This window comes from Pteronotus mesoamericanus, unplaced genomic scaffold, assembly GCF_021234165.1.
Source record: "Pteronotus mesoamericanus isolate MK-2021 breed Mesoamerican mustached bat unplaced genomic scaffold, CSHL_Meso_final contig_90, whole genome shotgun sequence".
Classification (NCBI taxonomy): domain Eukaryota; kingdom Metazoa; phylum Chordata; class Mammalia; order Chiroptera; family Mormoopidae; genus Pteronotus; species Pteronotus mesoamericanus.
In genome coordinates, this window is record NW_026555277.1 from 11,171,346 (window position 1) to 11,315,524 (window position 144,179).

At 38.8% G+C, this 144,179-nt stretch overlaps 2 protein-coding genes across 5 annotated transcripts; one reads left to right on the top strand and one right to left on the bottom strand.

Moving 5' to 3' along the window:
• Positions 1-35,177: 35,177 nt before the first annotated feature.
• Positions 35,178-100,700, top strand: FN1 (fibronectin 1). 4 transcript variants are annotated; one of them, XM_054585686.1, is made up of 45 exons: positions 35,178-35,593; positions 36,576-36,704; positions 37,639-37,776; positions 39,139-39,270; positions 40,476-40,613; positions 42,870-43,016; positions 45,164-45,355; positions 46,117-46,296; positions 46,897-47,073; positions 48,131-48,283; positions 49,549-49,710; positions 50,725-50,868; positions 55,797-55,918; positions 58,243-58,423; positions 58,608-58,766; positions 59,573-59,701; positions 59,811-59,900; positions 60,700-60,894; positions 62,108-62,380; positions 63,664-63,930; positions 67,457-67,551; positions 69,447-69,615; positions 70,070-70,156; positions 72,684-72,875; positions 75,868-76,050; positions 78,054-78,143; positions 79,376-79,645; positions 80,427-80,543; positions 81,217-81,381; positions 81,897-82,052; positions 82,835-82,948; positions 83,797-84,066; positions 85,215-85,402; positions 86,265-86,352; positions 87,235-87,411; positions 88,190-88,279; positions 88,513-88,692; positions 89,828-89,917; positions 90,832-91,268; positions 92,260-92,398; positions 94,619-94,768; positions 96,271-96,396; positions 96,909-97,015; positions 99,503-99,613; positions 99,936-100,700. In XM_054585686.1, exons 1-45 carry the CDS (start codon positions 35,440-35,442, stop codon positions 100,005-100,007), a joined length of 7,125 nt encoding a protein of 2,374 aa, XP_054441661.1. In that variant the 5' UTR covers positions 35,178-35,439; the 3' UTR covers positions 100,008-100,700. The 4 variants fall into 4 exon arrangements, with proteins under 4 accessions (XP_054441661.1, XP_054441658.1, XP_054441659.1 ...); XM_054585683.1 differs by lacking the exon at positions 83,797-84,066; XM_054585684.1 differs by lacking the exon at positions 83,797-84,066 and having other exon boundaries at positions 90,907-91,268.
• Positions 100,701-106,576: 5,876 nt separating this feature from the next.
• ATIC (5-aminoimidazole-4-carboxamide ribonucleotide formyltransferase/IMP cyclohydrolase) lies at positions 106,577-130,016 on the bottom strand. Its single transcript, XM_054585687.1, has 16 exons — positions 129,913-130,016; positions 129,450-129,576; positions 127,377-127,453; positions 126,521-126,587; positions 123,707-123,795; positions 123,259-123,410; positions 122,750-122,906; positions 119,344-119,469; positions 118,376-118,483; positions 117,470-117,555; positions 116,299-116,388; positions 114,102-114,230; positions 109,837-109,929; positions 108,543-108,725; positions 107,079-107,234; positions 106,577-106,781 (listed from the first exon to the last, which is right to left on the bottom strand). The coding sequence occupies exons 1-16, from the start codon at positions 129,929-129,931 to the stop codon at positions 106,662-106,664; spliced, it is 1,779 nt and encodes a 592-aa protein (XP_054441662.1). The 5' UTR covers positions 129,932-130,016; the 3' UTR covers positions 106,577-106,661.
• Positions 130,017-144,179: the final 14,163 nt, after the last annotated feature.

The following is a 144,179-nucleotide window of genomic DNA, read 5'->3' on the forward strand; positions in this document are numbered from 1 at the left end:
TTAAAATCACTTTTTACAAAGGTGTGTACAGGGTTTACGAGAAGCAAGAAGGCAGGGTACAGAAGCCTGAGACAGCAGTAAAGGGGAACTGTTGCCAGCCCTAGGTCTGAAAACACTAAGGGAGGGAGAGAGTGTTAGAACCCAGGTAGAAAACTGCCTGGAGAGGTTCTCTGACAGGAGCTGTAGTCTTTGGTAGAGGAACCCTCAACAACTTAACAGACAGGAAGTTGGGAGAATAAATACCTTGACCTCACACCCTCTCAGCCGCCACCTCCTTACTGGGGCTTCCAACTTCCTTCTGGGGCCTCCATTGGCCAGAACCAACTAGCAATAGGAAGTCCTGTTAACCACAAGGGAACTTGACATATTTTCAGCAAGAGAAGGAATCTGTTTTGTTGACTTTTTATAGAATATTATATTACTAATAAGCTATTCTTCAACTCAAGGTGAGTTAATGCTCTCCTCATCCTCTCTATCATTAGACAAGGCTTCAGACCAAGAGAGGATTTGTACAGGCTCTAAATTTTGGGTTGAAAATAAGGCATTGTATTGGAGACAATGGAGTGCAAATGTAAAGTATCCCTAACTTATAACAGATTTTTATTAGTTGCTGCAACTGTATTCAATCAACTGTACCCAAGCAACTGAACTAAACTATTCCTAAGCAAAAGCCAAAAATATGACAGGCCCATGAAAAAATTATTTTGGATGCTGGAAACATTTGCCATGGTATCACACTCTTGAGTTACTTGAAAATTTTGTACATCGGGACAGACACAGACATAGGATACACACACACACACACACACACACACACACACTCCACACACATTTCTGTACACAGAAAGCTAATTGGTACTACTACACAGTTCATAATTAAGTGTAGAAAAGGTGGAAAAATACCATTGTCAGGATCTGACAAATAATCGGATGCCAGCTCTGCACCAACAACCTACAAGTCATAAAGCACTGAAATGAGGTTCCAAGTTAAGCAGAAGACAGGATCTATTTCTATAGTAGTGGTTTATACAACCACTAACAAACAAAGGAATAGAATATAAAATGTAAAGGTCCTAAATATTATAATATGTACCTTGCATAAGAAAGAATCACTGTTTCAAAGATCCAAGTCTGAGGTTCATTACTTTCCCTGTTACAAAGCTAACATCATCCATAAAACAAATGTGTAAATTAGTTAACAGTTCCCAGGAAATAGTGTTGTTTTGGATTTGGTGGTTTTGTTTATTTACTGTTTGATCTTTTCCTATTTTAGTGAATACTTTTCTTTCATTAATAAATGTGAAATGAAAGAACAAAATCAAGGCAGTGATAGATGATGAGAATATTTTTTAAAGTCTGCTTTCATTTCTGGGGTAAAGAAAAGAAAGGTGACTGTACATTGAGATCATCCCTTCAACAATTTGTAGAAATTCACTGCAACTGCTCTCTTTGAAGCCAACACTGAAGGCTTTGTAGCTGTTATGATTTGAGCACTGGTATTCAAACAATTGAGAATATGTTTCTAGCACTGGTATTCTAATAATCTAGTATAAAAGATAATGAGGTACTCTCTGCCTTGACTTGATAGCAAAGCAAAGATAGGAACTTTTAAATCCACTGAATAGTGATAGTTTCCACAAAGCCAATATTTTCACGAAATAATTGAAGTTAAAATTCACTTAAAAAAAATATCTAATGACTTAGCCCTGGCTGGTGGGCTCAGTGGATTGAGTGCTGGCCTGTGAATCAAACGGTTGCTGGTTCATTTCTTGGTCAGGGCGCCTGCGTGGGAAGTGGGCCGGGTCTCCAGACGTGGGTGTGTGAGAGGCAACCACACATTGATGTTTCTCCCCTTCTCTTTCTCCCTCCCTTCCTCTCTCTCTAAAAGTAAATAAAAAAAATCTTAAAAAAAAAAATCTAATGACTTAAGAATTGCAAATTACATTGATTACCATGTTTATCTGTGACTGTATTCCTTGTGTGTGGACCTCTATGAACATGAGTTGTTACAGCTGGTGTGCATTCCAGCTGGTAACTGCTCATGATATACCAGTCATTACGTATTTAAAGTATTGTGTCCATTTTATATCATACAACAAAATCACATGCCATCGTAAATAGAATCTAAAATACACTGTTTATGGAAAAGGAAAAATATAGCCCTCTTTTCATGTCTCTTTCCACTCCATACCACATTTTATGGAAATGACCAATAAGTATGACCTATGATAACTGACTTTTATATTATTTTTCTCTTTCACAATTATTCTCTACATTTCCACTATGTTTTATAAGTATATTAACAATTACTTGGATACTAATGGTGTTTCCTGGTCTTGCTATCACCCAGAATCCTTTTCATTCTTAATCTTCCCTCTTGGTAAAATTTCATTTCTTTATGTTGATTTATTTTTTATTGAGATATAATTGATGTTATTACATTGTATACGTCTGAGTTGTACAAACTTGTTGATATGATACATTTATATATTGCAATATGATTACTACAGTAGCATTAGCTAAAACCTTGATCTCATTTCTCTTTGGTGTTAAGAACAGTCTCAACAACTTTAAAGTTTATAATACAGCATTATTGACTATAATCACTGTGGTGTGTACTAGGATTCATTTCTTGAGAGGATGGGTAAATGCATGAAGCTTACCTGGGTAGGACACAGAGGAGGGGTCCAGGTTTGGGGGGCTGGGAAAGGTCTCTCTCTGGCTGGGAGAATTCCTGAGCTGTCTTCCATTTCCCTGGGTTTTATTCTTGCCATTGAAATCTGCCACTCACTGTTTCCATCACTATCACGTTTCACCTCTAGGAAATGTTCCTTGACTTCACACCTTGCTATAAATCTAATATCCTCACAACTCCCAGTAATAAAATGAATTATATGTTTTTAAAAGTTTTCTTTAGTTTCCTGTGTTGTCCATTTTACAGGAGATTTCTGTCAGAGAGGATATAAATCCCTGCATGAGAGAACAGCAGGGTAAACTTAGATTTGTGCTGCTGTTGCTTTCTTTAGCTGTGTTAGAGGACCAAACATCCAAGGAAAATAGAGTGTACACAGCATTTGAAGGCATCACCCTTGAGCTGAAGTTTCTTTTCCTTGGTAATTGCGGCAACATGATCCTTGTTAGGGCTTAGGTCCTCCTTTGAATGTGTGTGTTATAATAAAAAAATAAGCATTTGGTCTTTGTCCCTAGTTTCTGACACACAGCTTTTAAAACCCTTAGAATCTCCAGTGATAGAAGTTTCCTTTATATGCAAAGAAGATGACTAGTGGTTGGTGGGGTCCCTAGACCTTCAAGTCACTAGAAAGGCCTTTGTTTAGAGTGTTGGAACCTTCAGTCCCACCCTCTGACCTCCGAGAGGGGCTGTAGGCTGAATTAAATCACTAATGGCCAATGATTTGATCAATCACATCCATGTCATAAAACCTCCATAAAAACCCCTAAACAGTGGGTTTCAGGAGGTTCCAAGTTGTCAAACCTATCAGGTTCCAGGAGGATAGTACAATCCACTTCATAAGATCAGACACTTCTGCATTCACAATCCTTTCAGACCTTACCCTATGTACCTCTTCCTCTGGCTGTTCACTTACAGTCTTTGTAATAAACTGGTACCATAAATGTCCATTGTTTCCCTGAGTTCTGTGAGCTATTCTAGCAAATTATTGAATCTAAGATAGGGGTGGGGTGGGAACCTTCAATTTTGTAGCCAAATCAGACAAGGGTGTGGGTTACTAGGGGACCCAATACTTGTGAATGGCATTTGAAGTGAGGACAGTCTTGTGGGATTGAGCTATTCAACCTGTGGAGTCTGATGCTAACTCTGGATAGCTAGTGTCAGGACTGAACTGCAGAACACCTTAGTTGGTGTCAGAGTTACTGGATGTCATGAAAAAAAAACAAAACAAAACACTAACATACCATCCCACACAAGTGCAATATTCAAATGAAAGCCATTTTCTATTGCTGTGTGTCACAAGTCCCATCTCTGGGGGTCTTAGCTCAATTTAATGCATTTCTTTGAGCAGCTTTGCCTCCAGCTTCAGCCCCAGCAGACATGGGAAGGCCAATTACCTCAGTGCAATTAAACAAAATAAACAGGATAAGAAGAAAGTTCCTTGTCTAGGAGGACTAACAACTCAATCTACCATAAAGATGTATTTAAAGTGTCTAAGTGGGGGTGAGTCACTCTATTAATTAAAGTCCAACTCAATTCAAGTCCAACATACTGTTCCAATCCTTTAGTTGTAGTCTGCATATTCTGCCTTTAGGGTTTTACAGCTCACCTCTACAAATAATGATAATTTTTGTGTTAACAAAAATGTCTTTCCTGCTCCATTGGTTTATGTAAATTTGGGCGTTTGCTTCACATAAACATTCTCTATCACATGTAGAAACTTTCCTTCCAGTATCAAGTTAAGAGTTTAGTTGTTTTGCTTTTATTTGTTTTTAACGAATTTGATTTTGTGTCATCAAATGCATGTTCAAACTCTATGGATGCCTCAATGTCAATTAGTTTGTCTTTTTTGATCTGCTGATCAAAAATGTTATTAACTAACTTGCTGATATTGAAACATGTTTGTATTTTTAAAATAAATCCTATTTGGCTATGACTGTTTTTTAGCATTATACTAAAAAACACATTGCTAGCATTTTTAAAATTTCGTATCATATTCACAGGTGAGATTGGCCCATGGTTGCTTTTTTCAGCTCTTTCTTAGATTTTAGGGATATGATAGTTTCATAAAATAAATCAGTACACTCTTCATCCTTTCTAGCATTATAGAATATTTTAAATAAATGGAAATTACCCATTTCTTTGTTGAGTGTTAAGAACTCATCCATACAACTGTCTCAGTCAAACACTTTTTTGTTTTTAAGGAAGTAAGTTTTCTGAGAAACAATATTTACGTTTTATATTTACACAAGAAAAGCAGGTCCATTTATGTTCAGGTTGTCAAAATGTAAAAATACAGATCATCAAAAAGAAGATAATAAAATCATCCTAATATCACATTCCAGAGTACATATTAACTGTTGCCTATTAATTATTTTGGTGTGTAATTTTCCAAAAGTTGTCATCTTTTCATTGGCAATTCTCACACTTGTCCTCTATCCGCATTCATAAACACAATGCATTTACGTCACTCTTCTGTTATCTGATTTCTCTCTCTCTCCCTTTTTTAAACTTAGCAGTATATTATATCCATGCCAATAAAAGTTTCTAATAATATCTTTTCTAATGGCTATAATTTTTTATGTCGATGGGACACTGTAATTGATTTAATCAATTGTGGAGGATGAGGTTTTAGACCTTTGACCTTAATCTCTTATAATCACTATTTTACAAGAACATCTTTCCTCAGGATAATCCCCTCCTTTTGACAGCAAACCATTTTCCCGTAGATATTCTGTGACTCATCTCTGTTTACCCATCCTTACAAAAGCAAGTGGAGGCCCATTAACTTTCAGAGAGGACTCCAGGCCAAAAGCTGTTTTGCCTGAGAGAGAGATCCCTTCGGTTTGGGAGAATTCCTTCTCTCCTTTGTTGTGGTAGCCAGCTGGCTGAGGCAGTGTTTGCCTTTTCTCACTGGCACAACTGCCCTCATGAGGAGCCAGCTAAGGGAGTCTTGGCTGCTTGCTGAAGAATGGCTATCTCCATCAAACATGGGCTAAAATAATTTAAGAGCCATGGCAGGAGTAGTGCTCTGTGTGAGCTATGGCCTTTGTCATAGATATTTGTACCTCGAAGACCTCCAAAAACCTCCTCTTCCCTTCAGCTCCTATCTTGCTGAGCTAGGAAATACTGCATTTTGCCATGTATAATGCACACCCACAGTTTTGTGCGTATTATACATGGGATTATTGTACCCATGGTATGTAATCATTATACCCATGTATAATGTGCATCCTTGTTTTTCCCTCAAAAGTTTGGTCAAAAAGATGTGCATTATACACAGCAAAATATGGTGCTAGTGGAGCACTTCCACCTACTTGTACTTCCTGCTTCTTTATTTGGCCAATCAATCATGTCAATCCATTTGCATAATATCACTCACGAATTTCACTTCATTCAATTTTAACATATGAATGGTTCCCTTTCCTGGCCACAGCAATGACTCAGTTTGTTCTGTACTTTTATGGGAATTTGGGAAAAGGGAGGATCCAAACACATGTGGTCAAATTGCCATTTGAGGCAGAAGCATTGTATTTTATTTCTGTGGAAAAGAAAGGCTTATATAATATGCTTTACGCATTAAAAATTTATTTTCTGCAAAATAAAGATTTCATCCTGGGTGATGTGGCTCAGTGGATTGAGCACTGATCTCTGAACTGAAAAGTCACAGGTTTACTTCCAGGTTGGAACACATCCCTGGGTTGTGAGCTGGGTTCCCAATTGAGAGTCTGCGAGAGGCAATCATTTCATGTTTCTCTCCCTCTCTTTCTCCCTCCCTTCCCCTCTTCAGTCTCTAAAAATAAATAAATAAATACTTTTTGTTTTAAAAGAATGATTTTTTTACCAAAGACATGTGTCCTTTAGTTTTCTTCTACATTGTCCTTCCTACCTGTTGGAAATTCATTATCTATCAACAAACTCTAACACTTGGTTCCCTGAAAGCTCAAGATGATCATAGCCTGTGGTCTTTGTACCTCTAGCAACTCTCCTAAAGTAGGTGCTTAATAAATAATAAATAGGTGCCTAATAAATAAGTTAATGGAAGGCATAGGTGTGCAGAGAACTGCTTCCTTATCGCTGGGTAACCTGCAGGCTTGATGACAAGGCCAGAGAATCTTGGAGCAGAACGACCACACACAGTGCAATGTATGTCTTTACCAAAGGTGAGAGGAAGAGTAATATTCTTCAATAGCATAGGCAGGAAGTAGAATATCATAAACCTGACATGGGATTCAGGGTCATAATGATAAAATACATCATGGCAGATTTCATAAAAACAGGACATAGCACATTTTGTCATTTCCTTCTACTTGAAATGTAGAAAAGACTACGTAACAGTAGGGGAGGAAAGGAACTATATTCTAAGATGATTTGCTTTCCCTAAATCTATGAGAAACATATTTTGGAATTCTCACTAGCACACTTGAGGTCCCTAGATTTGAAGCTGTATGAGTTCAGGAAATTGGTATTTGGCCAGGAATTTAAAGATTGTTTTCTTTATTAAGTAAGAACATGGTTTCTGAGTTTACTAATGCTTTTGGAACATGATTCTTTTTTAAAAAATCTAAAATGTGAAAAATATTTTTCTATTTCAAAACATTTAAAATGTGGGGATACTTTGTAAATGAAACTGTAATATTCATCTAAATTAACTGTAAGAAAATCAATAATAAAGTACTACCTATTGTCTTACATTTGAAAGAGCTGAAAATATAGAAATTCTTTATTACAAGGAAGAAAATGTCATTCTGACTCAAACATTTTTTTTGAAAAAGCTGTTCAGAGCCCTGACTGGTGTGGCTCAGTATTTTGGGCATCATTCTGCAAAGCAAAAGGTTGCTGGTTCAGTTCCCGGTCAGGGCACATGCCTGAGTTGCAGGCCAAGTCTCTGGTTGGGATGCATGACAATGGTTCTCTCTTACATTGGTGTTTCTCTCCCTCACTTCCTTCTTTCTTTCACCTCTCTCTGAAAATAAGATAAATAAAATCTTTTTTTAAAAAGCTGTTTAGGAAAAAAACAACTAAGAATAATAGAATGTGATACAATTTTTAAAGACAATCGTTCCATTTGGCAAATAACTATTGAGGATCTATCATATGACAAGCACTTTTCTAGATGTCAGGGATCAGTAACAAACAAAAAATTCCCTTCTCTGATGGAGGAATATTTTAGTGAGTAGAGACAGGAAGTAAACACAATAAATGAATAAAATATGTAGCACACTTGCGGTGCTAAGTACCATAGAGAATATTAAACAGGTAAAGAGAATAGAAAGTACAGAGGTGGGGTTTGCATTAATTTCCTATTGCTGTTATAAATTATCAGGTAGCTTAAAATACCACAAATTTATTATCTTACAAATATGGAGTTCACATGTCCAAAATGGGCTTCACCAGGCTAACATCAAGGTGTTGGCAGGATTTTGTTCCTTCTAAAGGCTCCAGGGGAGAATTGTTTCCTTGCCTTTTCTAGCACCTAGCGGTCACCCACATTCCTTGGCTCATGGCCACCTTCTAGTTGTCACGTGATTCCTACCTCTGCTTCTACCATTTACCCTTCTTGGATTCTCACCCTCCTCCCTCCCTCTTAAAAAACCATTCAGATTACATTGGGCCCACCCTGACAATCTAGGATAATTTCCTCATTATAAGGTTCTTTCTAAAAAATAATTAAAAATTTTTTTTCAATTATAGTTGTCATACAATATTATAGTAGCTTAACATGTACAACATAGTCATTAGGCATGTATATAACTTATATAGTGATCACCTCAATAAGTCTAGTGCCCATCTGACACCAGGACATTGAAAGAGTCTTACACATCACAGATTCCAGGTAACCAGCATCGACTGAACTGCATTTGGCTAAAGTCAAGACTGTCATCTACTCCTCTTTCTTCAGGACTCCCATGTCTCTGTTATGCTCTTTAGCAACATTAAATACTCAGTTCTGGATACATAATTGTGCTGGAAATGACTAAAGCTTAGAGGTTTGGGTATAATCTTGTCTCCTAAAAATGATGAATGTGAGGCCAGCGCTATGGATATCTTATATGTCCTATTAATAATGTGGGTTCTTTAAAAACATTAAACTAATACAACTTCTGAGTTGTATGGCCCTAAAAGAACCATATCCTTTCCAAAATACAGCTCAGGCTGCACATGTTCAAAGAGCTTCTCTCCCAAGGTATCAAGAACCCCTCACACCAAGACTAACAAGCTCAATAATAAATTGGACAGAATAGCTTTTGAGCTCTAATTCTAATGTAAGAATTTTGAACTTTGGCCTTTTAGCTCACAAGCATAATGACATTTATTTAAGGAACTTAATTTCTCTTGATTTTAATATCTATGAATTTTCATTTAAGAGCAAGCTTCATTTGTAGACTTTATCATTTCTTCTTTGGAATGTGAACGTTGAAAGAATGTTGTATTTACATTTGCAAAATCCCTGAATCGTCAGAATTGTACGTGTGGAATTTCTCTTCATTTCATTATTGGAGTGATATCATTTGATCTCTGAAAGACTAAAAAGGATGATCCTGGATATCATGTGGGTTGGGAAATAGAATAGGATGTGAACGTTCAGCCTTGGATACAAACTGGCTTAGGAGTTAGTTGAATTAATGTATTGCTCTGACCCACTTCAGAGTCTTCTGGGTGCCAAGTCTACCCTGCCCACTGGAGGTCCCAGGGGAAGCCTCAATAGAGGGGTGGTTAATATTGGGAATGGCCCCATAGAGGAGGAAGCAGGACTGTCCCTAGAGGGAGGCAACCACTCTTCTGGCTGTCCATAGGTTTAATGGATAATTCAGTGGGTCAACAAAAATAAGAGCCAGGAAATACTAGTAGGAACTTTACCCACATCCATGACATTTCCTTCTTTATAGAAGTTACCCTACTAGCTATAACAGTTCTGGCCTTTCTTCTCCCTTCCCTTGGTCCTCAGAGGCAGAGTGGCTTACCTCACTGGTAAATTTGGAAAGGAAAATGTGTGTCCATTCACTGGACCAGCCTGTTAAAGAAGCCCCTTTGGGAGGTCCAGCCCAATGTAGCGCTGCCTACACCTGGGACTGGGGAGAAAATCTACTCAGTTCTGCGGTTAATATTAGGAAATCCACATGGCTCTCATGCCAGCTGACATCTAATGCCAATTGATAGCCTCTATCAGTAATAAAGGTGACATTTGGGCCCCCTATTTGTCTTACTTTTTCATTGGTTCAGCACCTAGGCATGAAAGAGTGGTGTTATTTACTGAACCCCTCAGAGATCCCATCAATGGGGATAGAGGTGTTCTTTCAGCTGGAGTTACTAAATTAGTAGAATAGCAACCTGGACCTGCTGGTAGACATCTTATCACTGTATTTGGGTGGTAAGGAATATTCTCCCTGAAAACAAGCCAATGAAAAGAAGGGAGAGCCAGGAGTATTGGAAAGAGACAGAGTCCTGATGACAGACATTATGCATTTGTATCTGGCTTTGCCTGATGCGTGTGAGCTTTTCAGTTATAAAAGCCAACACATTCCCTCTTTTTTCTCAGGCCAGTTACAGTTAGATTTTAGACTCCTGCTTTGAAAGAGACCTGATCAAAATTGTTTAGGGATGGTCTGTTTTCCCTGGGTCTCAGTCACGAACATATCTGCCTTTTAATTTGTTCCTGAATGGGATAAAATGTAAATTTCAAAGTAACAAACCATTGCATTAAGCTTAAGGCCCTGACCTGTAGACCAAATGAATAGCTACTCCTAGCCCCACTCTCTTCAGATACGTTCTTGTCAGACACCTGGAAGAGGTCAGTGGATGGGTGTGGCTGAGAAATAGAGTGCTACTTTCCCAAATTAAAAAAGGGCTGCTTGGTGGGTAAATACATTGTGTTTTACTTTGGGTTATTTATTTATTTATTTATTTGCATGTGCGATATTCTGTTTTTGAGCTTTAATAGCAAGTTAATTTCCTTCATACTTGAATATATATTTGATTTTAAAATCTTGGCAGTGATTTTTGTAGTTCATATGTGAAATTTTAGAAAGAGTGGCACTTCTTATTTGGGGGATGTTAATGGGAACTGAAAGAAAAATGATAGGAAAATTAAATATGCTTACTTACAGAAGGTGTCAGAAGAAAAGGCACATTGATTAGAAATTAGCAGTAGTAACAGTTTAAAACTCATTTCATGTTTATCTCATTAACATCTTACTACATATGGGCCTGCCATCATAGAGGAGTTTTCTAAAGACTCCCTTATCAAGACTCAGTTGTAACACTGAGACAATTGCTCTAGGGCAAAAGAAAATCCTGTGCAACAACAGAGAGTGGGAATTCTACTGCAAATGTTCTCCACTAGGATCAGAGCCACTGGGTTACATCTCTGAAATGAGATACCCACTGTGGTATGTAATAGGCGATCACAAGGGAAGAAGACAATAGGGTTTAAGAGACCAACAGGAAATCTAAACACAGACAACTCAACTGTGAAATTGGTTGCTTAATGGTTGGTATGTCTAGACTGAATCCACACATAATCATGCATAGGAACAGGAAGAACTTACCAAAAGAAGGGGGATGAAAAACAGTTTATACTTATGCTTGAATTTATGAAAAGAAACCATGTATAAATTAGATAACTCTTAGAGTTCATAACTTTGTGCTTTTGTAGGGTTTTTTTTTTCCTCCTTTCTTTTAAGTCCAGTGGAGTTTTTGGACTACTATTTACACACTGTTGAAACTACCTCTAAAGTCTCTGTCAAAATCAAATGGCTTCACTTAATTTTAGCAAAACCTTTTCATGAATATGTGTGATAAGAGATTTTTCATAGGGAGTAGACAAAATGGAAAAGTAATCTACTGGAGTAACACAAGTTGAGGATAAATTCATCTTTTATTTCTTATCAAAGGAACTAGAAAAAACTCAGAGGATAGAGAAAAGAAGCCAAATAAAATGACATCATTTCCCCTTGGGAGAAAGTATAACTTCTTTGTGCTCTCTCCGTACCTATCAAATGTTAACTGATATAAAACCCTTCAATATTAACTTTAAAAATTTGCTTCCCAGCTTATTCAGAAAAAACCTTTTAATGATTACAAAATAAGGCAACAGGTTGGATAGCTTTTCAACTTTTCAATTTCATATCTAATTCATGTCATCTGTTATGTCATGATAGATATTTCTTAAAGGTCATGCCTGATGTTAACACTGGAATTTTTTCTACACAACCTGTAATCTTTACAACTTTTATTTTTAATTACAATGAATTTCATTCATTTTAAGGAGAATGTTTCACATTTCTTTTCCTTCTGAAGAGAACGCATGTATAATCTTTCTAGTGATCACAAAGAGCTTGCTAAGCCAGGCAGAGCACTGACTCCCAGTAGGGATGCCGTGTTGGTAAACTCTAACCAGTTGGTCCTGTTTCTTTGTTCAGTAAATTAAATGGAATGTCTATCTTGTCTAAATCAGTGCCATCTTTGTTGTTACTTTCGTACTATCATATCACTCAGAGTTCCTTCATTGCAAACAGAAATGAACTCTAGCTAACTGTAAACAAAAGGAATGTACTGGGAGAATATCAGGGTTTCCTAGAATCAGCATGAAACTGGAGAACTGGGTTTGAGGAGTGACTTTTTTCTGAGCTCAGACCTGTAACATCTGCAATTGGATTTCTTAAAAGCACCTCAGGTGACTTTCTCCTCTTGCTAGACAAATCTCTGCCCTGCTTAAAGCCCCTTTGTCTCCATTGTCCTTAGGATAGTCAAGTATCCTCAACAAGGCCTCTGTGACCTAAGACAATCTTGAAGGTGTGGCCTGCACTAACTTTCCACCTCCTGCTCACTACCCAACCTCTCCAGTCTGGCCCCTGTCTACTTAGCCACCTTTCATGCCAAGTCCTCTCTTGAAGGCCACACTAGAGTTTCCCAACTCATTTGCCAAAGCCAAAAGTTCTTCTGCAGATTGATTGCAGATAGGTCAAGATCTAGGGCCCTTTGGGACAGACTGGTCCATTGGCTTTTGTGAGAAACATGCCAGGAAGCACCGCTTTACTGCAGTCATGCAGATCACCTTTCAATTCCACCAAGGCATCGGCCTCTTCTTCACTTCAGGGCTTTTATCCATGATGTCCCTACTGCCTGGAATTCTATCCCCCAACTCTTCACTCAATTCATCCTCTGAGACTCAACTTTTGCATCAGTTCTCCTAGGGGGACTTCCCTAGCGGCCCACGTTTGGTTAGCATTCCTGCTCATTCAGTCCCACAGAGCCCTCTTCTCCACCTTCTGAAATATCTGTGGCGCTTAAAATCACATTCATCAATGTGTGACTATCCCACTCTATACCGAGTAGAGCAAGAACCCCGTCTGGTCACTGCTAAAACCCTGGCCAGCAGTAACAATTTATTCAATGGATATTCAATTAATTTTTGTAGCTAAATAGTTATCAGATTAATTTCCCAGATTTAGGTAAAAAAAAAATAATGGCAATTAATATGTTATATATGTGTGCTCTTTTAAAATCGTTTTTATAATTAAAATCCTTCCCTATTTGAAAATAAAGAAAGTGAATTACTGAACACAAACAAACAGAAAAAATTAAAAACATGCCTAGGCAGCACAACCCACCAGTGAGACATCAGTAGCAAGAATTCGGGTTTCCTGCCTTTTCTCTGTGTTAATTAGAAAAAATTGGGAAAGGTTTCGGTACATCTGAATTTTTAAATGCTGAAATTCTTTAGGGAAACTAGATTTTTTTCCCTTGTAGTAAACATGCATGACTGTCACAGTAAAAGCCAAACTTTTTGGTGGCATGATATATTGGCCTGATCAATTACAGCAATCGCTACATACTCATATCACTTCCTGCTGGTCTGTCAAAATCAAGTACTAGATGAAATTTGCTCATGAAAATTCTAGATTATGTGTCACTTATCAACTTTATGTTTTGATTTGAAGAATACATCCAAAAATGTGTTAATTAACTACATAAGGGGAATCCTTTTGCAATATATACATAAATAAATCACCATGATGTACACTTTAAATATCTTACAATTTTGTCAGTTACACCTTGATAAAGCTGAAATTTAAAATAAATAAATAGATAGATATGTATGTATGCAATGGGCAAAATTTCCAGAAAGGAAGAAAGAAAGAAAGAAGAAAGAAAGAAAGAAAGAAAGAAAGAAAGAAAGAAAGAAAGAAAGAAAGAAAGAAAGAAAGAAAGAAAGAAAGAGTAAGACACACATCCCAAAAGATAAGGAAGAGTTTAAAAATATTTACTGTTGCAATGATCAAGGAATTTCTTTTCTACAATTTTACAAAATTGCTAGCTCTCTCTACTTGGATTTTACTGTAACAATTTCTCACAATTTACAGAGGTAACCAGCAGGAGAGAAAAAGCTTCTAGCAAGAATTATAAAGAGGCAAATAGATCAACCATGTGTAATTCTGATTTCTTATAATACATCATATGATATTTCTGATTATAAATTGATGTTGACAAGCATCAGTATGAAAAATTTACTATTATGTAATGCAGACATGTTATTCATAACAATATGCCAGATGGAAATATGAGCACTTTAACTGGAAAGTGAGTTATTTGGTCTTTTTATTTTGTGTAAATCTTTAAAGCATAAATTAAAAGCAGAAGATGTATTGTATGGATTCAGGATTTAAAAGCCTCTGCCATACTCTCTAAATCTTTCAGCAACTTGAAGGCCAGCACATTCACTGGCCAGACGGACACTCTTATCTTTCCTAGTGTTATTGTTCCAATTTGTGATGACGGGATTAAAGAAAAATGTACCACGAAATCAGTATTTTCCATTCTAAATATTCAACATGAGCCCTAAGAGTTCATTTTAGTTTCTGATCACAATTCCCTATATGGTGCATGATGTTGAACACTTTTTTTATTCAGAAAACATTTCAATCTTTCATGGTTTTTCAGTGTCTGTATGAAGAGGACTCAGTACATGGAGTAATGATCTCTTAGATGGTGACTTGAAAGGTATTTTATTTTCATATTGCTTGAATAATTTATGTGATATATTTTGCTACTTATAGAGATGAGGAACTCAAAAGGCAATATTTTAGAACTAGGAAAGCTGTTTCCCTCCATAAACATCAAGCGAGTACTCAAATGTCCTTATGAGCAATGTAATAAAATAAAAGATGAATATTTAATATATAAGTGGAAGTAGAAAAATTCACACTAACGTTATTACCATACACCTCAACGAATAAAAGAATTACAAAGTGTGAGAATAAAATATCAAGATGACAAAACCTCCAAAAGGGAAATAGCTCTGTTGGCCAAGAATGTTTAAATTATTTCTACCCTGCATACCAGCATAGGAGACCAAACAACATGTTTCAAACATGGAAACTGGGAAATAATTTTAACGTAGCATATGTGACAATGACACTGTTAAGTGCTTACGTTGCCCTAATACTGTCCTGGCCCATTCGACATGTTTCAATAGCTGCCAAAGAACCTTCCTAAATAAACACAGTACTAATATGTTGCTCCCCAGGTAATAAATATTCAAAGGCTTCCTCTTGTTTATAGCAAAATTAAAAACCCTTTTTGGAGGTATATACTGAACTATGTATAGAGAAATTAATATTATGACTGAGATTTGCTTTAAAATAATCTGGAGGCATGGAGGGAAAGGGGAAATGGAGGCCTCCATAAAAGGTTGACCATGAGTCAGTTGATCATTGTAGGAGAGGGGTAACAACTACATGGGGTTCATTACCAAAAATTTCTCTATTTTAGTAGGTTTTATAAGTTAAAACAAGAACCTCTTTTTATTGACATTCAAAAACTCCTATAATTTGGACCTAATAATTCATTTTTCAGGTTTTACAGTCAACTTCTCAAGCATCCAAAGCCACAGCCAAATCATTGTCACAATGTTGTCCCTGAGCATATGGTTTCTCAAATCCGTGCCCTTGTTCAAGTTGTTTTTCCTTCCAGTAATGTTCTTCCCTCTTAGTTTCACTTGGATTCCATTTTCGGAGCCTGAGTTCTTTTTCCTGTAAAATGATGGGGTTGAACTAGATTAACTTCTCAGGGCTCTTCCACCCTATGATTAGTGAGCTAGGTTGACCACTCACTTCTAAAAAAAAAAAAAAAAAGGGGGGGATCTACTTAAGAATAAAGTCTATAAACAGAGGATCCAACATGCCACAGCCTGAGCAAGAACTGTTAAATACCTGCAATATCAAGCTGTTGGGGAAATATTGATAAAATTAGGTTTCCCCCCTTTTTAATATTTCACTAGTATTGACTTTTTGGAAACATATCATCCAAAAAGCAAGCTGTCTTTTCTTAGGTCTACTTAGCAATATATTGGATGATTTCATGGAGTGAGTGTGCCTGAGGGAAAGAGGTGGTTGGAAACTGAGACTAGAGCATAAGGCTGGTTGTAGGAATTTGGCTGGAGTGTGAGACGATGAAGCATGGAAAGGAAGAATGACTAAACAGGCTTTGGCTCTCCGTGAACCATGTGAGCACGATTCCCCTTAGTTCAAATGACTTAGAGGAAACTTTTTTTGCTGCGTGGATTTCCGTTATTAAATGTTAACTCAAGTTATTTCAGGAATAAAATCTTCTAGCAGCCACTGAATTTAACAAAATAGCGAGATTTTTAAAAGAACTGTTCTTATTCTCCAATTATAAAACACACATTTTGATTGGTGTAGTTTTGTAATAATTAGATCAGTTCACTTTTATAATTATTCTTTTCCAAAATGTTTCTAGAGGTTGAACCAGTTGACGCTTGGCATGTGTCTGTCTCTCTTTGATAAGGACTACCTTTCCTCACCCACCCACCCGGGTAGGCCTCGACGACAGGCATGTCTGTGCTCTGTGAGCCTGCCTAATGCTACACCCAGTTGAGTGAACCAGGAGGCAGATATTTTCTCTATCAGAATTATATAATTGGGACTGAAATCAATTAATCAATTTGGATGGTTAATGTGGCAATATTAAATCTGAATTAGAATTCTTTTAGTTGATAGGACAAAAATGAAAATCCAAATGTGCTTAAACAAAATATCAATAATTTACTGGTGAAGTCCAGAGGGATGATGTTTTACTGCATGGCTGGGCATAGGTGCTCAGAGACATCTTCAGGTCTGAGCCTTTCCATTTCTGAGTTCATTTTCCTTGGGTTGTCTTCATTCCCAGCAGCCTCTTTTCCTATAGAGGAACTTATACAGCAGTGGCTTCACATTTATATTCTACCATTTTAGCAGCCCCAAAAGGAAGCAAAATTGTTCATTGACTCTATAAAAATTATCAGGAAAGATTTCCATTTGTCTAGTTTGAATTGTGGGTCCATGAACCAATAGCAAAGGCTTAAATAGGGCATTTCAATGATGTGATTACCCAGACCCAAGTCCAAATCCCACCATGAAACCAGTCATGCCTGAAAATCATGGACTGAATGTGGAGGAGAAATGGTTACTCAGAGGAAAAACCAAGGTGTTTTATCTCATCACAGGATCGTACATCAGAAAAAGAAGTGATCATTAATTGGTTAATTGGCATTTAGTTTATTGATCTTTGAATTGACCATCTAGGGCTAGGAAATATATTAACAGAAAGTTTGCTGAATGGACTCATTGAGTGGTGATAAAACTGGCCTTTGCAATCTAAATAGCTGTGTTGCTTTTTCATCCTCTGACTGAAGTTTGCAAATTAATCATTAGTTGTTCGTTTTAGCTTGGTTTATGTTGGAAAGGAGTGGCTAAGGCATCTGGGCCGAAGAAATACCGCTTGACGGGTCCCTCCCTTCTAGCTATATTCAAATGCTACAACCGCGTATAACTGCTCATTCAATAAGTATGGTAACCTATTGATCCAGTGAGCTTTGTTGGTTAGTTTACTTGTTGCTGTGGTCTGAATATTTGTGTCCCTCACCCCCGCATCCCAAATTCATATGTTGAAGTTCTAATGCCCAATATAGTGGTATTAGGTGGTAGGGCCTTTGGGAGGTGATTAGATCATGATAGAGCTCTCATGAATCAGATTAGTAACCTTATTAAAGAGACCCAAGAGAGCTCCCTAGTCCCTTCTACCACGTGAGGACACAACAAGAAGTTGGCAGTTTGCAATCCAGAAGAGGACCAGAATCCAGCCATGCAGGCACCCAGAAATTGAGAAATAAATTCTTTTGTTCATAAGTTATCCACTCTATGGTATTTTGCTATAGCAGCCTGAATAAACTAGATACTTGTTTAGTTACTCATGAAGAAAATAAAACTATACAGACCTGGTATTTTCCAGCAAGCAGAATGTATGGGGATTAATTTTATTTTTATCATAACATTTTCCAGCTATTTTTAGTACTTACTCATGAAATAACAAATGTTATTTTATAATTTAGAATAGAACAAAGATTAAGATTGAAGTGTATTAGGAGAACACTGACTACTCTTCACGCATTAGAAAAATCCTTCAAGGTTTGTCAGTTTTGAAAATACACACCCTTTCATGGGCATCTTGTACCTGAAAAAGGGTTCCAGGTCACAATAACATGATTGTAGCAAGTAAGGATTTTATAACCAAGACATTTGGGGTCATGTTTGATATATGTGGTAGGCAAGATTTTAAAACAGCCCCCCATGATTTCCCACTCTAACATTAAGAGCTCAAGCTTTGATTAATTTTTATATTTGGCAAAGGGATTTTGCAGATGTAATTAAGGTTAATAATCAAGTGACTTTGAAAAAAAACAACAAAAAAAATTAATTGACTTGAATGAATAAAAAAAATTATCTGGATGGGCCTAATAAATCACGTGAATCCTTTAAAAGAGAGCACTTTCTCTGGCTTGGGCAGAAGTCACAGAGATCTGAGGCACAAGGATCCAATACACCATTGCCGGCTTGAAGACGGAGAGGGCCGCACAAGGACTGGCGAGTAGCTGCTAGTTTCTGAGACCAGCCCCTGATAAAAACAAGGAATTGAATTCTGCCAACAGTCTGGCTGAGTTTGACAAGCAGACTCTTCTGCAGAGCCTCCAGATAAGATCCTGCCCTACCCTGATTTCCAGTTTATGAGATCCTAATCAGAGAACCCAGTGAAGCCCACCCAGACTTCTAATCTACCCAACTGTGAGGTAATGAATGTGTTATTTTATGCTGCTCAACTTGTGGTGTTTTGTTACACAGCCATAGAAAAATAATGGAGACTTTTATTTATTGGTTGACCTCTACAAAATTGTCAATATTCACCTGTCCGCTCTGCAGAAATAATGATTTCAGTTGGTTCAACCTAATGTTATCTGGATGTGTTCAATTTAACATTGAGTACTATTTAGTTGGTGTGTTCTTATTTACTTGACATCTTAAGAAGACATCAAAAATAAATCTTCACAGATTTCACTCACTATTGAAACAGAAAAAGTAAGGGTTCATGCTGCCTATCACTACTAAAACCAGTAAATAGAGACAAAGATTGAATCTTAATGGGCACTTTACTCAGATGCTGGAGATCTGAGAAAATGGGTTATATACCTTAAAAATCATCTTAACATCTCATCTGATAAAAACATCTTAACATCTCATAAATGGGTTATGTACTCTGAAAACCAGCTTAACGTCTCAAGCCGACCTTTATATAAGGAGAAGAAAAGGGTAGGTAAGGGGTTTGGAAAAAGATTAATCAGATCAGAGTTGCAGTCTAGTGGTGATTTTCCTAGTGTTTCTTTATCTGTTGATGAACAATTCTTTATCTCCCTGGAACATGCAATGTCACAGATGCCATCTCCATCTCTTGCAGAGACCCAGGAGCACAAAGGTTGAATTGCCTCTGGACCCCCCTGAAGTCATGTAGGTCATGCATTCCAGTTCCTGGAGAAACAGCTTTCCACATGCAATAATAACTTAAGCCTATCAATTATAACTACAGCTAAAATCCTAAACTCTTAAAATCCCCATCACTATCTTGTACTTCATTCTCCAAAATGCATATGCCAAAAAAAAAAAAAGTGTATATGTTGACCTTTTTATCAGTCCTATACCAGAGAAAATGTCTCCCACCTCTAGTCATGTTGTTTTTAACTGCTGTTGTTACCAATTATGAGCTATATTATAGATTGTTTCTGTCCTTAAATGGGATCTTAGTGCCTGAGGTCAGAAATCATATCTCTATTTCCAGGACATTTTTTTTTTGATGTAATACTCCCTTAATAAATGAGCATTTCAATGCTCAGGCTTATACTGATGGCCCTTTGAAATGCAAACAGTTAATGATTCAGCTATGTAGAATGATTTGGGGGATTTTGTTTTGGCATGGCCACTGGGGAGAAAAGATGTTTTATAATTTAGATGAGTGATTGAGACTTTGAAACTTTTTATCTGCCAACTAAAAGAGCAGTTGAGGATAATAGTAAGTTCCCGTGTACAGAAACAAGACTCTGAGAACTCACGATTGAGCTGGCAATTCAATGAGCCATCCTTTCAAAACAGCTTAAGATAGAATTTGAGAACAAAAAAGGGCAGAGGAATGAATCTTCATTGGCATAAAGAATCCAACGGTGGTGTTTTCAGCAAATACCTTAAAGGGCATGGATTTTTCTTTACCCTTTTCATACGTGGACCAGAAGATACAAAAGGTGAACTCATTTCAAGTAGGTGTAATGTTTTAACATCAGGAAGAGGGTTATGAGACAGAGTAAAGACCGAACAGCTCCTCCTAGTTGTCACTGAGGGTGTGGCATTTATCAAATCAGGAAGTGTGTTCCTGGGGAAGCCTAACTCTAAGATGAAATAAAGAAATGAGTCATGTGTCCAGACCATTGTTGTTTCAAGGACCGTAAATCAATGTTGCTACATCCACTCGGACAACAAGAAGCTGTGGTTAGTTTATAAGTTATGAACGTTTTACTTGAATCTGTCTACTGAGCAGATCCTCAAAAACATGCTTCCAAATTACTACTGTCTAGTCTTTACTTAGAGTGTCCTTTCATAAATTTTAGAATATGCCAAGTAATTTTACCAACAGAATTTTGATCATTTACAATATTGATTAAGGAGTAATACACAGAAACTCTTTTCAAAACTAGCAATGGAATACTAATAGCATAGGACACTTCATACTTGTAAGGCTCTTTTTAAAATCTCTTTAGAAAATAGAGATGGTTCTTTTAACACCTTAGTTTGTAAAAATTAATTTCAAATGGTTCTGTTCTTCCCTAACTGATTTTAAATGTTCCTGATTCTTTTCTATTATTGTAAGCCCAGGCATGCTGGGTAGTTTTAGTATATTCTATTAATGAATATAAAAGAAAAAACTTTAAAAGGATTGACATTGTTACTTGTTTCAGTAGCTCTTATAGAATATTACAATTGAAAGAGAATTTGGAAGTCACCCAATACAATACAAGCATGAATGAGTCTCCTTCAAGAACCATCACCAAGTGATTGCACAGCCTTTGACTATAGAAGCCCATTTGAGTCTTGGATAGCTCTTACCATTAGGAACTCCATCTTTATGTTAAAATAAATCTCCCACCCTATAATTTCTACCTATTGTTGTGAAAGTCATACAGTACTTATGACTGCAGCTATTTTGTCCTTATCTTGCTAGTTATTATTTAACTATAAGTCTTTATATAGTCAATATGAAAATTCTGCTAACATACGCATTCTATCAAAATACATTCTACATTGTACATTGATATATATTTCCATAGAAGCAATTCCCACAAGCAGGATTTTAATTTCCAAATGGCATAGTCTTAAATATTATCTCAGAAACCATTTCATTCTTCAAATCCATTTAAAGCCATTTCTGAAGTTTCTCTTAAAACACTTAGGTGAACTCAGATTGTAAAAATGAGTTATAGCTCCTTTGAAGTCAAGAGTTTTTTTTTAATTCTTCCAAATAGAAATGTAAAAACTAAAATGTCAAATTAAGCAATAATAATACTAACACAGTTAAATTTGAAGATAAATGTTAAACTCAAAGCATACATTTCTTTGTAAAGAGCATTTGCAAATGTAGAACTACAAGCGGTTTCATTACAGACAAAAAGCTACTTAAGAAATTATACTAAATTGCTTTATATGTCATATGTGGGCATTTTTTAAGATTTTATAAAAAGTCACACAGACTTATTTCTAGAGGACATAACTAGTAATGATTGTGATCACAGATTTCGAAAGTGGACATCTTTACCTTGTACCTGCTAATTTTCCCTAAGCACAGTCCTGATAACTCTCGGACTTTTTCCTCATTTTTTCTCTCCCCTGCAGAGACAAACTAGCTCAACATTGCGTTCCTTTTTCTCCCCTAGATGTGAAGACTGTTCATTGAGATCTTTAGTGCTTCTCTGTTCCTCCATGCAGTTGGCTTTACTGGGCCAGTTCCAGGCCTTGTGTGGGCCACTCCGTTCAGGGGGGCCTGCAACTGGCAGACAAGGCTTGCGCACTGAGTACAGTGAACAGGCCCCCTTGCTCTCTGCTGAATCACTTCCTTCACCTCAGTCCCCATCCATTATCTCTTTAGCACTCAAGCAGGGGAAGGATGGCTGTTTTGTCATCTACACTTCCCACCTCTAGGGACCCTAAAAGTGGGAAATGGTGGAGTAGGGAAACAAAAATCTTTTGATTAGTTAAGCAGAGGGGAGAAACAAAGTTTATATTCTTGCTAGAAGTAAACCCTTAGCTCTTTGCCTTTTCTCTTAGGAACAGAGGCAAGTTTAGGACACACACACATATTCCCTGCTAAGATCTATATTCCAATATTCTGGGTATATGTTAACTATGTGCATAAATACTGAGTGAGTGTAAATGTGTCATTATTTTATATTCAGACCTTTTTGAAGTCAAAGTTACAAAATTGTAATCAACAGGAGCTCTTATATAATCATGTAATCTTTCACCCAAGGAATAAGAAATAAGCTAATTCAACACACTTGTTTTACAAATAAGAAAACTGAGGCACAGAGAGATGGAAGCATAGTCAAGGTCACACAGACATGTGTTGGCAAAGCTGGGACCTGAGTGCCAATTATATAAAAAATACTAATTGATAAGTATCAAAGCTGAAAGCCACAAATACCACTCTGTAGATCACTCGTATGCACCTCTGTGATATATCAATGATATAGGCAGACATAATTTTATCCAGTTTTTTATTGTACAAAAGAGGGTGATTAAATTATAAAAAAGAAGTACCTTCCCTGCCATCATAGGGCAAATGAAAGATAAAATTAATAACCTAATTTCTATGAGTGCTTCCTGTACCAGATTATACATATTTGGCATTTGATAGTAATTATACACTGAGATGTTATAAAATGTTTGGTTAATTTTCAACAGAAAAGTATTTCCTTTTAGAATGACCAGGAACGTTAGACTAGACTATATTACAACACAGTCTTAATCATATTCCTGGGAAATTAAGAATAAAAACAGCTAAATAATGATATAAGTTATGTATACCATATTTTGCCCTGTGTAATGCTCACCCATGTTTTTGTGCCCATTTTACAAGGGATTGTTATACCCATGTTATGTAATCATTATACTCATGGATAATGCACACTCTTATTTTTCCCTAAAAACTTTGGGCAAAAAAGGTATGCATTTTACACCGCAAAATGCGGTAATAATGGACTTTCTTAAGACCATTCTTTTTTGTTGTCAATATTAATGACATCTTATAATTCAAGTTTTAGACAGTGTGCAGCAAGCTCTCCCATTTCACCCAAACAGAGCAAGCTTGTAACAGCATCCCCATCTTTGTTGTGAACAATAAATAGTGTGCTCATATTCACTCATGTTTTATGTGCTGTGAGGTCATTTTAAACTTATGATCTTCTTTCACATTAGCAATTCTGACAGGAGAGTTTTCTTTGAATTTTGCTGCTTAAGCAAAAGTCCAATATTGAAATAATAGATGAGAAAACATAAAAATCAATCATGAAAGCTGACGTGTCATTTGGGAGAATGGCAAAAAAGAATACAGCATCACAAATCAAAACAAATTGAGGGTCTAAAGTCAGTGTTTGAGAAAACCTTTCCATGTGGCTATGAGAACTGACATACCCCTGGAACCATCACCTCTTGCTGGTAGAAGCTTCCTCATCCGACCTCACAGCAGGTATTGACTGAATGTTTGTCATGTGCTCAGCTCAGTATTCCACACTTGGAAGAATCATTTAAAAAAATGTAAGGCTGCTCTCTGCCCTTAGGGGGTTTACACTTTAGTTGGGGAGGGAAAACCAAACAGCCAAAATAAGCAGACTGCAATTTCAATGTGAAATCTCTTAAACACCTTCCCCTCTGCCCATTCACCACATGAACCTAATGCTCTGCTTTCTCTTCATAGAACAGGCTGGTAAGGCCCAAGTGAGGCTCAAAGCCCACGGTCCTGCCCAACATGCTGGTGCTGTTCTCCTCCTATCAGTTGAGTTATTTGTTTATAGGGGTCAGTTGCTGGGTACCAAACTGTTTATTCCAGTTGTACTTGTTTTTCTAATCATGAAATTTAAATATGTTTTTTGAACTTTTGAGATAGAATTGTGAGAAGAGAACGTTTTCCTATGAAAACTAATTTAAATTACTTTTGAAAGACATGATAAAGTTGAGACATTTAAAATAATTCTTTTTAATTGGGTTTGAGAAAAACAACTAAAAAGATTAGGGGAAATATTTATAATAATCTGGAAGGATACTGCACTCAGATGGTCCACACCAAGGGTCAGCAAACCTCTTCCTAAAGAGACAAATGGTAAATATTTTCAGTTTTGTGGTCCATTGTAGCTCGGAAGCAGCCATAGACAACATGTAAGAAAATGGGCATGATGGAATTTCCTGTATAAGCACTGAAGTTTGAATTTCATGTATTTTCTCACGTTATAAACATAAAGCATTATTCTTTTGATTTTTTTCAGGCATTTTAAAATCTAAAAACCATTCTTAGCTGATAGCCTGCACAGGAACAAAAGCGGGGCTAGCTTTGGCTCCCAGGTTTGCCCATCTCTGGATTAAGTTAGGTGCCTTAAACAAATTTGGGATTGCTGCATTAAAAAAGCATGTGCATTTTGGTTTTAGTGTTCATTTAATTTTATTTAATGCAATATAGCTATGATATAATTTTGAGTATTTTTAATAGATACATGTTGCATCAGGAACACATTCTCCTTGCTCAGAACACGTCGGGATCGCTGGGACCTAGAGACAAGAATTTTTTTCCTTGCAAGAGCTGAAATAATTCTTGTTTGCCAAAGACTGCTTATGAGATTTGGGTAGTGGAATTCTCTCACTTGCCCTGGCCTCTTATTATCTTTCCAATTTAGAAAATTACTGAAATATGGGAAACTACCGAATCTGTCTCCAGTATTAAAATAGTAAGGAATCTTCAGTTTAAATCAAGTGTCTTGGGAGTTCTTTTTTCTTATTCTTTTGCTTTTTTATAATTTTATTTTGTTTTAATAATCTTTAGTTGCTCTTTTAAAATTTATTACCTTTACCAAAAGATAAGTAGTACTACAAGACTTATAATGACAAACAGCTATTCTCATTCTGTTCCTCCACATTTTTCTTTCCCCTATCACCTTACCTATACCCTAAGTACTTCCTTTTCTCTCATCTTCTCAATTCCACCATAATTTTTAATAAAATCAATACTGAGAATTTATGGAACCCTACTTTATAATTTCTGAGAGTTATTGCTTGCACTCTAAATGCTTGTACAGGTATAGATTACTACATTTTTATTCATGCATCTTCTCTTTCTTCAGTCACTGATTTGGGGGATTTAATTTGTTTTTGTTTCTCCTTTTATTTATTTATTTATTTTTGCATTGTCTCTTATCCAGATCATTTTGCTTTGTCTTCTGTAAGTTCATTTTGACCTTTGTTCATTTGAGGAACTTTCCTCAAATATTTGGTGACCTTTGGGCTTCCTCTTCATGTTTAGAATCAAGGCGCTAAATATCTGATTGGAAACTGTGCACGCAGTAGAGCTTATAGATGGACTGGTGTCACTGTAGAAGATTGTGTTGGGATCCAACTATTTTATTTTACCCACAGATCACTATCTCCAAAGAGACTAAATCTGGGGAGAAACTGTCTAGTCAGCTACATGGAGAATAATCATAGAGACTTTCACCCAATCCTCCTATTTTTGAAGCTGTTCTTCATCCTCCTCACCACTGTATTGAGAGTTTTTCCTTGTCCCTGCCTGGATGAGGGGAGGGAGAGGTAGGTCAGTCCCTGGCTTGGTGGAACAGGAGGGGCATTAAGGAGGGTGTTTACTTGTTCCTTATGTAGAGACTTTCAGACACTCCTCGGTCTCACTTTTTTCCCCCAACTTCAGGGGTACCTTGTGCCTCTGGTTATTTCAAGGTTTCTTGAATGAAAAGCAACATGTTCCTTATTGGCTTTTTCTATGACCTCAGTTATCACTTCTCTGTCTGCTTTTTTCCTTCTAAAATTGTGTTGATATCTCTTATCTGCTTGCTTTATTCTTCCTTATTCTCTTTATTCTTGTGGTTTTTATTGTGTGTGTTTTTTAAATTTCTGAACAATCATATTAGTTCAGTGGTTTATGTTAGTGGTTCCAGGAGGGCGTATAGGAAATGCACGTGCTTGTCCTGTCTACCACGTTTTGATCCTGTGCCTTTTTAATGCTGCCAAAATGCCCCGTGAAAAACGCACCAATTTGTAATCTGAAACTCTGTGCACATATATACCTTTTCTCAAATGGCATACTTGCCAATAGTGTATAAATCAAACCTTTTCATCCCTACCAGTTTGCAACTAAATTTTATATTTCTTAAGAATAAGACCTATGTCTTATTTGTCTTTGTTTCCTGCATACAATGTTCGGCACAAAAACAATTGCAGGAAAAATCATGGGCCAAAAAGACAACCATTTCAGCCCTTCACTGACTAAAAAAGTTTGCTTTTTAGTGCCTCTAAAGCTCTGTATATTACTCTGAATTCATCCCTAACACTCTTCTTAACATTAATGCCATAGGTGCTTGTATTAGATTGCTGGGGCTGCAGTAACACAGCACAACAAAATGTGTAGCTTAGAACACAGATATTTATTATCTCACAGTCCTGGAGGCTAAAATTCTGAGATAAAGGTTTCAGCAGGGTTTGTCCCTTCTGAGGGCTGTGATAAAAGGATCTGCTCCACGCCTCTTTGCTAGCTTCTGGTGGTTTGCTGGTAACCTTTGGCATTCCCTGGTTTGCAGAAGCATCGCCCTAATCTCTGCCTCCTGTTCCTGTCTGCTTCTCCCTGTTGCATGTCTTTTTTCAAGTTCCCATTTTTATGAGGACACCAGCCTAAATGGATTAGGGCCTAACAACCTCATTTTAAATTAATTACCTCTATAAAGACTCTACTTCCATTTACGGTCATATATACTGTATGATTCCATTTATATAACATTCTAGAAAACACAAACTAATCCACAGTAATAGAATATAGATTAATGGTTGCTTGGGGATAGGTAAGGCAAGAGGGTGGGATTGTCAAAGGAAAGGGCACAAGAAAACTTTGGGGGTGAATGATATGTTCACCATCTTATTTCTGGACTGTACATATGTTAACATTTATCAAATTCCACACATTAAGTGCAGCTTATTAAGCTTTAAGTACGTGCAGCTCATTATATAGCAATTATAGCTCAATAAAGCTATATTAAAAATTTGAAGAAAACATTTTAGAGGAAACAATATGTTCTTTTTTTTTTAATTTTAAAAAGGTTCTCTAATCATAGCTCCCTGTAAATTATCTATTATGATTAGGGAACAAACAGAATCAAAATTTGCTGAAATATTGAAGTCTGTTGTCTGTAGTAACTTTAAGCAATTTTAACTAGTCCATAATTAAAACCCAAACTTAGAAAAGAACAATTAAAAGACAAAGATTTCATGAGTAAAGAATAATACCTCCTAATTGTTATACTATGTGCCTGCAATGAAGATCTTAGTTCTTCAGAGATGTTAAAAAAATATCAGAACAAAGTTGATGTTTAATTGTAATTCCCTATTACATTTACTTACTGTTGCTCTTCTAAATGGAAATGGGTTCATAATTTGGCTCTATAAATATTTATATTATTTTGCTTCAAAATTTAACTGGTCAAAGGAAACGGAAAAAACTGCATGTGTGAGCTGGTAAAGTATCAGGAGTCTTTCAAGAATTTAGTATAAGCGCACAAAAATGTGACCATTTTGCTGTAAAAAATACTATATTCTAAGATGAAAAAACATAACAGATTTTTGCTTGCATATGATGAAAAAATCTCTAAGGTGCAAATAATTAGTAATGCATTAGGTCTGTCCAAGAAGTTATTTCCACATAAGGAATGTAGCTGCACTAAATATTGGCAACATTTGGGAATTTATAGCAAGTAAATCTGAGTAAGCTTTCCTTGAATTTATAAGCTCTCAGCTAAATTATTTCAATATCTAAAATGAATTCAAAAGCAACACTTGCATTTTATGCATGTAAAAAAGGGTAAAATTTTTGGCCCTGGCTGGTGTAGCTTAGTGGATTGAGTGCCAGCCTGTAAACCAAAAGGTCACCAGTTCGATTCCCAGCCAGGGCCCAGGCCTGGGTTGCAGGCCAGGTCCCTGGTGGGGCATGTGAGAGGCAACCACACATTGATGTTTCTCACCTTCTTTCTCCCTTCTTTCCTCTCTGTCTAAAACATAAATAAATAAAATCTTTTTTAAAAAAGTAAAAAGTTTAAACTTTTATATATATGACATTTATAGACTTATGGGGGACTTTAAAAGGTAAAGTTCTGTTTCTGATGTGGAAATCTGTAATCAGCTTTCTGATTACAACTTCTTTGCATGAACCAAATTAATGAGCGGACAAATCAAAGTATTTCTAAGGTAGTTACACAGTTAAGGCAAATAGTATATACCTAAAAATAAAATCCTGGTTTCTTTTCTTTGTTATTTTGTGACCACTAGATCATTGCTCCTATCATCACAGCTACTCTGTGAAAGAGACAGTATTGGAGGGGCACACATTCAGGATGAGCAAGGGGCATAAGAAGAGAGAGAAAGACTATTCGGAACATGTGCAAAATCACCAAGTAACATCAGCTTCTTAGCTTGGAAAGAATCCAAATGTCCTAAATCACCTTTGCCACAACTTACGACTTAAACCATAGTTTATCGGGAACCGTTCATGGCATGGTTAGACTGTCAGACTCTGACTTGTCAGGGTTATAGCAGAAAATAGAATTCAAATGATTTCCATGGGAAGACTTTGGTGAAGAAACTGTTAAAGAGGTTGGACACAGCCCCGAGACAGGGAAGGAATACTGCGCTCCAGAGACGAGCAGGGAGGAAGTTTTCCTCCCTGGGGCTGCTGGCCACTGTCCCTGTCAAGTCTTCCAGGAAGAAGGGAGCTGGTGAGAGGGCTGGAGCCTCAGGGACAGCCTGGCCAAGAGCTGAGGTTCCAGAGCAGGGTTCCTCCCATTTCTTTTTAGTTTTTAAAAGAGTAATTACACCCCACACCCTCCAAAAATAAAATCTAATTTAAATTCTACCTGCAGAAATAAATGAACAACAAAGGAATACGCTTTTATCAGGTAGAGCTGAGGTGTTTTTTGTTTTTTTTACCATCTCTCCCACAAGAACAAATTTTTACCCTCATGCGGTCAATGTTGTCCCCTTTGAGAAAGCACGTTCTAGAGGGAATCAGCTGCCACCAGAACTGTGGCCCTGAGGCCGGAAGCAGGCTTCAGAAGAACACCCTGACCTCTTTGTCCCCCAGCCTCCAGCACACACACAGAACCGGCCAGACAGTTCAAAGGTTCCTACCCGGACAGAGCAAGGCAGTGAAGGGCAGAGCATGAAGATCAGGGAAACAAAGAGGGTAACCACCAGCTATTTTTTCCAAATTTCTTATACGTTATATGAGGCGAAGTCTCTTTGGAGGGAGCTTTGCATGTCTTGGTGAAGGACATGGATTTTGTGTCAGGAAGATCTTGATTTAAATTCCAGCTTTGACCCCCTCTCACTGCATAAGCTTAAAAACCATCTTTAAACTCTGACCCTCAGAGAGTAAACGGGGCTGTTAACAAGTGTTTCTGGCTGTTGCTTTGAAAATAAACTAAAACAACACTTGCAGAGCACTTAGTAATATTCCTGGCTGGATAAATAATCACTACGTGTAAATGTTAGAGCATTTATCTTCTGCGCTTCTATTCTTTCATTCATGAATGCCAAGCACTTACCCAAAGGTGCATCGAATGTGCCCAGTGCTGAGCATATAGAGTAGGCAAGCAGAGGCTTTGCTCACTAAACTTCCAGTGTAGCAGAGAGTTAGAGGTAAGTTTCCCATGTCTGATTCAAAATGCCAAAACACAGACTGTTTGAAGGAAATTGGTTTACAAAAGAAGTGCCCTGGATATACCAGGTGAAAACTGGCAGCATATCAGTTAGTAAGGTTCTGTGTGACAGCTGAATAAATTAGCCACGTATCCAAGAAGTCATCCACAAGATTTTTTAGCCAACTGCTTTGCCCATAGCTTTGTTCCAGAGCGAGATCATCAAGTGACATCACAATATCTACAAAGTTGGCGATGCAGAAAACTTCATTCCAGTTAGTTTTGTAAGCTTTGTACTCTTATCTGTAAGAGTGAGAAAATGATAGCACTTACCTTGGATGGTTATCGATGGTTGAATTAAAAAAAAAAAATGTACATAATGCACTTAATACCAGTTCTGGATCATAGTAAGCACTGAATAAAACAATCTAGCTATTTAAATGTATTTTTCTTCAGTTACTGAAATCTTTATGAGCTTGTGCACACATGTCAGCTTGCCTTAGTGTTTCTCACGTTTAAAATGAAATGATTTTAAGTGTCCATTCCGTCTCAGTAAAATTGTAATAGCTAATGAGAAAACATATCAATTTTATCTAGAAAATGGTTTAGCATTAATTTAATGATAATCAAATGTGTACTTTAATTTTATTACTCAAGTGAATTTGTCTTTGATTTATTATAATTAATTACTCAATAGAAATAGGGAAAAAAGTGTCCATTGACCACCTATATCACAGAGTCTGTTGTCAGCATAAGATTTTATTTACAAAAAGGTGTAAAAACTTACTTAAGAGATAAAATTTATTACTATTTTAAAGCACCTGACACAACTTTCATGATTAGCTGCATACGAAAATATTGAAATTATGTTAAAAGAGTAGAAAGTAACTTAAATGTGAAAGGAAATCTTCTAAGTAAAAAAAAAAAGATTTTTAGCCTTTCAAAACCATCCTTTAAGTCCACCAACATAAAATAAAGCAAAACTGGAAAAAGGAGGAACAACACTCAAAAATTAAATTTTTCCAAAAATCCACTACTTATCAAGAGCTGAAATGTTCTATAACATGGTGTTGGCGAAGTGTTCCAGCTACACAGTAGTTAGTTCCATTCTCCTGGATGAATAAGACCCTTTTGCAAAACCTTTTGTGATTTACTGTCCCTTTAATGAGAAAAGAGACCTCCTGCTGAGAAACATAGAACATAGATTAAGGCTTTTTAAAGTGCTGATTAAATAATAAAATAACAAAATATAAACAAAATGCCTATTAAGTCAAAACTGGCTGGCTTTCAAGGCATCGTTTAAAGGCCTTATCAAGTATTTTCTCCCTGGTGGCGGATGTCCTGTGATGTCTAGACAAACTGCTCGACATTCTACCCACGGGGGCTGCCCGTGAGGTGTTTATTTTTCATTCTCACACCTGCTTTTAATGAGTATCAGTTTTGCAAGCTTGGCTGTTTTCAATGAGGGGAAGATGGGAAGGAGTTTATGAGAAACAAAATTACCGTAATTTATCTCCATTCAACCTACCTATAGGAGGTCAGGAATCAAGAAAATATACTCCAGTTTCTTAAGTCAGAAAATTCCAAAGGTCACCTAGTCACTGGCCTCTCTAAAAGGACTAGAAGAGATTAAGAACACGATAGAAAACCAAAGGTTTTCAGGAAAAAACAGCCCACCTGCTTCTAAAAATAACCTACTGTGTCAAGAAGTTATTTCTTATCAAAGATAAGATTTTTTTTTCTTCAATAGGCAAGGGACTTGGCTGGGAGTATTGTCTGTAACTCATTTATTCTAAAAGGAAACCCACTTTTTTTTACAGGGAAATAATTGCCTTTTGAAACTTATCCCTTAAATTGTTTTAATTCCAATCCTTTAAAACTGGCTAGGTCTGATAAATTCTTTTTGTGCTTAACCATAATCTTCACCTCAAATGAAGTCAATGCAATTCAGATTTCCATAATTGCTCATGCTCCTCACTAACTTTCTCCAATAACAAAACATCCAAATGACGTTGCCCCACCACCCACAGATATATGTGTTCTTTTTTTGTTACTGAAAATGTAAGTTGACTTAAGTTCTGGGAAAATTTTATCGCCATGGCAATTTCAAGAAGAAACAACACACAGTCCTAAATGAACATTTGTTCTGTCTCTACCACATACATGCCATCGCACAAATACTAGGTTTTGTAAGGAGTTACTGGTGTAGAAGAAACAATCCACTACTGTATGAAAGGCAAACTCCCTGTTAGAAAAATTGAGAAATGAGGACACCTTGTATGTGCTGCTGTCGCCTGGGAGTGTTCTTGTCACAGATTCAGGAGAAGGTATAAGTAGAAAAGAATGAAAAAAAATACTTTTAATCAATTATTTAAAAACAACTTTATTGAGGTAAAACTTACTGATCATAAAATTCACTAGCTTTAGGTACACCTTAATGATTTTTGGTAGCTACCAAGTTGTGCAAGCCACCAGCACAACCTCACTTTAGCACGTTTATTTCCATCGCCTCTGTGAGATTCCTGGTGCCCATTTACAATTAAGTCTCGTTCCCAGCCCCAGCCCCAGGCATCTAGGAAACCTACTGTCTGTCTGCTTGCTCACATTTATTTTCCCTATCTATTCAAGATAAGAAAAAGAAATCTAAGGATATTTCCTACCAGCAGAAGCATACTATTAATGGAAGAACCTACTGTGTCAAAATAGTCTTTAAGATTTTCAAGGGAATGCAAGGGAATCTTGGACACTAGGCATGTCTGCTGAGGCCTTATCAAAAGTCGGTGTGATCTTATCTCTCTAGTTAGAGATAATAGACTTACACAATGACAAGGGATTTTGATAATGAAAGAATACTATCTCAAGCCTTATTATCTTAACTAAGAAAATATCTCCATGTCCAAAGTTTAAAAAAAAAAAAACAAAACCCTTTCAAGAAAAAGAGTTAACTCCCAAGCATTCCTATAAAATTTGGTTAAATATCATTAAGTTTTTGCTTAGGAGACATTAGAGATATATCAGCTCCTTAAACAAATTACATGTCAACAGGATTGAAATATAAAAATTTCTTGTGAGATTTAAGGTGGGCTTTTTTCTTTCAAGCTCTCATATATATTATTCTACTGTATTTTGAGTACAGTAAATATATCAAACTTTCATATTTTTGGTTGACAACATACATTTCTCACCACTCCCTTCCTTCCTCTAGAACCTGTGAAAGCTTTAGCTTCAGGTCTGTCTTGCTTACAGCCTGGTTTCCAGGTATTCTTAGGTCTGGAAAGGAGCACTGTCTTCCCAGATGTGTATTAAGAATTTACAAGAATCTCTTTTATATTTGAAAGAGAAAACTGTTCTGTCAAGTGATGATGAAAAATTTCAAAAAAGAAAACCCTCTAACTTAGGACTCTAAGTTTAGGGAAATCTGTGACACTCTGTCAACTTGTAATGTTGGTCACAAAAACTCAAGAAGTTATTTTACACTATTAGTAGGAAACTGGTATTTGCTGTTTTAAAAGATTCCCTGCATTAATTAAAACAAACGTTAGCCTTGTGTCTTCGATGTGTTAGTCATTTCATAGGCCGTGCAGTTGGAATTACCCCATGGCAGTTACTTCAGGTGGACCTCTTGGAGAAAACAAGTACCTGCAGAAATAAACATATGGCTAGTGCTTTCATAGGTTTTCGAAGCAAACGGGAAGTCTGCACTACTAACATAACATAGAAGGGAAAGATTTAAACTTGGTTCTCTCAGGATTTACTGAAGGTTGTGGACTCCTCCTGTTGTAGAACTTGAAAAGCAAGCGTGGCCTGTGTCTGTCTGGGGAAAAAAAAAAAAAAAAAAAAAAAAAAAAGACTGATTTGATGAGTTGCTAAACGCTAGAAGCTTCTCAGATTCCGTGTCCACCCTCTGAGTTTACAGGGAAAGCAGGGGAAATCTTAAATGGCAACTTTCCACTTTCTCGGTGTAGATAATTTAAATTTAAAAAACCTGGAGGCGGGGTTGGGAGAGGGGAGTTCTGTGACTTAACCGATGTCTGCAAAAAGAAAATGCCAAATAATAGCAAGGAAGGGACTGTAAGAAGGCAAAACTTGAAATGTTTTTTTCTTAGCTTTCAGTGATTCAAATAAGATCCCTGCTTTGTATGTAACGGGCACGGAGAACACGAGCAAAGGCGTGAAGATCTTTCTCCATAGCCGGTCCAACTTTCCAGTTTTCAGGTCGATCTCGACTGATCGCACTTTCAGTGGAAAGAGACATCCCATTCCCAGGAAAGGAGGACTTCCTTGTAAATATATATACTGACTTCCATATATGACTTCCAAAAAGTATATATATATATATATTTTTTCCTTTAAAACAAACTCCTGCTTTGTCCTTTCAAAAGAAACCTCGTTCCTTGAATTTCTCCCAGGTCCGCAAACGCCCCGCGGACGGCTGGTACTTAGCTGAAGCTCATTAAAGGACGGATTTTCCCCTCTGCTCCCCGGCTAGCACCTCTTCAGAACCGGGCAGGTACAGCGTTTGAGAGGGGGAGAAGTCTTGGACAGAAAGCCATGAAGACAATAAATTGAGTCCCAAGTCCACGCACGTTAGAATCAAGGAATGGTAACAGGAGAAAAGCCAGCCCCGCCCTGGAATTGCAAAGTCTACATTCCTACAGCTGCAAGGTGGTGGCTGCTTTATGGTTTTGTCCTCCCCCAAAATATACTCCAGCGAGCATCGATTTTTTTTTTTTCGGAGATGACGAAATGTCCTACCCCCAACCCTAAAAAGAAAAAAAAAAAAAAAAAAAAAAAAAGGAAGCGGGGGCGAGGGGGATGGAGGAGGACTTGCAACCCCTTCGCTTCACGTAACTCCAGCCCCTCCTTTTCTTCCCAGTCTATCCTTTTCCACTCGCTTCCCATCCCTCCCCCTAAAAAGTTGGACGACCGCAAAGGAAACCGAAAAAAGTTCTCCAGCCCCAGTCCTGGCGGGGGATCAGCATCTCTTTTGTTCGCGGCGAACCCACAGGCCCCCTGACGTCACTTGGAGCCCCGGCCAATCGGCGCGCGGTCGGCGGCAGCCGCAGGAGGGGAGGGGGCCTTGGGGCGGGCCCTCCTCCCGGGCGCCCTGGGCCTCGCGGGGGGCGGGAGGGACAGTCCCATATAAACCCTAGCTGTCCGGGCTCGGCCGCCCGCGCCGGCTGCGCTGTCCAGGGGAGGAGAGGGAGCCCCAGGCGCGAGCCGGGACCCGCAGCCACAACTTCTCTCCCGTCCTCTCCTTCCCCTCGTCCCCCGACCCGTCCCCTTCCCCATCCTCTGATCCTTACCTTCTTTAAGGCGTCAGCCCCCCAGGAGGCACTGGAAAGGAATCCTCCCGCAGGTTTCGAAGAGAACTAGGTGGCAACTTGCCTCCTGGTGAGGGCGTCCCTCCCCGCACCGTCTCAAGATGCTCAGGGGTCCGGGGCCCTGGCTGCAGCTGCTGCTGCTGGCCCTCTTGTCCCTGTGGTCAGCGGTGTCCTCCACCGAAGCCTGGAGGGGCAAGAGACAGGCTCAGCAAATCATTCAGCCCCAGTCCCCGTTGCCTGTCAGCCAAAGCAAGCGTGAGTATTGACTGCGGGCTGAAACTGGCTGGCTGTCGCAGGGATGGGACCGTAAAGCCAACTAAAGTTGTGGCTGAAGTTTTGCGCGCGCGCGCGCGCGTGGAGGGTGTGCACGCCTTAATGAGAGAAACCGGCTGTGGACACAAAAGGCACTGGTTTGAGCAGGCTGGTTCTGAGGGCCTAGGATGAGATAATACACGGGAGGACAGGGGCTCTGCGTTGTTCTGTTGTGCTCTTAATCTACTCCACACGTTCAGGTCGTCTTCCTGTAAATTCATCAAAGCTTTCCTTCAAAGAGAAAAATAATTCACGCCTTAAAATTTTCACTTAGGTTTTCTGAGGTCTTTCTTATTTTCTGTGTTACTAAAAAGCTGGTTGAATATTTTGAAAATGGGGTGGGAAGAGGGTAGCTACATATCTGTGGCTCCCAACTTTGAAAGAGAAGTACTCTAGTTTATTCACATAGCCTCAGGGCCCCTCAGGACCCATCTCCAAGAACAGAGATCAGATTGGAATTTGTATTCCGGTTTTCCAAAGACACACCCTCCCTTCGCCTTGGCTAAAGGAAACTGCTTAAAGTTGCCCTCTTACTACCCAAGAAAAGCATAGAAGTTTCTTGCATATTTTAAAATGCAATTGCAGTTATCTGCTTCTCAAAATGTTTCCACTTCTTTGATGTAGACCCCTGGCCAGATGGAAATGACATCATTGTATAACATTTAGCTAAGTTAAAGAAAAGAGAGGGGGAGGGGAAGGAATACCTAAATATGTACGTGTACAAATTATGGTTAACTCTTTAGATAACTGGTTTCTACATCTATATTTTAGTGGACTATTGCTTTTAATTCTCCTCAAGTTCCAAAGGTTAACTTATTTTTCTATGTTGCTTAGGCTTGTCAATTTAGTTGTGCAAGAGAATTCCATAATCTGGAAAAAAAGGGGGGGATGCAAGTGTAATAACTTTTTGTTCGATTATTGACAGCTGGTTGTTTTGACAATGGGAATCACTATCAGATAAACCAACAATGGGAACGCACCTACCTGGGCAACACCTTGGTTTGTACCTGTTATGGAGGGAGCCGAGGCTTTAACTGCGAGAGTAAACCTGAACGTAAGTGGTGGGAAGCCTGGTGGTTAGTATCTTGTAGTAAATGGAGAAGTGACGCTTCTCCAGTGTTAATTAAACTTAGCATTAGTAGTAAAAGTATGTACACCATTTTTTCCCCAATGGAATAATCCATCATTTTTTCTTAAAAACATTTAATAACCGCTCATTTTGCTTTTCATGTTACTTTTACCTTTAAAACAAAAGAACAAACGTATCTCCAAGTCATTCCTAGAGTCTTCTTTTTGTGTTACTCTCCCAAAGGTTTTGATAAGAAAATAAAAGACTTTGTATATTCTCCCTCCAAAACACTTATAAAACTTTAATTTATTAGAACAGAATTTTAAATCTAAAATTATAAGAGTATGGACCAGAAAACACTTTGCGCATTATATTGTAAAGTGATTTTTTTTTTTTTTTACACAAAACCACTAACCACTTCAAAGTTATCATTCTTTATGACCATTGATATGTTTCTTGTAAATTTTGGCAACTTGCACAGAGAAGAAGCAGGGATGAGGCTAAAATGGAAATAGCAGGATTAACAAGTGACTGGGCCTGGCTGGAGTGGAGCTCTTCAAATTGTCTGCTTTTTCTATGGACCTTAGTTCGACTTCCTGAGTCAGAGATCTGACTCTGAAGTCCTTCCTTCACTGTCTAGCAGTCCTAAGGTAGTGCTTCATATGGCTTTTTCCTGGGACCTGAAACTCCTTTACAATAGAAATTAATTTACAAAAAATTAGGGAACTTGTCAAAAATCAAAAGGCAAGGCCTTAATAGAGCCTAAGGTAATATTTAGGTCTCCCACTTAACTTTTTAAAAACTTTTTGTATTGTGTTGCTCATAAAATGGAAAAGCGAGTTCTCCTTTGGATGTGATTAGTAGAATAGAAAAGCTTTTACATATGCGAGGCTCACATGAACTCTCCTTCTCCTCTCAGCTGAAGAGACTTGCTTTGACAAGTACACTGGGAATACTTACCGGGTGGGGGACACCTATGAGCGCCCTAAGGACTCCATGATCTGGGACTGTACCTGCATCGGGGCTGGACGAAGAAGAATAAGCTGTACCATTGCAAGTAAGGAAGACATTCTGTAAAATGATGCTAAAACACCGTAAATGAGAATTTCTCCATTACTGTCCCTGTCGCATTGTGTTATCGATGACTGGATAGTTTTAATTTGGGGATTTACTTACCCTAGGGGACCAGGTACTCTTATGTGGTCACCCAACTGGTCCCTGTACTTCTGAAAGATGTCTCTGAGCACAGGTAGAATCAATGTTTAGTTTGAGAGTGTTAAAGTGTGTGTGTGTATGTACATAGTGTAACCAAGTGGCTCTCCTGGGCTCCACGCCAGTAAGACATGCTTAAAGGGGTTGCCCATTTACATTACCTGGACAGCTTCGAGCCAGAGCGATCATGTGATTACTCTGCAGTGACTGGAAAGACGATCATAGAGAGTGAACCTCCCGTTGCGTGAACTGCTCTTCTTGTTTATAATGCCAGACCTCTTGCACCCCACACAAAGGGTCTGGTTTCTTTGTAACCAATAGCTTATACCCAGGAAGTGGATCTTTCTATTCCCAAGGATAATGTGGTAGCCTACGAGTGTTTCCAAGATACTTTAGGAACTGGGTTGACTCTCATCAATTTTAGTTTATTTAGCTCCGGTGCTCTTTCCAGTATGATTCACTGTTACAAATAGATTTTTTTAACATAACATTTAGTTTTTTTGATCCATCTTTTACATATAAGTCACTTTAAAGACTTCTGTCCAAAAGAACAAATCAATCCCTTGTGAATAGGCCCAATCTGCTTTCCCCATACTTAACATTAGGGTTTATCCGAATTTACTGGCAAATGTTAAGAGTCAGTGGTCCATAGCGTTTACAGCCTTGTGGAGAGTTCAGCCTTTGGATGTGTCATCATGTTTAACAGCCTAGAAAAGTACCTGGATTTTCACATTTGATAAATACACATCTATTTGCTTTTTGCCAAAATGACATTTCTAACCAAGACTAAAATACAGACCCTCCACACTCCCAGAAGTGGAAATACTCTATCCAATATGGCTTTTTCATTGAATTAGTCTCAGGCACAACCTGCTGTGTCTGTGAGGAGGCCACGCCCGCCAGCCTTGCTTTTCTGCTCCAGGACCCAATTTCCTGTGATCCCTCCGGGGAACCAGGATTTATGACCTCTTTCTTCGCCATTCAATTTTCTCTGTGGTTTCCCATTGTGTTTAAACAAAACGTTTAATAGAATGACCCCAAGTGACCAGGCCTGTTAACTTTCCCCCTGTCTCTGATGGAAAGCTGTTCTCTGTGTCTTTACTTTGTCTAGCCTAAGTACCGACTCTGGGTAGAATATGAGACTTATTCTTTTTGTTTTCAATGTTTTCTGTCCCACTCTCTTTAACATTTTTTTAATCTTGCACAGATCGCTGCCATGAAGGGGGTCAGTCCTACAAGATCGGTGACACCTGGAGAAGACCACATGAGACCGGTGGTTACATGTTAGAGTGTGTGTGCCTTGGTAACGGGAAAGGAGAATGGACCTGCAAGCCCATAGGTGTGTGACTCCTACTGGAGAATGAGGGGTGGGACTGCACAGTCCCCTCTGGGAAAGTGTTGGGTGGAACCAAACTCTACGTGGACCAAGGATCTGAATTCCAATAAAAACATATATGAATGGGAATTTTATTTTAAATAATGAAATGTTTTCACCCTGGCTGGTATGGCGTAGTGGATTGAGTGCCAGCCTGTGAACCAAAAGGGCACTGGCGTGGCTCCCAGTCAGGACACGTGCCCAGGTTGTGGGCTGAGTCCCCAGCTGGGGGCATGCGAGAGGCAACGGATAAATGTATCTTTCACGCATCAGTGTTTCTCTCCCTCCCTTCCCTTCTCTTTAAAAATAAATAAAATATTTTTAAAAATTATGAAATGTTTTATAGTCCATAGTTTTAAAGAATCAGATCAAAAAGTACTCACCTGTATGTAAGTCTTACGTACAAGCGAGTTTCAAAAGCACAAGATGGAATTGAAAGATTTAGGAGGAAGTAATTTTTTTTCCTCTAATATCTAATCTCAGGTTTTCCTTGGTCAAGATATGTTATTTAGAAGAAAAAAAAATGATACCTTTGACATTTTTATTGAAACACACTAGTCTGAAACACAAAATTGTGTGTGCTCTTTCAAACCTTAGTATTTTTCTTCTCCCAAATTGTTGAGTTTCTTTTGGTCTCAATCCTTAGTTGATTCTCTAGATACAAATATGAAATTTTCTGTTTATCTTTTTTAATCCAGTTATTGTTCTTTAATCCAGAGACTTTTATTTTTCTTTGTGTTGTGTTTGTTTTTACAGAAATCCAATTTTTAAAGGCTTGCTTTTCATTTTTTCAGGCATTCATAGTTGGCCATCCATAATTAAATGGGAATTTTGCATATTTAGTTTTCCCCAGACAGGATACATACATAGATTCTTTTCACTTAAAAATACTGGTGTGAAGAAGAATGGCACTAGCTGAAAATATATAGTCCATGTACTTATGTACTTATTAGGGGAACAGAATTTCTCCCTGCCAACTCAACTGGAGCTTCTTTTCGCTTTGGTTACTATGAGCTTAGTTATAGGGCATGCCTTTCTTTGTGAACAGAGTACCACTTAAAAAAATGTGGCTGGATTTTTGCTTACTCATACACTTTAAATTACAGGGAGACTGTTCAATTTGAAATAACTTCTTTTTTTTCCTCTTTTTCATCCACATTTTCCTACAGCTGAGAAATGTTTTGACCACGCTGCTGGGACTTCCTATGTTGTCGGGGAAACCTGGGAAAAGCCCTATCAAGGCTGGATGATGGTGGATTGCACTTGTCTGGGAGAAGGCAGTGGACGCATCACCTGTTCCTCTAGAAGTATGTTTTAGATTATGTTAAGATGAGTCCAGGTATTATTTTCTGGATTCCTAGAGAGAAGTGTGATGTGATGTTATTTAGAACACAGCCAACACACCAATGTTCTTTGGGAGCATTTGGATGTCAAGGAAAATTCCATAACAAACTTATTGTGCTTCCTCAAAGAAGACTAAATTAAAAAAAAAAAAAATCTTAGTTTAATAAGGATTAGACTATCAGCTACAAAAAAAGAAACTTAATATTCATTTAAATGTCAAATGGGTTGTGGACATGAAGATTAGGTACAAATGTTTAATCTAAATTATTACTGGGATATTTTCAAAGTATTAAGAGCAAAGAAATCATTAAAATAACATGCAAATACACCTTTGGGCATGTGGGTGCTGTTGGCATAGAATGGATCACAGCTCTCAAGTTTTAGGTTTCCTTTTATGTTCTACCTTTAAAGCATAAGCAGAAGTGATGCAGATAAAAAAGTGCTTATCCCACTGGTTAAAATGATGCCTCTATTATGAGGTTAAGGACAGTGTCTCTTATTCAGAGTCCTAAAAAAGCGTAGAAGCAAAAACGAAGCTGGCCTCTGCCAGCTCGCCTGTTGCTTGTAAGGCTGCCCCGGGCCCTCGCTTGTTGCCTTAGGGGTTCAAGCCTTCTCTTTTTCTGAAAGTTCAAACTAATAGCAAAGATAGAGTTTATAGAAGCGAAATAGCCATTAACTATGGGTGTTATAAATAAATTTAAAACCAAATCTAAATATGTCGAACCTATTTTATTTATCCAGCTTAAAATGTTTAACCATCTGAAAACGCTCATCATCCAAATTTGAATTCTTTGCTAACAAAAAATAAATCTCTCATGGATAGTAATAACAATTGGGACCAAATCTTTCCCAGAAACTTGATGGTTCGTTCAATTTTTTCATTTAAAATGTTATTATGAGTATCAGGCATCCAAGACCTTGGTGGTAATTTTTTTGTGTGTGGTAATGTTTTTGGCTTAAGACAAATGAGATGTCTGACTCAAAATCTTATCTATTATTTAAAACTATTCTAAAAGCAAATTGGGAGAAGCTTCTCAAAGAAAAGTCATTTATTTTATGAAATTTGCTAAGTCTCTACTTTGTACAAGATGGTGTAGGGATACAAAAATGAATTGGACATTAACTCGACTTTCAGAGAGCACTTAGTGAGTATGTCAGGAGAGGAGAAAGGCTTTTCTAGTCAGTCACCTTTTACAAAGTACAATATTAAGGGCTTCAGGATGAGTGCTGAAAATAGTGCTGTGGAGGTCCAAGGGAAGACAATCCTTTTAGCTGAGGATTTGGGAAAAAGCTGTAACCAGCCATAATATCTTCATTGAGACTCCAGTGGTAGATCAATGTGGGTGTATATTTGTGTTTTACATCAACTGTCCAGTTGCTTTTCTCTCACCCAGTGCAGTCATTTTCTGACTCACAAACCAATCAGACCCTCTGTACTCACATTGTAGCATATGGACAAAGCCAGATTATAACTGAAACAATCTATTTGCCAGACAATTGAACATGTAGACTAATGGTAATTTGGTTATAACATACCATTTTACAATAATAGTCCCACTTCTCCATTGAAGAGTTAGCACTGGGCAAATTCAAGAAGCCATTTTTGTTATTGATTTTAAATAGATGTGTGGGGGAAAGAAGAGAACATATTATTCAGAGAAGTTGGTGTCCCCTGAATTTTTTACCAAACAAATGAAGAAAGAGATGCTGCTGTCTTTTTCTAGCTACTTTGGGGCTTCTCCCCAAGAACTTTTGAATCCTACCTGCCTCCTTACTGTTCATAGTTTTCTAAAGAAAGTCCCTATTGAAGTACAGGTCACATAGAATAATTACTGGGAGAGCCTGAGAAGGAAAGACAAGGGCGATAGAAAACCAGAGAATGAATTTGGTCAAAAGAACAAGGAGAAAACTCTAAAAAGAAGTTAATGAATGAAAAATGATGAAAAAGTATTTTGACAAACATAGATGTGGAGCTAGATTAAAACACATAGTTTGCTTTCTGTTGGAACCAGCGTAATCCCATCTTTTGGAAGTTAAACATGTGTGGAACCACAGCTGAATAGAAACATATCATCAAAAAATAACTTACCAAGCTTTAATCTGCTGTGTGTGTGTATGTGTGTATATATATATGTTCGTGTTTATATATATGTTTCAGTTGAGCATGTGCCAAGCTTGACCTGATTTACATATATTGAAATGCTTCCTTTCTAACACAGACAGATGCAACGATCAGGACACTAGGACATCCTATAGAATTGGAGACACCTGGAGCAAGAAGGACACTCAGGGGAACCTGCTCCAGTGCATCTGCACGGGCAACGGCAGAGGAGAATGGAAGTGTGAACGGCAGACCACATCCACCAGTAAGGCACAGAGGGAGCAGGGCGGGGAATGGGACAGCGTTGCCAAAAATATTTCTGCAAATCCATCTTTCCCTTGATGTGCCATTTAAGGATGACTTGCAGTGTTTCAGCCAGTAAGCTGAGTTCATTTATAGATTGTTAGTTGTTAAACCTTATTTAATTTTAACTTTTAAATTTATATGAAACTGAAATAAAAATGGATCTTTTTTAGCAGGAACAATCCTTTACGTATGGTTTCCAGGTTCCAGCAAACCTTATTGTGTTCCATGAAGTAATACACAGTCATTTTCTTCACGTATTGGTGTTCGTGATTTGAGAAATTTATAGGGGCTAGAGATGGGAATGAATGACACAGTATCTAAATATTCTTTTACAAAGAAGTTTGAATTATTTCTGGTATAAGAAAAAGTTCCCTGCATGGTAGCCTTTTTTTGTAAGAATCAGAAGGAAAGAATCAAGGGTGTATACGTCTGTTATTATTCTTAATATGTTTGATTAAATTCTCACTATGTAATGTACTAGCCTTATTGCTTAGCATCTTAGCAACCAGCCATTTAGTTAAAAATCTTAATTACTTACTTGGGTTTTTTTCCTTTTGATGAGTTTTCATGCTGCTCTGAGCACTTACAAAAGTGAACAAGATTAGATTTTATCTTTGAGTTATTTGATTATTATCAGTAAAATTGCTGCTAACCCAAAAAAGAAACAATTACAAATATCAGTCTACTAAAAGAGTTTAATTTAAAAGAGTAATCAGGTTTATATGGGGTAAACATTCAATAAATGTTACCTATTTTATTAATATTATACGGAAAATCTTCCATTATTCAAAAGTCTGAGAAGCACTGGATTAAGCAAAATGGAACCTACTTTGACAGGATCTTTATGTTCATTTGCATTGTGACTCTCCCAGGTAGGGTGTGTGAATACAGCTGCCTTATTTCCCTAGTATGTGTGATCTTGGGAACCATTGTCTGTGAAGTGTGTTTGGCCTCTACTTAGGGAGATGCTGGTGTCAGTCTACCAGTTGTTCTAGCATCAGTTCTGACTCTGCCCCACTGTGGGCCAGGCCTTCAAGAGAATAGATACCCAAAAGTTTAAAGAGGATCCACACAATCTTTTCTTTCTTTTCAAGATGTTGTCTCATCTTTTAAGATGTTGTCAATTCTCTTAAAATACCTTTCTTTTCAAGATGTTGTCTCATCAATATTAAGGGCTTCAGGATGAGTGCTGAAAATAGTCCTGTGGAGGTCCAAGGGAACACAATCCTTTTAGCTGAGAATTTGGGAAAAAGCTGTAACCAGCCATAATATCTTCATTGAGACTCCAGTGGTAGATCAATGTGGGTGTATATTTGTGTTTTACATCAACTGTCCAGTTGCTTTTCAAGATGTTGTCTCATCTTGAAAAGAAAGGTATTTTAAGAGAGTTGATTGGCTTTAGGAAAAAACACAACCAATTTACAAATAATCCTAAGAAACCAAATGTGGAAGGAGGGGCAACCTCTCGAGAATCCACATGGCAGCCCAGAGCATGCCCCGGAGAGCCTCTAGTCACACAGAGGACAAGGGGTCTGATGCAGAGTGGCAGGGACTTCTCAAAACGTCCAGATATATCGCCCGGATATATTGGGCTCATGGAAGCTGCTAAGAGAGGAAGGGTGAGGTAGATCATTCCAGGTGAAGGGAAAAGGATGAGGACAGCAGAGGGTGCATCAGGGAATGATGAGTAAGTCATTCAGTGAGACAAGGCACAGAGCAAGGAAGGAGGTGGTTGGAAGTGAGCTGGAATGAAGGTAGGTATGAAGGGTTGTGAAGGCAAGGACTGGGAGCTTCCTGGATGAGGAAGGAGTTGTTGAAGGTATCTGCTCTGTTGAGTGGGGAAATAACGTCTATGATTTGGATATAATGATCCCAGTAGCTCCAGATGAGCTGGTAGGTGAAGACAATTTGGTAGACTTTGTGGACCTATTTCCTAGGCTGAGTGCAAAAACTTACGCAGAATGGGAAGTGCATTTCTTTGTAGTCTCAGGTCAGTAACAACATGGATTTCAGAGTGATCTGTACTGGACCCCAAAGATCCCGACTTTAGGAAATAGTTATTTTCTCTTGTATAACTTTGTGGTTTTTTTTTTCTCATGTTCTTAGGATCTGGCCCTGTCACAGATGTCCAAAGGGCTGTTTTCCGCCATCAGCCAAACCCCCAGCCTGTTCCATATGGTCACTGCGTCACAGAGAGTGGTATGGTTTACTCAGTGGGGATGCAGTGGCTGAAGACACAAGGCAATAAGCAGATGCTTTGCACTTGCCTGGGCAATGGAGTCAGCTGCCAAGAGACAGGTGTGCATTATCTTTTCAAAAAAGTAGTACTGATAACTTTTTTTATCATTTAATTTTGGAAAGGCAATATATTCATTTACCAAAAATTCTTAAGGCAATAAAACAAACATGAAAAGCTTATAATTTTACCATTAGCGATAACAGCCAAGATTGGCATTTGATATTTTCTTCCCATCTTTTTAATGTATGTGTTTTCTTTTCTGTAGTGAAGATTAAACTGCTCTGTATTATCTTTATTTGTCTAAAATATTGTTATAAGGAGGTTGCTTTTAGAATAACTCATCATCCGTATTTTATACTCCAAATCTCAAATTTCTGGAGCCTTTTAAACTTCTTTTTCACAATGTAATGCCTCTCTTCTGACCTACAAAAGTGAGAGTTAGTAATTATAGCAATAATAATTGGTGCACTTGACTTCTCCCCTAGAATAGTCTCATGTGATAATACTTATGTCACCAGTAGAATCATGCATATTCCTCCAGTATCCTTTGAGCAGTATCCTTAATTAACCTGCATTAATATAGCTTTACAAATGGGGAAACTGAGGCATGGCAGCCAAGGTGGTAGCAAAGGATATCAGCAGAGAAACTTACGTGTTGCTCTGTCCACTTCCTGAGTAATGCATTTTGGCTGAAATTAACCAGATGATCATCTATCTTCGCAGTATAGCTCAGTCTCTCTTGAAGGTATAAATAAGCAGCCAGCTACTGGTGGCATAAATGCACCTCTATTTACTGAGACCTTTTTGGTTATGCTTGTAGCTATAACGCAGACTTACGGTGGCAATTCAAACGGGGAGCCATGTGTCTTGCCATTCACCTATAACGGCAGGACCTTCTACTCCTGCACCAATGAAGGGCGACAGGATGGGCATCTCTGGTGCAGCACGACTTCCAATTATGAACAAGACCAGAAATATTCTTTCTGTACAGACCATACTGGTGAGTGTCCCCAGGGGGAAACACAGCAGCGAGAAAGAACCATTTCTCATGCCCTGTGTTTATCAGTCAGCACTCTAGCCATTAATCTGGAGGCTGCATAGGAAGTGTCACTTTTCTGTGGTCTAGACCCAAGAGACATGCTGCTAATTTAGCAGTTGAAGATCCGTCCACAGTTCCTAGTCCCCTTGGAAAATGACACCAAGGGAAAGGCCACCAGTTCATTTATTTCTGACATGTTGGGATTATGATGTGATTAAGATAACTTGCATGTTAAAACCAGTATGCAGTCCCACAGGGCTGAAGAATACAGAGGATGGATGACTGTTTTTCCTTCTCTTCTGGTTGAAACTATGTTTTACTCAAAGCGGTCATTTGTTTTATTTATTTATTTATTTGTGGGAAAAGGAGAGTGAAAATTAAGGTGCACACACTAAGGAAGCTTTGAACTATATTATCAGACATCTTTTATGCTGAGGCAGATGCTATAAATGAGCTGCGGAAACCTGGCTCCCTCAGAACCTTTCCGTGGTCATTCCCCGCTGCACTTTGGAAAGCTCAGTGGTAATTTATTTCTTCCTACTTGTGTATTATTCTGGGCAGTGTTGATTCAAACTCGAGGTGGAAATTCCAATGGTGCCTTGTGCCACTTCCCCTTCGTATTCAACAACCGCAACTACACTGACTGTACTTCTGAGGGCAGGAGAGACAACATGAGATGGTGCGGAACCACGCAGAATTATGACACTGACCAGAAGTTTGGATTCTGTCCCATGGCTGGTAAGATGAAGCCCTTGTAGACACCCATTTATGGAGTAAGACAGAATAGTATCCACTTTACTACTACTTTATCTGTTCATTCTGAGACTGCAAAAAAACTTTGTGATATAATACATATATATGAATTATATAATTATTTATGTAATTAAAAAACCCCATTGGTATAATTTAGTGTCCAAAAATATAAAAATGAAATAAAAAGGAGCTCTTTAAAATGTGTGGACATTTAAATTTTGCACAAATATGTCTTCTGTTAAGAGCACACAACTGAGTAGCTTAAAATATTTCAAATGTAACTGACTGTGATAGTCACAGATCTACAATATTTATACATGATTTTGGTTTAACTGGCATAGGTCTATCACTTATTAATTACCAAAATTACCAAAACTATGTTTCCTGACAAGTAAGGGATCTTTTTCTAAAAGAGATGTGCGGACTCTAGTTTGTATGAATGGGGAAAGGGGAACCAATACCTTTTATTTGTTTTCAAATCTCAAGGACCCCATAGATTACATTTGCTTTTCCAGCTGCAGAACCAAGAACCTGTACATTGTATTGTCAAGTGTGAATATGAGGCAACAAAACATAAGAAAAAATAACTTACGCTTACTTTTATTTTTCTCATTTCAACCAAAGAGAATGTTGGATCTAGAAGAAAAACACACTGGAGCTTACAATCCTATCCTCATACCCATAGCTTCCCTTTGAATTAGAATTAACTGAAACTAGAAACAGTTGTGGAGTAGTAGTCAAATCCAGACTTCTAGAATAATGCAAAGCCTTTGTGTGAGTATGTAGGTATCATCGTGCCTTGACATCCCCTAACCCTTCCTGTAATTACTTCCTACAACATACCTCACCTCTGTAATGTTTCCCTGTCTGGTACTTAAGACTCTGTTCGTCTATAGAGCAACCCTGAGATTTCTTTGAGGAACACAAGATTCTTTCCAAGTGAGAGTTCTCAGGATAACCAAACTGGACTGATAATACTGCCTACCTTTCATGACCTTGTGACTACTTATCAAGTATACATTTCTCATCCATTTCTGAACAGCCCATGAAGAAACCTGTTCAACCAAAGAAGGTGGCATGTATCGTGTTGGAGACCAGTGGGATAAAAGGCATGCCAGGGGGCACATGATGAGATGCACATGTGTGGGGAATGGTCGCGGGGAATGGACCTGTGTCGCCCACTCCAATCTCCAAGGTATGTTTGCTGATGCATGAAACATTTGAGAGGGCAAAAGGTACAGAGATGTGAAACTTTGATGTGAAAACTTGTACTTAACCAGAAGTAGGAGAAAACATGCAGTACCATTCCATGAGTCTGTTGTGCTGGATAAGTTTCACATGTTAGACAACCAGTTAAGAAAAACTGGCACGGCAGTTCTACAGTTCTGAAACATTTCCAGGATGTGAAACTTTGGCTGAGCCAACGAGATGACTTAAAAGGCTAGAACACAATCATTTGATCCATTAGTATTTAGTTAATTTAGTTATGCCATCCAATTCTTGTCTAGAAAAGTTTGGGTAATTTTTGTAGAGAAAAGAGACTTTGCTCTTCTAAAATCAGATCCTGGCAGATCCAGATTTAAGGAGACAAATACATAGAGAGGCCAATTTATTTTGTCCAGATCAGTTTTTCCCCTTTAGACCCAGGTATAGAATATAGGGATATTGATTTATAAAAACTATTTTAGATTTTTTCTATTTGTTTCATTTGAGAAGTAAAATATAGGTAGAACTCTGAGCTAATAAATAGTCCATGTAGCTGGTGTATTGTCATTGGCCTGAATTTGTTCCCTTTATGTAGAAAACATTTTTGTGTGCTCAAAGGGTAACACAATCCAAGAGTAATAGGAATTACCTACGATGCTGCAGAGCTGGAAGGGACCCAAGTAGAAAGGAATATAGACCAACTCCTTGTTTTATAGATGAAGGAGCTGCACCCAGACGGAGACAATGATTTTCTCAGGATCTCTCGGGGAGTTAGGAACAGAGTTTGCATAATTTTGTTTAACTTTATGAATGATGTAGACACCATTTTATTTCCCAAATCCCAATATCTCCCCCCCCTCACCATGCCAGATACCAGACCATCACACTACGCTGGTTGCTGTATATAAGCATGTTTAATCTTCTTCCCATTTATTGTAACAAGCAGAGGTTTAAAGGACATTATCAACTGAGCCAGAACTTTTCCGAAAGTAAGACATATATTTGTTCAAAAATTGCTTTTCTACAAGAAGGTGTATTTTACCACATTCTTCAGTGGTATCTACTTTGACCACCATCATTTACAAGTTTATAAGAGAGAGACTTTCTGTAAGTGCAGAAGTTATATTCCTAACTGAACTTTGAAAAATATTTATTCTATGCCAGTAGAAAAATTATTTTAATGGGAGGTCTTGATAATTTAGTAGAAGGAACTGCATGCTTTGAAAACATAGCTTTTTGTTTGTTTGTTTCAAGAACCTTCAACCCATCCTGTTGTTTCGAAAATAGAAGAATGCATTGTCGATGGCATCACTTACAATGTGAATGACACCTTTCACATGCGTCATGAAGAGGGACACATGATGAACTGTACCTGCTTTGGTCAGGGCCGTGGCAGATGGAAGTGTGATCCCATTGGTAGGTCGTCATATCTCCAGATAGATTTGGCCACTGAGAATATTTAGCGAGTTTCAAATAAGTAGAGCTATTTGATGTTGTTAAATGGTTGAAGTTGCATTCAGACTTTCATCCAAGAGCTTTGCAAAGCCTTTCCTCTAATCACAGACCCATACATAATCTTGATATTGGTAGTCATCTATTTTTGCTAAATTTGGTGACAAATACAGTTTTATTTTAATTTAATGAAATTTGTTTTTTGGTTCTGAATCATAAAGATAGCCCATGTTATGAAAGAGAACTTTCCTTTGCAGACTGTGCAATAATTTGGGCAAATGATTATGCTAGGAAATACCTCCCAGCAAATACTTTATTTTTCTTGGCTGTCCTTTACAATAGATCTAAGCAAACAGTGAAGGTTGAGCCTCAAAAGAGCAGTGTTACCAGCTTTAAGGTAATCCATTAATACTCCTTTACTAAAAGAGACAGGTTGCTCACTAAGAAAACAAACTAACCAGATACTCAAGTTTGACCCGAGATTGCCAAAGCTGAGAGAGAACGCTGAGAGGTTTTCTTAGAAACTGCTCAGCGAGTATTCACAATGAAAATCTAGCTCATTTATTTACATATAAAATTAAATCTGCCAAATTTCAAGAAAGTGTATAAAGTGATATTTTGTCCTTGCTAGTCAAATGGTTAATCAGTTACATTAATATGGGTAAACTATAGCACTTTATTTTCTCAAATTAATGTTTGGCATACCAATATATACTGAAATGTAAATCTTAAAATTTTTATTTAGAAATATTGTTCTGTTGGAAGACTAAATATTCCTCCCAACGCATTTTATTTTTTTTACTGCTAAGTGTTCTGTACAGTAATATATATGAACAAATTTTTTTTTTAATTGCATATATTTGTAAGGACAGTTACAAGTTTCTGTTACAACTACGAATGAACGCTCTAGCACACTGAAATTATATTTATAGCTTTACATCTTCAAGGCTGCTTAACCTTTACTTATATATATTTTAGACCAATGCCAAGATTCAGAGAGCCAAACATTTTATCAAATTGGAGACTCATGGGAGAAATATGTGCATGGCGTCAGGTACCAGTGCTACTGCTATGGCCGTGGCATTGGGGAATGGCATTGCCAGCCTTTACAGACCTATCCAGGTAAGTAGCTCTATTACTGCCAAATGAGAATTGTAGACGAGGTAAGAAAAACAGGCAGGGCAGCATCAATGTCTGATACCGAATACTCTGATGCCGAAGTTGGAATCTCCTTCCATTCTCATCCTTTTCTTATATCACTTGGTTTGATATCACTTATATCACTTGGTTATTTATAATAACCAATTGAATTTTTGACTAAAAGGATTTTCTTTCTCCCCAACCAAGTAAAAGTAGGGGTGGCTATGAAAATGTGCTTGCATGTAATTTATTTCTTAATAGTGTAAAATATTCCATTAAGTTAAAACACTGGCTGATTTCATCTCACATACACACATGGGAATAGAAACCATAAAGTGCGTTATGCTAAGAGTAAAGGGTTACAGTTTTATGTTATGTTTCTTAACAGAATTTGTATAGAAAAATTACATGAAATACACTATAGGGATTGTATTCATTCAATTTTCCTTCTAGGCTCGTTTTCATAAAAATTTTCATTTGTTTGATCAATTGGAGTGAGGGACAAAGTACCCTGGGTCAAGAATTGAGTAACTGGTCAGTTCACCGCCCACACAGTTCAAATACTCTCAGATGTTTATTGCTGGGGTTTTTTCAGGTCACAGACATTATTAAAATGAGTTACTAATGGTTTTATTAATTTATTTTTAAAAAACTGAATTTAAGTTCCATTGAGTGATTATTTAAAAAAAAGTGTTGAATTATGAAAGTCTAATTTTTAGGCATCCGTTATTTGAACAACCACTGAAATGCAAAGCCTCCTAGATTTCTGATAACTTTAGACTTAAAACATGGCCTACATTCAGAAATAAAAAGAGAGATTTTTCAGGGCCTCAGAATCTGCCTGTGACAGAAATGAAGATTAAGTTAACGAAGTCCCTCCATAACGTGATAACAAGATATGAAACGATTTGGCCACAGGCAGAGTTCACCAAGGCATGGGTCCCAGTGCTATCTCTACTTCTAGAGATACGTGTCAAGCTTCACTCATTATTTCTTCATCTGTAAAACAGGGATATCATAGCCAATTACTCTTACAGTTCCTTCTAGCACTAACAGACTAACAGTCTGATTCTGAATATCACCCATACAGCTACACTCTTCGTATGATCTTTGAAGGGGCCCTGCTGTCCTCAAGCCTGAGACGTGGTCAGGCCTGCCACAATGACTTTGCCTTAGGCAGGCTAATAGCACAGATTGACCAGGCTCTAAAGTGTATTTCATGGTGAATTTGGATATAAGAATCATTAAAAAAAAATTTTTATTTAGTCATTTTCAACACTGTGGTTGCAGAATTACCATATGTCCGGAAGGCATAATTGTGGTTTTCTTGTTAACTATGCAGTCAAAGGATAAAAACTTCTAAGTGATAATGCTTTCTAGTTTCTATGTGTATGATGGTTATTGGTGTGGAGTGGCGATCTGCTGAAAGTGATTTCCTCCTCACTGATATTGAGAGAACTTTTGCTGTCTTTTGAAATAAGCGTGTTCACGTAGCTGCTGGCTGGAAGCATTTCTGTCGATCTGTCAGAGGGGAAACTTAGATGGGAAGGAGTCCTTCACATGGTGACCTTGTTCTTGCTCTTTAAAAAGATTAACAGTCCAGCCCATTGAACATAGAGGAGATTCAGGGGAGAGGGAATTGGCATTTCTCCTCAGTGCACAGCTTGTCTGTATGTCTGATTTTCTCAGTGATTCGTGCCTTGCATGCAGGGTTCCAAGAGTGTGGGGAAAAGGAAGGAAAAACAGGTTACCAATAGATTGTCTCTGAGCCTTGCCTTGTCCTGTCCGTCCCTTTGGCAGAGGATTTGTTGAGCTGTCCAAACTAACAGAAGATAACACGCATTTGGTTTGTCAATAAACAGCTAGGAAGGCACAGATCTCAGCAAACTAAACAGAGAAAAAAAAGACGGAGATGCACACCCATAAATGTTTAACTTCTCCAGGGTCACCTTTACTGGAAATTACTCGTTTTGACTTTATTTTAAACTGGTTTTTAAAGTACAGACTTGTATCATATCTTAACTTACCTATTTTATTGTTAGCCTGATCATATTGAGTAAGAGAGGGAGTAAAGTTTTCGCAATGGTGGATAATTACTCAGGTTAATTTTTAAAGTTTTACCAACTAACCAATTTTGAAAGGATGATCAAAATTTTAAATCTGAATAATGCAAATGATGTCAGAATTTTCAGATTTTCTGTTTTCCAATCATATGTGGAATAAGGCAGAGCATAGTGATAACTGGAGTTTAATTGACCTTACAAATAATGGGCAAGTGAGGTCTCTACTTCCTGGACAAAAATGTGTTAAATGCATGATATCCCTTTGCAGTTCAGTGCAGTTACCTTAAAGGTGAGCTAAAGCACAAGCCTAACATTGAAAACATAGCATTTCAAACAATGCTATGAAGCTTTTAAGTTTTAGAAAGAAAAGAAACTTCTATAGGTTTGCTCCATCACTTTATTATCCTCTTGGTGGACATAGGAGCGTGATTAGGCATAAAGATGGGCAATAAATGTCATTTGTGTTGCCTTTCTAAAACTTGGTCTTGATAGATATTTAACCATCATAAACTTTTTTAAATTAAAAACTGTTTTTCTTAGGGTAGTGTGAGGTTCACAGCAAAATTGAAAGGAAAATTTTTCTTACACTTCCTGCCTCCACACATACATAGCCTATTATCAATACCTTCCCCAGAGTAGTGGATTTGCTACAATCTGTGCACTTACACAGGCACATCATTGTCACCCAAAGTCTGTGGTTTATATTAGGGACCGTTCTTGGTGTTGTATATTCTATGGCATCATAAACTTTTTGCCCCCAAAATTATGACTGCCAAACTAAGTAAAACATGTGTTAGGTATCTCTTTATCTCGGGAAATTATAGTAGGATTTCTTTAAAGGATCAATATTTAAACAACCATATGCTAATTATTGTAAACAATTTAAAGACATGATTCCTATATTTACTGATGTATATGGAAGTAGTATTTTAAATCATCACATCTTTAAAATTTGGTTCAATGTTAACTTTTTTAAATTTTTGTTTTATTTTTATCCTCACCCAAGGACATGCTTACTGGTTTTAGAGAGAGGGAAGAGGAGGGAGAGAAAGAGAAGAAGAGAAATAATTGGTTGCCTTTTGTACACATACCATCTGGGGCCTAACTTGAAACCTAAGCATGTGCCCTGACCAGGAATCGAACCTGTGACCTTTTGGTTTACAAGACAATGCTCCAGCCAACTGAGCCACACCAGCCAGGGCTCAATATTTACCTTTAAAAACTTATTTACCTTTGTGAAAATCTTCATGAACAGAAAGGGTAACTCAGACAGGGATATGGTATTGACTTCTGTCAACTGATTAAAACCAACACACTGCTGTGTTCTGGGAAACATGTAGCACTTTAGAATGGAAAAATGAGATTTTGTACATAAATTTTTTAATTTATGTGGCTTAGAAATACTAACATTAAATGAATGCAAGATTCAAAAAGTATTTGTTAGTCTTCAATCAACTTGAATTATTCCCAGTGTGAAAGTGAATATATTATTCTAGAACTTTGGTGCCTATACAGATACATAAAAAAATTATGTATTTTTTCTGCTAGAGAAAACTTTATTTTCAAAGAGATTCTAAATCAATATAGTATTTTCTAAGAGCTTTCAAAAATCTAAATCTGTTAATCTGGTGAAGTATTTTATTAAACATTCAAAATTTTGCTCTGTTTGAAAAGAGTGCCTGTTAGAAATTCTTGAAAAGGTTATTATAAGAAACTTTATTTTTATTTCTGGTAAGTTGAACATTGATTGACATAAAAGAACAGTATTTAGAAAAAAGATAGTGTTATGTTCTGCTAGCATGAATTATTCATCTATTTCATTATTATCCTGAATCGAGTCTACACCATTATGAAATTAATTCCACTTCCCTTATTTTGCTTTTAAAAAAGAACTAAAAGCATACTTTAAATCACTATGTGGAAATACTAAATTTAATGTATCCTGCAAAATGTCATTTCCATTGATAACTGCTTTAGAAAAACAAAGTTTCTCTTAATAACTTGAGCAAACCGTGGCCAGGCAGCTCAGTTGATTAGACTGCCATCCTGGTGGGTCGGGGTTTCCGGTTCAATCCCCAGTCAGGGGCAGGACACATTCAAGAACCAACCAATGAGTGCATAAATAAGTAGGACAACAAATTAGTCTCTCTCTCTTCCTAACTCTTTTTCTCTCCAAAAATCAATAAAAAATAATAATAACAATAAATCAAATAACAGTATGATTTTAGAGGAAATTTACTGCATAAAAAATAAAGTAACATTTTCCCCCCCAAAAGATAAAAAGCTTCAACTGATGAGAAATAAAACTGTCTTTGGCTAGCACTCTTGTCTATTTGTCTAAGAGTCTACCTTATTTAGAAATATGTTTGTTTTACATCATGTCATAGGGCCTTTGAAATGTTTTCTTTTTAGTTGGTAGGTTCCTTCTTGATGCAAGCTTCTACAAACCAGAATTTGCTTCAAAGAAGCTAAATACAATAAGTAAATGAAATGTGTAGTCAATATTACATTACTTGTGTTATGATAGTTTCACAGTTTCTTATAATTCTGAGTTTGAAAATGGAGAAGAAAGCAAACTAAGAGGCATTTAAAAAAAATGTATTTTATTTGCTATAAAAAGTTCTATTGGCAGTTCACATCATAAACAATAATTTACCAGCTAGAAAAGGATTTGTTGCACTGATTTCCAAGGTCAATATGTAAAAGGTTGATTCCAGAAAATTCTTACTATATTCACATTTACTGATAAGCAAAACTGTCTTTAATGATGGCCATCCACGTGCAGTAAATTTTAAGTAAAAGTAAGTAAATACACAAGATAAGCAAATCTCACATTTTAATTCCCAGGCACCTCTGGTCCTGTCCAAGTAATCATCACGGAGACCCCCAGCCATCCCGACTCTCACCCCATCCAGTGGAATGCACCAGAACCTTCTCATATTACCAAGTACATTCTCAGGTGGAAACCCGTGAGTATGCTACCCAGAAACTGGACACTGAGTCTACTGAAATTAAAAAATTCTTGAATTTTTTTTTCAGTTTTTGAGCCAGTAGATTTGATTAACTATCCATATAACATTAATATTGATTTAGTGACCAAACAATATGTGATCAATCAATTGACATGCAGATTTAACTTTTTTTCATAGTTAGAAAAATTTAGTTCTTCATGTTAGAAAGATCTTCGTAAGGACTTAGAAATGATAATGCTTAAAATTATTCTTCCCCAGTATGGGAAGGGAAGCTAAAGTTTTCATACATTTTATAACCCCATCAAAGGAAAAAAAAATTATTGGCATCATTTTCATCATTTGGTAAATAAATAGCTAAATTAATATTTTTGTCTTTTTGCTTATTTTATAAGTAGTCATTTCTTAAAAACTGACTTTAGATCCTCTGAAATTATTTAGATAGCAGAGAAAGAAATGCTGAGAGGGAGTATAAATGAGGGATGATTGTTTACTTAAAGAATTAATCTTGCAATTTTCTAATAAGATATGTCAAGACACTAAAGAATCACAATTAGGGGGAGGTTGATCTACCATGCATTAGTTTCTTTTAGCCTCTCATACTTGCCCTGCTCTATCTCCAATAACTCTCAGCTCAGAATTGAGAAACACTATTTTAAACACTGGAGAAAAAAAAGAAGTTCATTTTTAATCACAACTATTGAATTCTAGCACTAAAAAATATGAAATAAAATAAACCATTTGACCAACTCATGCAGTTGTATTTAAACTTATTGAAAAATAATTCAAACTGTTATAATCATTCTTTTTCTTCTTTTACCCTCTTTGTAATGTCTGTGGTACATTGAGGAACCATTTGTAGAACTTTGTATCTAACAATGGTAGTCAATGGAATCAATGTAGTTTTTTTTCTATAATATCTTTTCATCTCATCACTAATTTACTTTAAAATTAATCCAGAAGTATTATGTGAGACCATTGTAATAAGAGACATTTACAGGTAGGTATAAAGTGTACATTGAATTGTAAAGTCTTCAAAAAGTGGAAACAATGAATTTCTTTCAGATTTTTGACAATTAAAAACTTCCAGGTTTGCTGACACATCTGATCTGGGTCTCCTCTCCCATCCCCAATGACATGGTGTCATTTACAACTTATTTCTACAATTTATAATGTTTGCAAGTATTAAATACCCACCCACTCTCAAAATTATTCTTTCACGTTTTTCTTTAATGTATAGCACCTAAGAGTTTATTTTCTAATATTTTGTTTCTGACAGCTAACCAAACAGTTCACATCGAATAAAAGGTTTACTACAAGATCTGAGCTTATTGTTCTGATAAATTTTAATTTTTTCACAATGTATTTTAAATTTTAAATTTAAATTTAAAAAGTAACAGCATCACTTTCATTTATTCCAAAAATATAAATGGACATCTAAGTATTTGAATTATTGGAACTGATTGACTGGATATTTTAAAACAATCACTGGCATTAAAAACGTATTTAGACTTATATTAGTCTAGACTATTTACATATTAAAAGGACCTCATCTTATCCGAAGTAAGGGCGTTTCTTTTCCGCATGCTTTATTGCAATGAGTTTTGTGATCTGTGACACATGGAGTTGGGTGTGAATGCAAACTGCAAGCAAAGATTAAAGAAACCGAAATCACATTCTTCTGCAGTTTTGCCCAAAGTTGGTAAGCACTTTTCATGGGGTAGTTTGTATCCAAGAATGAGTCTTCACAGGAACTAGGAACTGACTCATGAAGCAATAGTATTTCTTTGACTGTTTCTACAAAGAAAGAAACTTGAATTGTATCCGATCAAGGGAAAAATAGAATATATGGCTTTCCCCACTTTAGAGAGAAATGTATGTCTGTTAATTGTAGAAATGAAAAAGTTGGGAGAGTCAAAACTTGGGTTCATCCTATTATGGTGATGATATCCAATAATTAATCTGGCAAAAAGGAAAGTGCATAACCGTGGGCACGCCACAAAACTCTGTTTCTACTCTTGTAAAATGAGGCCAATAACATCATTAACTCAAAGGAGGGGAGTTGAAGATTAAATGGGAGAATGCAAGTGAAACAGCATAGAAGTTGGTACATAGTAAGCTATCAGTAAATATTAGCTATAAAATAATTATCATTAATATTAACAGACTCTGCTGCAGGTCCATACCCTGATTCCAATTTTCCATGATTTTCTTCCATAATGAAACTGCAAAGGTCCCTCATTCTTTGAAAATTATGCTATATCACCTCCAAATGGCCTTCATTGTGAATACTTGTGTGATTTTTTTTTCATTTAAATTTTTAGAAAAACTCTCCAAACAAGTGGAAGGAAGCCATCATTCCAGGCCACCTAAACTCATACACCATTAAAGGCCTGAAGCCAAATGTGGTATATGAAGGGCAGCTCGTGAGTGTCCAGCAATACGGCCACGAAGAGGTGACCCGCTTTGACTTCACCACCACCAGCACGAGCCCAGGAGTGAGCAGTACGTACCCCGGCCCTCCCGTCTGCCTGAGTGTCTCAGAGCTGGGCTTTCCTCAGGAAGAGCTTTACTTCTTGATTCATATTCTTCTGTGGATGACACACACATTTTTTAAAAATTATCTTCTACAAGTAATAGTAACTATTCTTGATGGCTGAAGGCTCACTTTCTTTCTGTGGCTCTCTAGGCAACACAATCTTCCCTCCTGTTGTGGCCACTTCTGAATCTGTGACTGAAATCACGGCCAGCAGCTTTGTGGTCTCGTGGGTCTCAGCCTCGGACACGGTGTCGGGATTCCGTGTGGAATATGAGTTGAGCGAAGAAGGGGATGAGCCTCAGTACCTCGGTGAGCTAAGCGTGTTGTTGTAACGGTTCTGGATGGTCCTGGCATCCAGGCGGGTGATCCATGAGCTTTGGAACTAACTGACAGCTCAGTGTGAACAAAGTACCTTTCCATATGACCGCCTCAGGAACTGAACTGAGTTTTTCCGGAGCCACGTTTGCGTTGTCCTGGTCCCTGATGTTTTAGCCTGGGCACAGCCCATACAATGGAAGTATCTTTTTTTATGGAAGTAATCACCAGGGCGAAGACTACGGTAGAAAATATTAGCTTTGAGGGGTGTACAGTAGCCTCCTTTGTGTTTTTCAAATTGTCATGTTTAGGGGCCTTTTAAAAACTTGATTGTAGAATAACCTACACATTGAAAAATGCACAGATCATGAATATAGATGTCAGTGAATTTTTATAAAGTGAATACACCCACCTGACTGGCGCCCAGATCAGGAAAAAGAACATCCCCTCCTCCTCCACTCCCCGTCACCCCCTCCCCATACCACTACTCTGATTTCTAGTTACTTTGTTTACAATGGGCTATAGAGGAACAATGTTTACAAGAGGACTATGGTTACAAAATTAAGGGTGGATTATGAAAATTATGCATCTTCAGAGGACAAATTTGAAAAATGAAAAACAGGAAGAAAAATGATCCCATTGCCCATTGACAATTTTTGAGTATCCCTTAGTACATTTCCTTCCAGTCTTCTCCCCGCCCTACATGAATATATTGTTTTTAAAGTCTCTTTCTCATAGGTTGTGAAGTCATTTAAGGGACTGGTATGCCAGATTAGTAACCTTCACTTTTTATTTCAAAGATCTTCCAAGCACAGCCACTTCTGTGAATATCCCTGACCTGCTTCCTGGCCGCAAATACATTGTAAAGGTCTATCAGATATCTGAAGAAGGAGAGAAGAGTTTGGTCCTGTCTACTTCGCAGACAACAGGTACATGTGTACCACCTGGTATCAATTAATCTTTTTCATTGTTTTTGTAAAACAGACCTACAGTAGTAGTTTCTGACTGCTTTCCTTGTTCCTTTGTTTTCTTTGTTAGCACCTGATGCCCCTCCTAATCCCACCGTGGACCAAGTTGATGACACCTCAATTGTTGTTCGCTGGAGCAGGCCCCAAGCCCCCATCACAGGTCAGCTCAGCTTCTGGGCTGTCATGCTAATCTTGATGGCATAGAGGCCGAGGGAGCAGATTCTGATCTGAGGACCAGTGTATCGCTGAGATCTCCTACATACGTGTTAGTCTAGGTTAGAGTGGAGTACATGCGCACGTGCCTGTGCGTGTGAGAAAGAGTGGGTGAGGTAGTAATTAAGAATGCGATTATTTTCAGGTCTTAGAGCTCTATTTTCTTATGGGTCATTTCCCCCTCAAATACATTTTATCAACCCCGACACACAAAAACTCTCTAAAGGAGGTGCATTGATTTATGGAATCAGGCATTCCTGTAGTACAAGGAGGATAATGTTTCTGAAAAATCTTGCGGTAAGGCTTATACTAAAAGGGGTAGCTGAGTGGCTTCCATACTTAGCTCGTTGGTGTCCCCACTGTCTCTGAAGTTCCTAAAAGGTACAGTCAGCCCTCAGTGACTCAGTGCCCAGGCTGGTGCTTGGATTGCTTCCATCATGCAGAGCTCAAAGAAAAGATCCCAGTTTCACCTGAATATTTATTTTCACCTCATGGCTTCTCTGATAAGCCTTTATTAAGGATCTCAGGTCTTCAAAAATAATATTTATTATCAAAACAGTTTGCATGGCTGTTCTTAGCTTATCTCTGTACTGAATGCTCCTTAAAAGAAATGGCAGCATCAAAAAAGTCAACTTTTCAAGAATCACTACATCTTAACTACTCAAGCAAGATGTTGACGGCTATGATGCTTTATGCCCCTGTTTCATAAAACAGCATGGCTAACTTTTTTCTTCATGAATCTGCAGGATACAGAATTGTGTATTCACCATCAGTAGAAGGTAGCAGCACAGAGCTCAACCTTCCTGAGACTGCTAACTCTGTCACTCTCAGTGACTTGCAACCTGGCGTTCAGTATAATATCACTATCTATGCTGTGGAAGAAAATCAAGAGAGTACTCCTGTTTTCATCCAACAGGAAACTACCGGTGTCCCTCGTCCAGGTAACTTAAAGACACTACCTACACTATCTTATCTGTTAGGGCTAACAAGGTAACAGCTTTAACTCTTGTTTTGTTAGAGTGCTGAATTTCAGCCTTTTGCATCTCATGGCACACATAAACTACTAAAATCCTGCAACACATCAAAGAATATATTTTTTGCCAATCTGACAAAAGAGAGGTGTAATTTAGATTCATTCACTCCAGATAGCTATTGCTGTGTTGGCTGTTGTCTTTTTTTTTTTTTTAATTTGACAATCTAAGGGAGAACAGGTCAGTGCCCTGACTAAATAGTCAGGTATTGCATGTTAAAAATTGCAGCGGCATACTGGTTGAAAATCACTGTGTTAGAGAAACAAGACAATCCTTGAATTATGGTCATGTGTTTAGCCTACCGAGGAGGAAGAGAAGAAGAAGGAATATTTGTCTCTGTGGGGGAGCTGTTTTATCTCTGTCAACAGTTCCTGTATGCTAATAATCTAATAGATAAGTTTATTCCTGAATTTATGAAATTTGGCTGAAATGTCCTCATTATAAAATAACACCAAAGCTGGCTATTGGCTTTCCTGATTAAAAAGCGACACCATAAAATCTTCGTATTTTTCCCTAGAAATTTAATGTTCAGTCCTTCTATTGCTCTTAGGTATTACAAAATGATTTCAGTAAAATGAAAATTGCCGCATATTTTTCTGTTGTCTCAATGCCTTTTTTAAAAAGACTTTATTTATTTATTTTTAGAAAGAGAGGAAGGGATGGAGAAAGAGGGGGAGAGAAACATCAATGTGTGGTTGCCTCTCACACGCCTCCTACAGGGGACCTGGCCTGCAACCCAGGCCTGTGCCCTGACTGGGACTCCAACCAGCAACCCTTTGGTTCATGGGCTGGCACTCAGTCCACTGAGCCACACCAGCCAGGGCTCAATACCTTTTTGTATGTTTATTTTAAACTCCTTGGTAGGACCCTTCATATGTTGGAACCCCATCTGCTTACCTATATTTTAAATAAAACCTTCAAATGTCATGTGTAAGCTGTGTGACTGAACCATGAAAATAAGCAAAAAAAAAAAAAAAAGCATATTCTCTGGTGGGGAGATGAGACTTAGCACTGCCCCGGAATAAGGGGCTCTATGAACTGCCTTAGACAATCCAGGAGACGGGCTTTTTTAAAACTCTCTTCAGCAGGGGTGGTGAATGACCAGCTGACTCTTGTCTGTTAGATAAAGTTCTCCCTCCCCGGGACCTGCAGTTTGTGGAGGTGACAGACGTGAAGATCACCATCATGTGGACAGCCCCGGAGGGTGCTGTGACTGGTTACCGTGTGGACGTGATCCCTGTCAACCTGCCTGGAGAACACGGGCAGCGGCTGCCCATCAGCAGGAGCCCCTTTGCAGAAGTCATTGGGCTGTCCCCAGGGGTCACTTACTACTTCAAAGTCTTCGCCGTGAACCACGGGAGGGAGAGCAAGCCTCTAGTGGGACAACAGACAACTAGTAAGTCTCGCTCCCGACCTTGCTTCCCCTCTAGTTCTCCACCCTCACTGCCAAGCTGGGACGTGTGTGCAGTACTCCGTTTACTCCTTTGTCTACCGTAAGAGGACAGTTCTCGGCCAATGAGGATAGTACAGTGGACACAGAGCACATTAAACTTGAAAACACAACTCAGACATGGGTGCTAAATGCTAACTCTATTCCCAAATACATGTACCAGTGGAACGGCATTAGGAGAGGGGAATTTAAGACAACCTAATTTTCCTTGCTAAAGGAGGCACAGACTGAAACTTTGAGTGCACTTTTGTGTAAATAAATGTATCTCGATCAATCTTCAGATATAAGTTCGTAACACTTTTATAGTAGAAATATTTACAAATAGGAACTGCTAAGCTCTAGGTGCTCTGCTCAGTGCTTTATAAGCAGTATCATCATATTAATCCTTGTGTTGACCTAATGAAGGGAGTCTCATTGTTGTCCCTATTGGGTACGTGCAGAAACTGAGGCTTATAAAAAAATTCTACAGCTTGTGAGTTCACAGGTCTCGGGAGTGATGGAGCTGGGCATATTGACCTATGTCTTCTTGACTCCCAAGTTCATGCTTCCAATTATTATACCTAACTGCCTCATAAACATTTTCTGTCTCTCAGAAGTGTTTTAAATCACTGCGGTTTAACTGCTAGTTATCAAACTCAAGAAGAAAACTCACGATTTACGTGATTCTTTCTCCAGTGTCCCACCATGATTCTGAAGTTCTGAGTATAATTATTATAATTATTGTCTAATCAGAATCATGTGAAAATTACTTTTATTTCTCCATCCAAAGACTATTTATTCAATAAATGCTGGATGTACTCATTTTGCTCCATGTGGAGTTTTCTTTTGCCCTCATTTTTGTGGGCTTATTTTCTCTTTTTTCTAAACTTGTTTGGCCTAGCAAAGTAATTTGTGATATTTACAATTTTTTTTGTTTTTTTTTGTTTTTAAATGCCATCTCTATAGTGTTGGTATCATCCAAGAGGGTAATGAGAAAGGCATGCTGGACAATTAGATTTTCCACAGAATCATAACCAAGCAAAAAAGGTCAGCAATTTCTCCTGACTGACACAGAGTTTTACAAAGTTCTGTGTAGCACTCAATCTCCTCATGGCTTACTATTTCCAACATTGTGACATATATTGTTTCAACCTTAAGAAAACTTGAGCAAACTCAGTCAGACTTTAGAATTTCAGTATGATAATTACTGAGGTTCAAAACTTCTTGATGTATTTTACCCTTTTTTCTAGAATTGGATGCTCCCACTAACCTCCAGTTTATGAATGAAACGGACTCGAGCGTGATAGTGACCTGGACTCCTCCTCGAGCCCGGATAGCCGGGTACCGGCTGACCGTGGGCCTGACCCGGGGAGGCCAGCCCAAGCAGTACAACGTGGGGCCCTCCTCCTCACAGTACCCGCTGAGGAATCTGCAGCCTGGGTCTGAGTACACCGCCACCCTCGTGGCTGTGAAAGGCAACCAGCAGAGCCCGAGGGCCACTGGAGTCTTCACCACACGTAAGCCAAGTTCAATGTCTGTTCTTAGTGAGGTTGTCGGTTCTCACCTATAGTTACGTTCTCTGGTCTTCATCCATTTTTTTTTTTTGTTAACTTAAAAGACTTAGTATAAGATTTAAGTAAGAAATAAATTGTAAAAAATTTTTTAAAGATTTAAAACAGTGCATCTTATAGTGTGGTCCATGAGCTGTTTGTTACAGGGCGATAAGGAGCTTGTGCTGGAATGTAAATCAGGAAGCACACTGTTTCATCCAGTTAATAATTTTTGGAAGCAAAATTTTCTTGATGAAAGAAGCAGTGCGTTAAATTATATATGTTGCCAAGCTCTTTATTTGCTCTGGGACTAACACTTTGAGTAACACGGTTTGAAGCACCCAGTTATTTAAAAATTGAATCCTAATGTATTAAATGAATCCACCAAATACTAGTTAAGGCAAGAAAAAATTGGCACCCATGCGTACATTCTAATACTTTGGGTATCGGATAATAGCAGTAAGTATAGAATAAAAACATTTACTGATTGAACACACACCAATGGAACAAGAAGCTAAGAAAATGGTTTCTTTACAAGTGTTATTCTGCTGCAAAACAGGATAATTTTTTTTAAATGTAATCTTAAATTTCTCTTGAAATTCCATAGAAGGAAAATACTGACAGTAACTTTTGGTCATGTCTGTCCTTTTGCTCACCATTTTACAGGAAGTGGCCTTAAATCTCTTGCATATCTACACTACACTAAACGCTTGTCTTCATTAACTGACTTCTACTAAATATACTCTCATTTAGATTATAAAGAATTATGAGACCCTTTATTTCTAGCTGGGTATTATTTATTTTTAACTTGACATTTTGAGTTATAGATGCACCTAACAACACTTTTCAAGCACACACATATATATATTATATATATAAAATACATATTATATATATATTTTTATATATATATATATATATATGCAACTCTGACTAGTTTGCAATTTTCTAAAAACTTTCTACAAACCTTACTCTGACTAACAATATAGATGTTAGAAAGCATTCGACAAGTGAATATAAGCTTAGTTCAAAAACAACTATGGAATTTATTTCCCAAAGAAATTGTCTATAAATTTTTCCCTGTAGGAATTTGTAATTTACCAAAAATTTACTTCCATTTAAATTTGGTGTATGGAGTTATCTTTTTTATTCCTACATATAAGATACGGGCTCTTTTGCTGGATATAGTGCCTATAAAAGAAAAAGAATTTTTAATGATACTAACAATAATTAAGTAGAGCAAGGTGGGCTAATAGGGGCAATTTTAAGTACTGGGAGACTTTGGTATATGGGACATGTTATTTTATTATATATTTATATAAAACATAACTATATTTGAATTCAAGTGCTGATAATCAAAACTAATTTTACTAGCTAGAGGTTATCATAGTGCCTTGCACATAGTATTTCTAAAACAATACTTAATAGATGATCGACTGAGGAAAGAATGATAATGAAAACAGCTCAGACAAGCTTAGATTTAAATAAACCTATGTAAGCAGGGAGTTCTGCAACTTTTGTTGAACGTCCAGTACTGTCTGAGGCTATAAACATCAGTGGGGCTTGCATATTTTTGAAATTACTTTAAGTTTCTGTAGCTTTTTACTGTCTTACTAAGCTGAATTCTGGGAATAACTTTGCTGTGTTTTGTAACTTGTCCTAAATTCTTAAGAGCAACTGTAGAGGTGTGGGGGAGGCATCTCTGAGGGAAATTCAGTTTACTCCTTCATAAATTGGGTAAATTTTATTTCTTTAACAGCCAGGCTGCTCTTCACCTGACAAGACCTGCCAGAACCAATGGCTCATACTTAACAGTCACATCCTTTGTTTGACATCAGTTTGTGGGTTTGTGGTTTGGAGGTTTTCCTGTAATGGTCTTCCCAGGCAGAGGGCTTCATCTCAAACTCAAAAAGGTTCTGGCTAGCTGGCTCAAGCAATAGAAAATACTCCATCTTCAAGACCAAGACTGTTGAGGAGAATATAATTTGAAAAAGTCGGGGCTTTCGCAGATGCAGTGAAAGAAGCTGACTGCTTACTGAATTGTTTCTTGTGGCCATTAACATAGTCACACAGGACTAGCCATGGCATTTTGGCAAAGTCAGCAGCAGCCAAGTGGTGTAAGATTTCAGAGACACTGGAAGACATCACGGCTCACCCATTCCAGTCTACCCCCACCCCCAAATGCCATCAAAATAATAACATACTTAGAAACCAGCTCACTAAACCAGTAGTGAACCATTATAACGGTCATTACAAAGTGGCCCACACACGTAGTTTATTTTTTCCCACACAACATTGAAAAAAATTTTTAATTGCTCATTAAAGGCCAGGCTAAAAAATATTAAAAAAAAAAAAGAGAATTAAAGAAATAAAAGAGAAGAAAGAATTGCAATATTGGGTCTGAATTCCCACATGACAAAATTAAAACAATTGACTGGACTGAGTAGAGACTGGAGTCTTCAGACTTCAGTCCTCATTTATATAACTCTGGAAGGTAATTCTTTATCTCACTAGCCACTTATAATTTACAGTAAATACATTCAATAGTTTTTTCCCCCCAGAAGGCACAGAATTTGGTTGGGATGTAAAGAGGAAACAATTGTGAAAGCCCCAAACATGGGACCAGGACCAGCAATGCACTTGAAATCCTTGAATTTGATGAGCCTACTCAAATATCTTGGCTTCTGAGGCCTTGCCTTCCCCACAGCAGCCAGTTATTGAAATGCTTATTCTCCTTATTACAAGATGCAGTTGCTCAACCAATTATATTTTAGAAATTCTAAATTTATAGTAAGATTTGTAGGATTATTGTAAACATATGTCCTAACTTTCTGTATACCTACTCTTTATCTTTTTTAAATTATTTTTTAAAGTAATAGTTTCACTAAGAAAAACGACAGTGGTGTCAAGATGCTAGAATATGTGAGTAAGCTTTTGTTACAATTCCTGATTCCAGTGCAGCATTACATTTCTGCAGTATTGTTGTTCTGAATGAATACTCACATATTTTCAGAAAAACTCTAAAATTTATAAGTATATCCATGATGGCCAATTTTGTTTAACTTTCATATGGTATCCCTTATTGCAACCAAAAATAATTGACCATCATCATGGAGTAATTCAGCATAAAACTATTTTTAGATCACCATATAAAATTTAACCACTGTTCTCAAGTTAATGATTTAGAGGTAGAATGGTAATTAGTTGGTAGTGACCAGTTTTGCATACTAATGCTATAAACTCAAATCCCAACTCCGATGAAATGACATAAACTTCCATATTAGCCAGGTCACAGGTGGTTTGGGTAGCACATGAACGACTGAGCAGCCCTGACCTGCTCCAAACCCCTCATCCAGTGAAGGGATATATGTTGCCTTCTGGATCCACTAACTGATGAGACAGAGGTTCTTGATAAAAACACTCATTTTTCTGCGTTCTGTGCAACCATCGGTGATGCCAGGGTTTTGACGCGTGCATCGATCCTATTTCACAGTGCAGCCCAGAGGCTCCGTTCCGCCTTACAACACGGAGGTGACCGAGACCACCATTGTGATTACATGGACGCCTGCCCCGAGGATTGGTTTTAAGGTAAGTCACAGATGTTCCTAACGTCTTGTGATACAGCCCTGAGGTGCTCTCACATTTCTAGACGTGGTAGGAACAAGAAGTTCAGAAGTCTGGGAATCTGGGTTTTGTTACTTGCTCCTGTTCCTACTTCTCTGATCACAGTGTCAGGGCATAAGAATGCCTCTGCCTCGCTGAATGGCTGGAAGGATGGATGCAGGGGGAGAAAGTGCTTTGCAAAAGACAAAGCATTAGCATGGAACTGTTAGCTGTTGTTATCTTCATTTCTCTATCCTTTGCCCCAGGGAAAGGCATTTAAAAATATAAAGGAAACCCCATCTGATGTGGTGTTCTAAATGGGTGTTACCAAGTTCATGAAAGCCCATTTGGGGAGATGGATTAAACTCAGAGTGACTTAAAAATCACATTTTTATCCCATTGGTTTCATCTCAACTTGTTTAAAACCCCCATGGGTCAATTGCTTAATATAAGTTAAGATTAAGGTCTTCCCTGTAGATATATAGATTTGTGTCCTTTAACGGGATGATATTTGAGAAGCAATGAACACAAATGAATATTTTTAAAACAATTTTTTTTTGGCACTTAGAGCATATAGAGAGAAATATTTATTGGAAATCAAAACCAAATCCCCATGATTATTTGTTTAGAAAAATACATCAAAGTTCATGTCTTTGAGGTGTGCAAATAATCATATTGATGATTATGCTAGTATACCTTTTACATTTTCCTTAATAGTTTCATTCTGACTTCCAGAAGCTTTATATCACACAAAGGTCTTATTTTGCTTGCATCTTTGTTTTGTTGGTTAGGTTCTGCTTATAGGTGAGATCAAAAGAAACCAACAGAGATAAAAGGGAAGGAGGGAGGGGTAGGTGGGGGGGGGGAGGAAGAGAAGGAGCAAGTCAAGGAACATATATAGCAAGGTCTCATGGACAAAGCCAAAGTGGGTAAGGATTGAGGGAGGGAGAGGGGGTAGGGGGGCGGGGGAAAGTGGTGGGGGTAAAGCGGAGACAAATGTATTTGAAAAAATAAATAAATTAATTAAAAAAATATAAAGGATGTCTATAGAGTTGAACATCGATAATAACATTAGGTTTTTGAAAGAAACTCTTAAAAGGGTTTAAAATTATGGGCACATTCATTTTAACTCTTTTGTAACATATTCTGCAGTTGAAGCTATGAACATAATTCTTCAAAAGGAGTATTTTTGCAGCACAAAGTGTTACAGAGGCTAGTATCCTAAATGGCAACTAAGAGGTGAACTGAATATTAATAACTTACTAAAGAGAGAGCGAAGGGATTTCTTTCAGTGAAGATAGTAATGAACTTCCGTGTGGCTGAAAGCCCCCGTGTATTTATGGTTTGTACGGGGAGATGATTTATTACACAAAATGGTAGGTAATGACAGTCCCCTAGAAGTTTTCATTACTACCACCTTTGTGCAGTTTTGGAAGATACCTCCCCCACTCCAAGCCCCCAGGACAGAGAATCTTCAGCTGAAGTGTCTAATAGAGCAAAAGTAAGGCTCCAGTGCATTCCCCAGTGAAAGCACATTGTGCAGTTCCCAAGGAGTCCATATTCTTTTTTTTTTTTTAAAGATTTTATTTATTTATTTTTAGACAGAGGGGAAGGGAGGGAGAGAGGGGGAGAGAAACATCAATGTGTGGTTTCTTCTTGCAAGCCCCCTACTGGGGACCTGGCGCACGACCCAGGCATATGCCCTGTCTAGGAATCGAACCCGTGACCCTTCAGTTTGCAGGCTGGTGTTCAACCCACTGAGCCACACCAGCCAGGGCCTGAGGCATCCATATTCTATGAAACATAACCACAACCCCTCAACAGTAACCGAGCTCTGGAAATATTTGTCCTTGGTGTTTATTTTGCTTTCCTTCCTCTAGCTGGGTGTACGGCCAAGCCAGGGAGGGGAAGCACCGCGAGAAGTGACTTCAGACTCGGGAAGCATTGTTGTGTCTGGCCTGACTCCAGGTGTGGAATATGTGTATACCATTACAGTCCTCAGAGATGGGCAGGAGAGAGGTACACCCATCGTCAACAAAGTGGTGACACGTAAGAGAAGCTCTTTGCTGTTTTTTTTGTTTGTTTTTTTTTAACTGTTCCACTTCCAAAGAATAGCTGATATCATTATCATTTTTACTTATGATAACGGCACAGGGGAAAGAGTCACCCCTACTCATATTATTAGCTATTTGTAAATTTTAAGTAGCAAGTTCGATTCATGTTGTATATTCCATGTCATCAGAAGTATTCTTTCCATGTCAAGAATATTTATGAACTGGCAAAACGGAAAGAATTTCAGTAATACTGTAAAATCACTGATCATAAAAAATTTCAGAGAATTGCTCTCCACCGTGGTTTCATAATACAACTTCTATGTTTTTACTAATTCTTTCAAAAAGATTGAAAGGAAGGAAGGCAGAAAACATGGAAGGCGGGAAACATTCCATGGGTCAAGTGTTTTGTGTCAGTGTTAACTTTTAATTTACAATTTTTTTCCACATAGCGTTGTCTCCACCAACCAACTTGCACCTGGAGGCAAACCCTGACACGGGAGTGCTTACAGTCTCGTGGGTAAGGAGCACCACCCCAGGTAAGCCTGTGATATATCCAAGGTCACGTGTGTATAATACCTTTCTGAGACAAAGGTGTTAGAAACTGTTGCTGTCAGAGAAATATAGGTTTAAAATGATGAGTACCTATCCCTCCATAAAAAATACAGGAGGACATGAGTGAACGTCATGGAGTGATAGGTATGGTGTTTCACTGCCTGTTTGTTTAAATCACAGGGAAGAGAACAAGGCAGAGCTTTATGGAGCTATAGGGAGTTGTGAGGGCTGAGGAGAGGGTTCTGGAAGGTGGCTTTTGCTCAGTGGCATTCAAAATTGCCAAACAAATGGATGAAACCATACTATGTAATTTTTCTTTTTTTTCTTTTTTTAAAGATTTTATTTATTTATTTTTAGAGAGAGGGAAAGGGAGAGAAACATCAATGTGTGGTTGCCTCTCATGTGCCCCCTGATGGGGACCCAGCCTGCAACCCAGGCATGAGCCCTGACTGGGAATCAAACCAGTGACCCTTTGGTTCTCAGGCTGACACTCAAGCCACTGAATCATACCAACCAGGGCTGTAATTTTTCTTTGTGACTTATCATAGATTCTATGTTTATAATTCAGTGAAGTTTCACATATGTTTTATCATGAGTGGCACCCCACAAATTTAAGGGTAATGGAAGGTGGAAATTGTCCATTTTACAGACTGAAAAAACAGACTCAGAAAAAAACTGACCCACCCACAGTCACAGATTTTAAATGTTACACCGTTGGGATTGTAGTGAAAGTTTTTCAGACTCCTTCTCACACCCAGCATCATGTACTGTATTTGGAACTTAATTCTGTGTTTTTTACCTATATTCAGTACTGAGCAATTTGCTTACATGAAGTTCCATGACCATCTTTAAAGCTTTAAATGTAGCTTTTGTCTAAACTCCATGTTCACACATATTGAAATTTATAGAATTCAAAAACGATTAACGTTAGCCATAGCAACGGTCAGGTAGGGTGGTGTCCTGGGACCATGACAGGAGAAACTTGATATTCCTCGCCCTGGCCAAGCCTATATGAAAGTCTCTTTAAATGAGAAATGGTTAGCTAAAATATAATTATATTATTTAATATTGGTTATTTTGGAAGAATCACTACTGAGATAATCAGGACGCTCATAATTGAGAAAATCCTAAATTAAAAATGGAGTTCCAATTCACATTGATTTCATCCATAACTGTTGTACTTCTTACTTTGAGGTCTACATTTAATTTATTATTTCACTAATTCTAATTTCAGTGTAATTTTAAAAATAGTTCTTACCTTTGCTCAGGCATAAAACTAAGAAAATTACCTCTAATTATCTGATCACTGTATGCAGTTGCACAGAATAAAACTAGCTCAAAATAACCTTTCCTTAAAAATATTTTATTTATTTATGTTTAGAGAGAGGGGAAAGGAGGGAGAAACAGAGGGAGAAAAACATTGCTCAGTAGCCTCTTTCCATCCCCAACTGGGGACCTGGTGCACAACCCAGGCGTGTGCCCTGACCGGTAATTGAACTGGCAGCCTTTTGGTCTGGAGGCCAACACTCAGTCCACTGAGTCACACCATCCAGGGCCAAAATATTCTTTATAACCCCTCTCTGAAGTAGAGTGATTTTGGTGAAGTTTTCAAGATCTGGACACATTGCTTAAGCCTAAGTTATACTATTTCCAGCCAAATGACTCTGAATTTGAAACTAAGTTGGCAAATTTCATGCTTGCTGAAATCTAGATCTTTAATATTTCATCTTAATGGGTAGCCTGGCCTGCCTATCTGGATGATTGCTAGCAAATGTAATGACCTCAACATTTATCTCCCATCTAGTTGGATTTCCTTGTCTGTGCTGCTTTAGTTTTCACCCTGTTTCTAATGACAAAATACGCCACCTTTCCCTTGCCCTTTAGTAAGTTTAACTTAAATATACTTCCTCATTTACTTTAGTCTGCCCCTGGAGACATCTAGTCATTACTGTTTTCATTTGAATGTCTCCTCCTCTTCAACCTTCTTACTGCCTAATTTCTATGATTCCTGAAATATTTATCAATTAATATTTTTTCTCTAGAATAAGTATAGCCACTCCCCCCTGCCCCTTCCCCCCCCACACTTTTTCTCCTTTTCTTTTCCCTTCCTGTAAATCCATAGGTTCAGGCTCTGTATGTTAGGGTAGCCCACTTCAGGGAATGATGCTGTGGCTGGGAGCCATTGCCTGCTAACAGATAAAATGGAATATTCCTCAGGTGTCGTGCAGATGACCCGTTATGGAAAATCAGGGTACAGTGGTAGAAGGATCATGGAATTTCAAGACAGGAAAGCCTTTGCTAATCACTTCCCTGTTACGAGATTTTCTTTAAACCAAGAATATTAATTCCTGCCTCAAAGGGTTGTCGTAAGCACTAATAATAGAAGAGTCCTTGATCAATGCCAAGTCCTTTCCCCATTAGCCTTTGTGGGTTTATCACTGGGGTCTGCGTTAAAATGCTCTGGGTTGCAAACCCACCATTCAGTAACTTCTGCCTTTCTGTTTGCTGCAGACATTACTGGTTATAGAATTACCACCACCCCGACAAATGGCCAGGAGGGATATTCTTTGGAAGAAGTGGTCGGTGCGGATCAGAGTTCCTGCACTTTTGAAAACCTGAATCCTGGCCTGGAGTACAATGTCAGTGTTTACACTGTCAAAGATGACAAGGAAAGTGTCCCTATCTCTGATACCATCATCCCAGGTAATGGAAAAATAAGCTGTTATCCTCAGAATGGCAGTTTCAGTAAGAGTGGGGATTAACATCTTAATCCCCAGATGGTTGAGTCTGTCAAATATAGTTGGGATTTAATTCTGACCTCCAAACATACTTCAAAACCATGAAGTCAAAGCAACTATTTGGACAAATGCTTGCTTTAACACTGCTTACTGTCTGTGCTTCACTGGGATGTTGTCTGTTGCGATGAGTATGTAACGGAGTGGCAACCATGAATGTCTGCTAACTCTGAATGTCTGCTCACGTGGAAATAGTACTAAGCGATGTCACGTGTCTGTACTCAGTACTGACAGGCTAAAAGTAATATGGTAAATGCATCCCATCAGTACATTTGTGCCTGGTTTCACAGTCCAATTTTCAACTGCTGTCTATAAAAGAGTACCTGTCTCTGTATGTGAGCACTGAAATAGCACTCGATTAATACATCCAATTCTTCATCCGGTTGTTTCAAATCCTTCTTTTTTAAAATTGAAAAGAAAGAAACAGAAAGACCACACCTTCAGAGATTTCTTTCTTATGGACTGAAACACAGCACTAAAAAGACCAATCCAGGGATAGGTTTGTTGTTTGTCCAAAACTGGATTGTGACAGAAGGAAAGCAGACAGATTGTGTTCCCCTTTGCACTCTTTGGTAGAATGCTTTTAGTAATGCTAATTAGATAACTTTGATTATGAATTAAACCAAATATTGGCAGCGGCCTTGGACTCAGAGCTGTCTTCCACCTGGATATGCTTTTAGATGGCACATTTCACATCATATATTCATAATGCGTCAGCATTATGACCATATGTTGTCATGAGTTTTTGTATGGGGAAAGAAAAGGAAAAAACTCATCAACCAATTTTTAAAAAATCATCTTCATGTAAGCTTTATTTTCCTACTAAAAAAAGTAGGATTTTTTTTTAAACATTGCTGATACTTCCTACAGATAATATGTCTGGATCCTAGAAATGGTTTTGACATCCTAAACAGGCCTATAATTTTTAGGAACCCGAGAGGTTCAAACTGTACTGCCTAGAGACATTTTCAAAATGCAAGAAAATCCCTAAGAATATTGTAACCTGTTTGATTCTCCCAGGGAAGCAAACTAGTCATGATGCTCAGACAGTCTTTCAGATAACTTGGGGCAGATTGCATATTACCATCATTGCTTTCACATTCCATCAATTTTACTACTAGTAACCTGATGTACACTGCTTTATTTTTTTCCTCTTTTTTGCCTCTATTTTTCTTTTGCCCCCCCCCCCTTTGCTTTGTAACTCAATAGAGGTGCCCCAACTCACTGACCTAAGCTTTGTTGATATAACCGATTCAAGCATCGGCCTGAGGTGGACCCCGCTAAACTCTTCCACCATTATTGGGTACCGCATCACAGTAGTTGCGGCAGGAGAAGGTATCCCTATTTTTGAAGATTTTGTGGACTCCTCAGTAGGATACTACACAGTGACAGGGCTGGAGCCGGGCATTGACTATGACATCAGCGTTATCACTCTCATTAATGGCGGAGAGAGTGCCCCTACTACACTGACACAGCAAACGGGTGAATTTTGAAAACTTCTGTGTTTGAGACACGGATGGTGTTGCATGCTGCCCCCAGTTGCTCTGGTTAAATGTGGATGTTTCAATGGAAAAGCCAGCAATTTGCCAAAAGATTAAGAGAGGGTGATTTGAGGAATAGGAAACCAATGCAGATGCTAAACTAATTGGATGAAGACATACTCAAGTAATCTTAAGTGTGCTTTCATTTAAAGTGCAAATATGTATAAGGCTAAAGAAATGTAAATCGCTAATCTATTAAATACAAAATGGCAAAGATTAATAGAATTTGCCGACCTGTAATGTTTGAAAATGATCTAACCCTAATGCCAAGTTGTATAATGAGCACCAGTTAATAAGAAGTGTATGTCCAATATGTATCATTATGCATTTCCTTTTACTCTTTGATAAACTCTACCATGCCCCTTCTTTGTAGCTGACTAAAAATCCATTGAAGTGTACAGTAGGGTGGAAGGAGGGTTGTTTGGAGATAAAGGGGAAAAAAAAACTTTGGAGCACTCTAAGTTCCACTGTTATGGTTAAGAAACTCCTCTTTAACCTCAGTCTGGGGACCAGCATGCAACATTATAAACGTTCTCTGCCCTGCATGGTAAGAAACATGCTGAGAACCAATTTGCATGAACCCTCTTCACTTGTAAGTAGTATTTACTGAATGGAAGTAGTATTCACCTCCTGTCAGGGGGAAATTTAGGACCCTCTTGTCTTTTTGTCTGTGTGCATGTGTTTCTTTGGAAAGTACTGCTATGTTTCTCTTTGCTGTGTGGCAACTTGAGCCTCTTCAGCCTGGGATAGAATAATCTTCAGTGGTGTTAATAATGTTCTTAAGATCAAGATATTTGAAAATAAATTAAAATTATTAAGATAAATTGATGGCAGAAAGGTTAAAGGGGCCTAACAGTACCAGGTGTAGTGTTTTATTTTTAACAGTACAATTGACCCTTAAACAACATAGGGATTGGGGTGCTGACCACCTACACCGTCAAAAATCCTTGTATAGCTTTTGACTCCCCCAAAACTTAATTACTGTAGCCTATTGTTGACCGGAAGCCTTACTGATAACATAAACAGTCGATGAACACATATTTTGTATGTTATACAAATTATATGCAATATCCTTACAGTAAAGAAAGCTAGAGAAAGAAAATAAGAAAATCATAAAGAACAGAAAATACATTACAGTATTTACTTTTGAAAATCCCCCTAGACCCATGCTGTTCAAACCTGTTTTGTTCAAGGGTCAACTATAGTTTACTCTCATTTAGATTAGATTTAGATTAGACTATTTGCATGATTATTACTTGTTTCCTTTATGCATGAAATATTGTTTTTATATTTCCAGCTATTTTTGTTAGCTTTCATTGTAAAATGACATTAACAGTCTTCCTTCTCATTTGAAACCAGCTGTACCTCCTCCCACTGACCTGCGATTCACCAATGTTGGTCCAGACACTATGCGTATCACCTGGGCCCCACCTCCATCCATTGAATTGACCAGCATCCTGGTACGCTACTCACCTGTGAAAAATGAGGAAGATGTGGCGGAGTTGTCAGTTTCCCCATCAGACAACGCAGTGGTCTTAACAAGTAAGAGGTCAAATGTATCTGTTCAATAGGTACTAAGCTAGAGCAAAGGGAAAGAATTCTGTCTTCTCAGGTAGGAGCACATAAGCTCAAGACTACAATGGAACTGCAAACTAAACTCCAAATCTGACCTACTGCTCTGTAAATGCTGAAAGATGTCATGCTTATCGATATTTTTATACATCTTGGATATCTCCAACTTTTAAAAAATCATGGTGGAAAAATACCAGCCATGAAGTTGGAAGACTTCAAACAAGTTCTACTTCCAAATAAGCACATAAAAATGATATATGTCAAGAGAAATTATATGACTAAATTTGAATGTTCAGAGAGAAAATGAGGATTAAAAACAATGTCACCATAACTGTTTTATTCTCTCCCCCGACCAGCAAGTGTCAGCAGGGAATCTAGTTAGCATTTGGAAACATGGACACAGTGACTGGTTACTCAGGATAGACCAGGATGCTCCTTTGAAGAGAGAGCCAGTTTAATTTGTACTTCAAAAAGAATCTGTTAGCAGGATTTCTCTGAAGGCTGAGAACTTAGAAAACAACTGACATTAAAATAAACAACAACAACAATTTATGGAAATCGTCCCTTTCTAGTTCCTAGTCTTTTGAAATAGATATCCTTTATTAAAGAGAACATAAGTGGGCTGTAACATGGCGCTGTCTTTCCAGTCAATGTTGCTTTTCAGTATTTTCACAAGGGATAGACAGCTCCCATTTAGGTCCATTCCCAAATGACAGCCTGAACACACTCTCCATCATTTAGATGTATTTTAGAGAGTGAGAGACAGCTCAGCATATGACCGCTTTTGCTTTCTCATTTCGTGGCCAGTGGCAGGAGCATCCCCACACCTGCCCAGCGGTGGGCCAGTTGTCTCTGTTCTGGAGTACTCCGGCATCAGTAGTTGGGCTTCAAGACCGCTCTCTGGCCCACCTTAAGCCACAGACCTGGCACACGTCCATCATGTGTTCTAAGGTCTTATTCTAGATCCCACTCTACTTCTTGGAGTAGCCACTTCCCCCCAGAGTAGCCATCATTACCCTGTTTTACAGATGAAGCAGCTGAGGTGCCCAGTGGTTAAGTAAGTTGCCCCTGGCCAAGCGGAAAAGGAGGCAAGTGGAGTCCAGGCAGCCAGCCCGGGCCTCTGCAGGAAGGCCAGAGGGCCCATGATAGGGAGGGGGGTGGGGTTTAATGAGTAGGTGTTCAAAGGTTAGATACCTTACTCTGCCTTTGTTGGTTCCTCAACCTGAGAGGTTATCCAGGAATGTATATTTAATTTTTTTCAGTGTTCTGCTCTCATCTTAATGTGGCAGATCCAATCACTTTCCTTTTGGAATATGACTCTTCCAGTAAAGGTTAATTGGTCAGACCATTGGCCATGGCCTGGGTCAACTCCTGTATAGTCTTGGGCAAGTAGATCAAAGAAGATAACTGCTTTGTGCCTCAGTTTTCTCATCTGTAAAGTGGGAAAAATTGTAAACCAAAACTTTTAGAGGTAGTAGAGCTGCTTATTGTCTTGAATGTGGTGATGGTTTCACAAGTGTGTGCATATATCAAAACCTGTCAAAATGTACATTTAAAATATGTGCAGTTTGATATGGCAGTACAGCTGCTTTAAAAAAGTAGCCAACCACCTCACTGGGTTGTTTTGAGGAATAAATGATAATCCACAGTGCCACGGTCATTATTATCACATAACCTCAACAGACTCTCTATTAAGTGGATGATAGAAATATTGCTATGCTACAGCAACCCCATCTTATTGCAGATCAGGCTGAGTAACATGCATAGAGCGGAGACCAAGGGCAAGGTTTGAAGATGCTCCAGGGCAGGGTGGCCTTTCCTTAGCCCTTCTCCAGGTAGCCACACTCACTTAGGTGGAAGTAGGCTAAAGGACTTGACTCTTGGATATTTTTAAGTGGAAGTAGTCCCAGGGGAGCTTTGGTGTTTCCTGCTTTCAAGCACAGTTTTGAAGTAAGTTCCACTTGCCTCTTCAGATCTCCTGCCTGGCACAGAATACGTAGTCAGCGTCTCCAGTGTTTATGAACAGCACGAGAGCACGCCTCTCAGAGGAAGACAGAAAACAGGTGAGTCATGTTGGCAATATGCTTATCAAGGAGGGTTCACCTACCAATTTTAAATAACAAAAACGGAATGCTACTTCTAAAAATACATCTCCATCTGTTGTGGTGGGGATGATGGTGCTGGTAGCCTTGTCATTACTTTCTGATCACTGGTCTTGAAAATTAAAAGACACCTTATTCAACTATTACCCTGACTTCCGGTCTCTAAGATTCTCCTCTCCATTTCCAGAGAGGACTGAAATTAGTCCAGAAACTTTGTTGTCTATTATTCAGGGATGGTAAGCATTCCTTCTCATTAGGGGGTTCTGTCTAATGGCTGACCCAACACTGTCATTGTTGGAAGTATTTTCCCTCTTTTACTAAGCCAAGAAGTTTATCTCTTTTTTCTGCTTGATGGAATCTTCATTTACTATGAAAAGAAAGTTGAATTGAAGCCCATAATATGATGTCCTTTCTTAAAGATGAGTGCTTTTAATTTTTTAATTTTTAATATTCATTAATTTATTATAGTCTACTTACTTCCCAAAAGGAGTTTTGATATCATGATTTGGTTTGAGTACATTATTGAACAGAATAAGTAAATGTTATAACTGGAATGGAAATGTATTGGAAGTCCCAGAGTGGTTACATGGTTTGAATTTGAGATAAACTCCAAATTCTTGCTAATTTTTCTATACTCCACTAAATTCTCCATTCATGAGGAATTACTTGCATTGTAATTTTTCCAGAATAATGTCTTAGTTTTCAAAAGTTTTGCATTTGGCAACATTTTCCCCCCGTTGACCTATCAATTCTCTTGTGAGTGTAGAAAGCTTTTTTGAGAGCCACTTAGCTTGAGAGTGAGAAGATCTTCTCACTTTTAGAGATAAACTTATGGGACAGAAACTGAACACTGAGGCATTTAAAAATATTAATTCCCAGAATATCTTAAACACCTATTCTTCAGATATGATCCAGAAGCCTACTGTAATGACACTTGGATTGCTTATAGCAAAAGAAAAAAGAAAAGAATGCTTGAGTTGTCCATTTTGAACTAGGTCAGTTTATGATTTTGAAATTTATGTGTGGCTTAGAATTAGTGCATCATAATCTGAGGTTTATGGCAATTCATTGTGTTAATGAAGAAACAGAAACATTGAATGTATGTTACTTTCCCTTATTTTCTCACTTTCTTATCCGGTGGTGTCTTTTTTTTCTCCCCTCTCCTTCTCTCTCCCCTGGGTGGGGAAAACCAGGTCTCGATTCTCCAACTGGCATTGACTTTTCTGATATCACTGCCAACTCTTTCACTGTCCATTGGATTGCTCCTCGAGCCACCATCACTGGCTACAGGATTCGCCATCATCCTGAGCACACAGGTGGCCGACCTCGAGAAGATCGAGTGCCGCCGACTCGGAACTCCATCACCCTCAGCAACCTCAACCCGGGTACAGAATATGTGGTCAGCATTGTTGCACTAAATGGCAGAGAGGAAAGTCCCCCATTGGTTGGCCAGCAATCAACAGGTAACTCGTTTTCTGGTTTTCGAAGAAACTCAGAGCACTTTCCTAGGCAGGTGATAGATATCTTCTGTGAAATAAGTTTGTGTTGTCTATGAGTCATGATCTCTTAAAAAGTACGTCATGGCTATGAGACATGGAGAGGGAAGTGAGAGACTATGTGGAGAAAAATCTCCTTCTTAGATTATATTAAAGAAGATACTTTTTATCCCAAGAAATTTCTCACCTCGTTTAGGTATTTATGCATTTTTCACAACAACAGTTTTATTCAAAATATAGAAAACACTCCTTCAAAATTACCTGGAAAACAAAACTATTTTAATGTAATAGTGTCAGAGTTCTTAGGAGATAGATGCTGAAGAACTTGGGGGAGAAACATTATCCTGATATCTGTACCCCAGTCTCAAATGGATTAACAAAAAGACAGAAAGAGAGAGAGAGAGAGAGAGAGAGAGAGAGAGAGGCAAATGTTACCAATTAGCAAATACCTATAGGAATTCATTATATTATTTGTGTAGCTTTACTGTTGTTTTAAAATTTTTCAAAATAAAACATTTAGGGGGGGAAAAACCATTCAATTGACGTTATCATTTTATCAGATTTTGAATTGACTCCTTAACTCCTTACCTTGAATTGTTCCTCATTTTTAATTCTGCTACCTTCGTATAGTATTTACATTATTATATTTTTAAAATCTCAAAGATAATTACCTGGAAAATGGACGACGTGTGAATCTGGGAATTGTTTAAAAGTTACGGACATAGCAATTTTCCTTGGCTTTTTCTAGTTTCTGACGTTCCAAGGGACCTGGAAGTTGTTGCCATGACCCCCACCAGCATGCTGATCAGCTGGGAAGCTCCTGCTGTCACAGTGAGATATTATAGGATCACCTACGGAGAAACAGGTGCGTTAGCAAAATGCTATTTCACACTCTAATCAAGTCAGATTGTACTGTGGGTAAGCTGAAAGCCCAACGGCGAACACATAATTAAAGAAAGTTTGGCAAGACCATTCAGCGAAGTCTTGTCTTTTCCAAGAAAATGTGGAAAATACGCATGGTATAATTGGTAGTGAAATCAAGAGAAAAAGTTGTCTGTATAATCCTAGAGGGAGAACAGAAGATATGAGGAAAAATTGGGAATTCACTTATATATTATCAGTGGTGAAATAATAAGTGATTTATATTTTTCTTTTTACTTTTCTCTATATTCGAAATTTTATTAACATGAATATATTCTATGAAAATTCTGAAAAAGGAACGCAGTTTATGCAATCCTGGGTTGAGGATTTACCTTCTTCTTCCTTCTCATGTTAATCTACAACTCTGATTTTTTAAAGCTGGAATGTGAAAATATCATTAGCTGCAATTTTCTCCCTGTTTTTACAAACTTACCAAGGTTTACCACATGCATAAATAAATATATTCATTTCTCTTCAAGCCATATTAGTAGCACTTTTGTAAAGGGAAAAAGCAAATGTATGACTTACACGCTGCTCTCACTACGGTAATTCAGTTCCTTGGCAATTCCCAGGTATCTGTCAGTCCCTCAGGTTTTGACTAACTTCTTTTCAAACAGGAGGAAATAGCCCCCTGCAGGAGTTCACGGTGCCTGGGAGCAAGTCGACAGCTACCATCAGTGGCCTTAAACCTGGAGTAGACTACACCATCACCGTTTACGCTGTCACTGGCCGAGGGGACAGCCCAGCGAGCAGCAAGCCAGTTTCCATTGATTACCGAACAGGTAGCGACTCCTGGGAAGACTCGGGCACATTTGCTCACATGGCTTGTACAGTGTTCTCCCAAGGAAGTTTCTTCACTGTGAAATTGACTTTCTTTTTTAAGGAGCTGAAGAACGCCTGCAGCTCCTTGTTTTGAACCAGGTGTATAAAGAAATACCCTTTAGGGCAGAGATTTTTGTCTGTTTTGTTAATTGATGTAGTTCCACATGCTTACAATAGAGACAGACAGAAGGTGTTTCATAAATATTTGTTAATAAATGGATGAGTGAGATGATAAAGTAAGAAGAGAAACACCTAGTTAGAATGTAGTTTCTTTGTGAAGGAAGTAGTCATCTTGAAAGTATGTCATAGTATTGAGATGCTTGCCCCACCTCCCAAAAGCTTTCTCTCTTTCTGCAAAACAAACACATGGGGATCATTAATAATAGTAGGAGATCACCCACTATGTACAAGGACATGTCCAGTCTTGTTTCCATGGACTGTGGCTTCATTGGTTTCTCCTTGTTTTTATTTATAGAAATTGACAAACCATCCCAGATGCAAGTGACTGATGTTCAGGACAACAGCATCAGTGTCAGGTGGCTGCCTTCAAGTTCCCCTGTTACTGGTTACAGAGTGACCACCACTCCCAAAAATGGCCTGGGACCAACAAAAACTAAAACTACGGGTCCAGGTAGGAATCGCCAGCACATGCACCAGGAAAAACAGAGCAGGCCCATACAGTATGCTTTTTAAATAAATAGCCACCTACCTCTGAGTACTATGTATTTTTATATCATTATGTCAAAGTTTCCCCATTTGTGAAGCCAGGACTCAAGATTGTCACTCCCTCCACAGAATTTTTAGAATAAGTACAGTTCTGTTTTCACATGCACAGTCCTATTTAATGGTGTGGGCATCTTAAATTATGAGACGCACCTTTGTGGTTTTGTTTACCATGTACACCAAGAAGAGAGAGGTGGTCTAACTGATTTTTAAAGATCCTTTTAGCTCTTGTTTTTGTTTTTATATAAAATACTTGTGCACTTAGGATCCTAAGGCAATATCTTTTTTTTTCCTCAAATGCAAGTGAACATTTATTTAGAAAGTCACAGAGGTGGAAAAAGTGAGCCAGCAGGACTATGTGGGCTAAGGAAACAAATTACAGAGGCAAAAGAAGGACCCTTGGAGCTTAGGGGAGTCGTGAGGGGGGAGGTGGGGGGGGGGGAGAGAGAGAGAGAGGACTCCATGGAGTACTTATCCTTTAGTGTGACTTTATTCTAATATGACAATTTGTATTAGCAATGAATGTGTTTGTCCAAGAGGAAATCCATGTCTGACTCGTCCATATTTTCCTGATAAATCTGCCAAGGAAAATCTAGACCCCCACATATTTACTCCCAAAGTCTGAACCTTACTGGACGACCTTCCAGGGGATGACATAGATGCTGCATTTGCTTTTTATTTTCTTTACAGATCAAACAGAAATGACTATTGAAGGCTTGCAACCCACAATGGAGTATGTGGTTAGTGTCTATGCTCAGAATCAAAATGAAGAGAGTCAGCCTCTGGTCCAGACTGCAGTAACCAGTACGTAACCCGTGCTTAGTTTCCATTTTCAGAGTCAGATCTTGTTTTTAGGCGTCTGAATGCCCTCTGCATGTCGTTTGTGATTATACGAGGGGAAAACCAACTTGTTGGCTAGTTTGTAGGTTGAGTTGAGCCCTGTACAGACTTTTTTTTTTTTTCCCTTCTCAGTGCCAAGCAATGAAGAGATAGGGAAAGGAGTTGTGGAACCACTATAGTTAGTTGCTATGCTTTAAATTTCTTTTTCTCAAATGGCCTCAGCAAAATCTTATTTGCCAATAGTACAATCTACAAAATATTTTGCCAGGACCGTCTTTTCTACAACCGTACGGTAAAGTTGATTGGAAGCATTTCGTGTGCCCCTATTAGGTTTGCAGCATTTGCAGGACTGTGGCTGCACCTGTGTTTAATGTAAATACTTAAAGGGGGCGGGGCAGGGAAGAAGAGTTAAAGAAAGATTTATAGCAATGTAAATGTAACATTGAAAATCAACTTTACCACTTCCAAGGTATAGAAAATTCTGGTCTCTGAAACTAACATCGCATTTGCAGAAACAAATTTTGGTAGAATATCTTAAAATGAATGCAAGTAAATCCTCTTTGTGAGGATGTTTTGCAGGGTGCCTATGCATCTCACGTACACCTGTTTTAATTACGTGATGTGATATTAAATATTTTCTAAATCAAAAATACTTCATTCAAGAAGTATCAGGTAATTTTCTGTGTAATAGTGGGTTAATTGGACTTTAATTCATCAGAGAATGGTATCTGCGAACTGCTTTGCGCGTTATAAAAATGCTTATTTCACAACTTGCTTTTCACATAACCTCTTACCATTAATTTGCCTAACAGACATTGATCGCCCTAAAGGACTGGCATTCACTGATGTGGATGTCGATTCCATCAAAATTGCTTGGGAAAGCCCACAGGGGCAAGTTTCCAGGTACAGGGTGACCTACTCAAGCCCTGAGGATGGAATCCATGAGCTAATCCCTGCACCTGATGGTGAAGAAGACACTGCAGAGCTGAAAGGCCTCAGGCCTGGTTCTGAGTACACAGTCAGTGTGGTTGCCTTGCACGATGATATGGAGAGCCAGCCCCTGATTGGAACCCAGTACACAGGTATATCGTTAATTGCACCACTGGGTGCTCATGGGAGCAGAGGCTTTATGCCCTGCTGAATGAGTCATACTTTATCAGGCTATTGATTCCCATGTAAGGGGGTAAAAAAGAGAAATAAAAGGAAAGGCCCTCTTTAAGAGGAATAGAACTAAACAATGAAGTTTAGGTGATATTTAGAGGAAGTCTAATAGACGTTTTGGAGTAGCTTGGCTTCTGAACAAGGCCAAAACGCGAGACATTTGAAGATAAGTCTGAAATTGTGGATTATTTCCTAAGTTATGTCTCCCTGTGGCTATACTTGCTGCGTATAAAGGAAAGAAGTTTGTCATCGAGAGCTTACTCTAAAAAAGGAACCCCAAATGGGCCGTTCATAACAGCATGGTTCTGAGAACTCGTGGGTAAGGCCTTCCTCCTCTAATTAGATGTCGTGTGCGTGGTGTATAATTTGCTTAAAGGATTGAGAATCAGACACATAGGGCAAATGCGTTCCACAATACTTTATCTTCCTGTGCTTTGTTTCTGAAGCACAGGGGAATGCTAAAGATGTGTCCTCGTGACAGCATAAACCCTGGAGGTGACAGTCTGTGTTATTGCTCTTTGCTTCTCTTTTCTGCTTCTGTTATGATTCAATTTTCTTATGCTGCACCACAGAGAATACTTCGAATTTAGCAGAGATATCTGCCACGGGGTCCAAATAAAGAGAATAAAAACGTAATTCTAACTTTTGGGGTAGGAATACCTTGTGAAATAGATTTTCATACAAAGACAATTTATATGGGAAAAGGGCTGCTGCTTATCTTTCCATATAAATGGAAAATCAGTCTCAATGGCCAATAAGTCACTCTGACTTTAAAAAAAAAAAATGTTAAGGGAAAGCAAAAACATCTTCTAAAACCTGAAGTCTTCTAGAATTCTGACATTTACCTTTATTTCCAGTGATTCTGAGCATTGGTGGTTATGAAACATTTTTTTCAGCAAACGTTTTCTTAATTTTGCATCCCTTCTTATACTTTCTTGTACTGAATCTTTGATCAGGGAACCCACCTAACCAAAAACAAGCACAATCTAGTCTCCTTCTTGGAATTCACTTTAGTTTCCATTTCTCCGTTTCCCGTAAGATAACCTCTAACCAATGACCATCTTGACAGCCATTCCTGCACCATCCAACCTGAAGTTCACTCAGGTTACACCAACGAGCCTGACTGCCCAGTGGACAGCACCCAATATTCAGCTCACTGGCTATCGGGTGCGGGTGACCCCCAAGGAGAAGACAGGACCAATGAAAGAAATCAACCTTTCTCCTGATAGCTCATCTGTTGTTGTGTCAGGGCTCATGGTAAGAAGTGCCCTTTTTCATTGGCATAAAAAGTAGAGCATCTTTTACACAGTTTAAGGTGGCAGAAATATAATATAATAAGTGTAATTGTATTCTTTGCCCCTGCCATCAAATAATTTCGCTGTGATTTTATATCCATTTTTTATAAAAAAAAAATGGGTGTTGTACGGATCTCTAAATGTATTCTGTTTATTTTATTTATTTTATTATTTCTTTTGTATTCTGTCTATTTTTAAAGGTTATGTGTGGGGAGGGGCAATTTATATATACACAGGCTGAATGCATACATCTACTGTAGTTACTATGCATTTTCTGAAAGCTGTTACCTTGGCAAGGGATATTCTCCAGTTTGTACCAATCCAGACTGACCTTCCCTTCATTAAAATAGATTTAATCCTTCTGGATCTTCATGCAGAAAAACTAGCCGGGAACCTAGGGGACTGATGTATGTTTTAACATAAGCCCAATTCCAGAAGAAACTACAGAAAGAGGGTTCAGAGATAGCATAGAGAATTCTTTTTGCCTCCCTATGGTCAGAAAAATTCACGGCTTATACCTGTCAGTTAATAAAGGACAAAACCAGGCTAATATCCATTTTCCTCATTTTGTACCAGTTTAGTGTAAGTATGTAAGTTATGGCTTACTTGGGCTTAACCTCTGAGGGCATTTTAAAGTTCACCTAATTTAAATTTGTTATTGGTTGCCTGTATTGTAGGAACAAAATTAATCTAGGAATTTATAGTGCTGTAGGTTTTGTTAGTTTATTTATTTATTTTCTTTTATAACCATGTCATTTTTCTAATGTTGTTGTGACAACCCCGGGGCTTCCCACTGATGAAGCTCTCTGTGCCCCTCTTTCTAGGTGGCCACCAAATATGAAGTGAGTGTCTATGCTCTTAAGGACACTTTGACAAGCAGGCCAGCTTATGGATTTGTCACTACTCTGGAGAGTGAGTCATGAAACTCTTTAGTATCAAAAAAACATTCTGTATAAATAAAAATTAAAGAATGGTAAATGATTTTCTAGATCACCAAGCTAACAATGGAATGATTCCCAGCGCGGAGATTGATGGCTCATCCACCTTTCTGATTTAACTACTCTCACATTTTATGCACCGCCTCCCCGCAGAAGTGGTCTGTGGGCACATAAATGGGATCATTTCGTAAGGTTAAAATGCTAATGTTATGAATGAGGACTAATATCTAGTTTATTCTCTACTTGTTGGAATTTGATTTTACAGAGTTAAGTTTGGGGAATACATGCTGCCTTCTGTCGTATCTTACCAGTGCAGTAGTTTTGGACAAATTTGGGCCCAGATTCTAGTTTTCTGCCATATCAGTAATTCATGGTATGCTCCTTCAGAAATCATATAAAGTGTCAGAGTTTCCTCATCTATAAAATAAGGGATGGTGTTTCATCTGTTGAGAGAAAAAATATGAAGCCCTAAAAAAATGACAAAATACTAGCAGCACATGTATATATTATTGCTAGCTGGCCATATGGTTCTAACTCCTCCTACACATAAGTTACATTTTAATAAGTTAATAATTTCACATTTATCAAGAGATGTGCAGATACTATAAAACCTGCCTTGGGAACCACTGGTAGTATCTATAACAAGTGTTTTTTAGTTCTTCAAAACCAAAGGTAAATATTTTTATATTTCTAACTACTGTCGGCCTTCCTTTCTGGACACCACAGGAGAAGATCCGTACATTGTCGTGTGTAGAAATGGATGTATTTGGTGTATAATAAAGAAACATTTTAAAATCTCACCTCCCTGTCTCTATGAGCCAGCCAGCCGCTAATCTCTGGCTACGATCCCATGCAGATGTCAGCCCTCCCAGAAGGGCTCGTGTGACAGATGCTACTGAGACCACCATCACCATCAGCTGGAGAACCAAGACTGAGACGATCACTGGCTTCCTGGTTGAAGCTATGCCAGGAAATGGCCAGACTCCAGTTCAGAGAACCATCAGTCCAGATATCAGGAGCTACACCATCACAGGTCGGGGACCTCACGGGGCGGACCACGTTTGTTCATTGCCACTCACCACATAGATGAGCTTACTATTCTAGCACTTACACTGATTAAATTTATTTTCAGTGGTCTATGATAACCCAGCTCTATTCTTTAAAAACTTATTTCCAAACCATGATCAGAAATAGTTCTGTCCTGTGAATGCCTGATTTGATCTCGTGTTTGTTAGAGAAATGGCATGTTCCATTCGTCATTTTGATTTTTAATCAATGTACCCTTTCTTACATAAAAAAAATTGTAACAATGCTTAAAACCAAAAACAACTTAAAATGGTATGACATTAGCATAGGTTATACAGCATAATTAAATCTAAAAAATCAAACACTAAATTCATAAAGGTCAAATTTATAGTCAGAGAATGTTCAATATCTGGGTTAATTCAGGTCTCTTTGAAGTTTAAAATTCTTATTGCAGTTACCAATCAAAGACCATCTGATGATGATGAAGGAAAAAACCCTCAATAGGCACTCTCCCCTCATTCTCCAAGAGAACCACTTCTCGTGTAGCATTTTTGTATTTTCAAATTGATTTTAGCCAGTGTCTTTGTATGCATCAGTGGTTTTCTTTTGAGATGTGTTTCTCATTAGCAGTTACCATACCATGCACTCATTTACTGTTCAAATGTGAACCACTTATGTGGTCCATATAAATATGGGTGAATAGAGGAACCATGAAAATTGCAAATGAGTTTGAAACCTCTTAGTAAATCTAGATCAAATGAAAATTGTCTCTTCACAAATCCCAGGTTTACAGCCCGGCACTGACTACAAGATCTACTTGTACACCCTGAACGACAATGCCCGGAGCTCCCCTGTCATCATCGACGCCTCCACGGGTAAGTAGACTTTCTACTGAAGAAATGCCACTGATTTCTATGTGATCAGTCACGTGCACTGAAGAAACAAAAATGAAGCTGCTATTTTGTATTAAAGATCAGAGTGAATCATTTTTACAGCTTACAGAGCTCTCAGATTCTCTCAAGTCTGTTAATAAGGACTGGGAAAACGGTGTGGGAGTGATTTTCCTGGTTATTCATTTTCCTAGAGACTTCTTTTTGATTTCTTTTAGCCATCGATGCACCATCCAACCTGCGCTTCTTGGCCACCACACCCAACTCCTTGCTGGTGTCATGGCAGCCGCCCCGGGCCAGGATCACTGGTTACATCATCAAGTATGAGAAGCCTGGGTCCCCTCCCAGAGAAGTGGTCCCTCGGCCCCGACCTGGTGTCACTGAGGCTACTATTACTGGTATTGCTGCTTCCATCCTGCTATTTTTCCTCCTCACTCCCTGGGGCACAAAGTGCTTAGCAGACCCCAGCTGTGTCTGCGATGCTTTACCGTGGGAACAACAAGCCTCTTTCTGATAGCCCAAGAAAGCACTGTCTGTAGGAGCTGTAGAGCTCAGTACATCTCAAATAGCATGAATTTATGTAAATGAAGTAATTCCCATACTGTCCTCATGGCATGACTAAAATCTCTTTATTTGCTGTACTTTTGCCAGATACTTGTCGGCCGATGCTAGAGAAATACATCGTTCGAGGGATACTAGCATAGTTGCCTCTCCTCTCACTCAACTCCTTGAAGATCTGATAATTTTGCAGGACCTGCCAGAGTTCCACCTGTCATTGCCCTTCATGAGGCAAAGTGATTCCCAGCCACCCGTACTGGAGAGAGTGCCTGGCATGGGGGTTAAGAGTTGTCCATTTCAGTAGGAAAGGTCAGGGGCCTCTGGTATTATTTTTCTCCAAGAGATTAAATTTTCAAATTATGTGTTAGGGTATCATGTGGAGAACACAGAGGTACCAGAAGGAGATACTGCTTTTTGGTTTGTTTGCTGCAGAAACTTTGGGACAGGAAAATAGAATCAGTTATGGGAGGAGTTGAATTGGACACTTTCCCTAGGAACCCCACAAAGATCACTCATTGTCTTCTGCCGAGCACTTAACCTGTGGTCTAACGTTTTGTTAGGCCTACTAACCAGGTGGCCTAAGCAGGTTCATGGAGATCGTATGCAATGATCTCTCCCAAATGTATATTCCACTGGCGGAATGCTGACAGATTTTTTGTTTGTTGGTTTGTTTGAATTCCAAAAGGCAAATAAGATCACATGCTCAAAGAATGCCCAGGAGAATTTAGTCTGCAAGTGCTTATCCAGGTGTCCAGTTTGACATAAGATCACTAATTTGCTAAGTGGCCATCACATACCAAGTATTTGTAGGTTTATGGAAGAAAAGCGAAGTCAATTTTACCTTTTTTCAAAAGTCCAACAGCCCAAGGGGGAGAGGCTGCTTGCTCATCAGGAGTGTCTCCCGACGAGATCAATTTCCACTCACATCGCTAAGCCCACAGCCTTAACATGATGATCTGTCTGTCCTTCCATCAGGTCTGGAACCAGGAACTGAGTACACAATCCAAGTCATTGCCCTGAAGAACAACCAGAAGAGCGAGCCTCTGATCGGGAGGAAAAAAACAGGTAGAGAAAGATCACCTTCAGGGTAACGGGGAGACAGTCAAGGCAAAACTAATTAAATTACACATGTGTTTTGCATTGAAAAGGTTCTCCAGGTTTTGATGCATTTCTCACGAAAGTTTTTTTTTCCTAACAGCATAGCATGTATGTCGTGCTTCTTGATAGCAGGGATAACCTAACGTAAACTGTTAGTTCACTTTTTTTTTCCTTGAAGTCAATTTTATTTTTTTCTTTGCCAGTCAAAATAAAGCCTTTTATTTACCTTTAAAATTTTCAAAACAGATATAAAAATATAAAAATGAAATGACTATCATTGCTATTCATCTACACCTTTTGTCGAAGTTAAAAATGTTTAATATTGTTTGGTTTCAGAAACTTTGAGCTAAAGAATGTCTTACTTTTTCATCCACTTAGTTTTATTTGAAAAAAATGCTATATTTATGCTGTTAGAATTTAAAAAATAAACATGTATGTATTTTATCTATTTTTATCATTTCAAACCATAAAAAAACCATTGAACCAAACCTCTGGAATTCTCATACTCCAGATGCTGATATAATTATTGTGGATTCTAGTCCTTAAAACATGATTCTCAAATGAAAAAGAAAGGCATTTCATCTCCATTAGGCTTAATTTGAGTAGAGGCAACTTTTGTGGGGCTCAGCGGTATAAAACTGTGTATGATAAATTCATACTAACACTTTTTTCATTCTAAACTCTAAAGAAATCTTTGAGAAAAAAAGTCATAAAGATTTCTTTCTGAAAAAAGTGTTTTGTGATCTAAGAACTGCTAATTTTCCAGGGGCTTTGATCAAATCAATAAACAGTCTTTGTTGCCTGAATTGATAATGATTACTGCTGGTACTTCTGGGAGCTTAACACGCTTTGCTTTTTTGGCTCTAACCTCTCTTGGCTAGATGAGCTTCCCCAACTGGTAACCCTTCCACACCCCAACCTTCAAGGACCAGAGATCTTGGATGTTCCCTCCACAGCTCAAAAGACCAATCCTGATGGAACTGAAAATGGTATTCAGCTTCCTGGCACTTCGGGTCAGCAGCCCAGTGTTGGGCAACAAATGATCTTTGAGGAGCATGGTTTTAGGCGGACCACACCGCCCACAACGGCCACGCCTATAAGGCATAGGCCAGGACCACGTGAGGAGATCCAAATTGGTCATGTCCCCAGGGGAGATGTAGACCACCAAATCTACCCTCACGTTGTGGGACTCACTCCAAATGCTTCTACAGGACAAGAAGCTCTCTCTCAGACAACCATCTCTTGGACCCCGTTCCAGGAAAGCTCTGAGTATATAATTTCATGTCATCCAGTTGGCACTGATGAAGAACCTTTACAGGTAATTAATTTTTCTCTGGACTTCTGACTGGGCAGCCTGGAAATGTGTAAGCTAGGTAACTGAAGTGACCAAAGCTGATGTAAAGTAGCTACATCTTAAGAAGGTGGCTTGCTTAAGCCTGTAATTTTTTTTTTTTTTTTAAATCTCAACATGGTTCTACTTTGCAAGGGGGTGGAGGGTGGGGTGGGAATACCAGAGTGTCATTAGCTTGTATTTAGCAGAAAGAATGAAACCCTTTCTCTTACTCTCACCCATTGGAGGCTCCTTAGTAATACAGATAAAGAAAGGATCCTAGAAAAGAGGAAGCAGTATTCTGCCTGAACTTATACTTGGGCCCAAAGGGCTAAGATGCCACCCTCCAGTCTGTCCTTGAAGAATCCCATTATCTACAATAGGTTTAAGGAGAAAGAACTTAGGTGAAGCTGTGCATATCAGCTGTTGCAAGTGATTGATTCTCTAACTAAAACTCTGATTCTTTCATTTGTCTTGCTGGCATCAATTTTATTGTGTTCTCATTTTTAGAAAGTGGCAGAATTTTTAAAGCTGTGGAAGATTTATGAGCTTAGAAACTTGAATTGGAGGATTTGCCGAAGGGTTTTAAGGACCCTCCTGGGATCAGATGCCATCTTGTGTGGGACGATTAAATCTCCCTACTGTGCCCACGTTCTGTGTAAAGGGGGCCCTGCTCTTTCAGACGAGCGAGTGCAGCAGGATGGAATGGAGGCTGTCCCTAGATTGTTGGAGGCTCCTGGCAGCTCTGGAGCACAGGGGGCAGATTTTTGGCAGGAAAATCTGGCAGGTAGTGGCGATGGCCGCGCACCCAAGTTCCATTTCTCTCCTTGGCTGTCTGGGACCTTTACCCCCTCCATCTTTATTTGTCCCCCTTATTTTGTTCACACAGGGAGGGGTATGGATAAGAGAATAGGGTAAGTCATGGAGATTCCTCATTGTCATGCTTTCTCCCCTATTTTGGACATGCCAATAATGGTAGTTCCGAGTTCCTGGAACTTCTGCGAGTGCCACCCTGACGGGTCTCACCAGAGGGGCCACTTATAACATCATTGTGGAAGCACTGAAGGACCACCAGAGGCACAAAGTTCGGGAGGCGGTTGTCACTGTGGGCAACTCGGGTATGTGAACGCCTGTGTTACTGAGGCACAGGCTCCCCTCTGGGACATGCTCTTTCTGCTTTTTCTATGAACTGTTCCATTGTTGCTATTGTCCTTTAACTTTGGGAAATAATGTTGCATCGTGAAATAGATGAACAACTTTAAATTGAATTATCTTCCCCCTCATAGTATCCTAGTGTCTTTGTTAAAACACACACATATTTCCGAGTCCCAGACAGTGATAGGATGATGGACCTGGACAAGCTCCAGATATTTAGTCGGACACGCTGGGTCCCTGCTCACGAGCATCTGTCTGAGTTGATGCAGGGCACAGGCCTCCTGCCCTCTTTGCCCAGACCGTCTCCATCACCCCATCTCGCTGTCCTCTTCAGTGATTTTTTTAACTCCTGAAACCAATGACCTGCAAAGGAAATTCCCCATCTGCAGACATTAGGGACAGCTGGTGTTCGTTCCTGATGTAAGATGCTACCCACACAGCCTGTTTTTGTCCCAAGGGCTCCCTTATTCCACTGTTATTTTGATTTTTATTTTATTTTTTAATGACATAGATGCAAAACCTTGATGGAGGTTGAATGGTCATTGAGTCTTTGTAGCACCTGGGAAGTCCTATTAAACCAGTAGATCCCTTGGCTTGTCAACCTGCAAGCGCTGAAGATTCACCAAGGAACATGATAGGAAATAAATAATCCAAACCCGAAATCCCCTATCTTGCAACCAGAGCATTCTCTATCGGCAGGGAGTGCTAAATTTGTTCTCTACCAAGAGACTGGCTTTATTTCTAGGGCCCATTTACTTAATCTCCACCTTCTTCCTCACTGATTGTGCTATTTTACATATATAAACCCCAGTGAATTATGCAGTTGAGTATCTGGGGGGAGGTTGGGAGGATCATTTCATGCTCGTTGTAGTATACCCATGGTAGTATACCCACAGTAACACATATCTTTTGCCTTGTGGGGTTTTACTAGTAAAATGCCACGTGAAAAAAATTTTCAAGAGCACAAAGGTCTTTGTGCTTTTCCACATCATTTTTTTTTTTTTTTTTTTTTTCCAATTCTATCTCCGTAACTTTAGTCGGGTGGAATTTTAACTCCTGGCTATTTTCAGGAGGCTTATTGAAGGCCCTTGTAGCAGTTTAATTTCCTTCTATTTTTCTCTCTGCCTCCATATTCCCAGCAGTGAGATTCTTCATCCTAGCCAGGTTCTCCTGGCTTTGAAACATTTCAGACTTCTTCGTTTCTCCAAAACTATTTTTTTTCCCCAGGGTGCTGCCTTTTAAAATATTAGGCACTTCAAATATCTGTGGTTTTTGAGCTTTGGATTTTTGCACTGTAAGCAGAAATTACAAGGTGACATTCAAAGACACAGAAGTTAGTTTATTTAATATTTAGAGTAACTTTTACAACATTCTTTGTATAAATTATTTTCCGAGACACAAAGACTGAGGTCTTAGGCAAGATGAAGAGACACCATTACATGTTCCTAAGTCATCCATATCCCATTGCTTCCTTGTATTTGGAACAATTGATTTTATTAAGTAAAGCAGGCCTATAATTATGATAACAATGTGCAAAATCTCATAGGTTTGCACTATTAAGCAAAACATACAAAAATAAAAACGAAGGTCACATTACGATGGAATATAAAAATGTTAAAACTTTTGCAGTAAAAGTAAAAGGTGCCCTTCAATAATTATTCTTTATTTGGTGAACACTTTCTAAGCATTGGTAATGGACCAATACTTTGAATTCATGATCTCATATAATCTTCACAAGATCCCAAGCAGGTAGAGAGATTTTTAGTGTTATTCCTTATTACAGATGACTATAATATAATAGCTTAAGGTCACTCAGGTACTGATGGAGAGGCATTTTCAGTTTTTGCATCTCACTGAAGTTCTTAACTAGCTTAAATTGCATCAAGATCTGTTCCTCATTCTATAGGCTAGATTTACCAAAAATGACTTTTTTGTAGAACTAGTAACAAACATAAAAGATGGGTTCCTTTGAAGATGCCTTTTCAAGTGTCTACTGGCAACATTTAAGTGTCGTTTATGACAGCAGCTTGTTGCATTGCTAGAATAGATAAATGCTTCTTAATGCTACTGGGGTTTTCGTTTCAGATTAAGTCGCTGAATAGAAGAATCAGTTTTCCTCTTGCAATCCAAAACCATGAGTAAGATGTCTTTTTTGTTGCTTTTTCCCCTTTTTCTTCCTGTAGTTGAACCTATGGAGGACTCCTGCTTCGACCCCTACACCGTTTCCCATTATGCCGTTGGACAGGAGTGGGAGCGATTGTCCGAATTGGGCTTTAAACTCTCGTGCCAGTGCTTAGGCTTTGGCAGTGGTCATTTCAGATGTGATTCATCTAGTGAGTAGCTTGCTTTGTCCATCCACTCATCCGTCCATCTCTTTCAGTCCCACGCATTCGCACAGCATGCCAAGGAATCATGTTTGGCAGACAAGGGCTCTCCCAAACATGAAGCAAACAAGGGGAGACTGTTTGACTCAAAGTAACATTTTGCATCATGGAAAAATGATGGGAAATTTTACTTGTGGAATAGCGCTTCATTTCAAGGGTGGTATGTTGATATGACAATTAAAAATAAATTTGTGATGGTAATACGATTTTTAAAAATTTTCTGTTAAACAAAATTAACAAAGTTAAACTCTTTGGAGCCCGGTTAAATCAGAGACGTGCAATCTGAAGTTTCTTTTAATGGTTGCTATTGATTGAGCTCAGAGGTAAACACGTATACTCACAAACACTCTGCTTCTTTCAACACAAACCAAACATACCAATATCATAGTACACGGATGCACATCAGGCAGTAGGGAGTACCGACAATCTGTAGATAATGAAGAATCTCCAATTGAGATACATTTGATCTTCAAATTATAAAAAGATTATAATATTTTAATTATTTTTTAGTTAAGCTGATTCAAGGAACTACTTGTTATGTTTTGAGATTTAGTAATAGAATTTATAAACCTTTTATTTATGCTTTTGTTTTTAGGGGATGTATTATTGACAATTGGTTCATTTTAATTTTTAAGTTTGTATATTTATTATCTATATGTCATTAGGTGCAACTTTGGGAGTAGAACTGTAAGCTGATTTATGTGATTCTTTGGCTCAAATTACATGTTCTTTGCTTAGATGTCATAATCATTGATTAACTTAAAGTTTAAGGAATGAGTGACATTGATAAAATGGAAGTATTGTACTGTTTGATAAACTATTGGAGTGTGTTTTGTTTTGGTATTAACCATGGAGTTTAAAAAGTCATCTTTTATGTGTAGTAGTAAAGATAAATGTCTGTGACTATTAATTATCCTTAAGACCAATCTGATTTTTGGGGATACTAACCATTGATTTATCATTTTGTTTGTTTTTGTTGTTTTGATACACATATTATTCTTTTTCTTGTCTCATTCACAAGAATCAGGTTGTGGTATATAGAAACCTGCTGACTTTTGTGTTTTGTTCTGTTTGTTTTGGTTAATTGAACTACTTTTTATCCAGAATCTCTGCAAATCCAAAGTGACCTTCTATTCCTAAAATATTCAAATCTTACTTCAGTTTTACCTAAACAGTGAGAATTCAAGTGAAGGTCACTGACTCTTCTTGTGATGTGATTACAAGGGAATACATTGAATCTTAAAATAGCCTAGAAAATGTGAAACGGTAAAGATAATATCTTAAAGTCCAACAACAAAAAATTGGTTTGTCTTTGGGATGATGGCTTTAACTTTCCTTACTCTTCCTTCCAGGTACCTGGCTTTTAAATTCCTGTGACATGCCGCAGTGCTTTCACAGCCTTGTGAGTCAGCACACGCCAATAACTGCCTCTGATTTCTCCCACCCTGCAGAATGGTGCCATGACAATGGTGTAAATTTCAAGATTGGAGAGAAGTGGGATCGTAAGGGAGAAAATGGCCAGATGATGAGCTGCACGTGCCTTGGAAACGGAAAAGGAGAATTCAAGTGTGATCCCCGTACGTGGCCACAGATCCCTTTTAGTGCCTTGTCAAGCACCCGTGCGCTCATTACTGAGCCGTAGCTCTCATTCAGAGAAACGAGTGGAGATTGTAGGTCTCCTTGAGGAGTGAACAGTGGGTTTGTTAATCTTCTGATGTGGGAAAACGGAGACAAGTTTCAGAAATGAGCCGTGATTTAACACTGTGACAGGGCACGCGAGCGTTTTTCCGACCTGAGTATTTTGATCATTAACTGCATTGAAATGTTATCAGAAAGCTTTACAGGTCTTTAGATTCAACTTTTAAAATACAATCTCTGTCTTCTTGGTTTATTGGATCTAGTTTTTGGAAATGCTGCCCTATGACAGATACATTAGTTTCTCTATGATGAAAGAATGATTCCCATAAACATGTGCTATTTTGGTTGTGATGACACAAATTGAGGGAAGAAACAGAAGCCACCCCTCTGCAGGCGTCAGGGCTGTCTGCTCTCAGCCTTACACGCACCTCTGACTTGTGTCTCCACGTAGATGAAACCACGTGCTACGATGATGGGAAAACGTACCAGATGGGAGAACAGTGGCAGAAGGAATATCTCGGCGCGATCTGCTCCTGCACCTGCTTTGGCGGCCAGCGGGTAAGGCTGCCTGCAATTTAGATAAGATCAAGATAAGCTGACAATTCAGGGTTAAGCTGCTTCTGTGAATGCTGTAGGGACAGGTGTGGCAGTGCCCCATAAGAAATGTTGAAACACCTTATTTCCTCGTGGCACATAGCTGCCCCGGTGAAGCTCCTGAATACCCTTTCCAGTTGTCCCCTTCTGTGGCAGACTCAGAACCGCCCCTCTTTCCCCCCTACAACCAGTATTCTCAGGCCGTCTCTCTTCTTCGGCAACTAAAGTTGGGTAGTGCTGGGCTTCCAGCTCCAACCTAAAGGACAGGTGCCACTCTGGCATTGTTGTTAAACATTTTAAATAACACCCCAGATCTAAGACAGTGCCCTTTCTTTGTACCCTCTCAAAAATACAATAGATTCCTGCTATAGGTCTGGCGCTATGCAGAGGACAGTGGGGTGGAATGACAAAGGTCCTGGCTCTTAATGGTACAGCAGCTGGAGACATTCAATAGCATTCCTGGAAAGTCAAGCTCATTAACTAAGGTTCTGAATGGGTCTGCCAAGTGATACAGTACCCAGGTAGGCTGGAATCAGCAAGAAAGTTTTCATGAAAGAGAGAAGTGTAAGCTGGCTGGCATTTGGGGTGGTTCAGTTTGGGTTGAAGGAGGGGAGGAAGCAGAGGGAGCAGTCTCATCCCCTGGGGTGGGAAGGGGCTGGCGGGTCCGGACTCCAGCGAGCTACCCCTCTGCCTAGTGTTCCTTTGTGAGAAATGAGATGGCCTTGGAAGGCCATTCTTTAAGCCAGTACTTCTCTACCATTTCTTATCTGTTCTACTTTCATATAACGAAAAAGCCTGTGCCTTCCTCTAATACTTGAAACTTCAAAATCAAATAACTCTTGTAACTCTTTAAAAGTAAGGGGACATAATGGTCCCTTGTTTTCAGTGAGAACAGGCCCTCCCCGACAGCCCTGAAATTCCAATGCATGAGGACGTGTTTCCCACCCCGGGTTAAGACTCACTGCTTGATGCCTTTGGCATTAGCCAATCGCAGGGAGCCAAGAAAAGGAACGTTTTGGAAAATGGCCTTTAGAAAGATTAATCTGGCAGCAGGGAAGGGTCTTCAGGGTCCGCCTCTGCCCCCACCTGAGGACCTGGGACAGGCAGTCCACTACTATGATCTCACTCCACCTGTAGGGGTGAGACGGGGAGGGAGGCGCTGCCCATTCTGATAGGAGGAAGCTGCAGAGCCTCCCTCTGTATCTCTCATTAACGCTTACAGCCTGCGACCACAGAACTCACTCATCTCTGGTCCTGTGGTTGGTAGAGAAGGAAATGAGATGGGAGTGAATCTGTTGGGAAGTAGGCTTTGGTCTCACTTCAGCATCTCCTCATTATTTACGCACATGAAACCTTTCACGTGTGACACCTATTCTGTTCGAAAGCGAAGAGCTAAATGAAACACTTAAGACAGGAGTGGGAGCTGTTCCATTTTTAGAGGAAAGCAAGATTCATTGATTGTCTAAGTAGGCATTTACCCGTAATTGTATTCAGTATTACGAGGAATATGCTTTTGAATGGCGAAATATGTCTGAAATATTTAACTGACACTATAAAAGAGTGACTGTATTACTTAGGGTTCTTTTAAGAGAAAAGCCCCATTCAAGTTAATTTAGGCAAAAGAAGGCTCATGTAACTGAGAAGTCCCAGGATCCATCAGCTCGGGGCCCCCTCCTGGATGGCATTCTGTCTCAGTGTCATTTGCTTCATTTCTTTGTATTGGCTTCATTCTCCAGGAGGGACGATGACAAACATGGCCTCCCTCAGCTCCAGGTTTATCTCCTATCAGCTTGGGAGTGACAATAAGGGAGAATACGTTTCCTCCCATTTCTAGCAAACACCTAAGGCGGAGCCCCCCTGGCCCAGCTTGGTCTTATTCCCGCTCTCATACCATCATTAGACAGATGAAAGGCTACATGTTATTGGCCACAAACATTTAGGAAGGAATTGGCCATGTGGTACAATAGGAAGAGCATGGCCAGGAGTCACCAGCAGGTCATGGTGTGACTTTCCTGCTTCATCTGAGCGAGTCAACCCTCTGGGTGTCATTTTCCTTGCTTATGAATTTAAGGTATTTGTCTATGTGACCTCAAGTCCCTTCTACAAGCTCTAGGATTCTAGGAAAACCTATTATCTAGTGTGCAAAACTCATTAAGGCAGTTGGGGCTGGACTGAGCCTTAGCAGGTAGGTGGGGTTGGAATGGGAAGAGAACAGAGAACATTTCAGGAGAAGGGGAAAGCAGAGGTAGACACAGGCAGCTCTAAGACGTGAGTAATCAGCCTATAATCTTCTGAGTTATAAATTCACAAAATCATCATCCAAGTGTCCTTTGTGATTAACTGCTTATATTTTGCCAGTGAAGAGCTGAAAGTCTTCTTTAACACGAGCACTAAATTGAGGTGTTCTCATGTTATCGTAACCCCCACCTGACGTCATGCCTCCGCTCTCAGGGCTGGCGCTGTGACAACTGCCGCAGACCAGGGGCTGAGCTCCATCACGAAGGCTCTCCCGGTCACTCCTACAACCCGTACTCGGAGAGATACCATCAGAACTCAAACACTGTAAGTGCATTTGCACCCTGAGTGTTTCTCCCCTAGACACAATCCATCACGTAGTAGGTGCTTTTCTTTTGGATGAACCTATTTGGGCGGAGCAGGGGAGGGAACGAACCTCTGGATGACTTAAAGAGTACTGTATCCTGTAGCATAATTCAGGTTCTAATGTATTAAACTCTTGAATACCATCTGTTACCCAGTTTGAGTTTATTGGCAGGATCCTAAAGCTAGAACTAGTCTCCTATTCTAATTGTCATAGAAACCCCACCCTCTTTCTCTGTACACTCTGCAGTATTCGTTGCTCAATCTATCTCTTCTCTTTTCACAGAATGTCAACTGCCCCATTGAGTGCTTCATGCCCTTAGATGTACAGGCTGACAGAGACGATTCTCGGGAGTAGTATTTCCAACCCAGAAAACCAAGCATGGATCTCTGCCAAGGTCCATCCAAACTGGAGCGACAAGAGCAGACCCCATCTTAGAGTGTTTGTTTCTTTCTTAAGCCCTTTGCTCTGGAGAGTAACTTCTCCAGCTTCAGCTCAACTCACAGCTTCTCCAAGCATCACCCTGGGAGTGTTTTGAGACTTTTCTCACAAAAGGGGGCAGTACATTGCCTGTTCTGTTCCAAAAGTATTCGATACCACTCAGTATTTTAAATGATTCTAACTTGTGATTTGGGATCAGTAGGGAAGCACATGCAAACCACCTAGATGCAAATGTACTGAAATGATATTACCAAAACTTTAAGTAGGAAAGTTACCCAAACACTTCTGCTTCCATTTAACTGTCTGGCCCGCAATACTGTAGGAACGGCATGTCCTTGTTACTGTGATATTTAAAATATCCGCAGTACTCACTTTTTCCAAATGATTCTAGTAATTGCCTAGAAACATCTTTCTCTTACCTGTTATTTATCAATTTTTCCCAGTATTTTTAAATGGAAAAAAATTGCATTGAAGACACTTAGTATGCAGTTGATAAAAGGAATTTGGGTTAATTGTGGTTGGTGACTATTTTTTATACTGTACATGCCAAAGCTTTACTACTGTGGAAAGACAACTGTTTAATAAAAGATTTACATTCCACAACTTGAATGTCATGACTCCTTTTTTATGTAAAGACATTTGGGGGAAAATAATCCTTACAAATGTTCTTTTTCTTTTCAATTCAGCAAACATTTGAAAACCTGTGTTCAGCTCTCTAGTTCTTGGTGATTTCAGTACAAGAATTTCTAAATCACTACAAACACCACCTCATTCTTGCCATTTCGTCTCTTCAGTAATGGAGATCATTTTGTATTTCCGGCTTTAAGCAGATTTAAGTGGATGCAAATGTTTATTTAACCTGCTAGCTAGTTCTTCAGCAGTAAAGTCCGAAACCACCTTTCGTTGCTCTTTTCTAATCATTCTAACCCTTCTCTCCCCAGAGATTAGCTGCAAGAACAAAAAAGGTGACAGATGTGAAAACTACTTGAATGGAGGAGCACAGGGGAGTTTTGTCCTAGACCCAGTGGTGTAATCACCTCAATCCAACTTGTCTGCGTTTGTGTCCGTGGACAGTTTTAGGGTCCCCCAGCTGAACAGGCTTTGCTTACTCTCAGTCTGCAAAGGCCATTTCCTTTACAGTTTAAATTTGGGGTAACATCAAAACTTTGAGGCTAAGTAGGGCACTCAGGATAACAGTAGCACTGGAAATAGTTAACTATTAATTTGTAAAATATTAATAACCCATTAAATGCAAGACATGGAAAATCCATCTTCTGTGTTATTGTGCAAGGTAGAAAAATAAATACCTGGTGTTTTTAAAAAAAACAAACTTACATTTGATTTATAGTTTATAAATGTTTTGATGATCAGCATCTCATTTGGGGTAGTTTTTATAGTCTAAATCTTAGGGAGACTACAGCTGAGTTTGCCTTGGCAGGACCCAGAACCAGACCCCAGGCTTCTCTTTAGCACTACTCACCTTTCTGCTTTATCAGGCTGTATGCCAACCAAAATGGCTGCCCTGTACATGACGGGGTAAAATCACAGAAGGTACAGATCACAGTGATGTGAAATGACTGCCTCACATACATGGGTCATGACAGCTTGACGGAGAATGTGACGCAATACAAATCCACACTGTGCAATGGGGTGTCCCACTGAAGACGCCTGCCTGAGAGAACGCGGGCCGGTCCCTCCGCCCTTCGTAGGAGAGGACATGCACCGCAGGCCCATCCTCTTTATAGGTCTTTATATGTTAAAACACAAAGAGCGAGCAGCTTCGGGTTGAGACTGACTGCGCTTCAAACCACTTGTCTAACTGTAAACCTAAAAATGTTTCCCATTTTTAGTGAAGTTAAATAAATCCTTCTCCAGGAGTGACTGAAGAAGGTTCCACTTGTAAAAGTACTACTTTTTCCAGAATGCCTGCTGGAGTCTCAAAAGCAATATATTACATTTACAAATTAAACTACTTCAATTGTGAGTCAGTGACTACATTTAAATAATCAGAACACATTAAACAAGTTTATTTTTTGTTTATAAAAGATTTACATGTGTTTGTTTAAAAGTTATAATAAAAGTAGAACAGAAATCATCGTCGTCATCTTAAATTTCGGTAAACTGAGGATCAGGAAGATTAAATGACTCGCCTCAGACAACACAGCCAGGAAAACAGGTCAGAGACTCTAACTGGAGTCTCATGATTTCAGAACTGACTCTGGTGACTTGGAACCTGTGGATCATTCTCCAGCTGAGACGGTCAGGGGCACTGTCCCCATCGGTTCCCTAGCTGATGACAAACCCTGGTATCATGGTGCCTTGTGACCACTGCCTACTGCCTTGCCCAGTTCTATGGACATTAGTGTTCAAAAGTGATGGTCAACTTCATGTCTTGACTCCAAATTAACAACTTCAAATGACCTTTTATGTTTTGGCATCAGTGCAAGGACGGTAACTTTTTTACTCTCTTGCAGCAAAATCATCAAAACATGAGAACAGAGATTTCCAAACATCTTTTAATTTTTACTGACTCATGTTACTGCTGCCCCTGAGAATTATCTTAAGGAGGCCAGACTACTGAAAAGGCATAATTAAAAGACTGATCGGGGTTTAGGCAAGAAATTGCCAATTCAAGAAAAGTCATGTAAAACTAGTAAATACATCAGACTTTAAAAAGGAAAATCACAATTTGGAAGCTTTACCATGCCTTGCTGCACTTGATTTGTAATGAAATTTATTGTTGTATATTTCTATTTTCCGTTCTCATGACATAAGTATGCAAATTAGCCTATATAATAATATCACTGTAAGCCTGTAAGGCACACTATCTATGGAGGTGAATAAAGAAACGATCAGGTAGAAATTAGAAGTACAGGAAATTACTTTTTTATTTAATTATATTTCCATTGAAAATTCTATTCCATTTCTAGTTCCACGTAACTCATTAAAGTGATTAAGAAACATCACATCAGCACATTTAAGTGCTGAAATTGCTTCCTATTCAGTCAATTCCCATTACTGTGGTAGGGAAAGTGGCAGGCTACAATTAAAAAATCCCATTTTCAGGAGATACATTTCAACCATAAAAAAAACAACAACACTCTTGGGACGTCTCATGTGTGGGAACATTTAAGGATGATCATAAAGGCTAATAAAGCAGAAGCAGCACAAAGATGTCCTTGTACTGCTATGCGTTTTTCAGACTAAAAAAGTTCTTTTTAAAGAGTATGTGGTACTCATGTATGACAAGTGTCATTATCAGTGCCACATGGTCCCTCTACATATCCCTCATTAAAGGATTCCATTTGGATCGCAAATAAAAATCTATATAAATTACAAAGGAAGAAAATATTGTAAGTAATAAAAGAGCAAGAGAATTGATACTTCAGCTGAAAACCAAAAATGGGAAACTCCCTTTTTTAACACTCCTCAGTAGAGTCAGGTAGGAGATATTAAAACATGTAATACGCTTCCTTGAATTTAGACATACAGGTTTTAATAATCTTAGGAGGCAACTTTATCTGTAAAATAGCATTTGCGTGGAGTCCCCGAAGACGTGCAAATAGCACTGTTTGGAGGCTGTGGAAAGCCGCCAGCGTGGGGTGGTGTCATATCCTGCACCTCCGGGGACAGGGATCGCCTGTCCTGCAGGCTGCCCTTCCACCAGATGCACCAAGGGCTAAGGCCTCCCCCTTGGCCTTCTATTAGCTTTACGGTGCCTTGGAAACGGCCATGTTGTCCCAAGAAGGAAACAACGCTTCTGTCAGGAGCCCCCTGGATAGGACTTCTACTATAAAGCCTGCTGATATGTATAAAATTCAGCATTCGTTGTAAGATGCTGGCCCAAGCACTGAAAACCTATCCAGTATTTGACTCAGAAACATGCCGCTTTGGTGAAGAAATTGGACTCCTCATACATCGTCGGTGAGAATGTAAAATGGTGCAGCTGCGGAGGAAAACCACTTGGTGGTTCTTCAAAAAGTTAGACACAGAAGTACCATGGAGCCCTGCAACACCTAAAACTGAACATGTTCACATAAACACTTGCACAAAAAATGTTTATAGCACCATTATCTGTAATAGCCAAAAAGTGGATACAAAACAAATGCCCATCACCTGGCGAATGAGTAAACAGAATGCGGTCTGTCCCTACAATGGGGGTATCATTTGACCATAAAAAGAAATGAAGTACTCATACCTTCCACAACATGAACCTTAAAAACATTACGCTAAGTGAGATATGTCAGGCACAAAAGGCCATATATCATATGGTTCCACTTATATGAAATGTCCAGAATAGGCAAACCAATAGAAACAGAAGGTAGTTTAATAGTTACCAGGGGCTAGGGGCAGAGAAAGAATAGAGAACAACTACTAATGGGGGGGTTCTTTTTTGAGGTGATGAAAATGTTCCAGAACTAGACAGTTGTGGCAGAACAACCCTGTGAATATACTTACAATCACTGATGTGTACACTTTAATAAAAAAATACCACCTTCATTCCAGAAAGTCTTAATATATCCTTTAATTTATTCGCTAAGAAGTGGAGTGTGGGAAAAGAGTAGGTGAAAGGTTGAAGGAACTCAGAAACTTTAGGAATACCTATTCAGAAACTGAAATAAAATCCTCCATAAATACACACTACTTTTTATGGTCATTTCCATACATTAATAATCCTCCACTACCTTCCATGACCTCATATACACTAACACATCATGAAAATAACCAGCGTTTCTATAAAAGGCACTTATCACATCCCGGTTGTGTTCCACGTGCACCTACGTGTTGGGTCTCACTTACTCCTCAGAGCAACCTCCCGAGGTGGTACTGCGAGCACCACCGCTTTACAAATAGAAGGCGCGGGAAAGGCTAAGCGACTTAGCCAGGATAGCGGCAGGGCTGGGACTAGGACCTGACAAACTACCTCCAGTGCATTGACTTTTAAGCAAATCCACCCTTATTTTATAGATGAGAAACAAATTTCAAGAGGTTAAGCCATAAACCCAAGATTCTCCAGTGGGTGGGTGGCAAAACAAGGTAATAATTTTCATAAAAGGCTTAAGGCTGTTTCCTGGAGGCTAAGATAGGGCCAACGACCTAGAACAGGTATGGGGGGAAGGGCTGGAGCAAACTTATTTTTCTTGACCTACTTTATGGTGACATAGGTGTCTGTTTAAAAATCATTCCTTAAACTGTAGATGTTCTATGCAGTTTCCACGGGCATTGCTTGTTACAATTATTTGTGCCTAGCCGACCACATTGCAGTTTCTACAAGAGGAGACATATGCTCAGGAGATACCGCGAGAGATATGTAAAGTAAAGGTTAACAGAAACCATGGGAAACTTGTCTTAAATAAAAAAAATAGCTGAAAGACAATTTATCTCCCTAACCCAGAACTGAAAGTCTAGGATTCATTATGGGAATTTTGGGAAATAGGGGAGGGGAAAATCTGTCAAGGCAGGCACAAGTTCTTATTAGGAGGAAAATAGAGCTTTCAATTCAAATTTCAAATCCAAATATATCAGTAACTGACACGAATATAAATGAGCTGAATGCCTTTTATGACCTCCCCGATGAGGTCACACATTCTTTTACATTATGTCACTGGTCACAGCACACAAGTCAGCCTTGGTTCAATGCAATAGGGCAAAAATACAGGGACTACGTTAGTTAATACACTAATGACTGGAAAAATGACTTGAAAAAAAAAACTGCAGAAATTTTAACTTAGAGAGGACTTAGGTTAAAAATATGGGAAGAGAGTGGGACTCGCCTAAGAGGAAAGATGACCAGAGGTCTGTGCTGGCCTCAGGTGTAACAGAGGTGAACGGTCAGGGCCACGGGTACAGGGATGTAAATGCACAGCTATGTCCCGGTGCGGGGAGACGCTGGCCCCCCAAGGCGCCGCCCTCCCACGGCTCCCTGCTTTTCCGTGGTAAGATCCCAAGTGCAGTGAGTACTGGTCTGTTTCTGGGCAACAAACAGTGATTACTTTTTTTAGGCAGCTCCAGAGGAGACAAGAGCTTGCGGAAATTATGGGAAACATTTCACTTCTCACGGAGGGGGAAGTAGGTACTAGCATTATCCATATATGGGGCCAAGAGAAGGCTTATTAATTAATCCCCTCTAAGGTTCTGGCTCATAGCATATAATCTGCTGTTTGTGTAGAAGGCAGAAAACCACATTTCCCAGAACTGTGATGAGAAGAAACTCTGCATGAGTGGGATCCGCACGAGCACGTCCGTGGGGCCTTAAGATGCTGTGCTGCCAGGCAGCGCCGCTCAGCTCCTCTGGCTACGTGATGGTTTTTGGAAGTTTCTCACCGGTGATGTTCTGGGGATGGGCTGAGCTCCAGGAGGTGGGATACTCTTGCATGTCTTACACACAAATATTTGGGTGTGATGTTTATAGCTTCAGGACAAATTAAATACAATTACTGGACACCATGGATCCAAGATAATTACTCAGATTGAATGTTTTATTTATTTGAAAAGTATTGATTATTTCAAAATTTCCCACATGATTCTTCAGCCACATATAAGCAAACCTCAGAGCAGTGTGTGGTGAACTCAGTGATGAAACAGCCGAAGACTCGTGTGAGCGAGGATGATCCCCAGTTCCTCACAGGCCTCAATCACCACGCTGTCGGCAGCAGAGCCAGACGGCGCAGCGACATACGCCACGCCACTCTGAGTGGGAAACATAATTTTATGTTAAAACGCACAAAAGTCAAAACCCACACCTCAAAAGCATAAGCTAAGAATGAATCATACTGCAGACTTATTTACTCAGTCAAAAAAAAAAAAAAAATGATTTGAGTTACCCATACCTCAAGTGGAGTAGTCAAAACAATTCTCTAAATACCAGTGATACAGCACATTGCCACAGCTTAAATGTATAAACTCACAGAACTTAAAAATCAGAGGCAGGCTTGCTCAAAGTCTCTGTCTCAAGTCTCTGCACACGTATACACATTCCATACTTACCCTTTTGGCTCTGTCTACATTGTCCCTGAAAGGGAAGAAGGCATCAGAGCTGAGAGACACATCACAAAGTTTGTCAACCCACTCCTTCTTCTCTGCCTCCGTCAGCAATTCAGGGGCTTCCTCGAATAGCGCCTTCCACTTGACTAAATCATCACCCTGTCAGTAGGAAAGGGAGAGGTTTTGACACCACCTTTAGTTCTCTCTGATGCGAGACTGCTGGAAAGCACTTGGGCATTTTTCCTAGGACTTCTTAATTAAAATTAATGACAATTACATTCAGGTCTTATTTCTAGAATCCCTTTCTCTCTCTTTTAATGCTTTTACCATTTCATTAGGAAGAAAAGTGATTCTAATGTACCAAATAAAGACTGTACCATTTATTTTCCACATCAGTTTATTCCAAATATATTTTCTACTTTAATCTTTGCCCAAGTTAAATATATCAGTTTATATCCTTGTAGCAAAGCAGGAAAAGGAACAGATGATGAGAGATATTCTAAAACTACATTTATACAACCAGTCTCAAGTATATGGGCAGTTATTACAGACAAATCGAAACACAACTCATAATATTCATATTTTAAGAAAGTGCTTCCATTTTGGGTGAATTTTTTTGGCTTAAACAACATACTTTTATTCCTATTCACATATAAAGACTCTTCCAGAAAAATTAGCAGGGTTTTGCTTGGTAGTATCAAGCTATAAAAATGTAAGATTCAAGTCCTTCCGTTACAAGGCACCCTTCTGTGGCCTCACCCTTCGGTGACGCTCACTATACTATGGATTCCGGTCCCCCCCGAATGAACACCTCAGTGCAGTAGACTCACCTTTTAGGAAAACCCTGAGATTCTGATTACAAGACCTTTCTCATTTTCCATTCACTATTTCTTACGCACTTGCTAATACCCAGAAACTGGGCTAAACCGTATTCTTTTGGTAGGCTACCTGACACTAGCAATTTTAATGTTCCCATATACCTTCTTCAAAACAAAAGATATTAAAGAACATGAAATTTAACAAAAATATATTGAGTTGTTAATGGTGTTTGAGAAAATACAGGTGGAGGAGAGAGACACTGGTTACCTGGTATCAGGTAGTTTGTACGTAATGTTGACTACACACCCATCGTGCCGTATGTGGCACTGTGACAGACGCCTGACAGGGCGTGAAGATCAGTCCCTGTCGTCAAAAGCTTATGACCAAAAAGGGAAGAACCAACATACCAAACTAAACCAATGGTTATCATTTAAAAAGAGAAAATTCATGGTGTAAGAAAGGGGTGAAGGGAGACAGAAGACAATGAAAATTTGGTAACAAGTTTAGATGAACCCTTTTAGATAATACACAATTTCAAAAAATAAAAATAGCATTTTCTCGCTGTAGTGATGAAAGTAAAGTGTGCCATACAGAAAAGGGTGAACATACAAATACACTCCACTCACAACCCAATGGCAAGCCCCTTACCTCGCCGATGGTCCCGGTAACATACTGATCGATGGCATTGGAGATTTCTGCTCGCTTCACCCCGGTTTTGAACTTCATTGAGAGCACCCGTGGATGATGTCTAAGCCACCAAACGTTTGCCTTGTCTCCTGCAAGGCGTGTGCAGTGGATCCGAGACTGTTGTCCTGCTCCAATGCCAATAACCTAAAAAACACAGGCATTAAAATGCATACTTCTTCCAACTACACATCTGCCTCAAAGGATCTTTTGTGCAGAGTCCCCAAAATCTACCTATTAATTTTGTGGAAGAAAAAGGAGGCCAAAATAAAAGAAATGCAAACACTTTTTAAGTCATTAAAAAGTGAGGGCAGGTAAGAGGTTTATGACTAATACCTATACATTTTATACGTTAATGTTCTGGAAGTTTCTAGAAATCTTGAACATCAGTAGTGAAGCATGGTCTTATGGGAACTTATCAGGACCTGAGAACAGTAGCCACGATCTCCCAGGTTTCTGTTGTCAGACCGGCAATCTTTCAAGAGTTAGCAATCACTAAGATCCTCAATGTCAGGGTCTTCCAGGGCACACACTAATTCACATCCACCCTCCCCCTCCCATGTAAGGGTTCAACACATGCCAAGAGAAGAGCTCAGGACGCTGAGAGAAGAGCGGGCTCCCAGGCTGCTGCAGCCACGAGCAGCAGGGGAGAGGAGCGAGCGAGGGGAGGTGAAACAGCTTGCCTGTAACACCAGGTAGTAAGATGTGATTGATACCTTGATTGCAGTAGAGGTTACACAACTATGTAATTTGTGAAAACTGGTCAAACTCTACACCTTTAGGGTGAATTTTACTGAGTACAAATTGTGCCTCAGTAAACCTGATTTTAAAATACCATGTTAACGCCTAGTTTATGAAAAATAACTTAAAAAAATATGTAAAATACTCCATGAACTGAAAAAAATACGGGCTGATGGGTGGTGTCACATTCTTTACTCCCTCTTCTACCCGTGGTGGGGAGGGGGCGTAAATAAACCACTTTTGCAGCAGCTGTTCAAGTCCCACTAATCCAAAATGTGCCAATCCAGTCCAGGCAAGAAGCAACATGACTAGTTTTAATACTTAGTTCCAAAGATACTTTGTAATCATCATTAGTTTGAACCATCCACCAACATACCCAAGCAATACTGACAAACCCAGGAGAGAAAAAATTGGCAAATTTTTCCCTTCAAGCGGTCTGGTAAGGAAGGAAGATGGATTTTTTTAATATTGTTTTGTAAAACAACATCCTCTCAGGTGAGTTGCATGGCTCAGTTACCTGGCCATTCTTGGCGTAGCACACGGAGTTAGACTGCGTGTACTTCACGGCGACGGTGGCCACGATGAGGTCTCTGAGCGCAGGTTCCGGCAACTGAGGAAACACGGAATGGTGAATGGCATCCAGCTTTTTAAACCTGATTTAACTTTAAACATCTTACACGGCACACGTTGTAGTAGATGTACAACATAGCTCTCTCTCAAATGAGAGACTGAAATTAGCTACTCAGCTAAGCACTAGCGTGTTTTACTGAAAAGATCAACACTGAACATATTTGTTGTGGAACTGAGCACAGTGCCTAATGCATCACAGACCCGAGCTGATGCCGCTCTGCAACAACTCTGGCTTCAGCCTGTTGACATATCACACAAGATAAGAAATACTGTATCCACTTCAACACTAATAAATAATAATATTTCCTCTACCATAGTACGAGCAACTACCCAGAGATGTAATAACACTTATGCTCAGAAAAAACACTGAGGATAATTTTCATAGATATCACAAACTGCAATGCCTACATATAGCCAAGGCTATTCAGGGCAAGTCAAATTAGGATCACTTTTTACTTCATCTAGAATATTCTAAGCAGAAACTATTAAAAAATGCACTGTGAACTTCCAGTTCCAACATAAAATGACAAATATTATAGCCCCAAAGTCACTATCCTTAATATGAAGAGGAAATAACTGAAAAGGATGATGATCTATATTGCTATGCAATGTGACAAAGGACAAAAGCAACAGCTAGTTGATAAATTAGCTAACTGAAAACTTGATAAATCAGACTTCATCAAAATTAATACCTTCTGCTCTGCAAAAGACCCTGTATTGAGAGGATAAAAAGACAAGCCGTAGACTAGAAGAAAGTATTTGCAAACGACATACCAACAAAGAGCTAATATCTAAAATATCTAAAGACCTCTTGAAGCTCACCCACAAAAAAATCTAATTAGAAAATGTTGACAAAAGATACAAAGAGATATTTTACCAAAAAGGATATACAGATGGCAAATAAACACATAGAAAATGTCCATTATTACTTATTAGGAACTGCTATGCAAAATGAGACATTCTACCTTGGCCAGGTGGCTCAGTTGGCGGGAGCATCACACCATACACCAAAAGGTTATGGGTTCAACTCCCAGTCAGGGCACATACCTAGGTTGCCAGTTTAATCCCTGGTCAAGGAGTGTATGGGAGGCAATGGATTGATGTTTCTCTCATATCAATGTTTCTCTTTCTCTTTCTCTCTCCCCACCCCCTTCCTCTCTTTTCAAAACCAGTAAACATATCCTCGGATGAAAATATATTAAAAAAAGACACATTGCTACACACTTATCTAAAAAAAAAAAACTGGTAAGAATGCAGAGAAACTGGAAAACTCAATACACTGCAGGTATGAAATGTACAACAATATATATATCCATGAAAAGTTTGACAGTTTCTTAAAAAACTAAATATGCAACTATACCACTACCCAGCATCTAGCATTTACACCACTCCAGGGCATTTATAACATAAATAAAACCGTATGCTCACACAAAAACCTGTCCATGAATGTTAAGATGGACAGTTACACAAAGGGAGGACCGTTTAGCAGTAGCCGAAGGTTAAGGGGGGCTGGGGCAGGAAGGGAGCATCGCTCCAAAAGCGCAACCAGAGGGGCCCCTGTGTTGACGGGAACGCCGTGTCCCCACTGCACCCAAGGCAGCGCCACGGCTGTGATATAGTTACTGGAGTTTTGCGAGACTCTACCTACCATTAGGGAAAATGGGGTAAAAGGAACATGCACACTCTTAAAACTGCATGAGAATCTACAATGTTTTTTTTTTTCCTACTCTCAAAATTATAAGGTTAATTTAAAAATACTGTTAGGATTTCTTAAGAATTCATAATTCTAAGGTGCTATTAATGTAACACATCCTTTCCTATCTGTATCTGCTGTTTGAGCCACCAACTATACGTTTATTCCTTTGTTTCTAAGAAAGATTAATAACCAGTGCCAGGCTCCCACGATCTGCTATTCTGAGTTAGCAGATGGAATATGAGACATATCAAGGAAGGCTGGCAGAGAGACGGAGGGTCTTACATGCACGGCACACACAGTTACAGCAAATTCAAGCAGTTTTACAACAATGGAAGAGGAAATAATTCAGACATGTTCATTAATGCTTAGTACCTACTCTTTACACTTCTCCCACTCTCTCAGGACTGAAACTGCTCTGGACCTGACAGTTCACACTGATGATTTTGAGGCTGGAATGTTAACAAAAACCTGCTTTAAAAGAAGGGAAGGAAATATAAAGGATGATAAAACCATCATTCTTATCCTTAAGTTTGCAAATTTCTATTAAAAATAGATATGAAACAAGTAGAGAAGAATTTAGGTTATATAAAAGCAATCAAAATTACACCTTCAATCCTTGTTTTAAAAAAAAAAAATCCAAGCTAGCACAACCAGAGGCACAAAACCTATCAAAAACTGCTAAATTATTAATCCATCCAATACCTATAAACCTACAAGGAAAACTTTACAAAGTCAATGTCTCAATAGTTAGGCAACATGTGTACCATGGAATCTAGGTCAGTACGCTTTCTGCATTTCTAAAGATACAGTAACCACACAGGCGAATAAAGTAATAAAAGAGCCTCCCTTTACTGTAAGCTGCTTAAAGTTACATGGTTGCAAAATACTGTTTCCATGTGGAAATCCCAGTACCTCACAGCCCTGGCCAACGAATAAGTTCAAAAGTCAGGAAGATGTTTCTGAGTATAATGCCTGCATGTTTCTCTCCTTCAGGGCACCTATGATTTTCAAAGTGAAAAATGGAAGGATATCCAATAAATCAACAAAGACCATGTCTTGATCACCAGATGCTTCCTAACAAAACTATCCTGATACAGATTTTAAAGCCCATTTTCAGCCATTCTACTTAAAGCCTCAGAGTCAGACCTAGGAACAGACTGGAGCCCCTTGTTTCTGTTACAGTGACTGACTTGCTGAGAGACTAGTCCTCCCTTAAGAACAAAGAGAAAAGCTAAATACAGAGCTGGTAAAAGAGCAAGTACTGAGAGGCATGACCTCAGAGAGGGAGAAAGGCGTGTGACCATCTCTGCTTTTCCCCTCCAGGCGTTTTCCAAGATGCAGGGGACAAACTCAGAGGTGAGTAAGTTGAGCACAGCTTTGGAGTCTTACAAAAGGCAAAAACAGTTCCGTGTGCACGGGAGTAGAGTCATACTTGTGGACCCTTGTGGCTTTTGGCAGAGCAAGGGTGAACCATAAACAGACCAGACCTTACAAAGACTGAAGCCCAAATTCAAGTTAGCCCAACTTCTGCCTGAATCAAGGTGATCTGCCTCCATGTAATGCACCTGCGAGACACGTTAGTCAACTCTCTGCAGGAAAAAAAAAAAAATGCCACCCAGACCCTCAAAACATCTCTATAGTTTAATCACAGGCAATGACCAGCAGCCGACCCAAAATACCAGGACAGGCACAGACAAGACCAGAGAACAATGGAGGGACAAATCTGAAGTACTGGAAAAGGGCTTAGCCGATGTTAGACCCAGCAAAAATACCCTTCAAAATTGGAGGCCCAATTAAGAGATTTCAGAAAACATTTACCAGCTCATCTATTTCCATATTGTGTAACCTGGACAAACTTCTTAACTGTCTCCTGTGTTACAATTCTGTCACCTTTACTGTAGATGACGGTAGCCTCCTCTCTGCTCCATAGAGTGCTATTGTATTAAATGATATAATACATAATTACAAAAAAAAAAAATCACCATTACTATTTTAAGAATATGTCCTTCCTAAAAGATGACAAAGAACACAAGAGGAAAATCTTGTCTCCAAAAAACATGGATCACAGCATTAAAAATAAAACCACCAAAATATCCACCATAGTACATCAATACATGATTGCTATATGGCCTTTCAGATGAAGATGTATATATACGTTTATTGATAGAGAAACACATTAGTAGCTTACTGCATGAAAAAAGGCAAGTTACAGAACAAAGTTATAAAAGACATAATCCCTTTTATGAATAAATGAAGTTAAATCTATGTCTATACATATTCACAGAAGCTTCTAATATGTTTTAAGTTCTGAAGCTTACTTGATCTCTCAACGATGCAGTAGCCACCTGCATATCAACCAGTATTAAATATGGGCCTTAATAAACACCCAACCTTATAAATATTAAAAACAGGCCTATGGAATTACTAATACTCAGTTCAGATATTTTCACACTTACATCTTTGTTCTTGGTAACAACATTGCTAAATAATGACCTGTCGACAACACCATTATTTCTCTTTTGGCTTAAACGAAGACCAAAGAGAGTTCGAACTTCGTTTTCATCCGGACTGTAAGACTGGTCCATCTACAATACAAATACAGAGAATTAAAAATAATATATATACATCCCTCAAAAATTTCCATTTAATTTATACACAAAGGATTTCTTTGTAAGCAAGATTATAAGCACTTTTTTTTTTTTCCAATTTAAGCACACACAAGATCATTTCAGTATGGGTATGAGAGCAAGCCAGCACCAATATTTTGCGCCAACAAATTTTAGTTTTACAACTCTATAGGGTATTACCAGTTTTACAATTTTTATATAACATGTTAAAACCAATGATTTCAGTCAGTACGTTTTTGGTTGCATTTTTGGAGAGCATTAATCCTTCTGAAAGATCAAGCAGATAGAGCAAAATTTGCTAATAAACGGGTAGTGGCACAAAAATTAAGTTCTACTTTCCCTCTTTTTTGAAAATCTATTATAAAATACCTCACTAACACTTGAATTACAAGTTAAGAAGTTAAAAGGGGGAAAACAGGACTGGTTCTGTTGTCTTTGATACTTGAAAGGGAATGTGTCATTTACTGCTATCTCTCTCTCCTAAATCTTGAACTGAAAAGATATTAAGACGGGGGAATAATCTGTATTCTAACATGTTGCTTTTTCCTTTGAATGATACAATTTCTAATATTGGGATGTGCCTTCCCATTAGCTGATGTCAAAAAAGACATGTCATTAGCCAGGAGAAATTAAGTCATTCCACGGTTGTCATTATGCGTCCATATGCAAACTTAGCCAAATTCTCAAAGTACTGAGGAAGCTCCAGTAGGCTTTTTACACTTTTGACTATGAAATTGTCAGGTGCTGAAAAGGTCGTGATGATGAGCTCAGGGTTTGGAAAACATTCTCTGTGTTGTTACATGTGGCTGGTAATAGTCATGTGTACTTAATGTTCTTAACAACAGAAGACGTGATTAAGAAACTGAGAAACAGAGTGGCAGCTAACTGAATGATTTCTCATGCTGTCAAGAAGCTTAGGAGAAAAAGTATGTGCATTTTTTTCTTCTTTCCTTAAAAAAGCTGATGTGGAATCTATGGTGAAGCACACAATTACTGGTATCTTACAATGAAGGGTAAGTACTTAATAACTTCCATTATAGGGGGCTGGGATTCTATAGATTTTCTGACATCAGTACTTTCTGAAAAACAACCTTATGAATTTTTACTTTCAATTCAATTAACTCTTTGCTCTATCACTGTAAAATCCTAGAGTTATAGGCTCTTTCCCCTATACCTAAGAGCTTGCAAACATTAGTAAGAAAAAAAATCTCAACAGCCTATTATAAAAATAAGCAGAGTATGGATAGGCAGTTCATAAAGAGGAAGTGAAAATACCCTTAAATGTGAAAAGATTTATGGAACCACATAATGAAAAAGTAAAATTACAATGAGATGCCATTTTCCTCTATCTTACTGCTAAGATGAAAAAGTTTAAGAACATAAGGCTGGTAATGGTATTAAGTGACAGGCAATCTTTACACATTGCCATCAAAACATGAAATGTCTTATACAGTTTCTAAGACTAACAAAATTACATCCCTGTCATAATTTCACCCCTAGGGCTCCTTCCTCTGGGTCTTACAGGGATTGTGCAGTAGCTAAAGATTGGTAACTGTCTAGATAAGATACATGGACATGGGGCAAAATTCTAAGATGGCGAAGCATTGTGTATTTGTGTCAGTGAGGGGGAAAAAAAAGAAAGGAAAAAAATGCACATATTTACTAAACATGTATTTCAGGAAAAAGAAGCAAAAAAATTTTAAATATTAGATACTTCTAAAAAAGGTTAACTGTGGTAGAAAGGAAGGACAGGAAGACTTTTCTTCAAATGGCCCCTAATATCTTTAGAATAGAAAACCACATAAATATGTTAATTAATTTTTAAAATCTTAAAAAATTCCTTATGAAGAATAAGGAAAGTACTCTCATCTTAAATCCAAAATCAATAGTGAAAAAAAGTAAAAATGGCAGGATTAAGGATAAAGCAACTGCAGTAAAGACTGTCAGCACAAAGGAAAGATTAAATGTGGGAAAAAGAGACACAAAATAAGAGCCTAGTACTGTTTCAGACATGAAATTCACTAACCTGAAGAACACAGTAGTTCCCATTTTTCTTTTTAGAAAGTATTTTCAAAGCTTCTTCTTCATATCCTGGGGCAACAATACCATCAGATACCTGAAAATATATATTTTGTTTTAAGAAATTAGAGAATACTTCTTTAGAAATCTACAGACAATTATTTATCTCAAATAACGCAGCTACAATTACTGGTTTCTACCTCCAACAGATAATGCTAACACAGCAGGTCCTCGAATAACGTCATTTTGTTGAGCAGATGTGAGAGGAACTTAAATTGTTTGTATCAATTAATTGTTTTTGTTATACATAGCTTTGCTTAAATTCACAGAACCTATCTTCGCTGTTAACTGGGCACTTAACTGTATTATACTTGGGAAATATAAGCCTATGTGAAAATACAACTATTTTTTTTTAAAGATTTTACTTTTTATTTTTAGATAGAGGGGAAAGGAGAGTGAAAGAGAGAGAAACATCAGTGTGTGGTTGCTTCTCACATGCAGCCTACTGGGGACCTGGCCTACAACTCAGGCATGTGCCCTGACCGGGAGTCCAGCCGGCGAGCCACAGGCCGGCACTCAATCCACTGAGCCACACCAGCCAGGGCAGAATAGAACTTTCTATAGCTGAACACATGTCATGTGCTGTCCCTTCAAAGTTTTTGTTGTTCCTTTCAGTTTTAATTAATATATAAATGATTTGTTCTCATACCCTTAAGAAAAACGATTTCTTACTCTTCTGTTCACAGGGTGGTGTTTTGTACTAGAAAGAGCATGTTTTGATTGGAGACGACAGTGGTCACGAGAAGTGTCCTTAAAGCAACTAAGTACTGTCAAGCCACACGCCCCTTTAGGCTTTACTTCTATCTATATACTTTTTTCTCTCTAAGCTATTTGAGCTACCTTCCCCCCACCCCCCCATTTCCCCTCTCCCAGCACCACTCTCGCTTTTCTGGAATGCTTGTTTGGCACTCAGCTGAGGGAAATGTGTGTTTCTCATATATAGAGTGGTTTATAATTACAATCTCTGTCATTACAGACTCATGAGGTAGTTTACAGTAAAGTAACTAATTTACACATGGTATAAATATAAATATTATAGGTTATAGTTTCAGTAAACACTGAACAGATAAAGCTTTACTCTGTTATGCATGGATCAAGATACATAAATATCCACTAACCTCTCTGGAGATAATTTTGGCAGTAGGAACATCACATATATCAGATAATGCGATAAAGTCACCAAATGAAGACATCCTATCTGCTCCTGAGAATAAAAATTAAGAAGAGGTATTCATCACAAATTAGAAAAAGGTGGTGTTTAAAAACCCCAATATGACCATATAAAATCCACTTCTCCAAACCTGTTATTGTTTACACAAATTTAAATAATGGATTAATTAGTCATTTAATTGAAATACTGAGGGAGAATGCACGCTTTAATTTTACCTTCAAGAGAAGCATGTGGCAAACTTTTTCTGCGACCAGTCTGATGTACATACTCTCTAAGCTCAGTGGCCACATGGTCTCTGGTGCGACCACTGACCTCTGGTTGTAGTTCTGAACCAGCCATTGACACCACATGGACAAAGGACAGGAACCTGTTCCAATCGAACCATTTATAAAAAACAGGTGGTGGGCTGGACCCTGTCCATGAGCCGTAGTTTGCTAAGCCATTACTGAAGGTAAACTAAAACATCAGGTTTCTCAGTATCTTCCACAAATGTTATAACAACATTCACAGGCTATTAAACTCACAAATCAGACATTTGTGAAACATATAATTCTAACAAAATTCAGTATAGCCAGAATAACCATGCAATTTTAGTCATATATTAAGCAATTCAAAGACATTCCACAGCCTAATCTGAAATTACATGCACCAGATGCCAACTATGCTTCTATTTATTACATTAAAATACTAACACACTTTTATAAACAAACTTATTCCACAGCACTCATACAATCATGCAAAAGTATTAATAAAAACACAAATTAAAGATAATTTGAAATCCTTTAGTGAAATAAAGTTATAAAATATTGCCTTATCTATTAAAACAAAACCAAAAAACTGCTGGCCTCCTGACCTCTCGCTCGAGCATATGCCGTTGATATGGGCGTGAGGGTTTTGTACATGTCGTAGACCATGCAGACCTTGGCCTCATCCTCACTAAGTGGAATTCCAACAGCAGCACCTGATAGAGAAAAACCACAGAATAAACCAAAAACCTCAAGTTATCACTTGTCAACTCCTAAATCAAGGCAACATTTTTCTTAACATTGTCTATGCAGCATCATTTCTAGTGCCTGTGCCAAACTAAACAAAAAGCTGGCCAGATTCTTGAACATCAAAACTACAGTTGTTGGGGAGTGAGTAGGAGAGAATCTCCCCGCCCTGGCCTCTGAGAACGGGGCCACATGTCTGCACTTGGCCTGCACCAGGCGTGTGCACGGAGCTAGTTTAGTTCATTCCTGACTCTCCATCCTGCTCCTTACTGCACAATGCTTACTTCTTCCCTGCTCATGTTGTTTTGATACTGAATAAATATTTCAGAACTAATGTGTTGGACTGTCCAACAGACCTTGTGATATAAGTTGTGGAACTGACTTAAACATAACCCTCTCCCCCTCAAAAAAAAAAATTAAAAAACCCCCTCATACAATGGCTTTAAAAAGGTACAGATAAAGGATCCTAAGAACAACTTCTTTAGGTCTACTCAGTTCCATCTTCAGACATGTGTAAAACTATTCAGTCATACTGCATTAAGCTGTTCTACTTTTTTATCTTCTAAAACTTCATGTTTCCACTACAAAAAACTATTTCCTAACTTTTTTATCCCACAATGTCACACAATGGTGTATATGGAAATAGTACGTTATTTTATTATCAGGTTTTATCATGTTATTATATTGAAAGTGCTAACAGACTTGAGAAAAAGTGGCTTCAAACTTGATAGACTGTCTCTATTTGCATAAGAACTCACAAATTCGATTTAAAACTAATAGGAAGTGCATTTGGAACCCTCCCAGAGCGGTCCAGAGAGCAGTGCTTTACCTGCTGGGCTGACGTGCTTGAAAGAGGCAGCAGCTGGAATGCCTAGGGCTTCTCTGAGCTCCTTCACCAGCTGCCAGGCATTCAAAGCATCGCACAAGTTAATAAACCCAGGGGCTCCATTTAGAACTACATGTAAAGAAAATAAATACACATATTACCGAGCAAGGTCAGTAAGGTCAGATATCCGTACATTTCTTACAACACGTGTCCAAATTGCACACATACGTTTTAAGAGGTACGCAAACATATACAACTTGAGAAAAGTTAAAACACGCACACGCTCCTGGAGGACCAAATCCAGCTGCTCTAGAAACAAGGCCAAGAGCAATCGACCCAGGAAGGCAGAACGAACGACAAGAGGAGTGATGGTGAGGGAGCCATTTCAGTATAGAACTAAGGTTAATCTATTACGGCAACTGCAGAGACAGTATAAAATTTAAGTTCTCGACTTTGTTGACTTAAGAAATAATCTTACAAATTAAAGTGCCAAGATCTGTGAGTGGGAGGAGAGGAGGGAAAATGGGCTGAATTTTTCTTTTTTTATACCAAACTTGGTAGGTTCTACATAAGGTTGAAATGCAGTTAAAAAGACTGCAATTCAGAGTTCTGCATTGCTTATTTTCTTAACAATGGCAGGATTTTTTGACCTCTTATGAAAAAAACATTTGTTAAGTTCAGCACATGTAAAAAAATATAGTGGGCCGTTAACTAAAAACAAACTTATAAATAACTATTTCCTTTGTGTTTCTTAAAATACTAGATATGTTTAAATGTAAAACTTTGTCAAATATTTACTGAGTACCTACTGCAATGTTAGGCATAGATCTAGGTACTTGGGATATTACCTATGAATAAAATAGCTCCCGCCCAGCTCCGAAAAAATCACTGTCTTCATTGAGCTTACGGGAGAAGCAGAGGAGAAACAAATAGGCAATAAAAAGTAAACAATAAGAGGAAATGTTAGGTATATATACAGATGAGTTGAAAACACGTGCACACAAAAACCTATACTTGAATGTTTTTAGCAGCTTATATTCCTAACTGCCAAAAGTTGTTCTATCACATTTGATGGGTGAATGGAGAAACCAACTATGGTACATCCAGATACAACAGAACACTACTCAGTGATAAGAAATGAGCTCTCATAAGACATGGAGAAACCTTAAATGCACACTGCTTAGTAAAAGAAGCCAGTGCGAACTGGTGACACAGCATCCGATTCCAACACTGCAGCATTCTGGAAACAACAAAACTATGGCAGAAGTAAAAAGATCAGCAGGTGCCAGGGTGACAGCAATGGAATGCAGGAAATTCTTAGGTGGTAAAACTATTCTGGGTTTTGATCGTGGGAATCAATACTGCATCATTAAATGTACAAATGCACCACACAAATGCCAGAAGTTAACAAGGGAAAATGGGGGAGGGGAAGTCTGGGGTCTGGGAACTCTACCTTCTGATATTTCCCTGTGAATCTAAAACTGCTGTAAGAAATAGTTCTTCAAAATAGAAATAGTTCCCTCAACGAAGTGCTAATTAAAAAGCTTTTGAAAATGGAAAATTTGGGAACTGTAAGTACACGAAGTATTTTTTGCCACAGAATCTAAGTGGAGAATCTATCACTCTAAGGAGGAAATACCTGAGATGCAACAGTAGATAAATCTGGTTTAAGAAATTCTCAGGCACCTTTCCACACCCTCTCTTCCCCAGGGCACGCTCGCGCTCTCCCTCCATCCCAGGCCCACACCCGAATCTCTCCTTCCTTTCCATCTCTCAAGGCATGCAAATATAAAAAAAAAAATTCCAGAAGTAAAATTCATGCAAAATGTCAGGTTTCTACTTAGCCATTCTACAAATACTTAGCATACATGGATACAGCTATTAACTAAGAAGCAATAAACAAAGAGAGACAAGGATTCTGGTCTCTGCAGCTGACAACCTAAAGAGAGAAGACAAAACAAACATGCAGCAAAATGGAGCGCTGTGCCAAAAGTGTGAGCGGGCAGCTGCTTTGGCCTGGGTGGTCAGGGAAGGCTTCCCTGCAGTGACGACATTTAAGGTGAGATCTGAGTGACAAAAAACTGGGACTATGAAGACCAGAGAAGAATTCTGGGTGATTTACGTCTTAAAACGATGACTGTTATGAATAGAAAGGACAAAGAAATTAAAGAGGGATCAATTAGATTACTACAGTCTGGGAGACTTTCAGTGTGAATGTGGAGGGGTTGGATAGTGTTAGAAAACTTATTTTTTATTTTATATTTTTAAAAGATTTTACTTATTTATTTTTAGAGAGAGGAAGGGAGAGAGAAAGAGAGGGAAAAAGACATAATGCGAGAAATATCCATAGGTGCCTCTAAAACACCCCCATCTGGGGATCTGGCCTGCAACCCAGGGAACTGAACTGGTAACCTTATGGTTCACAGGCGGGTGCTCAGTCCATTGAGTCACACCAGCCGGGCTATGAAAAGAAAATTTATTTGAAGTAGAGTAAGAACAGAAGTAGTTGATCCACTAAATGTGAAGGGTAAACAAGAGTTTGCCAAATTCTCCCCAAACCTCCCACAGTGCCCAGCACTCCCTCTGCCTCGGCTGGGGAGACACGGACTGGAGCCTGCACCTTCCCACTACCGTGTGCCGTCCCTGCGCTCTGTGCCAGCCCACCCGGGCCATGGAGGGAGCTGTCCCTGCTCTCCCCCCAGCACCAGCCCTTCCTCCAGCACTGGGGCCTCCAAGGCCTTCCCACCCTCCACACCCACCATTCTCTCCTCTGTGGCCTACACTCCCCCCCCCCCCCCGCCCCAGAGCAGGACAAGCTCTCACAGCTCACCTTAAGAAAAGAACGGAACAAAAAAATTGAACAATCCCCTTGTCACCCTACATCCAAGTCCTGACTAATTTCTCTGTTCAAAGAATTATCTTGATCATCGCTAACCTCACATTCCCATGTCAGCTAGGCTTCCAGATCCACCATTCTAAGGAAATTGCTGCTCTTAAAATTCCTAAATCAAGTCATTTTTCTGTTCTCAGCAGCATCCAACCATCTGAAACTACACCTTTTCCAACCCCGCTTTCCTCGGCTGGTTCCTGCACTGCTACCCCAAGGCTTGGTCTTGACCCTCTTCTATGAAATCCAGGCCACACCACCCTGTCCTATGTCTTCAGAATTACTGACATGACAAACACATCCCACCCTCTATATTCAACTCAACCTCTCTCCAGGAGCCCAATCTCAATAGTTTTTGCTCACATGTCCACTTGACATCTCAAACGTCAGGCAGCTATACAAGAGGTAAATTGTATTTATCTTTTAAGCGTGAACCACATCAGGTAGCAACACAGAGAAAGACACTCACACACTCTCTCTCTCAGACAGAGCACACTGTGCCACAGAACACTCAGCCTCTACCTGTGATGGGGAGCTTGGGCTGGAGTGTGTATAACTGGGCTGGAGTTTGATGAGGGTTCATTCCGTACCTCAAGGGCATCTGAGATACTCCTTTGCTATACTGTTTCCTGAAGTAATCAGAAATGGCTTCATCATACTGTGCCGTGTGAGTAAAAGCCTGCAAAGAGTGGAAGTTGTGTGAAACACGAGCGGCATTTCCCAAAGCGGAAACAAAATGGTTTTATATTAGCATTTAGCCAACTACACGCCCTCACCCTGCACACGTGCCTGTGCAGGACCACCACCAAGTAACACTAAATAGCTCAGTGATGTATTCCTTTTCCAATCCTCTTTCCATCTCTTTGAGGGAATACCTCTCTGTACTTGGGCTCTTCACTTACAGCAGAAGGGTAACAGCTCCAAGCAGAGCCTTGGTGGATGATACCACCTAGTGAGAACTGAGTGCTGTGTGGCTTTACTGAGTGCTGTGTGGCTTTACAAACACTGCACGAGATGAAAGTGCGCCCGACCTTCAAGGCCAACTGGCGTCTGGTCTCCAAGGAGGTGTCTTTACTGTTGGAGCTCTGCATCTCTGCGGACACAGCGGTGTAGTCCTCTGGTTCACACACTACGGTCACTCGAGCGTGGTTTTTCGCTGCTGCTCTCAGCAGGGTGACTCCGCCTTTGAAAAACAAAAGGTAATTTGTATTTTCGTATCAGTTTAACCTCTTTCCAATAGTACACATACTTCTACAGTGATTCTTGACTTAAACAATAAGGGGAAAAAACAACCCAGATGTATCCTACACAAAAAAAATAGCTGAGAAAATATAGCTGAATTACAGTTATCCCAGAATACAATCAGGGAGCAGTAACTATTTCCTACTCCCTCTAGAGTGGATTTCAAAGCAAAATCTCATTTAAAATTTCAATCCTCTCTCCTCTGTCAGTCTTCAAAAAACGGTTTTTCCAACTTACCAATATCAATTTGCTCGACAGCCTCTTCAACAGTTACATCTGGAGAAGCCACTGTCTTCACAAAGGGATACAGATTGCAAACAACAACTCTAAAAGAAAAATGTACCTGTCATTAAAAATCAACTTGCAGGGTTTACAGCTATGCAGGAAAAATCAGTCAGTCGCATTAATACATGACCAAAATCCGTAAAGATCTAAAATGTAAACTGTGAGCCTGACAGTTTAGAATTCTAAAATGTTATGGTGAAAAGTCAAAACGTCTCATGTTGCAGAACACACATAAACAGAAGTGGCTTAAAGGGACAGCTCTCAATCCACGTTTTTGTTGTGTGGGTAAACCGAGCTGCCCATGTTACTATCAAGCCACCAAAAAAGTTTTTAAAATACAAGGCTACAGAGAGTGTCCTCATTTCGGAATGTAACCATTCAATTTTAGAGTCTATTTCCAATGGATTCTTTATAATGATGAAAAATGATGGACCATTCTAAGCATGAAATATTTGTTTTGCCTTCAGAGAGATCATATACAATGATGATAAAAGGTGAAAAGATTAAGAAGCCTAATTTCGTAGTCACAAAATAGCCAACGGGATGTAAAAGTAGAGCATAGGAAATACACAGTCAATAATATTCTAATAACTAGGAATGGTGTCAGATGGGTATGAGATTTATCAGAATGATCACTTCTTAAATTATGTAATGTCTAATCACTGGAGTGTACACCTGAAACTAATATTATATTAAACTTAAATTTTTAGCAAATGGAAGGCCAAAAGAGTAATGTAAGATACAAAACTAATCTAAAACTTACAAGCAGTGAAGCAGAGTTCTACTCTGAGGACTGCAATGTGAGAAGCTCTGTTGGCAGATTCCCCAGTGAAATTAAGCCCAACTGGGAAAACTAATAAAAAATGAGAGAGAGGGAAGGGGAACACTTCCCAGGGACTCTAATACCAAAAACCAGACAAAATGTCACAAGGACAGACTAGTATCTCTCACAAATACTGACTCAAAAATGCTCAACAAAATACTAGCAAATGAATCCAGCAAACTATGAAAAGAGGTACACACCATAGTCAAGTATGGTTTATACTAGGAATGTATGGTTGGCTTAACATCTAAAAATCAGCTAATGTGACAGACCATGTTAATAACATAAAGGATGAAAACCACTGATCATTTATATCAATGCACAAAAAGTATTTGGCAAAATTGACAACTCATTCATGGTAAAAACACTCAATAGCCCTGGCTGGTGTGGCTCTGTGGTTTGAGTGCCAGCCTGAGAATCAAAAGATCGTCGGTTCAATTCCCAGTCAGGGCACATGCCTGGGCTGAGGATCAGGTCCTCAACTTGGGAGCATGCGAGAGGCAATCAATCACTGTATCTCTCGCACATCAATGTTTCTCTCCCTCTCTTTCTCCTTCCCGTCCCCTCTCTCTGAAAACAAATTAAAAAAATTAAAAAACAAAGGTTAGTAAAAGACATTTAAAAAAATACTCAACATTAAGAAGAGAGCTTGCTCAACCTGACACCTGGTATTTAAGCAACGTTGTGTCCCCAAGAACTGTTTGCAAAGAAAACAGATGTTATGACTAGACTGATGACTTCCACACTGAAAATTAAAAACGTTTAGAATTAGTGTCACTATGTCAGCTTATTTGTACCAATAGAAATACCTCCTTTCTATTGATATAATTGTTCCCTTTCCCTTTTTTGTGAATGCCCTTTGGCTTTTACTCATAATCAAAACATTTTTTTCGTTTCTGCCTGAATCAGTTTTCTCAATAGCTATTCTTTTTTGATCACAAATAAAGCTTGTTGCCTCGCAAAATGAAAACAAAGTTAAAAAAAAAAAACCACAACAAAAAACCCAAAACGTGAAGTACTGATGTTATAACATGGATGAACCTTGAAAACATGCTAAGTAGTCACAAAGGACCGCATATTGTAGGATTCCACTGATGTGACATGTTCAGTATGGGTAAACATACAGACAGAAACATACCAGGGGTTGCCTAGGGCTACAGGGCATTGGGGGAAATGAAGTATGAATGCTAATGGGTATTTTCTTTTTTCTTTTGAGGGACGTGATAAATACATTCTAATATTAACCATGGAGATGGCTGCACAACTCTGAATATACTAAAAACTACTGAGTTGCATACTTTAAATTGGGGAATTGTATGGTCTGTGAATTGTATCCAAATAAAGTGATGTATTTAAAAGAAACAGTGAATAACTTTATGCAAATAACTAAGTTGCTTGTAAATATGAACCTTTGGATCATAGCTTCCTAAAAAAAACAAGGATTGTTTTTAGTTTAAGTATGCATTTTGGTAACATATACTCGGCAAAACCAAAATGTTAACACATGTACATCACACAGACGGTACTCAAATGTTTGTGATCAACAGTTATAAAACTAAAACTAATGGTAATCTCTCTTTTTTTAAAGGTTTTATTTATTTATTTTCAGAGACAGGGGAAGGGGGGAGAAAGAGAGGGAGAGAAACATCAATGTGTGGTTGCCACTTGTGTACCCCACAATGTGGACCTGGCCTGCAACCCAGGCATGTGTCCTGACTGGGAACTGAACCAGCGACCTTTTGGTTCACAGGGTGGCACTCAATCCACTGAGCCACACCAGCCAGAGTTCTCTCTCTCTTTTTTTAAATTTTATTTTGTATTGGTTTCAGGTGTACAGCTTGGTGGTTAGACAATCGCATACTTTACAGAGTATTTCCTTTGATAAAAAATGGGGAAGTCTTCATCTTTGTTCCTGTATTAAAAATTCAACTTTGAATTTTTACCTTATAAGACTGAAATCAAGTCTGGCCATGTCAGCATTATCTTCTGGGATGTTACGAGCCAAGATTCCTAATTTAACAAAGTTAAAATATAAGTTCAAAAAACAAGTCAGAATAAGGTACTTCTTTCCAATAGATTCTCATCAATCAAGTTGAAATCTTTAACGTAGCCTAATTAGGAATACCAAACACATAGTTAAAAATAAGATTAGCAGGCATATTTAAAAACCTTTTTTAAAAATCAGTTTCTGATTTCCCTTTTCTTAACAAAATGTAAAAGAAATTTCCACATAACTGTTTCCAGTTCCATTAATCGATGTGCTCCAATAAGTAAATAGTTTACCTAATTCTTGGCCTTACAGGCTTTTATTTTGCCAAATTTTACTATAACTGGTATGTTGGCAATATTCTCCTTTTTCACCATTTTTGATTGATATGTAATTTGTTGTCTCAGATGAATGGTCGTAGAGCACTTTGAAAAAGAATTCTTTTGAAAGTCAATTATATGGTCATGCTTTATGCCAACTTTGAATCATGATAAAATCTTTTCAAACATAAAATCTAAATAATCTTATTAACTCCAGCAGGAGCTATCACTCTAAGTTAATTCTCAGGTCAGTGCTAATATCAAGCAGACAAAAACAACCTGAATTCATTGCATATAAAGTGAACTAAATTTAAACAAGTTCTAACGTATTATGAACTTTAGCAGCAAATGTGACAAAATCGGTATAGCCTCACAAAATTTTTTTTTTTGGAGATATGGCCTGCCTTTTTCCTTGTTTATCCTACAAAGTAATTGACTAAAATATTCCTGAAAACTATTGATTATTTTAAGTGGAAGGTACCAACTACTTACCAGCATGCACTGCAGGATGTAAGGTTTTCACACGCCCCCCTAACATTTCAGGAAACCCTGTCAGCTCAGAGACGTCTCTGAAAATAGATAAACAGAACATCTGCTACTCCTTCTGGTATAAAAGCACTAAAGGAAACACATCAACATGTTATACAGAATTAAAAGCCATTTTTACTACCTTCTCTAATATTTTTCACCTTTTTCAAATTTTCTACAATGAACATATATTGCCTTTATTGTAAAAAAATAAATAAATAAACATTTTGCAAATGCCATTTGACCAAACGACTTGCAGTTCCAACGTAAATGGACAAATTGGTGACATTATGGTTTCCGACTCAAAATTCCCTTTCCAACTCAAAATTCCCTTTCCTGGAATTCAAAAAACAAAATCCAGTTTCTCCAACTGAGGATAATTGCTAAAAAGAGAAAAGGCAGATCTATAGTTAGAATTAACTACCACTTGGAGTATTTAAACAGTTTGTTCCTCCTTTATCTTTAAAACTTTGTAACAGCTGCCCTCTCCAGAACAGAATGTTCACTGATACATACTCACCAATTATAATTTCATCAGTTTACCTCACACCTCAAGGTTGATTTCCTAGCCTGAAATCCTGCCTCCTCTTCCTAGTTGTGTGATTTTGGGCTATTGACTTCTTTGTGCCTCAACTTTCTTATTTATTAAATGGGGATAATATTACCTACATCAACAAGTTGGTGTAAGAATTTCATGAGTTAATATACCTATATTTAAAAGTTTGAACAACCTCACCTTAATGGAAAACACATTTACATTCCCACGTTTTAAAAAAAGACATTGCCATAACGGGGCCAAGCGAGGGTTGGGTTAAGAGGTACAGATCAAACAAAACCAAAGAGTTGATAAATGTTTACAATGGAGAACAGACATGCAACATGAGGGCCCATTATGCTTTTCTTTCTCCTTTTAAGTCTGAAGTGTTTCCATAGTACAAAGTTTGGGAGGGGGAGGGAAGAGGTTACAGAACAGGATCTTGCTTCATTTGCAGGGTCCAACTACAAAACAACCCAACATGGGACAATGGGAAAAACACAGTTCAAGCTCTGGAGCCTCACTGGCGGCCCTGCCTTCCGCGATTTTCTTACACAGTGCAAACCACAGAGAGGTGCTGCAAAAAGACTTTGCGTTTATTTAATACAGTAAGGCATTCCTGCCATATGAATTTACCAAATTTAGGGACGTTGTACACTGCTCTCAGAGACACTGCTCCCTATAAGAGCAGTACACAGCGTCCCTAAATTTGGTAAGTTACTGATAAATTTGATTAGCAAAAAGGTAATGCTCTATCTCTACAGGATCTAGAGGGCATGTAGTAAACTTGTCCACAGGACAACAAAAGCAGACAGGTCTTTCACTGCTTTTCTGAAATATATTTCAGGGATGGAGATGCCCTTCCTTGGAATTATCACTTCGGCTTATTACAGCTGTGCTATGGTCTTTTTCATTTTCTACATTTTCGGTGGTTACTCCGTCTCCCATCAGAATGCCAGTTCTTCGATGTCCAGAATTGAAGCCTGATTTATCTTCTGCTCATTCTATCTCCCTATTCCGTAAGCCAGGTAATGAATAGCATGCGGAGGAAGGAATGAATGATAGATTTGTGACTTCACAGCATCACCAGAGAGGCTAAGGGCAGAGGCAGACTTGAATCTGCATGTCAACAGTGTTATTAAAGAGGCAGTCAAAACAGACCGTGTGAATCATAATCTAAGTTTATCTTGCCAAAAAAACCCCCAACAAAACAACCCACTTAAATTAATTTATTATGAGTAGCTTGGAAGGGAGGCTCTAAAATGACGATATCCCGGGTCCATACCCATAGTTCACGCCTTAACTCGGTAAACTTGAGCAGAAGATATTAAGTATCTCGGCCTCACTCTGCTTCTATAAAGTGGGTAAGCAGTGTATCAACCTCACAGCGCTGCGGCAGAAGTAAAGGTGTTTTAATCACAATGCCCGTTCATTACCTTCTGGTTAACGTGATTATGCTACGTTCTGATGGGACTTGACTTAAAAACTACGTTGTGCCTTACCTGACGGCCAGACCGGCATCCCTGAGAGCTTTTGCAGTCCCTCCAGAAGCGATCAGATTCAAACCAACAGATGTTAGGTTTCTGGCAAATTCCACAAGGCCGGTTTTGTCAGACACACTAAACAAGGCTGAAAGAGAAGGCATTTTTCCTCCTTATTCGCTGTGCATTGATAGTATGTTCCTCAAGGCCTTGGGTGGGGGGGGGGTGCGTTTTGGGGAGGACAGTCACGGATCTCAAGCCACCATCACCTCCGCCCACACTACCCAATCCCAAATCGGGGGCGTTATTCTGACCCCAGGCGGCCGCACTACCGCTGGCCGGGGCTTTCTGGGCTGCAGCGCAACAAGGCCCACCCCGCTAGGCCAGTGCCCGACCGGCGGCCGCCACCGCCGGCAGAGGACGCGGGTGCAGCGGGGCACGGGCGCGGATGACGCAGCTCCGCGAGGACGCGCGAGGAGCTCACCGAGCTGGCCGGGCGCCATGGGTGCACGCGGCGGGGTCCGGGGCGAGCGGGGACAGCAAAGCAGACACCACGTGCACAAGAAGAAGGAAGGACTGGAGAAGACCAAGATCCGGAAGCCAGGCCCTGGTGGGTCACGTGACCCGACCCGCCTCCACCCCTGCGCCCCGCCCTGCTCAGTTTCGGACCTGAAATTGGAGCCTCGGGGCTCAAAGGGAAGGCGGAGTGGGGTCCCAGCTGACCTTCCTAGGCCCAGAATTTAATCTTGAAAAACCCCCACCCCCAGCCTTACTCTCACACTGCGGGCCTAGCTTGTCCCAGTGCCCCAAAATGTGGCTGCCCCAGAGCCTCATGCAAACGCCTGTTACCCAGGGCAGTTTGTCCCCAAAGGCGGGAGTGCAGGTAAAAGCATCAAAATCATTGAGAAACACAAAACGACGTTCCTATTTCAGAGAGCGGTGAAAGTAGACAGCATCTTGACAATCACCTACCATCCTCCCGTTCCAATGAAGCTAAAAATATAAAACGAAGGCCTAAAGATTACAAATTAAGTGATTGACTTCCCAGTTCACATGGTAAAGGCAAAACGAAGTTGGCATCAGAGTTCTCTATAAGTGTAAAATAAATACCGTATTTTTAAGGCTTAGAACCGAAATAACAAAGAAATAAAATATTTCTAATAATTTTAATTACATGTTATAGTGACAATATTTAGGATGTACGGGTTTAAATAAAAGTATTAAAATAAATTTTACTTTTTAAGTGTTTTTAATATGACTATTAGAAATTTAAAATTACATATGTGACTTTTCTTTCTTCTTGACAGCCCTGATCTTGACAGAATCCAAGAATTATTGTATCATTTGCCAACTGAAGTAAGGTACAGGATTCCTGAAAATGCTTTATACTTGATACTTTTTAAATTCTATTTATATAGCAAGATTCAAGTATAATTTGCTAATTTTAGGAATTATCTAAAATTAAAAATGTGGTATATTTGGTTTTGCGAGAATTCTTAAAAGTTCCAGAGACTTAGGGTGGATTATATACAATGTAGTTTACATAAATCCATGATTTGAGTGCTAACCCTACGGATGTATTCTTCATATCTTTATTCTAAGAAAAGACATAATACACAGGGACAAATGATACTGTACAATCACAATTCTCTAGACAAGAAATGTAAGTTCTGACTCTAAAATCCTTGATTTTGGGGTCTATAAACCCTCCCTGCACAAGCGATCCCAAGTCCTCGTGTTTCCTGTTGAGGTCTACCGCCTACGGAGGGCAATCGATCGGCGCTTCTTTCTCACGTTGATGTTGTTCTCTCTCTCTCCCCTCCTCTCTCCCGTCCTCTCTCTAAAAAGTATGAAAAAATGTCCTCGGGTGAGGATAAAAAATAAAATTATCATTTTCAAAAAACAGAGAACACAGCCTGATATAGACTCTCCTTATGTTCCGATGGAGGGGACTCGGAGGAATTGGGTGAACTCTGCTCTTTCCCTCCTGCTCAGTAGCAGAAAAGCGACCACCCTATGAAAGTGTTGTTTTATTTCAGGGCTGCTTACCAGTATGTCATTTTTTAAATTTAGAAATAAAACAGTTGCATATATACATAGATTTTTAAGGTGCACATTCTGACTTAATACCTGGAACAGCAGATTTTCATATTTTAGGATTTTCATAAAAATCTGAATTAATTTTTAAAGGAAATAATTTATATGGATTTATATTAATTTTTATAACTTCTTTCAACAAAATATATTATACTGACTTCTAGCAATGTGTAATGCTCATTACAAATGTATAGCTGTAGCAATGTCTCTGTAGCATATAAATATATAGCTAACAATCATATATCATTACATGCTGCACATTGTTCTCTATACTTTATAGAGATTAACTCATTAAATCAGGTGTGTTTTCTCAGAATTTATTCATAAAAAAATCAAATCTTTAATATTATATTACGTATCTTCAGAACTTGAAATCAACATCTTGTGATTAGAGAAGAAAGGTTTGTGTACAAGGTTAAAATAAAACCTTCAGTCTAGTTCTAGGAAGAGTTCCATGTAAAAATCAATAGCAAAAGAAAAATATTTTTGATCACTTGGAACAATAAGAGCATAATCAAACACTTCACTGTTTTTCTTGGAGCAAAAAATGTGTAGCTCTCCAAGAAGAGAAAAAAAAGGCTCCATAAGCTCAGTTAGAAGATGAGACACAATTGTCATTTGTCATATGTCTCCTCCTCCCCACCCCCCTAAATTCTAGTTTAGGAGTAAGATTAAATATCAGACCCAAGAGACCACACACTGCATCTATTTGCATCTGCATGGCAAAAAATTTCAAAGTAGCAGAATTATTTCAGAAAAGCATAAGTATAATTTATTATCACTTTTTTTTGTCATTAAACATTAAGGGATGCTGAATATAAATAAATATAATTTTGAAGTTTAAGTTTTGTGAAACCCAAACCATAATCTATTTGGACCCTTTGATGCTGAGTTTTTAATAAGCATTTAAGAATGTCTCCATTTTGTTTGTTTGTTTGTTTGTTGTTTTGTTTTGGAAATACCATTGATTCAGCATGGATATAATAGCAAGAGAGCACAGGGCAAGGATAGGTCCTTGAAATTATATAATAAAAAGTAAGCATGATTTTTGCTCTCAAGAACTTCTAACTTGCCTAAAGGTAAAAGGAATCCAGAAGAGGTTAAGTTTAAATAAAATTATTAGTTTTTATTTTTAACAATAATGAAAACTAGAAAGGGGTCAGAGGATTTATGTGTAACAGAATGTAAATGTGAGCGTACAAAGAGCTCATGGCACAAATTCATTTATAGGCTTGCTTCTTCTATCCAAAATTCACATTTGCCAGGGTGATAAGGACAAGGGGACAGGAATGATTAAAAGGAGGGCACTCAGGACATTTAAGTTTAATAAAGGCAGAGAAATGGAGAAGTGCAAGGAAGTGCAATTGCAGAATACTTAAACTATTTTCTACTTTGATTATTCTTTATGAATATTCTGTACACAAAGGGTTCATGCAGTTGTTCCGCACAAAACATTCAGCATATCAAAGAGCAAGGAAAGCGATTTATTTCTAGACAGTGCTCCCAGGAGAAGATACCACCACTAGGGAGCAGCAAAGGTTGTTCCTTGGGTCATCAGCATCAATTAAGGGTTTCAGTCAAAATAACCTACTTCATCTGTAGATAACCAAATATTATGCTTTACAGTTAATGAATTGCTCTTATCACTGACTTTCATTATAATGCACTGAGAGAAATTGCATTCTCACTCCCATTTTTCAGATGCAGAATGTGAAGACCTGTAGAATCGCAACGTCACAGAGCTAAGTAGTAAAGTTGATATTGCGTTTTCCACTGTAAAATCTGTGCTCAATCTAGTGGGTATTAAGAGAGCTAAAAACAAAAGATGCTCTTCAGGGAGCATGAATTTCAGCCTAAAAGGAGCAATCACTAAATTTTTCAATTGTAAGGTATACCATTAGTTTTATATCAATTTTTTTATTGTTGAGTAGGAGAGGTATAATACTCTATATTAAAAGTTGCATTCCAATTTAAAAAAATGAAAATATAAAAAATAGAAAGCATGTTGTAAATTTTAGGAAATATTGTATATAAAGAATTCAAGTTTACACATGGGTGTGTATCCACGTTTATGTCTGTGTGTATTGAAAATCTTTTACTAATTCTTAAATTATGTTTGATTGATTGTGCTATTACAGTTGTCCCGATTTTCCCCCTTTTGCCCCCCTCCACCCAGCGCCCCCTACTCCCTTAGGCAATGCCCCCAGCATTGTTCATGTCCATGGGTCATGCACGTAAGTTCTTTGGCTACTCCATTTCCTATACTGCACTCTACATCCCCCTGACTGTTCTGTAACTACCTATTTGTTTGTACTTCTTAATCTCACTTCTTCACCCATTCTCTCCTTGCTCCCTCCCATCTGGCAACCTTCCAGTAGCTAACTTCTTTTCTCTTGCTTTTAAGAGTCTTTCTTTATCTTTAACCTTTGACCTTTTAATAACCATGGGTCTTGGCTTGAGCCTCTTTGCATCCATCATAATTGGGACTCTCTGTGCTTTCTGGAATTGCATGTCTATTTCCTTCACCAAATTAGGGATGTTTTCTTTCACTATTTTTTCAGATAGATTTCTAACTTCTTGCTCTTTCCCTTCTCCTTCTGGCACCCCTATGAGGCAAATGTGGGACCTCTTTAAGTTGTCCCAGAAGCTGTTTATACTATCCTCATTTTTTTTTTTGGATTCTTTTTTCTTCTTCTTGTTCTGCATGGTGGTTTTTTGCTTCCTTATAATTCAAATTATTGGTTTGATTCTCAGCTTCATCCTTTCTACTGTCATTTCCCTGTTAATTGTTCATTTCAATTAGTATCCTTCATTCCTGACTGGGAATATTTTATGCCGCTGAGGTCCTCTCTAAGTTCCTTGAACATCCTCATAAACAGTGTTTTGAACTCTTTATCTGATAGGTTGCTTATTTCCATTGCATTTAGCACTTTTTCTGGAGTTTGGATCTGTTCTTTCATTTGAGCTATGTTTCTTTGTCTCCTTATTTTGATAACCTCCCTGTATTTGTTTCTATGTATTAGGCAGAGCTGCTTTGACTCCATGTCTTGGTAGCGTGGCCTAATGTAGTAGGTGTCATGTAGGGTCCAGTGGCACAGCCTCCACCATCACCCAAGCTGGGTATTCGAGGTATGCCCTTTGTGTGGGCTTAGTATACCCTCCTCTTGTTGTTGAACCTTGGTTGCTATTGATAGATCAATGGAAGGGATTTACCCAGGCCAGTCAACTATAGAGATTGGCTGTGACCACTGACCACCAACCTCCGCCCTCCATGGAGGATCAGCTGTGCAGGGACAGGGTGGTGGTGCCCCAATGTGGTCTGTAGCTGTCCACTGGGTGCGCTGGCCTTTGGGCTTCCCAGGTGGTACAGGCCAAGGTCAGCTCCCACCTTTGTTTTGCCTGGGGCACCCTGCCTGAGCTGTAAAGCAGTCTGAGATGGCTGCTATTTGTGCTGGGCTTGGTGATTCCCTGGTGAAGTCATGCTGTGACTCTAGTCTGGCTGTCTCTAGGTTTCACTGAAGTCACCTGTTGCTTTTTTTGATAGGATTTAGGAGCCAAGGTGAGCCATTTTTATGGAAAAGCAGCTTGGGGCCTGTCCATTGGGTGGGGTAGAGCCTCTGTGGATCTCCAAGGTGGGTCACACGATGTTAGCCAGGTTGATGGAGTTTCAGATATGGCAGCAACCTACTGGCTCTGTGAGGGGAGGGCTCAGCAGAAAGGACAATGGCCTCTGCTCGCCCTGATGCCAGATACTTCAGTCTCCGTATATATCACTGATACCCTTCAAGCTGCCATCCTGGTGCTGGAGCTCAGAGGAAGTGAGTCTGAGTAGGTAAATTCCTGTGTGGGTTCCCCAAGAGAAACTGCTTAGGGCTCCAGCAGCCTCCTCCACTGACTCAATCCCTGCTGGTTTTCACAGCCAGGAGTTGTGGGGACTCATCTTCCTGGCACTGGTATCCTGGGCTGGGGGGCCTGGTGTGGATCTGGGACTTCTTGTTCCTGATGTGTCCCTTCTGAATTTTTATCCACGTGGGTGTGGGCCCAGCCCATTCCACGTCCGCATCCCTCCTACCAGTCTGGATGGATGTGTTTTCTTCAATTCCATAGTTGTCAGACATCCATTCAACTCGATTTCTGACATTCCCAAGTGATGGCTTTTCTATATTTTAGCTGTAATTTTGATGTGGTTGTGTGAAGAGGTGAGCCTTGTCTGCGGACATCGCCATCTTGACTGGAAGCCCCTGTGTTGACAATTTTTTAAAGAAAGCGGCACAATGGTCTATATTCTTCTTACTGTACGTCTTGTCTTCCTAATTCTCCCTCTTCATGTTTCATACTCAAGTGCATTTATCTTGTACCTCATTGTCTTAGAGCCAGTTCTCACTTGAAATCTCAAGGCGATGTTTACCAGATGATTTGTGATTCATTAGCAAAGTTAAGGAAGGATCCTATTGTTTCCCTCCCTTCTCAAAAGCTTTTTTTTTTCCCTTTTAAAAAAGACAATACCCAATTTTAAGTCAGGTCACGTGGTGGTTGGTGTCGGAAGAGAAGATATCTTGCTGGAGGTGGGCTTTGCAACATAGCTCAATAACACTGAGGAGGTGGATGCAGTCTTCACCTTAAGTGACTGTTAAGAAGCACCACCTGTTTCTGGCCTTAATATACTTCTCTCTGCCAATGATGACCAGACAATTTTCCACACGTAGGAAATATGATTGCTTTGGCACCAGAGTTTCTGTAGGGCTGAGAAACCGTGGGCTAATATCAAAATGAAAGAATTGGATTAGATCATTTGAAAGATGTATTCATTCAACAAACATTTATAGATTACCTATTATGTAACTTGCACTGGATTAGCATTGGGAACATTAAGAAAATAGTTTTCAGCCCTGGCTGGTGTGGCTCAGTGGAATGAGCGCCAGATTGCTAACCAAAGGGTCGCAGTTTGATTCCTAGTAGGGACACATGCCTAGGTTGTGGGCCAGACCCCCTGTAGGGGGCACTTGAGAGGCAACCACACATCAATGTTTCTCTTCCTTTCTTTCTCCCTCCCTTCCCTGCTCTAAAAATAAATTAATTAATTAAAAAAAGAATATAGTTTTCAGACCAAAAACCTTTCAATGACACATGATAAAATCAAGACAGGGCCAACATTAAATGCAAAATGTGTCAGTAACTTGGCAGAAAATCCTTCCTCTTGGCTTCCTTATGTAAGGAAATAACAGTGAAGCATTGTTTAACAAATATTGCATTACCATTCTCTTGATGGCACACAGGAAATTATTGCACAGAAAATCATGGAAATTGATCAAAAGGTGGTGGTCAGCCTCCAAAATGATCCCCAGTGGTGCCTGCCTTCTGATCTTACCTTTGCATGGCCTCTCTCCCACTGCAGCAAGGGTGGTCTCTGTGAGCGGAAGACCCTGCAGAAGCGATGGGACAGCTTCCATCTTGGACTCTTGCTTATCCTGCCTCTTGGTCACCAGCTTGGGAGAGGTCAGCAGCCACATCGGGGGCAGCCCGATGGTGAGGCCTGGGGCCTGGGGAACTGAGGCTCCAGCTGCAGTCTTGCTTTCAGACCTCAGCAGCTGGGCTGACATTCTGGCTACAACTTCACCACAGACTCTGAGCCAGAAGCACCCGGGTAGGCTACTGCCGGAAGCTGTGAGATGACATGTTTATTGTTTTAAGGTCCTATTTGGGAGAATAGTGTGTTTCACTGTGTTGAAATAGCTTTCTAGGCCCAAGATGGAGCCGTGCCTGAGCCCTGAGCTGCTGCCATGCAACCCTGGTCTGGAATAGGTGCTCCGGAAAAGAGTGATCTGACTTGCTTTAACTAATTTTTCTGAAATGTATGTATAGCTAACATTTACTTCAATGGTTAATATTAGAAGTCTTAGGGTCTTTATTTAGAAGTTTGCTGATGTTTTTGTGACCAGAAACATACCGAGCGATCCAAACTCTTGTTTGTATCAATTAGCTTGTGGTAAAATGGGTTCTTTATTTGTCATTTCTGTTGAAGTCCCAGTCTCCAGGAACCTCTGGACAAGGAGTTCTTGTTTCTCCTCCCCAAACCAGGTTGACTCTGAGGCCTCAGCCAACCAGATAGTTTCTATTTGTCTTTCCTTGTTCTCTATTCTATATCTTATAAAAGCTCCCCATCTTCCACCTCATTTTGCAGTTTGCCAAAAGGAGGCTGTCCACTTCAGGAAGTGTTAAAGTTTGCGTGTGTCACCTAAATTGTCTTTTAAATCATTTTTGAACAGCTTTTGGAGACAAAGAATGGGATTCGAAGCTGACTGCTAATGCCCAAGGGGACAGCTAGGCCCCCAGGCAGGGCACCAGCAGACCCAAAGGGTTCATGCTTCCTGTCGTGGTTGCTGAGGGCTGTGGGTAAGTCGCTCTGGATGAGCTCTGCTCACATGCATGCAGCTCTCCGATGCAAAGCACACTTTATCTTAAAAAAAGAATTTTATATATATATGTATTATGTATTATAATACACATGTAATATGTATATATAACATATATATATAGAATCCTGAGCTGCCAGGATAAGAGGATAGATAGAGAGTTTTCAGAAAGGTTCTGGAGTCCTAGAAAGGATCCATGGTAGTTATACTGAGAGTGTGCGACACAATGGGGGTGCTGTTAGGAGACTCACGGAGCCTCAGGGTACATCTGCAGCGTCAGCTGCTGGGGGATTTAGGAAAATAAATAAAGACATAAAATTTGAACTGTTTTGACCATCAAAATCCAAGTGGGAATCAACATTTATTTCCATTCCCCCAAGAGTGGACATAACCACTTTTTATGACCACCAATCTGGACAAGTAATTGTCACCTCCCTCTTGGGTTATTACAACAGCCCTCTAACTGTTCTTCCCATGTCTTCTCTTGCCCCCAACAGTCTATTCTCAACAGAGTAGCCAGACAGAAAAATCCTTTTAGAAGCATATACAACAATCATGATTCAACTCTGCTCTAAAACTTCCAATGGCGCCCCCTCTCGTTCTGAGTCAAAGCCAAAGTACTTATGCTGACCTACAGACCCTATGCTGTCTGGCCCTGTTCCCAGCCCTCTTCCATCATTCCCCCTCTTACTTGTTTGCTGCACCCCAAGTGGAATCAAGGCTGCTTCTTAATATTCCGGGCATGTGTCCACCTTGAAGGTTTACTCCCTTATCGACCTCACATCTTTTCCTAATTGTCAACTTTTCAGAGAGGCCATTCCTGACTACATTTTCATTCACTCAATGTAAGTTTACTGAGCACTCACTCCATGCCACATACTACTCTCGAATCTTGGGGTGTAACAGTGGATTATATACACAATAATTCCTGCCCTCATGGAGTAAGGGGAAGTAGATAATAAGCAATACCTATAATATAGACATAAATTTGACCCTAACTCTTACGCAAAAAAAGCAGAACATATAATAAAGGGTCAGAATTGATGCTTTTCAGTGATCAGGGCAGGACTCACTAAGAGGACGATATTTAAGGGAAGACTTGAAGGGGAAGAGGGAGTTAGCTACTCAGGTGTTTACAAATTCCCTTCACATCCTCCCATACTTTCTATCCTCTTTCCTGCACAATTTCCTCTCTATGTATCCTTATTAGCATTGAATGGATTCTAAACTTTATTTATAAATTAGATGATTCATTAACTTATTTCATCTCATAATAAAATAATGGAATAAAGAGCTTTGAAGCCTCTGAGAGAAGCCTTTCTCATTTGAATACATATAAAATGTTGCTTGGAAAAAAATTATCTCTTTAAGGAAGAATAGGCTTTGACAAAAACTAAGTACAAGATAGGCTTTAGAGAACCTTTTGCTTTTGATAAAGAATCCTGTTGAATTTGGTATAGGAAATCAATCAATAAGACTACCTGATAGGAGATAAGAATATTTTATGACATTCAGCAAAGAATTTCTCTCTCTCACCTTTTGTCAGATAAAACAGGAAGCCTGACTCCGTAAATACTGGGGGGTGGGGGATAGTATGTTTTTTAAAACCATGGAAAGCCTATGGCAAAGAAGGGCTGCAGGGGTTTTAACATTCCCAGAATTGTTTTGCTGACAGGGAATCAACAGTCCCTGGATAAGCCAATTAAGTCAGAGTGAGTTAAATATAAGCTATGGGTAGGTTGGCATCATATAAAACTCCAATTTATAACACTTGGTAAAGCAAAGCTAATTGTATATAGTAATAGGAATACAAGAGAAGCCCTAGCTATTAATATCTTGGTAAATGGTTTATTAAAACTAGAGCATTCTGCGAAATTTTATGATTAACATTCTTTTATCTTTCATATACTACAAAGAAAAAGTCATCGGCTATAGTTAGCTCCAGGTTGGACATGTTTCTATAGCCTTCATACTAAAATAAAGAATGCTGCCAACCCAAGAAACGTGGGGGATACAAATGGAATTATTTTGGAGCTGATGGGTTTGTGCTGCTTCATCCAGATTCTTACTAATCATTAGATCTCTCTTGTGACTAATGATACAGCATGAGTTTGTAAGACGAGCTTCATTATTTGGGGATCAGATCTGAAGCCTTGGCCTCATTAACAAAGTAACTAACAAGCTGAGCTAATTGGTCACAAATCACAGTAAACTTACGAAATGATTATTTATGGTACACCAAATATAAAATCTTAAAACATATTTGTGACAAGCACAACATTTGGTTTGTTTATACAATTTAAAAGTAATAGAAATCATAAAAAGAATAGTGCATCATACTTCCAGGCATCAGGCTTAAATACTGAACAATTTCTTAAACGTTTTGCAATCTTTTTTGAATTCATAACTCCCTTTTTAGTGGACATAAAATTCTCATGCTCCAATTGAAAATCATTGCTATAGTTTACATAATCTCACCACCCAAATAAAATTATGAAGCTTTATTCAGTATAGTCAAATATAAAATATTATAATGTTGTTTGCTTTTACAAACTACAAATATACTTCCTGAAATGTCTGATAATGTTCTTTCATGTTCTTCCCCTTCTGTCCATTTTATCTCTAACTTACCAGGCTCAAAATTGAAAGCATATGTCCTCTGATACGATTTTCTACAAATGTGTGTAAGTGTGTAACTTCAAAATATAATTTGTATACAAGTAGATAGTATGGATTAAACATTTTTTGAGCCAATATGTTAAAAAAAAAACAGGCTAAATGAGAATATGAGACTGATACATATGATAGAAAAAGTAAAAACGTGAAAAGGAATTCTGAAATTAGATTGCTAGGTTATATGTAAATCTGGCCAGCGTCCTACATGCTAATAAACCATAACCTTCAGGAGTAGCTTCTCTTTGGGACGGAAATCATTTGCAGGTGATCCATTTCTACAAGTTAAACATTTAACTTCACATACCTTAGATCCTAACAGTAAGGATACTAAAAGATAACAGAGTTATCTTTTCTCCAAATTTCTGGTAATTTTTCTTTTTTTAAAAAAAGATTTTATTTATTTTTAGAAAGAGGGAAAGGGAGGGAGAAGCAGAGAGAAATATTAATTGGTTGTCTCTTGCACACTCCCAAACAGGGACCTGGCCTGCAACACAGACATGTGCCCTGACAGGTAATTTACCCTGTGACCTTTTGGTTTGTGGGATGATGCCAACCCACTGGGCCACACTAGTCATGCCTGGTAATTTTTCTTAATACAAGTTATATAAATGTAAGCATACGATGCAAATAGTAAGTGATGAAGTAGAGGGTAGTTTGGAGAAAGCTTTTACAATGATTATGTAGCATCACACTGCCTTTCTCTAGGCATGGATCTCCCAAGATCTCTTTTCCCTAGAATATTTAGGATATATTGTTTATCTTACTCCAACTCTTGAGTAATCCTCTTGACTCCTGCTTTTGTTGGCTTTCAGTTCTTCCTTATCCCATGTTGTTCTGCTTTGGGACTGACCACTAACCCTTTTGATGCTAGCAGGTCTTACATATTCTGGAAAATAGACCTCCCATGATTGGATGCAGAGGGATAGATGAGCAACTTGCTATACTTCCCTTTATTACTCTCTCTTTTAATTCCTTACCTTGCTATGCTAGACTGTACAGGTATACCTGATTTTCCTGTGGTGTTGGAAGGAAAGAGAATGGTGTCATAGAGAAAAATCTTATACAGTATGCTACACATGATTATTCCCATTGCCTAAGAGAAACGCTCCCAAAGGCTAGAAACTTTAAGGATTTCCTTTGTGGACACAACTCAGATTCTGTCCCCAGTCCCCTGCCCTTGATTCCACATTTCTCAGCAGTTGCTTTCTTATCGATACCTACACTATTTGAACCTTAATTCTCCTCTGGAAAATCCACTGGTCTCTTCACAGGGATGTGTCTGAGCTTCCTCTCCCATGTAATCTCTAGATATACTAATCCACAGCTTGCTATTTCAAGCGGCGATGGGGTCCCTGGAGGCTTCACCGTGACCACGGAAGGTGAGCACTAGACTCCAAGTCAAGCCTCATTCTCCATTTCCTCTTTCCCACCCCTCCTCCAATGTTAAATAAAGACAAACTCTCTTTTTGGAAGACTCCAGTTATCAAATTTAATACACGTACATACACACATATTTCCCAAGGACAAAGGTACTTTCAAGAGAGAAAGAAAAACCTTTAGCTAAATATAACAATTTGCCAGGGTTCCTGCTAATATATGTATAGGACTTTACATTTATTACCCTGAGTGGTAATCAGTATCATTTAACATGGTTTCTTTGAAACTATGACTTTTTCAAGTTCTCTCAAGCTGCCAGCCCTTCTTCTGTACTGTTTGGATAAACTTTGAAATGACCCCATTTGCTGAGGGCAAATTGGAGGTGCTCCATTTCCCCCCCTTTTTTTTTAAGCAGAAGGAAGAGCCATAAAAAGGTTAATTTTCCTCATACCAAGTATCATCTTCTCACTCCCCAGTACTCAGCACAGACTTCTTCTACTTAAACTTATTCTGTTTGACAAAAATATGGCACAAAGTTCCTAAGCATTGTTACAGGCCTGATGATCTCCCCTCAAAATACATGTTGAGGTCCTAAACCGTGGCACCTGTGAATGTGAACTTATTTTGAAATCAGGTCTTTGCTGATGGAATCAAGTTAAGATGAGATGATACTGAAGTAGGGAGGGCCTTAATGAAGTGTGACTAGTGTCCTTATAATCAGAAGAGTAGAGACAGACACACACGGAGGGAAGGGGACCATGTGAAGAGAGACAGAGAATGGAGTTTGTTATCACAAGCCAAGCAACGCCTAGGACAACCATGAGGTGAAGGAAGCAAGAAAGGATTCTCCTCCGAATCTGAGGGAGCATGGCTTTGCCAACACCTTCATTTTGGGTTTTTAGCCTTCAGAACTATGGGAGAAGACATTTCTGTTGTTTAAAGTCTTTCGATTTGTGATGCTTTGTTACAGCAGCTCCAGCAAACTAATACAAACATCATTGTCTCTATCATCATAGGGACCATTAATGACATCTGCTATGTGGCATTCACTGTGTTATTTGCTTGATTGATTCATGTGCTAGATGAGAATGTAAGTTCTGGAATGAAATTTTGGCTCACACTTACTAGGTTTGTTACCTACAGCAAGTTATATAGTAACTATTACCCATTATTTCCTCAAATCATTATCATAGCCTTGAAAAGTAGTTATTAATATTTCCATGTAACAGTAGAGCCTTCTGAGGCATAAAGAAATTCACCATTTATCCATGGAAATGCAGTTCATAAATGGAACTGTTAGATAGATTTTAAATATGTTTAACTTTTAATTGTGAAATAATTGTAAATGCATAAAAAATTACAAGAATAATACAAATAATTCTCACGTATCCTTCACCTAGATTCCTCAATTATTACTTTTTTTTTTACCATATTTGCCTCACCATTGGCTTTCTCTTTAGATAGAGAGATATAGATATATAGATACATATATACATATATATCTTTATACATATAAATATATATATATTTTTTGGTGCATATACACACGCGCGCACACACATGTTTTTGTTGAGTTTATTATTGGGAGTGGAACAGTTAGGTCATAAAGAATGCATAAGTTCAGTTTTAGTGCACACTGTACTGCCAAATAGCTTACTAAAGTGATTGTCCCCTTTTAATCAATGTTTGAGAGTTCCAGGTGTTTCATTTAATTTTAGCCCTCTGGTCGGTGTATAGCTGTATTTCACTTGTGGTTTTAATTTGAATTACCCTAGTGACTTACTGAGGTTCAGTAACTTTTCATACACTTACAAACCACCTGAATATCCTCTTTTGAGATATGCATGTGAAGTTAGTATTGTAAATTCTTCTTACACATAATGAAGTAAAGTTTTACTTGGCCAATATGAACTGAGTACTCTAATGACAATAATGTTGTAAGTACACTAACTTCAGTTCTTGTATTGTCTGTCACTTTAATAACAAATGTTTATAATATTACAAATTTCCTATAGGTCAAGAATTTGGGTGTACCCAAAGTAGGTTAGCGAGGCGGTTCTGGCTCAGGGCCATGAATGATGTTAGAGTCAGTGTGTCAGCTAGGACATCTTGACAGGGCGGGAGGCCTTGCTCTAAAGTGGCTCACTCCTGTGGCTGCTGGGCGTCTGCCGGCTGGTGGCAGGAGGCA

Excerpts from the sequence above, each read along its gene's own strand:
- FN1 (XM_054585686.1), top strand. The coding sequence starts at position 35,440 with ATGCTCAGGGGTCCGGGGCCCTGGCTGCAGCTGCTGCTGCTGGCCCTC. Across the intron at positions 43,017-45,163 it reads ACGGCAGACCACATCCACCA|GATCTGGCCCTGTCACAGAT; the intron begins GTAAGGCACAGA and ends TCATGTTCTTAG. Across the intron at positions 63,931-67,456 it reads CACTGGAGTCTTCACCACAC|TGCAGCCCAGAGGCTCCGTT; the intron begins GTAAGCCAAGTT and ends CCTATTTCACAG.
- ATIC (XM_054585687.1), bottom strand. Across the intron at positions 127,454-129,449 it reads GATGCCGGTCTGGCCGTCAG|AGACGTCTCTGAGCTGACAG; the intron begins GTAAGGCACAAC and ends ATCTATTTTCAG. Across the intron at positions 117,556-118,375 it reads GGCATATGCTCGAGCGAGAG|GAGCAGATAGGATGTCTTCA; the intron begins GTCAGGAGGCCA and ends TTTTATTCTCAG.